Source organism: Macaca mulatta, chromosome 19, assembly GCF_049350105.2.
Source record: "Macaca mulatta isolate MMU2019108-1 chromosome 19, T2T-MMU8v2.0, whole genome shotgun sequence".
NCBI lineage: Eukaryota > Metazoa > Chordata > Mammalia > Primates > Cercopithecidae > Macaca > Macaca mulatta.
In genome coordinates this window covers 56,187,358-56,292,013 of record NC_133424.1, presented here as the reverse complement: position 1 = coordinate 56,292,013, position 104,656 = coordinate 56,187,358, and the positions used below count along the sequence as shown (strand labels likewise).

Sequence of the window (104,656 nt, the reverse complement as noted above, 5' to 3'; positions counted from 1 at the left end):
GGCTATAACTACAGATGAACTTTGCTTGCTCTCCTACTGCTTACCTCCTGCTGTGTGGCCCACTTCCTAACAGTCTTGGGGACCTCTGCTTTAAAGCAATAAAAAGAGGGCCAGACATGGCGGCTCATGCGTGTAATCCCAACACTTTGGGAGGCTGAGGCAGGAGGATATCTTGAACTTAGGAGTTTAAGACTAGTCCAGGCAACATAAGGAGACCTTGTCTCTACAAAAAGTTTAAAAACCAGCCAGGCATGGTGGCCTGTGCCTGTAGTCCCAGCTACTCGGGAGGCTGAGGTGGAAAGACCAATGGAGCCCAGGAGTTTGAGGCTGCAGTGAGCTATGATCATACCACTGCACTCCAGCCTGGGCAACAGAGCAAGACCCTATCTCAAAAAAATATATAAATAAAGCCAGAGAAAGAAAATACATAAAAAGAACACGATAAAATTAATATTTTAGATAATATAATAAACTAAGAAAACACCAAAAAATCATCAGATAAATTATTAGAACTAATATGAGACTTCAGAAAAGGTATGGATTCAGGGCTTTTGCCCATGCCTTTTGGATGCCACTTACAGTCTTGGCAAGCCAGATCTAGAGGTTTGTGGGAAGCCTTTATACAGAACTTACAGGCAGTGCATTAACCATGCTACATGTTTTCACTCATATAATACCCTCCACAGTGCTATGACATAGTTAATACTATTGTTATATCTCTATTATAGATACTAAAGATTAAGTGACTTGAGATTAAGACATTAAGTAAACTACTAGTAAGTGGTGGAGGTTTAGTCTCTAAGATAATGCCCTCAACCACTGCACTATTTTGTGTGGCGTGAGTTCCCGAATCAAAGAATAAGGGTTGATTCCTTCACACTACATTCAAATTACCAGAAGTTAATTAAATCCAGGAAGTAATATTATTCCAAATTGCATCCTTATAAATATTAGGTTCCTCAGTGCATTTAACTCCACTTTGGTCCTCACATATTTTCCTTCCCTAAATATGAGAAACTCATACTATTCAGAGCCTTGAGTTTTATTCTCTAAAGGAGGCAGCAGTACTCCACCTCTATTTAGAGTCTAAATATTAATCAATCCATTTTCTCTTTTATTCCTTTAACAAATATTTGAGCATCTTTTCTGAGCCATACATTTCTCTAGATACTGCAGATACAATGATAGCAAGAGAAGCATATTGCCTGATCCTGTGGAACTTATAACCAAGAGTGTAGACAATCAGCATGGGGACAAATAATGTCACTTTCTCTGACACATTATTTAAAATCAAAGAATGCCTGGCCGGGCACGGTAGCTCAAGCCTGTAATCCCAGCACTTTGGGAGACTAAGGTAGGTGATCACTTGAGGTCAGGAGTTCAAGACCAGCCTGACCAACACGGTGAAACCCCATTTCTACTAAAAATACTAAAATTAGCGGGACGTGGTGGCACATGCTTGTAATCTCAGCTACTCAGGAGGCGAAGGCAGGAAAACTGCTTGAACTCGGGAAACAGAGGTTGCAGTGAGCTGAGATCATGCGACCACACTCCAACACAGGCAACAGAGCAAGACTCCATCTCAAAAAATTAAATAAATAAATACATAAAAGAATGTCACTTAGTGTTTGTGCAATGAGGAAAATTTTTTAAATAATCCGGAAGAGTGTAACTGACAGAAGGGTGGGGCTAATCAAGTGGGTGGTCAAGAAAGACCTGTTCAATCAGGTGGCATTTGGGCAGAGACCTGAATTACAAGAAGCCTGTTACAAACCGAGAAGGTGCATTCCAACAGAGTGGCCGGCAAGTGATAGATAGCTTGCTATTTTTTAAGGAACAGAAATACTTCATCCTGGATGGAGTATAGTAGACCATGGCAGGCAGTGAGGGGAGGGGAGTCATAGAAATAATGTCAGAATCCTGTACGCAAGACCATATATGACCTGTAGGAATTAATGATGAGTTTAAATTTGATTCCAACTGTGATTGGAAGCCTTTGCAGGGGCTTAGCACTAGAGACACTTAAATAACTAACAAAAGAAATAATGCACCAATATAAAATTAGCTTGTTAATCTTGCTTCCATCTCATCATGAAATTTGAAACCCGCCGGGCGCGGTGGCTCAAGCCTGTAATCCCAGCACTTTGGGAGGCCGAGGCGGGCGGATCACGAGGTCAGGAGATCGAGACCATCCTGGCTAACACGGTGAAACCCCGTCTCTACTAAAAATACAAAAAACTAGCCGGGCGCGGTGGCGGGCGCCTGTAGTCCCAGCTACTCGGGAGGCTGAGGCAGGAGAATGGCGTAAACCCGGGAGGCGGAGCTTGCAGTGAGCTGAGATCCGGCCACTGCACTCCAGCCTGGGCGACAGAGCGAGACTCCGTCTCACAAAAAAAAAAAAAAAAAGAAATTTGAAACCCCTAAGTTTGTGCCCCCCCAAAAAAAAAACCCCACTGACATTCTCTCTAGAATACAAGGCCTGGAGCCACTGTTGCTATGGGAAATTATGTGGAAAAATAATTTCACCTCTATATACCTATTTATCCTTATCTCGCTAAACCCACCCATTATTCGTTTCCTGAATCCCAGGGGCAGAGAGTCATCGTTACTCCCACCTCTCTCATCCTCATCCCATTGCTCTATAAAGATAATAAGGGATCAAGGACAGAAAGAAGGATATTTCAAATCCCTTCAAAATTTTGTTTTTCAGTTGGATACAGGAATGCAAGTGTATACAGACAGAAGGCATCTCAGAGAGCCTCTATAAGGAAGATAGATTCCCATTCCTGCTAAATGCCAATTTGCAATTTTGCAAAGTAATTTTTAAGCACAACTGCAGTTTAAAAGCACACTATTCCCTGGTACACACATCACTGCACTTCTTTTAGAAAAGAGTCTGATTCCTTTACCATTTATGCCCCCCAGAGACTGGAGGGCATTTTCCCCCTAGAAAAAGCCTCTAGTTGATTCTGAATCTCTGCTCATTGTAGAGTTCTTGACTTTTGACTGTTTCTGTCCTGGCACAGGACTGTGTGCAGGATAAATGTCCCCACCCAAAACATTAACCTACAAATTACAGAAATTGAGGATACGGTTTTTGTAATATGAGTCCCTGATGCAGACTGGAAACTTTTAGTAACATCCCAAGAGGAAATGTAGAAAGAATACATAGGCATCATGCCCAAGTTTGCACAGACAGAAAAAATTAGCTTTGCTTTGAGCACACTGCTTTGCTTTTAGTTTAATAAGCTGTACTATGGAGATGGGGCAGTGACGCACAGATTTTCCACTGTTGAATGACCACCGCAACATTCACTGTAAATTATCTCTAGAAGTCTGCAGCTATAGAAATAATTCCAAAACTAACACCTACAGACAAGACATGTTCTCCTAAAATCTTTCTCCTTCTCACTCAAACCAAAATGGTCAGATTTTCTCCTTTCTTCCTGTTTTTATCCCCACAATTATTCATGAACAGACATACTTCGTGACTTTAATCATTCTGCTACAAGCCATAAGACTCATTTTAAGCAATATTAATATAGAATCATTTACTCAACTGTTTTGCTATTGTTAAACGTGTACAAAATAGATATAAATTTTATATATTCATGTAACAACCAGGAACTTTTTTTTTTTTTTTTTTTTGAGACAGAGTCTCACTCTGTCGCCCAGGCTGGAGTGCAGTGTGGCGCGATCTCGGCTCACTGCAAGCACCGCCTCCCAGGTTCACACCATTCTCCTGCCTCAGCCTCCCGAGTAACTGGGACTACAGGCTCCCACCACCACGCCCGGCTAATGTTTTGTATTTTTAGTAGAGAGGGGGTTTCACCATGTTAGCCAGGAAGGTCTCTATCTCCTGACCTTTGTGATCCGCCCTCCTTGGCCTCCCAATGTGCTGGAATTACAGGCGTGAGCTACCGCGCCCGGCCCAACCGGGAACATTTTTATAGTAAAGGTTTATATTTTCCAGTTGACTAAAGTCATGGGAATAAACTATTCTCAATGAAACCATTGATTATTTCTCAGTTGCCCCCCACAGTGGAATGTGTTGACTCACAGTTGGTATGAATCTGGTAGCTTAGAGTATTTGCCACAATTCTTCCCTTACTCTCCGCCCTTGGCAGAGCTCATCCCTGCCCCATTGGTGTTGGGCTTGGCCATGTGTCTAGTCAACAGAATTTGGGTGGATTACAATGGATATAGATACTTGAAACATGCTTTGGCTCAGCCTCTTGTGTTTCTGTCATCTACTATGAAAAGAACATGCCTAGGAACCTGCTGGCCAAGAATAGGGAGACACCAAAAACAGAAAGGTAGAATAAAATCCTTTCAACCACGTGAATTATTTCCAAGTCACCTCTTCAAAGAAAGCAAGTGGAAGGGGTTTTCCACCAAAATGAATGAGTAGAAAACAAGAAATTCAGTAGAGGAGAGAGGTGAAGAGAATCCCAGTGGTGATAGTGGTGGAGGCCACAATATCTCTTATGCACCAGGCAGAGATCTGGGCAAACAGTCCAGAATGAACCATATTTTTAAAATGTGGCCAAGGACACTGCAGACCCTTCCTCCACAGTAAACACTTGGGTACAGTGAAAATAAATTGAACCAAAATTTTTACTGATGAAATCCATAATGACACTGGTATATGACTAACACTGAATTATGAGATATTAAAGGAATACTTTCAAGTCTTGAATGTCTACCCCAAGGCAATGTACTCTGCTATGTACATGGACTGTCTGCTCAAGAACACAGAAGAGGCTGGAAAGTGTAGTCGTCTCTGAAATGGATGATTTTATAGCTTCAGAAAAGGTGAGAGATAAGATTTTTGTTTCTTTTGAATTTCGTGCTATGTATGTGTGCTGTAAAAATGAACTGAGGCTGGGTGTGGTGGCTCACACCTGTAATCCCAGCACTTTGGGAGGTGGAGGCAGGTGGATCACTTGAGGCCAGGAGTTCAAGACCAGCCTGGCCTCCATGGCGAAACCCTGTCTCTACTAAAAATGCAAAAATTAGCTGGGCACGGTGGTGCACACTTGTAGTCCCAGCTACTTGGGAGGCTGAGGCAGGAGAATCGCTTGAACCCGGGAGGCAGAGGTTGCAGTGAGATCACGCCACTGTATTCCAGCCTGGGTGACAGAGAGAGACTCCGTCTCAAAAAAAAAAAAAAAAAAAAAAGTAAATATGTTCACCCTGTGGGGAAAAGAAAGAGAGATCAGACTGTTACTGCGTCTATGCAGAAAGAAGTAGACTTAAGAGACTCCATTTTGTTCTGTACTAAGAGAAATTCTTCTGCCTTGAGATGCTGTTAATCTGTAACCCTAACCCCAACCCTGTACTTGCAGAGACTTGTGCTGTGTTGACTCAAGGTTTAATGGATTTAGAGCTGTGCAGGATGTGCTTTGTTAAAAAAGTGCTTGAAGGCAGTATGCTTGGTAAAAGTCATCACCATTCTCTAATCTCAAGTACCCAGGGACACAATACACTGCGGAAGGCCGCAGGGACCTTTGCCTAGGAAAGCCAGGTATTGTCCAAGGTTTCTTCCCATGTGATAGCCTGAGATATGCCCTCATGGGAAGGGAAAGACCTGACTGTCCCCCAGCCCGACACCCGTAAAGGGTCTGTGCTGAGGAGGATTAGTGAAAGAGGAAGGCCTCTCTGCAGTTGAGATAAGAGGAAGGCATCTGTCTCCTGCTCATCCCTGGGAATAGAATGTCTCAGTGTAAAATCCGATAGTATGTTCTATTTACTGAGATAGGAGAAAATCGCCTTAGGGCTGGAGGTGAGACATGCTGGCGGCAATACTGCTCTTTATTGCACCGAGATGTTTGTGTGCGTGCACATCAAGGCACAGCACCTTTCCTTAAACTTATTTATGACACAGAGACCTTTGTTCACATGTTTTCCTGCTGACCCTCTCCTCACTATTACCCTGTTGTCCTGCCACATCCCCCTCTCCGAGATGGTAGAGATAGTAATCAATAAATACTGAGGGAACTCAGAGACCAGAGCCGGCACGCGGGTCCTCCCGTATGCTGAGCACTGGTCCCCTGGGCCCACTGTTCTTTCTCTGTATTTTGTCTGTGTCTTATTTCTTTTCTCAGTCTCTCATCCCACCTGACGAGAAACACCCACAGGTTGTGGAGGGGCTGGCCCCCTTCACACCCGAATTCCAATTACACCTTGGTTTCATTTCCACATTGTAAATCTTGGCCTTCTCAGTCAGGTTAACTAACAGAATTCCAGAAATTAAGCGTAGACTCCTCTGAGTCTGGAAGAAAAAATACTTAACAAGGTTAGACCAAAAATATTTTCCCTGTCCCCTACATCTACAATCAGATAATATTCTACATCACAAAAAATTCCTAGTAAAGGTTCTAACAATATAGACTTTATATTTCAGGATTTTTGCTTTTAAAAATTAACATTAAGGGGGGCGCAGTGGCTCATACCTGTAATCCCAGTACTTTGGGAGGCCGAGGCGGGCAGATCACCTGAGGTCGGGAGTTCGAGACCAGCCTGATCAACATGGAGAAACCCATCTCTACTAAAAATACAAAATTAGCCGGGCGTGGTGGCACATGTTTGTAATCCCAGCTACTAGGGAGGCTGAGGCAGGAGAATTGCTTGAACCTGGGAGGCGGAGGTTGCGGTGAGCTGAGATTGCGCCATTGCACTCTAGCCTGGGCAACAAGAGCGAAACTCTGTCTCAAAAAAAAAAAAAATTAACATTAATCTCTAAAAAGCTGAAATTATGTTTGGTGGTCTTAATATATACATTTAATTTAAATTGTCTTATGAAATTTATACATATTTGTAATTTTACTTTTTAAAATAAAGGATCACTTGTTATGTCTCACATATATATAAAAAGCTAATGAAACTTAAGAGTCTGATTTTTTATTTAAATAAAACCTTTCAGAGTCTATGGTTAATTTAAAGTAATACCAATGATTATTTCAGGAATTACATATAACCCATTTTAGCAACTAAAAGCAGATGTACACTGCTGGCTAATGGGAAATGTTTCCTTGTTCCTGTCACAGGAGATGCTCTCCTTTATTATTTTCTGTGGATGTTGTCATGTCTGTTTGTAATATCTGGAAGCCTGCCAGCCATCATGGTGCCAGCCAACAGTGGGGAGTGCAGAGTGGAAAATGGAAGAGAAACTGAGCCTCTGAAAATTTAATTTTGCTGATGAATCAAAAATATCTGGAGCCCACTGTCCCTCTGAAAGCATGTTATATCATTCAATATACTTCCTCATTGTTCTAGCCAGTGTGGGTTTTTTTTTTTTTTTTTTTTTTGAGACAGAGTCTCGCTCTGTCACCAGGCTGGTGTGCAGGGCACTATCTCAGCTCACTGCAAGCTCTGCCTCCCGGGTTCACGCCATTCTCCTGCCTCAGCCTCCCGAGTAGCTGCAACTAAAGGTGTACATCACCATGCCCAGCTAATCTTTTTTTTTTTTTTTGTATTTGTAGTAGAGATGGGTTTCACCGTGTTAGCCAGGATGGTCTTGAACTCCTGACCTCATGATCTGCCTGCCTCGGCCTCCCAAAGTGCTGTGATTATAGGCATGAACCACCACGCCCGGCCCCAGTGTGGTATTTTAATTTCTACTGAGTGTATCCTAACTGAATCAAACATCTAAGGGTCATGGTTCATACTGGGAACTGGAGATGCAAAGATAAAGCTGATTCCATCACAGCCATCAAAACCAGCTCACTATCTGGTGGGGAATACACACACACACACACACATACACACACACACACACACACACACACAGAGAGAATGTCATGGCCTAGGTGTTAACTGTTGTCCTCCAAACTGAACAGAGGCTCTGTAAAAAACAGACACATCAAATGTATCCAATGCCTGGAGCAAGGAGCAAAGACAAATTGCAAGAATATACAAATAGGCAACAATCAGAAAACGGAAAATTAAACCACAATTATCAACAATCAAATGCCACTCTATTACCTGTGAGAGTAATGAAAATATTCTTTAAACTGATGATGTCAAGTATTAATCAAAGATGTGGAGAAAGCAGAACATTGATATACTGCTAGTGAGAGTATAAGTCGGTTCATTTGTTTGGAAAACTGTTTAGAAGAACTTAAACTTACTAAAAAGTTGAACAGATATGTATCCATGACCACACCCCAGCAATTCCACTCCCCGTGTATACAGAAAGAAATGTGTACACATGTGCTCCAAAAGACATGTACAAGTATGAACATAACAGCCCTATAAGGAAGTTCTGACTTCCCAACACATTATTCTTAAGAACACATAATGAAGGATTTTCAACAAGGGGCCATGTTGGGATGCTTCTTTTATGTGGATCTTGGCTAGTACTACATGGCTATGAAGGCTCCTTAAAGGAACTGTGCTGAACACTCAATAAATCTGTTATGTCTGAAGTAGGAATTAAAAGACAAGAAAAAATGCAACAGATGGAACTAGAAAAGTAGTCAAGGATCAAACAAAATAACCTAACAGGATCATACAATATTAAAGAACAGGCTACTGCAATACCAAAACAAACAAAAATACAATAACAAAGAAAACTACTATATAATGTCACTCATGAGATGCAAAAATACTAAATAAAATGGCAAAATGAAATCAAGCAATGCATCAGAAGGATACCGTGACTAACTGGAATATCCAGGAAAGGGGAAAAAGTCAGTGAATCTGTCAGAATAAATCATCACATTAACAAATTAAATACCATACAACTGTAGAAACAGATAGTGAAATGGCATTTAATTAAACTCAGGAGTCACCCCTACTTAGCTACAACAAAGATGTTCACTTGTAACTGAGAGCATGATGCTGCTATTCCATCATAGCTAACAACCAGACATGGTGAGTGAAATTATCTTTTGGTTATAGCAGCATTTCCCAATGCAATTTCACCCACCTACAAAGATAATAGGTCATGGGAATCAGTATTTCAACAGTGAAGTTTGCCATACACCAGTTTAAACAAAGTTCAACCATTTTCTTCACTGGAATAGTCTTTTTTTTTCTCTTCTCTTTAGTCTTTTGATAAGCTGGTGAGGTGCTTTTGCTTGTTCCTTAAGAGGGGATTTAGTAGATGCTACTTTATAAGCTTCTTTAGCTTCTTTAACTATAAAATCCTCCTTCATTTTCAAGACTAGTAAGCACTGGTGATTCCTTGAGATATAATTTCAGAAATGTTGGGATAAGGCACCGTGTCTACATTTCTTGGTTAACAGGCAAATGTGGCACCCAGAGGGAGTGGCATAGTAGCCAATTACCAATAATATATCCTGTTAAAACTCCCAAAGTACTCTGCTTTGTGTTACAGTTGATTATTAAAAGTGCAATTGTTGGCTTTTTATGCCTTTGAAAAAGTGCAATCATGTAGAATGATGATCACTAGAGGGTGAATGACTGATTGAACAGTGATATTACGAATTCCCTATGTGCACAAAATAGAGAGGTCAGGTGTAGACTTATGACAATGAACCACAGACATTTAGTTATCAATGCATTAGTTCTGATGGAACTAACATTTTTTAAAAGACATAATTTTTAAAAGGGTCGATTTCTAACTGTGTGAGTATATAAACACACACTCTATTTCATCATAACTAACCTGCCTTGATGCTAACACTAAATCATGACAGCCACCTGGTTGAAAGTGGTTACAAGAAGCCATCAATTTTAAGACGCACTGTGATTTCCAAATAGTAAAATACAGCCAGGCGCAGTGTCTCACACCTGTAATCCCAACGCTTCGGGAGGCTGAGGCAGGTGGATTGCTTAAGACCAGGAGTTCAAGATCAGCCTGGACCAACATGGCAAAACCCGATCTCTACTAAAAATATAATTAGCACACAGGTGCACACCTGTGGACTCAGTTACTTGGGAGGCTGAGGCACAAGAATCACTTGAACCCAAGAGGTGGAGGTTGCAGTGAGCCAAAATCACATCACCGCACTCCAGCCTTGGCGACAGAGAGAGATCCTGTCTCAAAAAAAAAAAAAAAAAAGTAAAATACATACCATATGATCACACATTTCCAAAGATCATTGATCAAGGTTGACCAATCCTATTAGGTATATAATAGATCTTTACAACGGACAACTCTAGTAGTTATCGTAAGTGATCAAACTTGGCACTGGTGCTAGTGGGGGAAATGGATCCTATCTGCTTCTGATGTACTGCAAGATGAAGTACACATCACCATCTATGAAGTGTTCTGGTAAAAAATGCTTAAGCCTCTATTTCCAACTTCATGTTATGAGAAATGTGAAGAAGAGGCCCATATAAAATTTCACCATCAGGAAAGAAACTAATGTGTGACATTCTATAAAACAGCTTTCCTAAACTCTTCAAAAGTCTGGGTTTTTTCACGTCTCAATTTTTAGCTCAGCTTAAGGGATAAACTCTAAATTAAAATCCCCTCAAATTCTTTATACTGTACTAGATCTTACCCAGAATGAACTATCTGAAATTCAAATGGATGAGTGGTTATTGGAAGCTTTTCTGAATTCATTCCTCCAAATGGTTGTGCTTCTCCTAAGAATTCACCAGTAGTAATACTAATAATAAAGACAATATGAACAATAGCTAATATGTTTTGAGCATAGGCTACATACCAGATACTCTTCCAAGTATACGATGCATACTAAATCCATCTAATCTCTATAACAGCATTATTAGTTACCATCAGCATTTTAAACATCATGTCCAGAGGAGATAAGCATTTTGCTCACCATCCTACAGGTAGTATGGAGGTGAAATGGTGATGACAGTATGGTATATGCCATGGATAAAGGTTTTCCTACATTTGTTACATTAACAGAGTTATTCTCTAGGACGAATTTACTGAAGTTTAACAAAGATTGAATAGTGTTAGAAGGCTTCTGTACATTTAACATATCTGGTATAAATTATCTTATGCTGTTACAGGCATTAGAAAATTTTGATTCCCTCATTTGCCAAATCTTTCTATAGTATGACTGTCCTGCTATTCTAATCATAGAGGTGCAAGTGAAGAATTTATTTAAATTAAATTATATCGTGACTTGTCTCATGTCTTGAAAAATGTGAGTCTTGTCTCTAAAATTATTTCTGGAAGAGAACAAACTTTGTTTTCAATTCTCAATCATTTATGGACTGATAATTTTGTAAAATAGAATGTTATGGAAATGTCAAATTGCTATAAAAGTTCCAAATATTTACTCACTTTCCACATTTATCTCATGATTGACAGATGACAATTTTATGACTGCACCAGTCTCTGGATAATAATTTGAGTGGCATCTGTCTAAAGGCCTTCCTTTAATTCTAATTCAAATGATTTCTCATTTTGATGAATTCTCTGATGTACTCTAGGATATTTACTATGTCTATAAGCCTTCCCAAATTCCTTATGTGCATAGGATTACACAGCAGTATGAATTCTCGGATGTGCAGCAAGAACTGAATTAAGTTTAGGTCCTTCCCACATTCCTTCCATTTAAACCTTTTTAACAAATACCAGTTATCTGATGTTATCAGACTTTGTGTCATGAATAAAGATCTTCACACATTCTTTACATTTAAATGATTTTACATCAGTATAAATTGATATCCAATAAGACTGTACAGAAGTCTAAAGGCCTTTTCATATTAGTTATATTCAGAATATTTCTCACTAGTATGAATTGCTGGATAGCAAGATAATTGTCCATACACAGAAACAAATGGCTTTTGCACATCCCTTACATTCACAAGGTTTCTCAAGAGTAAGAGTTCTTATTATGATGAGTTGTCTGTAAACACACACAAAATGTTCTGTTACAACTTTCAATCATAAGGTTTCATCGGTATCAATTTTCTCATTTGAGTAAGTTGTCCACAGAAAGGCTTCCCCACATTCTTTATATTTGTAGGGTTTATCATTACAAGTTCTCTCATGAACAAGTTTTGAGCCATGAGTAAAGGTCTTCCCGAATTCCTTACATTGATAAAGCTTCTCACCAGTATGAAATCTCTGATGAACACTAAGTTGATAGCCACTACCAAAGGCCTTCCCACAGTCTTTACATCCATAAGTCTTCTCATTAGTATGCACTCTCTCATGCTTAATTAGGCTTGAACCCCAACTGAAGGCCTTCCCACATTCCTTACATTTAAAAGGTTTCTCACCGGTATGAATTTTCTGATGTTGAGTAAGGTGATAGCCACGACTAAAAGCCTTCCCACATTCTTTACATTCATAAGGTTTCTCCCCTGTATGGATTCTCTCATGTTGAACAAGACTTGATCCACAATTAAAAGCCTTCCCACATTCCTTACATTCATAGGGTTTCTCACCAGTATGAAATACCTGATGTCGAGTAAGTTGATACCCACTACAAAAGGTCTTTCCACATTCTTTACATTCATGGGATTTCTCACCAGTATGAACTCTCTCATGTTTAACAAGGCTTGAACCCCAACTAAAGGCCTTCCCACATTCCTTACATTCAAAAGGTTTCTCACCAGTATGAATTTTCTGATGTTGAGAAAGGTGATAGCCACGACTAAAGGCCTTTCCACATTCTTTACATTCATAAGGTTTCTCACCAGTATGAATTCTTGCATGTTGAATAAGACTTGATCCGCAATTAAAAGCCTTCCCACATTCCTTACATTCATAGGGTTTCTCACCAGTATGAAATATCTGATGTCGAGTAAGTTGATAGCCCCAACAAAAAGCTTTTCCACATATTTTACATTCATAAGGTTTCTTACCAGTATGGATTTTCTGATGCTGAGTAAGTTGATAGCCACGACTGAAGGCCTTCCCACATTCTTTACATTGATAAGGTTTCTCACCTGTATGAATTATCTCATGTTTAGCGAGGCTTGAGCCCCAAAAAAAGGCCTTCCCACATTCCTTACATTTATAAGATTTCACACCAATATGAATTTTCTGATGTTGAGTGAGGTGATAGCCACGACTAAAGGCCTTCCCACATTCTTTACATTCATAGGGTTTCTCACCAGTATGGATTCTCTCATGTTTAACAAGACTTGATCCCCAACTAAAGGTCTTCCCACATTCCTTACACTCATAGGGTTTCTCACCAGTATGAAATCTCTGATGCACATTGAGTTGATAGGCACTTAAATAATTCTTCCCACATTCTTTACATTCAAAGTGTTTTTCAGCTGTATGAGTTCTCTTGTGTTGAACAAGTTTTGAGCCATGACTGCAAGCATTCACACGTTCCTTATAAACATAGGGTTTCTCTGTATTATGAATGCTTTGATGTGGAGTAAGAGATTTACTTTTTCTGTAAGAGGGTATTTCTTCATAGCTGATTATCATTTGACTGAAGTATCCCTCTTGACATCCTTTTAGTCCCTCGAATATACTTTTGCACTTCCAATTATTTCTGAAGATGGATGCCTCAAGGCCAAGGGTTTTACTTTTTTCCTTCATCTCCCATTGGGAAAAATTTATTTCAAAAATATCCTTTTCTGAAAATATTTTTTTGGTCTCGTATGTTGTTGACTCCAAATCTGAAAGAAAACAAGAAAACCACACATTTTATTTCCTTCACTAGGAAAAAAAAAAAAACTATAGTAGAAATAAAAGACAAATTAGGTGACTTTACTGAACTCATCAAGGCACTCCCCTATTAAATAACAAACTTAGCCTTGATTTTGCAGCTCTTGTGATCTCAATGTTCTGATTTTATAGTTTTCTGGAGGATTCCACAAAGTTCACTTCAACAAGTCCCTCATTTTCCCATGCTGATGTTGCCTCAAACCAAATGTCAGCTTCCATCAGTCAAGCCCTTATGTGCCCAGTTGTGGTTATCCAGTGTCCCCTGCTAGGTATGTATCTTAATGGGAATCAAATTCTTATCATAATGAGCTTTGGCTGATTTTGTTTTGTCTAACAACTCTTTTGTCTTAACAACTCAATGTCACAACTCTTGTCATTTTATCGAGGCAGCCATGGACAATATGTAAACATATAAACAAATGGGTAAGACTATGTTCCATACAACTTTATTTGTAGAAACAGGTGGATTTGGTGTATGATGTCACAAAATTACGCATGGACAAAAGATTATTCAAAGTGCAATGATTTTAATGTAACATAGTACGAAAAGTTCACAGATATGGTGTGTACCAGCTAATCACATCCCTCACTCCTCAGCCCCACCACAACTGTGGGGAGGGCAGCAGCCTGTATTCCTGGAACAGCCAGCAGGGACCTGGGTGGTCAGTGTGACTTTGTCTTCCAAAAACTTCAGGGTTGTGCAGTTTGGTGGGTTTTGTGTTACTCTGAGGGACCAGCACAGATGACTGCCTTGATTTTAGCTCCATCAGTCACAGAAGCTTTCCCCAGAAGCATCTATTGGAAGATTTAAAGGGCTAATGGACCTTTTCTTCTCCCCCTTTTTATAGCCAGATATTTAAGTAAATCTTTGTCTGGTACTAACTGACTGCAGAGATGATGGAACAGAAACTTCAGTGACCACATACAATAAGGAACATACAATTTGCCAAAAGAGTTTGAAAAAGTCTGACAGCTCCAGCCCTCAACAAGCAGAAATCAGCCATGCCTGAGGAATGGGAAAATTGAATCTCCAGAGGTACCACATTATAATACTCAAAATGCCCAGTTTTAACAAAAAATTACAAGCATACAATGAAACAGGAACATAGGGTGCCCATTCACAAGAAAAAAAGAATCGACAGAAACCATTCCAGAGGAAGCCTAGACATTTAATGAACTATCCAATATGCTCAATAAGCCTAAAGAAACCATGGACCAAGAGCTAAAGGAAATCAGGAAAACAGTGTATGAACAAAATGAAAATATCAATAAAAGGATAGAAATTATTAAAAAAAAAAAAAAAGAAACCAAACAAATTCTGGAGTAAAGTAACTGAAATGAAAATTTCAATAGTGGATTCAGCAGAAGAAAGATTCAGCAAACTTGAAAATGAGTCATTTGAAATTATTGCACTAGAGGAGCAAAAAGAAAAAGGAATAGTGAACAATGAAGAGAGCCGGAGGGATTGATGGGATACTGTCAAGTACACCAACATACACATCTTAAGAGTCCCAGAAAAAGAAGAGAGATAAAAGTACAGAAAAAAAAATGTGAAGAAAGAATGTCTGAAAACATCCAAAATCTGACAAAAGGCAGGAATACACATATGCAAGAGACTCAACAACTTCAGGCAGGATAAACCCAAAGAGACTCATATCTAGACACATTATAGTCAAATTATGGAAACCCAAAGACAAAAAGACTTCAGAACACAGGAAGAAAGCAGAAGCCTAACACATACAAGAATCCTCAACAAGACTAACAGCTAATTTCTCATCAGAAACCATGGAGAACAGAAAGTAGTAGGATGGTATATTGAAAAGTCCCAAAAGAAAAAACACTGTCAACCAAGAATTCTACACCAGCAAAAACTGTCCTTTAAGAATAAAGGTAAAATTAAGACATTTTCAGAAAAAACAAAAGCCGAAAGAGGTGATTACCAGTAGACCTACTCTAGAAGAAATGTTAGAGGGAGTGTTTCAGGCTAAAGTGAAAAGACACAAAACAGTAATTAGAAGCCATAAGAAGAAATAAAGAACATTGGTAATGGTAACTACATGAGTAAATAGAAAAGTTAGTATTATTGTACTTTTGATTTGTTGATTTAAAAGACAAACGCATAAAACAATAACTATAAATCTGTCTTAAAGTAACCCGGCATTTCAAAGCAATAGCTGATTATAAAACTAAAGCAGGGAAATTTCATACAAGATGAACCTCTGACACCTTGTTTATCAGAAAATCAGAAGGTACTTAAAGAGTATGCCAAAAAGCCATATCATGAAAGGATTCCCACTGACCAAATCTGGAACAAGCTCCAACACTTTGAGCTTCAAAATAAATAACAGAAAAAACAGAATATAGCCCATTGACTAGAAATCCAACATATGAATAAATGGAAAGTTTGAAGAGGAACACAATATTTATTTATTTATTTATTTATTGAGACAGGGTCTTGCTCTGTCACCCAGGCTGGAGTGTGGTGACACAATCTTAGCTCACTGCAGCCTCAACCTCTTAGGCTCAAGCAATCCAGTCACCTCAGCCTCCCAGTTGCTGGGACTACAGGTGTGCACCACCAGAGCCCAGCTAATTATTTTGTATTTTTTGAAGAGATGGGGTTTTGCCATGTTGCCCCATGCTGGTCTCGAACTCCTGGCCTCAAGCAATCCACCCGTCTCAGCCTCCCAAAGTGCTGGGATTACAGGTTTGAGCCTCCACTGTGCCCAGTTCTACAATATTTAATAGTTTCAAAGTTCTTCCCTATAAAATACTTATGGAAGGGAAAAAAAGCAACTGCACAGGGAGGAAGCCAGCAGACACCACCTTAATCAAGTACTCAGAGTGAATAACATGAGTAATGACAAATCATTCATACTACCCAACAAAATGCAGGGAGAAGAATGCAGCATCGATTCTGTGATAATCCTGCCAAAGATTCATACTCTAAATCTAATCATGAAGAAAGAGCAGACAAACCCAAACTGAGGAACACTGTACAAAATAACTGGCCTGTAATCTTCAAAAGCATCACAGACATATGTGCAAGTCAAGGAAAGACATGTGAACGGTTTCAAACTGAAAGAGACTACACAATCCAAATTCCACAAACAAGAACAACAAAACAATATATTATCTGGCCCCTTCCTATCTCCCTGGCGTAATTTCTTAGTACATATTCCTTTAATAACTCTACCCTAGAGTTCTGGTAAAGTTTCTTTCCAACAACAGGGCCTTTGCATTTGCTGTTCACTGTGATTGATCTGTTCTTCTCCTACATATTCACATAGCTTGAATATCTCTATTCTTGAACATCTGTTCAAGAAAGCGTTCCTTGACCATCTTATCTAAATTAGCCCTGTCAGTCCCCATCATTTTCTATTCCCTTACACTGTTTACCTTTTCCAAAGAATTTGGTTCATTACACACTTTATTTATTCACTTACTTATTTGATGTTTCTCCTTTACTACAAAGTAAACTGCATGAAAATAGGCAAGTTATCAAAACTTGTTCGTGATTCAATGAATAGTGCTCAGCACAAGGCTGGCCAGAAGTAGACATTCGATATAGTATTTGCAGAATTTATGAAATCTGGTTTCTTTGACAATGGTTACGAAATAAATGTCCTATAATGCAAATCCAGCCCCTTGGCCATTAAAGGAGAGAGGTGATTGTAGGGAGGGCCCGAGAATGGTGTAAAGCTCACTGAGGGATGGGGAAGATCAATGTGTTTAACGAACCCATTTCTAACCCAGCAAGTATAAGAACATACCCTTGGGAAGGGGAAGAAGAAGTTCACCTGGTTTCTTCAAAGATAGCCCTGGAATTTCCAGTGCAGAAAACTGATGATGCAAAGAGGAGACTAAATTATTTCAGGCAGATGACCTTACCCAGTGACACCAAGTTACTATAGTTCTCCAACATCACATCCACGTACAAGTCCCTCTGAGCAGGGTCCAGGCATTCCCACTCCTCCTGAGAGAAGTCGATGGCCACATCCCTGAATGTCACCAACCCCTAAAACCAAAAACCCATGTATTACTTGTGAAATTAAAGAAAACATTTCCAAGAGGGAAAAAGAGGGTATGAAGGATAAACTACAAAGAGGGGGAGAAATACAACAATCAAGGAGGCTGAAAGCCTCTGATATAGGTAGGAAAAAGCAAGAAAATCAGTGTGACTAAAGCAGAATGTCAACATGTTCTAGAAGAATCCTGTTACAGCAGAAAAAACTTCCCGGATACTATAAGATAACTCAGCTATCCAGACCTGTCTGGTAATACATTTTTAAAATCTCAGTTTCTTCTCTGTTAAATAAAAAGTGCATGTGTGTATACATCATGCATATTTACTATGTGCTATGTGCCTTTCTCATAAATTATTTGTAAAAGTGAATTGCTCACCATCTTTCTCCTTTAAGAAATAAAAACAAGGCCTGGTGCAATGGTTCATGACTGTAATCCCAAGCATTTTGGGAGGCTGAGGTGGGCAAATCACTTGAGGTCAGGAGTTCGAGACCAGCCTGGCCAATATGTGAAACCCCATCTCTACTAACAATACAAAAATTAGCCAGGTGTAGTGGCAGATGCCTGTAATCCCAGCTACTTGGGAGGCTGAGGCAGAAGAATCGCTTGAACCTGGGAGGTGGAAGTTGCAGTGAGCTGAGATTGCACCACTGCACTCCAGCCTGGGTGACAGCAAGACTCTGTCTCAAAAAGAAAGAAAGAAATAGGAAAACATGTAAACTTTTTCCCAAATGTACTACAAAATCTTTATTTTATAAAACTGATTCCCATTAAATTAGGGACTATCAACAAGACTCGAATACATCACTGTTAGATTACATCATAAGCATTTTTTCTTATAATGAATAAACAATTTTTTTATTTGTTACAATTCATTTTATCCTCTCAATATATGAGCTTAATCACTCAATTATATCTGTACATTTAGGCTGAACAAAACTTCTGTAGACTTTCTTGATTGTGGAAATATATTATCATCTAGACCTTAGGCATCATCTTATCTGTTACTATCAACTACCCCTCGCTTAGTACGTTACTTGTTCCTGAGTTAGAGGATGCTGATACAGGACACATGAGGACACTGATATAGGATGTTGCACATGACACAAATGTCACTCATGACCTACACATCCTGGTTGATGAAAAAATGACTTCAAAGTCAACTGGTTCAAAATCCACTGGTGATGGAGTCCTTTGGTGACTCCAGAGACCACTGGTCTTCATCTCTTAGGAAACTCCTAGAAAGAACCACTAACACCCCTTTTTCTAATCTGAAGCACCTCCCAACACATGCAACTTCACATAAACCGAGGTTGAGACCAAGAAACCCCAAAGTCCATCTTATCTCTGTGGAAAACTTGGGTCTATGGAGAAGTTCCAAGGTTTTGCATGTGGTCCAATGGGACCCTCATCACTAACTAATCACACCGCAGACCTGACATGGGAATGAGAAACTCGGGTAAGGGAAATGGTGCCGATGTGGCCAATCAGAGGTGATACCAAAAGGCATCACCCAAGACAGTCAAGATGGTTAAACATGAAAGTGCTCCCAGAGAATGCATAAACAACTAACATCACTCTTCGGGTGACCATCCAGCTGTCTAACGACAGTGTCTTTGGTAGCTACCTTCTAAAATCAGCATCTTACCCTAAATTTAAAAATACTGCTGTTTTCAAAATCCCTGCAGTCTTTCATTCTCTTCCCTTTCCTCCTTTATATGACTCCCGTTGGTGCCTTTGATGGAGGAAATCAATGCACTATTGATTTTCTTTGCATACAAGTAAAAGTGTGTTAAAAGTGTGTTGTTAACTGTATTTCTTTGAGTTATCCTTAACAGAAGCTTAAGTATTTCCCTCAGAGGACTCCATTGCTCTATCATTGCTCTTACTAGAAGACTGGGAACACAGGAGATGTTAAGTAACATCTTCAATGAATATGACATTGATTAAAAAGGGGAGGGGTACAAGGGGAGGACACTAAGCTATTTGGCACCATCCACCACTGGAATAGGAAGAACTGAGAAGCAGGTTCAGGGATGGAGTTCTGTCAGAGAGAAGGCTTTAGGAAAATTAAAAAAAAAAAGATTCACACGCCCTGAAAATCACAGTATTTCATGGAGAGAAAAAATACCAACTTACATCAGTCATGGTTCTGGAATTGCAAGAACTAATTAATGCTCCATGGGATTCCTCTATTGGTGAAGCACAGAATCCAGAAAAGCCAGAACTGGGGAGGGAAAACGAAGTGTTAAACCAGGCGTGCCTCAGTGATCCCATCCTGACTTACGCTAATAGAAGATCTTATCTTCTCCATGCCTGCTTCTGCTACACACCCCACGTGCCATTTATGGAATCCAAACTTCCACCTAAACCCCAAAGTTCTTCAGCAGGGAGGTTTCTGGCAGTGTCTGGTTCTGAGGATGTGAATCTGGACCTGGGATCTGACAATTCAGTCCTGCCCAGGAGATCAGATCATCCTCTTTCCATTCCTACCTCTCAGGAATACCTGTCATGGTCCAAGCTAGAATGTCCTTCATGGGTTCAGGACTGAAGGAAGTTGATCAAGACATGGGAGCTGGACAGGATGTATAAAGAATTCATCAGGAACCCAAAAAGCTGACTTTCCAATGCATATATCAGTAATATTCATGACACGGAACATCATGCAATGAGTACATGCTAACTTAGGGAAATAAGATATACTCAATAGAAAAAGGAGGTTATGAGATTTATGGTATGATTACATTTATAAAATACATACATATCAATACAGAAAGACTGACAATCACATCAACAGATAAAAAGTGTTTAGAAAGTTTACATCTCAAGAAAAAAAAATAAAAAATAAAATTACATATCTGTATATATTAATAACATTTATCTTTTCATTATGATCATGTTTTTTGTTTAGGTAATCCACATAATCACTGTAACCATGGCCATGCATTACACAAACTGTATAATTTCTACATATGCCTATGTCTTGCCTAGAAAAAAAAAATGGATGAAATTCCCCAAGTTATGCCATGGATATATTAATAGAATAATATTAGTGTAATAATACTAATATATCCATAGCATAAGTTGGGGAATTTCATCTTTTCATTTCTGTTTTTTGGGGGTTTTATTTTATTTATTTATTTTTTTTGAGACGGAGTCTCGCTCTGTCGCTCGGGCTGGAGTGCAGTGGCACGATCTCTGCTCACTGCAAACTTCGCCTCCTGGGTTCACGCCATTCTCCTGCCTCAGCCTCCCGAGTAGCTGGGACTACAGGTGCCCGCCACCATGCCCAGCTAATTTTTTGTATTTTTTAGTAGAGACGGGGTTTCGCCCTGTTAGCCAGGATGGTGTCGATCTCCTGACCTCGTGATCCACCCGCCTCGGCCTCCCAAAGTGCTGGGATTACAGGCATGAGCCACCGTGGCCAGCCTATTTTTTTTTTTGTTCCCTTTCCATTAATGAGGTTTTGATTCTGCTTTTCTTATTTTGACTGATAGATTTATTTTGTATCTGAACCTGTCTTAAACATAGTATCCTCCAGATAACTGCTGAATCACCTGATCGTACTAGGCTCACTTTGCAACTAACAGTAGTAGTATAAACTTTATAGAATAAATTCCATTTGCCTCCAAATGCTTGATCATGATTCAACAGTATTGCTTATAACTACCTTCCTATGAGTTCCTAAAGCAGGTCCCCTGGATTGCCTACTGGCCTTTGTTGCTGGCTGCTGACTGCCTTACACTTACCCCAAGGCATATTTGGTCTCCAAGGTAACACCTATGTCTTCCAAACACTGTATTACCCCCTAAGTACAAGTATTACAGGGTCAGGCATTTGGGGCAAATTCTTCACCCAAAACTTCACTTCTAGAAATGTATCCTTAAGAAATTGCTAAAGAACAAAGAAGCACACAAGAGGAATACACAAGGATATTCAACCAAAAATAACTTCTGATCACTAAAAATGAGAAACTAGGTAATAGTAAACAAAAGGTTTAATAAATTGCAACCCACCATACCCTCATTGGTTATGATGGTGTTGGTTCATATTCATTGATGAAGAAAGACACATATGATCAATTCCTTAGGCAGGCAGGTTTGTGACTAACATAATGTGGGAGGTATTTTCTGTTGAAATTGAGATAAAAGATCTGGTGTCAGACCTTTAGGATGTGAATTTGACCTTGATAGTCACCAATTTCTCAACACTTCTTTTTCCCCATCAATAAGAGAAAAGTGTTCACTATAGAAGAGTAAGAAATCCATACAAAATACTGAATGGTATATGATAATTGTTTATAAGTTGTCTTTGTTTCTTCTTCAGAGACAGGGTCTTGCTCTGTTGCCTAGGCTGGAATGATGTGGCAGAAACACAGCTCAATGCAGCCCCAACCTCCTGGACTCAGGTGATCCTCCCACCTCAGCCTCCCTCCCCAGTAACTGGAACCACAGGTGCATGCCACCATGCCCTGCTAATTATTATTTTTTAAAATTGTTTGTAGAGACAGGGTCTCACTGTGTTGTCCAGGCTGGTCTTGAACACCTGAGCTTAAGGAATCCTCCTGTCTTGACCTCCCAAAGTGCTGGGATTACAGGTGTAAGCCAGCAGGCTTGCCCACATTGTCATCGTTATTATTGAAAATGGCTAGGCACGGTGGCTCACACCTGTAATCACAGCACTTTGGGAGGCCAAGGCGGGTGGATCATGAGGTCAGGAGATCGACACCATCCTGGCTAACACAGTGAAACCCCATCTCTACTAAAAATACAAAAATTAGCTGGGCATGGTGGTGGACGCCTGTAGTCCCAGCTACTCGGGAGGCTGAGGCAGGAGAATAGTGTGAACCCGGGAGACGGAGCTTGCCGTGAGCCGAGATCGCGCCACTGCACTCCAGCCTGGGCGAAAAGTGAGACCCCATCACAAAAAAAAAAAAAAAAAAGAAAAGAAAATGAAGAATGTTACTGTCCCTTATCCTGTTATAACAAAGAAACTTAATGATACTCTCTTTTTTTTTTTTTTTTTTTGAGACGGAGTCCCGCTCTGTCGCCCAGGCTGGAGTGCAGTGGCGCGATCTCGGCTCACTGCAAGCTCCGCCTCCTGGGTTTACGCCATTCTCCTGCCTCAGCCTCCCGAGTAGCTGGGACTACAGGCGCCCGCCACCTCGCCCGGCTAGTTTTTTTTTGTACTTTTTTTAGTAGAGACGGGGTTTCACCGTGTTAGCCAGGATGGTCTCGATCTCCTGACCTCGTGATCCGCCCGTCTCGGCCTCCCAAAGTGCTGGGATTACAGGCTTGAGCCACCGCGCCCGGCCCTTAATGATACTCTCTTTTGCTCACAGTAAAACGTGTCCTTCTCAGACCTGCTTTCTTATAACACGAACTCAAATTTCACAGGTCAGCCTTGAGCCTGTACTCTTCCTAAATAACAATGTGAGAAAAACAGGTTCTCAGAAACATGCAGAGGAATATACCACTTCCTCCCAGAAGATACATAGAGATTCAGCATCATTAAGCTGCATCAGAAAATACAACCCGAGGCCGCGCGCCGTGGCTCAAGCCTGTAATCCCAGCACTTTGGGAGGCCGAGATGGGCGGATCACGAGGTCAGGAGATCGAGACCATCCTGGCTAACCCGGTGAAACCCCGTCTCTACTAAAAAATACAAAAAACTAGCCGGGCGAGGTGGCGGGCGCCTGTAGTCCCAGCTACTCGGGAGGCTGAGGCAGGAGAATGGCGTAAACCTGGGAGGCGGAGCTTGCAGTGAGCTGAGATCCGGCCATTGCACTCCAGCCTGGGTGACAGAGCGAGACTCCACCTCAAAAAAAAAAAAAAAAAAAAAAAAAAGAAAATACAACCCGATTAGGTATCAAGCTGAGAACTTAACCAGAGGCTCAGTCTTACTCTTCTGTACAAATTGGTGGTTTAAACATTTACAACCATAACCTTCTCATTCTACCTTCTGGTATTTACACCTGTCTTTGGAAATATTATCTGTAAAATGTATTTTTTTGTAAGATGGCTCTATATTGGAGATTATTGCCATTGTCTGGCGAGGTAACCTTTAAAATAATATAATTCTAAAACTCCTTTTTGCCTGGTAATTCATTTTTAAATGACATTTCTATAATCCCAGAAGTTGTGCATATTTGAAGGTTTTCAAATAAGGGAATCACTAGCACTTCCCTCTTATCCCTAAATATTCAAAATTAACGTACAACCTAGATCTGGGTTGTTTCTTTTTCAAACTAAAAACTAAAGAGTCTTCAATTCATTTACATCACCAATTACTATAATTTTATTCTGCAGGAAAAAAACAAACAAACAAAAAACAAAACAGACCCATAGGCTAAAAGGAAAAAGGATTTAAACAAAAATATTCCAAAGTGCCAGGTGTGGTGGCTCACGCCTGTAATTCCAGCACTTTGGGAGGCCAAAGGAGGCAGACTGCTTGAGCTCAGGAGTTCAAGACCAGTCTGGGAAATATGGTGAAACCCCAGCTCTACCAAAAACAGGAAAAATTAGCCAGGCATGGTGGCACACACCTGTGGTCCCAGCTACCTTCCCTCTGAGGTGGGAGGATCGCTTGAGCCTGGGAGGTGGAGGTTGCAGTGAGCTGACACTGCACCACTGCACTCCAACCTGGGTGACAGAGTGAGACACTATCTCAAAAAAGAAAACAAAAAACAAAACAAAAAAAACATTAAAAATGATTAACTCTAGAGGATGTGATTTTTAGCTTCCTTCTCGATATGTCTCCTAGATTGCTGAGGTTTTTTTGGACCAAGCCTGCATTAATTCCATAATTGGAACTATAAAGACATTTCCAAATGTAAAAGACTGAGTGACAGGAAGGATATATTTCAGTCATGAAGAAAACTGAACAAATGGCGCCAACACTGAAAATCAGTGGGCCTGAAACAATTCACACCTACCAGCTCTTGAACATCCTGTAGCTGTTATTCAATGTAATGAGACACGTTCACTGTCAAGATTCTCCTGTAAATCAACACAAATTAGATAGACCACCTTCAAAGTCTGAGGAAGAAAATAAATGTGCATAAACAAAACAGTATTTGGTACATAGTAGATGCTCAATAAGTATGGCTGCACCTCTCCACTTCTTCACTGAATGACGAATTAAAGTAACATTTTAGATGTAATCCTTGAAATATGTCTTCCAAAACCCTGTCTTATTAGATGGGATTGACAGGTAACACAATATTCTTGAGCACTTTTGTTTATAACTATAATGATTGCTTAAAATTTCATCATTTATATTTTTCCTTCCTTTGATTCTTTATAAACTTAATTTTTATTAGGTGCATATCATTCCATCACTAGATATACTACAATTTACTTGACTATTTCCATTCTACTGGACATTAATTTTTTTTTCTTTTTTTTTTTTTGAGATGGAGTCTCACTCTGTCACTTAGGCTGGAGTGCAGTGGTGCAATCTTGGCTCACAGCAACCTCTGTCTCCTGGGTTCAACTGATTCTCCTGCCTCAGCCTCCTGAGTAGCTGGGACTACAGGCCCACACCACCACGCCCAGCTAATTTTTGTAATTTTAGTAGAGCTGGGGTTTCACCATATTGGTCAGGCTGGTCTAACTCCTGATGTCAAGTGATCCACCCGCCTCCACCTCCCAAAGTGTTGGGATTACAGGCGTGGGCCACTGCACCCAGCTGGACTCATTTTTTTCAAGCTCCTTCCCAGCAATTACAGTCTTTTTTCCAGAACAATGGAGCTAGATCTTTTTGGGTCATGGTCACTTTTGATAATCTCATGAAATTATAGACACTTTGCCCACTTAAAAAAACACATTTACATATATTTACAAAAATTTGGTCTCGATTTCAAGGGGTTTTGGTCACCTAGAAGCTTGTCAATGGAACAAGAAGACCTCAGGTTAAGACTTCCTGTCCTAAGGCTGGGCACAGTAGCTCACACCTGTAATCCCAGCACTTGAGGAGCCTGAGTCAGGTAGATTGCTTGAGTCCAGGAGTTCGAGACCAGTCTGGGCAACATAGTAAAATCCCCTCTCTATAAAAAATCCAAAAACTGGCCAGGCTTCATGGCACATACCTGTAGTCTCAGGTACTAGGGAGGCTGAGGTGGGAGGATCGCTTGAGCCTGGGAGGCCAAGGCTGCAGTGAGCCATGATCATGCCACTGTACTCCAGCTTCAGCAAAAGGCCAACACCCTGCTTTTTTTTTTTTTTTTTTTTAAGTTTTCCTGTCCTAGATCATTTGAGCATCTGGTCACTTTTTTTTCTTTTTTTCTTTTTTTTTTTTTGAGACGGAGTCTCGCTCTGTCACCCAGCCTGGAGTGCAGTGGCACGATCTCAGCTCACTGCAACCTCCAACTGCTGGTTCAAGCAATTCTCCTGCCTCAGTCTCCCAAGTACCTGGGACTACAGCCACCCGCCACCATCCCGGCTAATTTTTTGTATTTTTAGTAGAGACGGAGTTTCACCATGCTGGCCAGGCTGGTCTCGAACTCCTGACCTTGTGATCCACCCACCTTGGCCTCCCAAAGTGCTGGGATTACTGGTGTGAGCCACCGCACTCAGCCCCCACTTTTTTGTTAATTTGCAAGCACCCGTCACAATCAACTTCATATTTCTCTTACTCTAATCTATAAAAAGTTGACAGGAAATAATCTAGAAGAGCCCAATAATAGCAATTCAATATTCAGTAAGCCCATATCATGGGGATGACACTGCTCTAAGAAGCTTTACACGTAATAACTCATCTTACATCATCACAACTCCATTAGGTAGGTACTATTCTGTCCCTATTTTATAGATGTGGCACAGAGGGCCTGAATAAATTATCTAAGTTCACACAGCTACCAACAGGCAGAGCCAGGATTTGGATTCAGATACTTTGGATCCAGAGCCTTAATTTTTTTTTTTTTTTTTGAGACAGAGTCTCTCTCTGTCACCCAGGCTGGAGTACAGTGGTGCAATCTTGGCTCACTGCAACCTCCACCTCCCAGGTTCACGCCATTCTCCTGCCTCAGCCTCCCGAGTAGCTGGGACTACTGGCACCCGCCACCACGCCTGGCTAACTTTTTGTATTTTTAGTAGAGAAGGGGTTTCACCATGTTAGCCAGGATGGTCTCGATCTCCTGACCTCGTGATCTACCTGCCTTGGCCTCCCAAAGCGCTGGGATTACAGGCGTGAGCCACCATGCCCGACCCCAGAGCCTTAATTTTAACTACAACATAGTTCAGCTTCTTACATGTCACACAAAGCTGGACTTGAAACAAGCCACGCTTGACAATGTTACAGACTTCTATCTAAAGATTATCTGAAAGTCCCCACTCTTGTTGGTGCAAATCACAAATCCCTATGCTCAAAGCTCAATCATATTTCCACCCCTAAAAGCCTCACAAAGCAGACAACATTGTCATATACTGCCAGAAACGTTCCCTTACTTAAAATCCCTCATACTTTGCCTTGCTTTAAGAATCATGATTATGGGCCAGGCATCGTGGCTCACACCTGCAATCCCAGCACACTGGGAGGCCAAGGCCAGAGGAACACTGGAGCCCAGGACTCCAAGGTTGCAGTGAGCTATGACTTTACTACTGTACTCAGCCTGGGCAACAGAGTGAGACCTTGTCTCTAAAAAAAGTAAAAAAAAAAATTTTTAATTATGACTACAGAAAACTTAAAAAAAAAGTTTGTATATAGCACCACCTAAATACTAATCTCTTCAAATAATCATAGTTTAAAATAATGCTCTAATAGCAATCTACAAGAGGTGCCTTTCTATAACTCTTCAGTGCACTGAAGGATCTGAACAATTTGCCATGTGAACAGGTGAGTAGGAATTGAGGAGAAGAACAATAGGGGGCCACCGGGGGAAATATGTACCAGCATGGCAGGTCATGTGACTGGGAAGACCCAGTCAAGATCTTTCAAGCCAAGGAAAGAAAATGTTCTCATGACCTAGAATCAAAGGTAGTTGTAGGTATATGTATAAAAAAAGTATGTATAAAAAACCTCACCTGAACCTTGATTTCTAAATATGCGCAAACTCCTTTTCTCCTCTTTGAGCTCCTTCTTAGAAATCTGGCAACCTAGCTGCACTGGGGGAAAAACAGTAACATGAGACATCAGCATTTCTAGAGCGTCACAGACTTAATTAAAAAAGAAAAAACAAGAGCAAAACACCCTCTAGGGCCACTTCTGCCTTCATCCACACAAAACCAAATGGAACGAAAAGGCAGGCTAGAGTCTGTCTCTGTGTTGAGGGCAATTCTTGGGGACAGAGGTCTGGTTTCAGTGGCTCTGAAACATGTAGCTAGCTCACCACCAAGGAGCTCCTAGAGGCGCCTCTTGTAGGAATCCTACCTCTAGAACTTCCCCCTCAGGTCTTGACAAGATCCTGTCGCGAGGACACTTCCAGATCTAAAATTCTCATCCTTCTTGCTTGAAACGTTCATTACAGGGCTTAGCATAGACTTCTTTCTTGCAGTCATTTAACCGTGGAAGGCCCAAAAACAGGCTAAAGGGAACCTAGAGCATTTGGTCAAAGCAAATCACACTTAAAAATACGGCCACGCACCGCATCACCCCGTCACACATTCACAACTGCACCCACCTCCGCGGAGACACGCCCCGGCCCTGCCACGCCGTCTGAGACACACTATCCCTAGGCTGCTCGCGTGCACACAGGCTTGAGTGCCGCACACGACACGCCCTGTCCGTGACCCAGCCCTCCCCATCTCCAGCGCCCCCGATGCCACCACCCCCACCCTCACCCTCACCCTCACCCTCACCCTCACTGCCGTTTCCAATCGGGCCCCGGTAAAGCCAGCCGAGCCCTCCCAGCTTCACCCGGGCTGAATACTTTTACGGACACGACCAACTCACCATGCAGAGTCCAAGAACCTTAAGGACACCGGAAAAGGACCCGGAGACCCGTGGTTAGTTTGGACCCGGAGGCTGATGGGAAACAAGAGCCTGGAAACGCTCGCAGGCTGCGAGAGGAGCCACCGGGAGTGTTTCTGGCCGGCAAACTCGCCCCGCCCCTAAAAGACATGTGCCCCGGAGACTTCTGGGAAATGTAGTCCACAGCTGGATAGTCTCCGGAAGTTGGAACCGGGACAGGGGGGATGCTCCCAGCATGCAACTCGGCTTCACCAGTCAAAGGCGGTTTTTCCGAAGATGGCTGGGAGCTCCAGCCTTTGCTTGAGGGTCTTTGGTGTTGACTGAGAGCGAATTAAAAGGTTCTCAGCCTTCGCTAAGGAACGCATTCTGGAGTCTAGAACAGCCGAAGATGGGACTGGGGTGTCTGGGGACTTAGACCTGAGCGAGCAGGGGAATCCAGGGTAAGGTCCCTGGAAATGACCTGCGCGACACTACCAGTTTACCTGGGTACGAGCGCCTGGAACAGTGTCTGGCAGTTGAACAGATGGGTGTGTCTTGCTTTGAGGGAGTTTGTTAGTTCGATTCGGTGTCTGGAACCCTGCGTGGACCTGTTTATGTTCATAGGATGGTTTCTAAATTTATGCCTGTGTGTGTCTGTTTCATTAGGTGTGAGATGAACTGTGTTAGAGATTTTATATGCCGCTGTTGAAAGACAACAAGTGGTCGCGAGTGGATATTGTGACCATGGAGACTTATGGCAGTGCAAAGGCGGCCATAAATAATACAGAAGCAATCCAGCGTGGCTGTGTTCCAATAAAACTTGATGGATTATAAAATTTGAATCTCATTCTTTTTTTGTAGGGTATGAAACCATTTATTCTGAAGCACACACTCATACACCAAAAACAGTACTATATATTCCCTCTCTCTCTCGTGTGTGTGTGTGTGAGAGAGAGAGAGAGAGAGAGAGAAAGGTTTTAAAGGAGACAACTGATTCTGAGGTTAGGGAGAAAAGATCGAGCCTGAAGTTGGTGTGGTAAGAACCTTTGGATATAAATATTTTTTAAAAAAAGAATTACCTAAAAATATTAAAGCAAAATTTGACATTAAAACTAACAGAAAGAAAATGAAGTGTTACCTTTTAGGGGCTCTTTCTGGTCACTGGTATCACCTGTGTCATCCTCTGCCATCTCTCACCTCCTGGTCTCTCTTGCTTATCAAGAGAAGACTAGAGCACCTGGATCCCAGCTTTTCCCCTGCCTCAGCTGAGGCCACTACCCTGGTTGACTCCCATGGTGACATAGATGCCACATCCAGTATCGTGGGTCTGAGTCTTCATCTGCAGGATCCTTGAGCTTTCCTCGGCACCCACTCCCATTTCCCATCTGGGACTTCATTATCATCAGCATCTGCTCCACCCCCAAAACCACTGGTGGAAGCAGCCTCCTCTCTTCCCATGTTACTTGCTCAATGGCTCCCACAAGTACTATTCTGAATATTTTGGGGATCTTTTGATTTTTTTAAATTTTTTATTTCCATAGGTTTTTGGGGAACAGGTAGTGTTTGGTTACATGAATAATTCTTCAGTGGTGATTTGTGAGATTTTGGTGCACCCATCACCTAAGCAGTATACATGGCACCCAATTTTTAGTCTTTTATCCCTCACCCCCTTCCCACCCTTTCCCCCTGAGTCCCCAAAGTCCATTGTGTCATTCTTATGCCTTTGCATCCTCACACCTTAGCTCCCACTTATGAGTGAGAACACACGATGTTTGATTTTCCATTCCTGAGTTGCTTCACTTAGAATAATAGTCTCCAGGCTGGGCACGGTGGTTCACACCTGTAATCACAGCACTTTGGGAGGCTGAGGCGGCTGGATCACCTGAAGTCAAGAATTCAAGACCAGCCTGGCCAACATGATGAAACCCCATCTCTACTAAAAATACAAAAATTAGCCGGGCATGCTGGTGGGTGTCTATAATCCTAGCCATCTGGGAGGCTGAGTCAGGAGAATTGCCTGAACCCAGGAGGTGGAGGTTGCAGCAAGCCAAAATAGTGCCACTGCACTACAGCCTGGGCGACAAGAGTGAAACTTTGTCTCAAAAAAAAAAAAAAAAAAAAGAAAGAAAGAAAAGAAAGAAAGAAAAAATAAATAAATCCAGGCAAATGCCATTAATTCATTCCTTTTTATGGCTGAGTAGTATTCCATTGTCTATATCTACCACAGTTTCTTTATCCACTCATTGATTCATGGGCATTTGAGTTGTTAAACATTTTTGCAATTGTGAATTCTGCTGCTGTAAATATCTGTGTACAAGTATCTTTTTCGTATAATGACTTATTTTCCTCTAGATACCCAGTAGTGGGATAGCTGGATCAAATAGTAGTTCTACTTTTAGTTCTTTAAGGAATCTCCACACTATTTTCCATAGTGGTTTTACTAGTTTACATTCCTACCAGCAGTGTAGAAGTGTTCCCTGTTCACCGCATCCTCAATAACAGCTATTTTGTTTTCATTATAGACATTCTTGCAGGAGTAAGATGGTATCATACTGTGATTTTGATTTGCATTTCCCTGATGTTGAACATTTTTTCTTATGTTTGTTGGCCGTTTGTATATTTTCTTTTGAGAATTGTCTATTCATGTCCTTAGCCCACTTTTTGATGGGATTGTTAGTTTTTTCTTGCTAATTTGTTTGAATTCTTTGTAGATTCTGGATATTAGTCCTTTGTCAGATCTATAGATTGTGAAAATTTTCCTCCGCTCTGTGGGGTGTCTGTTTACTCTGCTGACTGTTCCTTTAGCCATGCAAAAGCTCTTTAGTTTAATGAAGTCCCAGGCCCTTTGTTTTTATTGCGTTTACTTTTGGGTTCTTGGTCACAAAATCCTTGCCTAAGCCAATGTCTAGAAGGGTTTTTTCCAATGTTATCTTCTAGAATTTTTAGTTTCAGGTCTTAGATTTAAGTCCTTGATCCATCTTCAGTTGATTTTTGTATAAGGTAAAAGATGAGGATCCAGTTTCATTCTCCTACATGTAACTAGTCAATTATCCCAGTGCCATTTGTTGAATAGGGTGTCCTTTACCCACTTTATGTTTTTGTTTGCTTTGTTGAAGATCAGTTGACTGTATTTGGGTTTATTTCTGAGTTGTCTACTGTGTTCCACTGATCTATGTGCCTATTTTTATACCAGTACTATGCTGTTTGGGTGACTATGGCCTTATAGATTGAAATCAGGTAATGGGATGCCTCCATTGCTTAGTCTTGCTTTGGCTATGCAGGCTCTTTTTTGGTTCCATATGAATTTTAGGATTGTTTTTTCTAGTTATGTGAAGAATGAAAGTGGTATTTTGATGGGAATTGCTTTGAATTTGTAGGTTGCTTTTGGCAGTATGATCATCTTTACAATATTGATTCTACCCATCCATGAGCATGGGATTTGTTTCCATTTGTTTGTGTCATCTATAATTTCTTTTAGCAGTGTGTTGAAGTTTCCTTGTAGAGGTCTTTCACCTGCTTGGTTAGATATATTCCTAAGTATTTTATCTTATTTTATTTTTGCAGATGTTGTAAAAGGTGTTGAATTCTTGATTTGATTCTCAACTTAGTCGCTGTTGGTGTATAGAAGAGCTACTGATTTGTGTACATTAATTTTGTATCCGGAAACTTTGCCGAATTCTCTTATCAGTTCTAGGAGCTTTCTGGAGGAGTCTTTAGGGTTCTCTAGGTAAACAATCTTATTATCAGCAAACAGCAACAGTTTGACTTCCTCTTTACCAATTTGGATGCCTTTTATTTCTTTCTCTTGTCTGATTGCTCTGACTAGGACACTCAGTATTATGTTTAAAAAAAAAAAAAAAGTGTTGGGAGGTGGCATCCTTGTCTTGTTCCAGTTCTCAGAGGGAATGCTTTCAACTTTTCCCCATTCAGTATTATGTTGGCTCTGGGTTTGTCATAGATGGCTTTTATTACGTTGAGGTATGTCCCTTGTATGCCAGTTTTGCTGAGAGTTTAGTCATAAAGGAATGGTAGATTTTTTTGAATGCTTTTTCTGTGTCTATTGAGATGATCATGTGATTTTTGTTTTTAATTCTGTTTATGTGGTGTATCACATTTGTTGATTTGCATATGTTAAACCATCCCTACATCCCTGGTATGAAACCCATTTGATCATGGTGGATTATCTTTTTGATAGGTTGCTGGATTCGGTTAGCTAATATTGTGTTAAAGATTTTTGCATCTATGTTCATCTGGGATGTTGGTCTGTAGTTTTCTTTTTTGGTTATGTTCCTTCCTGGTTTTGGTATTAGGGTGATGCAGGCTTCGTAGAGAGGAGTCCCACTTTCTCTATCTTGTGGAATTGTGTCAATAGGATTGGTACCAATTCTTCTTTGAATGTCTGGTAGAATTTAGCTGTGAATCTGTCTGGTCTTGGAGTTTTTTGTTGTTGTTGGTACAGTAGTCTTGAACAATCTTTTGTTTTTCTGTGGTGTCAGTTGTAATATCTCCTGCTTCATTTCTAATTGAGCTTCTTTGGATTTTTCTCTCTTCTTTACTTGGTAATCTTGCTAATGATCTATCAACTTTATTTATCCTTTCAAAGAACCAGCTTTTTGTTTCATTTCTCTTTTGTATTTTTTTGTTGCACTTTCATTTAGTTCTGCTCTGATCTTGGTTATTTCCTTTCTTCTGCTGGGTTTGGGTTTGGTTTGTCCTTGCTTCTCTAGTTCCTTGAGATGCGACCTCAGATTATTAAATCTCATTATTCTCCAGTCACAAAATGTTATTCATCTTTTTAAAAAATATTTTTAAAATGCACAAGCCATTCTTACTCTTAGCTCATTCACTGTGAAAAGCAGATAGCAGGCCAGATTTGGCCCCTGGGCCATAGTTTTCCTGCTCTGGGATAGACAACTAATCAGAGGCTGGGAGCTCTAATGGACATTTTGTTTGGCCAGTGGACAGTATAATCCAAATATAAACAAACATAAAATTACACACTGTGATGAGTGACAAGGGCCAGTGATGAGTAACCATGATTTAAATTTAGATGTAAGGAAGACCTGTAAAATAAACTAATAATTGAGCTGAAATTTGAAAAATGAGAATGAATACTGAGGGCAAAGTCTTAAGGGAAGACAGAATTCCGAGAGCAAAGGCCTGGAGAGGGGAAAGTGCTTGAAATCTTTTGAGAGGAAAGGAAAGAGGATCAAAGGTGTGGAAGCATCACTTTCTGGTGTCCACTTCATGTCCTCTTCTATGAAAGCTTAGTTCTGATTCATAAATATCACTTGGCTGGATTTCCTCCTCTAAGAGTTCTCTGAGGCAGCTTAGATGATTGGCATAATTACCGACCCCCCTGCAAATCTAGATGTCTTTCTTTTTCCCTCAACTCTGAAGGATATTGTGCCCAGTGTGACAATCACTGGTGGGATGCCACCCAACAGCCATCTCCTTCTACTTTTGTGACAGAATCACGGTTGGTCCAGCAGCCTGGAGGAGATATGAGCTTCCTGAGTACCAGACCCATTGACACATGATTCATAGGAATTAATTAATTCAAGCAAAAACGAAAAGCCCAAAACAAACAACAACAACAAAAATCTGTATATGGTATTATTGTTCTACTGGAGTATGCCAAGGAGAATAAATGAAACACACACAAATTTCTAGAAGCTTGCCCATGGTCTCCCAGCTATTAAAATGGTAAGATAAGGCTTTGACCTGAGATGGTTGTGTTTCAGTGTCTCAGGGCTTAGTCACTATTCTGTTAAAAAAATCCAGGTGGTGGCTGGGCGCAGTGGCTCACGCCTGTAATCCCAGCACTTTGAGAGGGCGAGGCGGGCGGATCACAAGGTCAGGAGACCAAGACCATCCTGGCCAACGTGGTGAAACCCCGTCTCTACTAAAAATACAAAAAAATTAGCCAGGCGTGGTGGCGGCCGTCTGTAGTCCCAGCTACTTCGGAGGCTGAGGCAGGAGAATGGCGTGAACCCAGTAGGCGGAGCTTGCAGTGAGCCGAGATCTGGCCTCTGCACTCCAGCCTGGGAGACAGAGCGAGACTCCGTCTCAAAAAAAAAACAACAACAACAACAACAACAAAAAATCCAGATGGTGGTAGTAATTATCCCATTGATAGGTGAGAAAATTGAGTTGAAAAATGTTTATCTATTTGCTAAAAATAGCTCACGATTAGTTTCAGAATATAACTTTTTAAATACTTAAAATTTCAATGTTTATCCTTGTGTACCTTTTTTTCCCAAAAATTATAATCACCCCTTGCATATTCTCATGTAACTGGTATTTTTCATTTCTTAATAGCTTATGAATATTCTTCCATATTGAGCAAGGTAATTCTACATTATCATGGTTACTTATTTTACTGATTATCAAATTTAATTTACCTGTATGTTTTTGTTTTTTCTTTAGATATTTTGCTGCTTTAACTGATATAAATATTTCTATAGACCAAGGTTCCCAACCTGTGGGCCACGGACAGGTAGCGGTCCATGGCTTGTCAGGAACTGGGCCACACAGTAGGAAGTGAATGGTGGGTGAATGAGTAAAACTTCATCTGTATTTACAGTCACTTCCCATTGCTTGCATTACTGCCTGAGCTCCACCTCCTGTCAGATCAGTAATGGCATTAGATTCTCATAGAAGAACAAACCCTATTGTGAACTGCAATGTGAGGGATGTAGGTTGCACACTCTTTACAGGAATCTAATTTCTGCTGATCTCTCACTGTTTCCCATCACCCCTGAATGGGACAGTCTAGCTGCACGAAAATGAGCTCAGGGCTCAGACTGATTCTACATTATGGTGAGTTGTATAATTATTTCATTATATATTACAACATGATAATAATAAAAGAAAAAAGTGCACAATAAATTTAATGTGCTTGAATCATCCCAAAACCATCCCCCACTTCCCATCTGTGGAAAAAACTGTCTTCCACGAAACTGGTCCCTAGTGCCAAAAAGGTTGGGTAACACTGCTGTACAGAATGTTTTATACATTTTTCACTGTTTCAATGATTTTCGTGGACTACATTTCTCAAAATGGATTCCTGAATTAAAAGAGATGCTTCTCTTAAATATTTATGTAAAGTTACTCTCAGAAAGGTTGTAAGTGGATTCCCCCCACCAAAAGTATTGTGAATGAATATCTTCTTAAAATTTACAATTGTTTTGACCCTTTCCCAGTCCTTAAACCAATGATAACATTTTATTTTTTAATAGTTCCATGTCTTTTATTCCTCATAAGCTTAGATATGCATTCAAATATTTATTGGTCATTCTCAATTTTTCCTTTTAAGGGTCTATATTCTTTACCTATTTCTATACATTTTTGTATTCATCTATAGGTTGATTTGTTTTAAATTTATTGATTATCTATTTGTTGTATCTGAAATATTTTCCCTTAGTTTATTTGCTACTTAAATTTGAGTGAGGGAGGGAAGTTTACTGAAACATACTTTATATTTTCTATAATTTACTAACTATTTACTTCATAATTTGTGTTTTGGCTGTCATGCCTATAGACCAAAATTACAATAACATCAATTTGTAATTTGATAAGTACTCTGGTAGTCTATTTTTAGGTTGTGCATGTTGCCAATGTTATTTGTTTTAATGTGTGAGAGATGGAAGTTACTTTATTTTTCCAGGTGGTTAACTAGTTAACGCAGATGACTGCTTTTCTGTAATACTTTTACTGAGATATAATTCATATACTCTAAAATTCACCCATTTAAAGTGTACAATTCAGTAGATTCTGTTTTTTTTCTTTGAGACAGTTTTACTTTTGTTGCCCAATGGTGCGATCTCAGTTCACTGCAACCTCTGTCTCCTGGGTTCAAGCGACTCTCCTGCCTCAACCTCTCGAGTAGCTGGGATTACAGGTGCCTGCCATCACACCTGGCTAATTTTTTTTTTTTTTAAGACGGAGTCTTGCTCTGTCGCCCAGGCTGGAGCTCAGTGGCGCTATCTCGGCTCACTGCAAGCTCCGCCTCCCGGGTTCACGCCATTCTCCTGCCTCAGCCTCCCGAGTAACTAGGACTACAGGCGCCCGCCACCACACCCGGCTAATTTTTTGTATTTTTAATAGAGACAGGGTTTCACCGTGTTAGCCAGGAAGGTCTGGATCTCCTGACCTCGTGATCCACCCACCTCAGCCTCCCAAAGTGCTGGGATTACAGGCGTGAGCCACCGTGCCTGGCCGAATTCAGTAGTTTCTAGTTTATTCAAAGTGCTATGCAACCATGATCACAATCAACTTTAGAACATTTTCATTGCCCCAAAAAGACACTGATACCCATTAGCAATCATCCATTTTCAACCATTCCATGGGCTACAGGGATCTTTTCTGTTATTGCACTTTTTCTATATTATTATTTTATGTAATAAGCATGCATTACCTTTGTAATTACAAAGTAAAAAAGAAAACGTTTAAAAAAATACTTATGTATACGAGATTTTAAACTGATCCAACTGATTTCACTATTTCTGGGCCACAATCAATTTCTTATTGTTTTACTTTTCAGTCACTCAAGTAATTCCATGTTCTAATGCTTTTCAGGCCAGATTGGGAGCATTCAGAGTGGTATGGCTGTAGACATGTTCTAATGTTTTTCAGTGAGGAGGTAAAACAGAAATGGGGACGGGCGCAGTGGCTTATGCCTGTAATCCCAACACTTTGGGAGGCCGAGGCGGGCAGATCAGGAGGTCAGGAGATTGAGACCATCCTGGCTAACACGGTGAAACTCCGTCTCTACTAAACACACAAAAAATTAGCCAGGCATGGTGGCGGGCACCTGTAGTCCCAGCTACTCGGGAGGCTGAGGCAGGAGAATGGCATGAACCCGGGAGGCCGAGCTTGCATTAAGCCGAGATCGCGCCACTGCAGGCCAGCCTGGGCGACAGAGTGAGACTCCGTCTCAAAAAAGAAAAATAAATAAAATAGAAATGAGGGAGGTCTATTAAGTTAAAGTAGTTCAGTATTTCAAGAAAGAGTACATTGCTGAGATAGTAGAAGGCAGCCAAAAATCTTTCAAAATAAGTAATAAAAATATTTATTTGGATTTAGCAATATTCAGTTAATTGTTGTAGTTTGTAATATTCAAACAACTGATGATAAATAATGTCAGAAATGAAAGTGTCCCCTTACTCATTCCCTATCTACAGAAATGACCAAAGTTAATATTTTCAGGTATTCTTCCAGATTTTTCTGTACACTGAATGTATGTATAAAGACACAGCTATTTTGCACAGAAATGGGATCATGTTATCTATATAATTCTGCCATTTGCCGTTTCCACTTCAACACATTATTCTATTTCATGTCAGTTATAGATTTAATTCTTTTTAACGTTGAATTATTACCTAACCCAGCACTGTTCAATGTAACTTTCTGTGATATTAGAAATGTTTATATCCCTCTTGTCCAATACAGTAGCCACTAGCTGTCTTGGCTAATGAGCCTTTGAAACACGGCTAGTGTGAGTAAGAAACTGAATTTTGAATTTTATTTAATTTCAATAAATTTAATTTTAAATAGCCACAAATAGCTATCATATTGGCCAGCACAGACTAACAATGTCTCAAAAAACGAACATTGAGGTTCTTCAATATTACGAACTGAATTATTCAGTATTACAAACATGGCTTTGGTAAGCATTACTGTACCCACATCTTTGTCTTTCATGCCAGCATTTTCGTAGGCTAGATACTTGTACGTAAAAATGCTGGTTGCTTAGGGGTTTGCTTTCACACTTTGTAAATGCTACTACACAAAACTGTAAAAGAGCTGTAGTCATTTCCACCCACTATGTGTGAAAGCTCTCATTTCCCCACATTCTCAACAATATTGTGTACCATCTACATTTTTAGTTTTTGAAATTTGATAACTGAAAACGAAGTATGTCATCTGTTTCCGTTACCAATTTATTGCCTCTCACCTCCCCACGCACTTTTCAATATACGCTCACTGCTAAAGGGATTCCCCAGAAGCGTTCCTGCGCCTGCGCACTCGCACTCGGAGCACAGGTTACAACTTCCAGAAACCCCTGGGCCGTGCCCTCCCAAGGCACTTGGGTTTCCGGCGTCTCCTGAGTTTCCGGCCCTGGACTACAATTCCCACAGGCCACCGGGCCGAATGAGCGTGGGCCCCTGAGGCGCTTTGCGCATCCTAGTCATTCTTGGGCTCCGCGTGTAAGCAAGTAGTTTCGGAAGGAGACGTCGAAGCAGGACGAGGCGCAGAGGGCGTTGCGAACTCCTACTCCAGTCGGCAGTGCAGGTGAGAATGGGAGAGGCACTGAGGTGAATGCGAGCCGCTGAAGAAGGTGACAGTGTGGCTGGGTATAAAGAATTGAGGGAGAGGGGTGTGTGGGGGACCAGCCTCAACACCACCCGTAGGGTACCCGATGTTCGGTGGCGACAAAGGCATGAGAAGAGACAAGAGTTCGTGAGGTGGGAACCAGGGAGCTAGAGCAAATCAGAGGCTGCAAAGGCGCCAAGCTCTGGTCTCCACACTATTTATTGAATACAGTCACTTAGATCTAAGAAGCAGGTGTTCAGGGCTGAAACGGTGAAAGGCGGGCGGTGTGTCATACACCTAATCTATAGCAATGACGGTTTAGGTAAATGGTCTTTGTGCTGAAGCAGCATAAACTTAACTACTGATTTATTCTTTAACTTACCGGAGAGCAGCTGTGGGGAGTGGGCTTAACTAGGAGCCGGCGTATCTGGCCACATTCCAGTGCTTCAAAGGAGTGCCTTTCTCCTTGAACACAGTGTTTACAGATAAGAGAGCAGGTCTTGCTCTGAGCATGGGAACATAATGGCAATTAGGAGGCTTTCCTCCTCAGAGACCTCTTGTGGCTTTCCACAACTTATTGTCCCATATTTTTATGGCCAGTTTATGCAGCCACCCCCAAGCCCTTTTCCCAACAGGGGTAGGCAAAACGAGGTCGGCCGTCTCCCTGGCTGCGTGTGATGGACCATCCATGGTAGTGACAGACATGGTGTAGGGGGTGTGTGCAATATTATGTGCGTGACAGAGCCAGGGATGTGCCCTACCATGCGAATGGTGACGTTGCATCTGCATGAGAGTGCACATGCCAGGGCTGGGATGTCTTGTGTGACACATGGAATGGGGTGTGTGTGTGTGCATCTGTGCACATGAAATGGCCAGGGTATGTCGTCATGACTGCATGTGTGCTCATGACAGAGCAGGTGTGTTTCTCTGTGACTCTGTGACAAACTGTGTGTATGTGCAAAAGAGAAGAAAGTGGTGTATGGCAGGACTGGGTTAAATCTGTGACTGTGACACAAGTGTGTGGGTTTGTGTGTAGAGTGACAGCTGGAGTGGGGTTTTATGATGGTGTAATGTGTCCTATGGTATGTGACAGGTCTCAGGTATGTCTCTGTGACTATGTGGTATGAGTGTGTGTGTGCGTGACCTATGCGTGTGACAAGTCAGGATATGTCTCTGTGACTGTGTGTGACAGGCATTGTGCATGTTTGTTGGGTGGTAGCTTGTATGGATATGACAGTATATGAAAAGTATGTGAAAGGTTAGCACCTGTGCATGTTACAGGGCCAGATGTGTCTGTGACGTTATGTAGAAGACTTTTGTATGTGCATGTTTTGTGTGTGTCTTTGGAAGTGACAGGGCCAAAATGTATTTACATGACTATGTGACAGTTCTTATGTACGTGTGAATCATGGTACACACAGTTTGACAAATATTATGTGTGAGGTCATCTTTAGACTAGGCAAGCCGGGGCTAGCTTTCTGTGTGTGTCTGTATGTGTGTAAGAAAGAGAATTCTGTATGTGTGTGTGTCTTTGAGCATCTGACTAGTCAGCATATGTGTCTCTGGGACTATGCTGACACACTTATGTGTGAGTACCTTTGCACATGACAATTCCCGAGTGAGTCTTTGTGACTGTACATAACATATTGCATGCATACAAGTGACAGGTCTGAAGTGGATTTGTGTGTTACAGACATGGAGTACATGTAGGTGTCTGTATGATTATCAGGGCAAAGATATGTCTCTGTGGTTTGTGACAGATATACGTTCGAAAGAGAGAGAGAGAGTGGATATGACAGGATCTGGGCATATGTCTATGACAGATTGAATGGTGATGAGACTATGACTGACATGTGAGGTGCTTTGTGACTTACTGAATATGTATCTTTTAGCATGTCAAAGTCAAAATATAGACTAATGTCTGAAATTAAAACAATTTATTTGGGTAGAAAGAATTGCATTGGGGTATACATGCAGACCAGGGGGTCTTTGGTATGTCCAAAGAACAAAGAAAAGGTTAGAGGTTTTATTTTTAAAAAGAGAAATGTGGATGGGCGCGGTGGCTCACGCCTGTAATCCCAGCACTTTGGGAGGCAGAGGCGAGCAAATCACTTGAGGTCAGGAGTTCGAGACCAGCCTGGCTATATGGTGAAACCCCATCTCTACTAAAAATACAAAAATTAGCCAGGCATGGTGGTGCATGCCTGTAGTCCCATCTACTTGGGAGGCTGAGGCACAAGAATTGCTTGAACCCAGGGGGCAGAGGTTGCAGTGAGCTGAGATTTCACCAACGTACTCCAGCCTGGGTGGCAGAGCAAGACTCCATCTGAAAAAAAAAAGAAAAAGAGAAATGTTATGTATTGCTCTTTGAGAAAGTTCACTGGCACTAGTAAAATTTGGGGGAGCTGGCAAGTTTTGATTGATAAGTGACAGCAGTGAGTAAAACTATTCTTAGAGTCACTGGAGGCTGTTTCAGCAGCTATTAGATAAAACAGGTTATAGGTTGCAGCGGACTCCTTCAGCAGCCAGGCTTGCAGGGAATTACATTCTTGCAGCAATGTTACATGCCCTGAGTGCTTTTTCCCTCTAGCTTTTCTACTCTGTTTTAGTTGGGTATAACAATAATGACCCAATTCCTGTGATCAACTTTCACAAGTATGAGTGCGGTTTGTATGACTTTGTCATGTATAACTGTGACACAAGACTGAGCAGTTATTACTGTATTATATCCGTGGATGGAACATTATATGGCTAATAAAAAATGGATATGACATAATATTAAATGATATTCAAAATTATGATTATTAATAACCAAGACGGCCAGGCACAGTGGCTCACACCTGTAATCCCAGCACTTTGGGAAGCTAAGGTGGGAGGATCACTGGAGCCCAGGAGTTTAAGACCACCCTTGGCAACACAGTGAGACCCCATCTCTACAGATTTTTAAAATAAATTTAAAATAATAATAATGACCAAGAAAAATGTAATTATATATGAATAACATCTACTAAGTATTTCATTGGCTATTTTGTGATGATTATATATTCAAAGTGATATTTTAGTTGAATATTCAATGAATAAGGGGAGAATATAACCACAGGTATTAAGTATCCAGTATACCACACAGTATTCTGTGTTTGCATATATTCCTCATCCCATCTTACCAGAATCAGGCTATTCATAGCAGATCTTGACGGTGAAATGTCCAGTTGCATTAATGAATGTCAAGAACTTAGAGGTGTTATCCAGTCAAATGATTTTCCATTCACAGTACAATGTATTTGCTCACACTTAATGACTGTAAGAAAAGTCTTCCCCCACAATTCTGTTATTTTTTTAAATTTGGAAATAGCTTTCTATTTCTGAAAGAATTAATGACAAACTGTGAGGCAGCCAAATATATATATATATGTGTGTGTGTGTGTGTGTATATATGTGTGTATATATATATCCAAATATATATATATCCATATAATATATATATATACTAAAAATATATATATTTATTTTTAGTCTTAAGCCCTAGTTCTGGTGCAAAGCTATTAAAACTCAGCTTGGAACTTACTATCTTTTGTATGCTAGTGAGATGACTCATGTTGAGGGGATAAGAGGGGCCTGGATAACTTCGGGTTGGAGTCTGGTCACCAGAAAAACCAACCATATGATCAAAGGATCAGAACTTTAAGCCTCACCCAACTCCAACTTGGGGAGGGGAGAAGGGCTGGAGATTGAGTTCGGTCACCGATGGCCAGTGCTATAATCAATCCTTTCTACATAATGAAACCTCCATAAAAACCTTGAATGATGGGGTTCAGCAAGCTTCTGAGTTGGTGAACACACCAGGCGTGGTGGCTCACACCTGTAATCCCAGCACTTTGGGAGGCCAAGGTGGGCAGATCACTTGAGGTCAGGAGTTCAAAAGCAGCCTGAGCAACATAAACACAGATTGCCTGAGTGATCTGTGTTTAAGTCTGGGGCTCATCCAGAACCTGATCTATCCCACCAGCCCACACTACAATCCAAATATCAACTTATTTTCTTATTAATCCTACAAAAACTTCTCTGTCTATAGCCAGCCTATCAGAGATACACAGATCAAGTGTCCAGCCCCAGATATGTTAGCTGTATCCCTGTGAAGGACTCATTTATCTTGGAATTCAGTTCCTTAAGGCTAATTTGCCTCTACCACTTCTATCTAACTTCATAGAAAAGTGTGACTTTTATTTTGTCCAGATTTTTCTTATTTTTACAACGGGGTAGAAGGTCTTTTGTGTCATTATACATCCTAAACTAAAGCAAAAGTCTTATATGGGGTTTATTTTTCATTTTTCATTCTGTTTTTTCTTGGTCTTTTTAAAAGGTTATTGTTAAGGGTTGAATTGTGTCCCCTCAAAATTCATGTGTTGAAGACCACTCCCCAGGACTTTATAATATAAGCTTATTTAGAAATAGGGTCATTGGAGCCAGGCACAGTGGCTCACACCTGTAATCCCAGCATTTTTTTTTTTTTTTTTTTTTTTTTTTTTTTTTTTTGAGACGAAGTCTCGCTCTGTCGCCCAGGCTGGAGTGCAGTGGCGTGATCTCGGCTCACTGCAAGCTCCACCTCCTGGGTTCACGCCATTCTCCTGCCTCAGCCTCCTGAGTAGCTGGGACCACAGGCACCTGCCACAACGCCTAACTAATTTTTTTTGTATTTTTACTAGAGACGGGGTTTCACCGTGTTAGCCAGGATGGTCTTGATCTCCTTACCTCTCCGCCCATCTCGGCCTCCCAAAGTGCTGGGATCACTCAAAGGAGTGAGCCACCGCGCCTGGCCATCCCTGACTATATTTTTGACCACCTGTCCTTAATCTATTTGTAGACAGCAATTGGTTAAGTTAAATTTTCCACAGACTTCTCTTTCAGCTGCCAGCAAATAGTCTAAGGCCAGTCTATTCTGATAGGTGGCATTTCTCATTTGGTTTCCTGCCGGACTAAAACAGTCAAAGCTCTACGAGTTTCATTAGTGATTATTTGTAAGACGGCCTGCAACCGTATGATCCAATTGAGCATGTGGATGGGGATTTGGTATCCCTGTGAGCCGTCTTGTGCCCATGTGGCAAGCCCATAGTACTGTATGACCCTCTCAGGGGGCCACTCATCATCTTTCCAATTTCATATAGCTGTGCTTCTCTTTTCCCGGGAGGCATAGACAGGGAAACCTAGGAGCTCACCTGTCTTTATGGGCAGTAGAAAAAAGGATGGCTTCATGGTGCCAATGACACAACTACCTGCCCATTGATCAGGTAACTGAGTGTAGGCTGTGTGCCCACATATCTAGTATAGTCCAGCGGGAGCCATCCAGTCTCGATGAGATTCTCGATGAGCCTTGGCAGTCTGTAATTTAGAAAATTTACTAAATGGATTATTTTCAGTATGGTTTAGACCCCACCAAGTGACTGTCCTTGTTGTGCTGTTGTACAACTTCTGTCCTAGACAACTGAGCTTTCCTACAGGGATGGTGAAGTCTTTTCCTTCTCTAGCTACACAGTATTGTCCAATAATTGAAGTTTTTAGGACCCAGAGGTTGCTAGTTTGGGCCTTCTGAACTGGAATTGTGTCAGGAACTGGATCAGTGGGCACCAACTCTCAGGCTTCCCAAGGTCATCAGTCTCCCATAGTAGTTCCCTCACATACATATCAGAAAGTAACATTGAGGAAATGAGCTACACTTTCTGCTAACTGCAGAAAGAAGTTCTTTGTCTTTTTTGGAAGCTCTGGTGCTGGCAGATTCAGCTCATCATAAAAAGTTTGAAACACTGGTTTGGGAGAGCGCCTGTGGACCTCCCCTTGAACTAAAATGGCAGCTTGGGGGTTAACCCTGACCCATCGATCTCCAGGGTTACACGTTCTCCTTTTTTCCAACGGGGGTCTAGGGGATTAGTGGGTCATGAGTTAGAGGCCAACGAAAATTGTGCCTATTGGCTATGTGTTATTTAGGCTGCTTAGAAAAAGGACAGAAAAGATCCGGTTCACCTTCAAAAAAAGGAAGCCAATCCCTCCTGTTCTACCGGTCACTGTAACCCACTAGAACTAATAATCACTAATCCCCTAGACCCCTCAGGAGTCTGAGGCAGGAGAATTGCTTGAACCCTGGGGGTGGAGGTTGCAGTGAGCTGAGACCATGCCATTATGTTCCAGCCTGGGCAACCAGAGCAAACTCCATCTCAAAGAAAAGGAAGACGGGAAAAATGAAAAGAAGGAAGGCTATGTCCAACTTGAAGTTAGAAAACAGAATAACAATAAACACAAAGAAAGTTGGATGAAGTCAGCAATAAGCACAAATTAAAGAAATAGAAAACACTGATACAATAGAGGCTAAATGCCAACAACTGCTTATTTGAAGTGATCCACTTCTGAGTTCATTAAAAATAGATTATTTTAAAAGATGAATAAAAAAGAAAACAGGCACAAATAATATTAAGAAAGAAAAAGACTACACAAGAATAGAAAATATTTTTTGAATTAGAATAAATCTGAAAAGAGATGAAATGGTCAATTTCCTAGAAGGCTGTAACTTAAAGAATTGACAAGAGGAGACAGAAACTTTTAATAATAGACAATTTGTCATTAATGATACAGCATCAGTAGTTTAGAATTTAAATTCTAATCATCACCAGGCTCAGATAATTGCATGCAGGAGTTGAATTAGGAAAGAGTTCAGACACATCGTATGTGTCACTTCAGATCCTCTCAGCCTCACCTGTGCCTGGGGCCTCTGGAAACTTGTTTCTCTTGACTCACTGCTACAGCAACATCCCTGCATGAACTCGGAACAACTCTTCATGGGCACAAGCAGCAACAGAGCCTGACCTCATGCCTGCAATGGACACCACTTGTCTGAAGCCCTAGGGCTTTCCTGTTGATGCTGATTCGTGAGAGGTTACAGAACCCATTGAACTATTCACACGCGACCTGGAAGTACAGTGGAGTTAATAGTCTGTGGGACAAACCTTTCATGAATAGGTAATAGGAGCCAGTGGATGAATTCACCTCCCTTCTTCTCCTCAGCTAGATGGTCTTAAAATACAAAATTAAACATCAATTACCCTTGATAGCAAGCAGTGGCCAGCTCAGTAAGACCTTCATACAAGTGTTCTCTCCTTCCCTACCACACTATACTTTTCCCTCCCTCCTGCCTCCCTGGAATTGTACCTGCTGATAAAATAATAGCACAGAAACTTCTTAGGGTCCTCCCTGTAGGGAATGTAAGCTAAGAGGAGTGTTTCCAGGAGAGACCTTCAAGATCCTTGTGATAGGATTTTAAGCTTGTTACTTATCCACGTTTGGCCCAAGTCTGATCTCACAGTGAGTTTGGTGAGTCCATGAACTCACCCTATGGTTGTTTTCCTCTACCCTTTAACATATATTTGGGATAGATATGCTCATCTTCTGGTAGAACCTATTATAGTGGCTTCCTAACTTGTGAACTAAGAGTCTTTATGGGCCAGGCGCGGTGACTCATGCCTGTAATCCCAGGACTTTGGGAGGCCAAGGCGGGTGGATCACGTGGCCAGGAGATTGAGACCATCCTGGCCAAAAAGGTGAAACCTCGTCTCTACTAAAAATACAAAAAATTAGTCAAGTGTGGTGGTGCGCACCTGTAATCCAAGCTACTTGGGAGGCTGAGGCAGGGGAATAGCTTGAACCCAGGAGGCAGAGATTGCAGTGAGCTGAGATCACGCCACTGCACTCCAGCCTGGCGACAGAGTGAGACTCCGTCTCAAAAAAAAAGAAAAAAAAAAAAAAAGAGTCCTTATGGTATAAAGGGCCAAATGGAAACCCTTCAAACTCAATACTGTGTTGTGGGAGGAATTACAGAGATTGCGTCATCATCAAAAAGTAAGAGGATGAAGGATTCTTTGTCCGTATCATATCCCCATTCATTTCACTTGGCCCCTGCAAAAAACCTGCATGACTGAAGGTAGTGGATGTGGTAGATTGAAAAAAAAAATCCACAAATTCTTCCCATTCCTGTGTGTATATTCTTTGCAACATGACTTTGCAGGTCTTCCCTTCAAAGGTGGAGTCAGTTTCTCCACTCCTTGAATCTGGGCATGTACGTTTGATTTTCTTGGAGACATTAGTAAATGTGACATGTATAGAGGTTTGAAAAATGCTCACTGAATGGAAATCGCTTTCTTGTTGCATTTTGAACCCAGCTCCCATGAGTTCAAGCAAGCCTGAACTAGACTGAGGGATGATGAGAAACATAAGGCCAAGTTATCCTCATACCCACCCGCCTGACAATAACCAACCAACCATTAGAAATTTGAGTGAGGCCTGACTATACTATCCAGCTGCAGCCAAACCAGCCCAGAGCAAAAGAAATGCTCATAAAGCCCCCAGAATTGTGAGAAATAATATTTGTAATTTCAAGCCTCTAAGTTTTGGGGTTACTGATTGTATTAGTTCTTTTTCACACCGCTGATAAAGACATACCCGAGACTGGGTAACTGATAAAGACAGGTTTAATGGACTCATAGTTCCACATGCCTGGGAAGGCCTCACAATCATGGCAGAAGAGCAAGAGAGAGCAAAGGGATGTCTTACATGGCGGCCAGCAAAGACAGAGTGATAGCCAAGCAAAAAGGGTTTCCCCTTATAAAACCATCAGCTCTCATGATACTTATTCACTATCATGAGAACAGCATGGGGGAATCCCCCACCCCATGATTCAGTTATCTCCCACCGGGTCCCTCCCACAACATGTGGGAATTATGGGAGCTACAATTCGAGACTTGAGTGGGGACACAGTCAAACCATATCACTGATTATGTGGCCAAAGCTAATTTATAGTGACTACTTTAAATGTAAACAAATAGCAGCTCCAATTTCAGCTGCTATGTCAGATGTGGCATCTTTACTGGAGTTGACCAACCTAGTTTTTGGTTCTTAGTATGTGCTTAGTGATCTGACAAATGTATTTTACTTGATCTCTGACATTTAGGAGAATCAAAAGCCATTCATGTGTGCATGGTAAGGACTGCAGCACTATCTTGCCCCAGGTTCCTGATAACCCTCCTAATCTCCATTATGTTGTAGTCCACAGAGGCCTTGGTCATCTTTACATTCTGAAGAACATAGCACTGGTTCATTCCACCAATAACATCATCTAATTGGACCTGGTGATCAGGAAGTGGCAATCACTGTAGAAACCATAGTAATGCAAATGAATGACAGAAAGAGGGAGATAAACCTCATGAAAGTTCACTAACTTACCACATCAATGAAGATTTTAGAAGTCCAATCATCTGGGACATGCCATAATATCTCCCTTAAGGTAAAGAATAAATTATTACAACTCACACTTCCTAAACTGATAAAGAGGCACATAATTTGGTAGGGCTCTTTGACATTTGAAAGTGATAGATATATGATAGATGATAGATAGATAGATAGATAGATAGATAGATAGATCGATCGATCGATAGATAGGGTGGGGCATGGTGGTTCACGCCTGGAATCCCAGTAGTTTGGGAGGTCAAGGCGGGTGGATCACTTGAGGTTAGGAGTTCGAGACCAGCCTGGCCAACATGGCGAAACCCCCTCTCTACTAAAAATACAAAAATTAGGTATGGTGGTACATGCCCTTAGTCCCAGCTACTCAGGAGGCTGAGGCAGGGGAATCGCTTGAAGTCAGGAAGTAGAGATTGTGGTGAGCTGAGATCACGCCATTGCACTCCAGCCTGGGTGACAAAGTGAAACTGTCTCAAAAATTAAATTAAATTAAATTAAATTAAATTAATAGATGGGTGTATATAGATGTGTGTATATGTATAATATATAGATTTATATGATTCATATATAAATCACACTTCAGAATAGTGTTCTTTTTTTCTCTTTTTTAAATAATTCTAGGTGTCTTTTATTTTTTATTTTTATTTTTTATTTTTATTTATTTTTTTTTTTTTGAGACAGAGTCTCGCTCTGTAGCCCGGGCTGGAGTGCAGTGGCCGGATCTCAGCTCACTGCAAGCTCCGCCTCCCAGGTTTACGCCATTCTCCTGCCTCAGCCTCCCGAGTAGCTGGGACTACAGGCGCCCGCCACCTCGCCCGGCTAGTTTTTTGTATTTTTTTAGTAGAGACGGGGTTTCACGGTGTTCGCCAGGATGGTCTCGATCTCCTGACCTCGTGATCCACCCGTCTCGGCCTCCCAAAGTGCTGGGATTACAGGCTTGAGCCACTGCGCCCGGCCTGTTCTAGCTGTCTTTTATAGCTGGTTTTTGGTTTTGTTTTCATTTTAGACAGGGTCTCGCTCTATTGCCCAGGCTGGAGTGCAGTGGCACGATCACAGCTCACTGCAACCTTGACCTCCCTGGCTCAAGTAGATCCTGCCACCTCAGCCTCCCAAGTAACTGGGACTACAGGCACATGCCACCGTGCCCAGCTAGTTTTTAAATTTTTTGTGGAGAAGGGGTCTCCCTGTGTTGCCCACACTGGTCTCAAACTGCTTTTTCTTTCTTTCTTTTTTTTTTTTTTTTTTAAATAGGTTCTCACTCTATTGCCCAGGCTGACCTCAAACTCTGGCTTCAAGCAATCCCCCCACTTTGGCCTCCCAAAGTACTGGAATTACAGGTGTGAGCCATCATGCCTGGCCTGGAATATTGTTCTGACTCATTTTTCAGATAAACTTGAAGGCTGCTGAGTTTCAAAGCAGGTGAGGGCTCTACAGCAGGTAAAGCCTGTGATGCAATCTCTCTGTCCCTGAGCCACATGAATCAGCAACTTCGATGGTGTCAGCTCTATCTGTGATGGTTGGAGCTGTTATGTGGAGTCTCTGGCAAGATACAAAAGCAAAATTACAGCCCGTAAGGTTCTGAAGTAAGTCCAATTATTATGCAGCATATAAGTGCTTTCAATTTGAAAACCAGCTGCTGTTTGGCCGGGCGCGGTGGCTCAAGCCTGTAATCCCAGCACTTTGGGAGGCCGAGACGGGCGGATCACGAGGTCAGGAGATCGAGTCGAGACCATCCTGGCTAACACGGTGAAACCCCGTCTCTACTAAAATACAAAAAAAAAAATTAGCCGGGCGAGGTGGCGGGCGCCTGTACTCCCAGCTACTCGGGAGGCTGAGGCAGGAGAATGGCATGAACCCGGGGGGCGGGGCTTGCAGTGAGCTGAGATCCGGCCACTGCACTCCAGCCTGGGCGACAGAGCCAGACTCCGTCTCAAAAAAAAAAAAAAAAAAGAAAAAAAAAAAAAAAAAAAGAAAACCAGCTGCTGAGTACTAATAGAGTCTGTGATTTTGACCATGGGACATCAAGTATCTATATGACTAAAACTACCTGTCACGAGTTGGGTATCTAACCCACTGAATCACAATGTCATTTTGGCACAGTAGTAATTCATTGTAAGAGATCTAGATGGCACAAAAGAGTTACACAGACAGCTCAGACTCTCATGTCATTGGCCTTGGTTGCAGCTATGTTGTTCCTTTAATTCACATTCATGACATCATATGAAGATTTTACTGTAGAAAATTAAGGAAGAAAAGGTCTGGCTCATAGATGGATCAGTATGACTGATATATTTTGGAAGCTGAACCTGAATTATCGTATTATAGGACCACTACTCAGAGGTGGGTCCTACAGGCAGTGGTGAAGGTAAATCCTGGTGTACAGAGCTGTGATCGGAGATCTTCACTTCATCTGTTTGTGTGTCTTAGAGATAGGTCTTTTTCTGTTACCCAGGCTGGAGTGCAGTGGTAGGATCATAGCTCACTGCAGCCTCAATCTCTTGGGTTCAAGTGATTTTTTCATTTCAGTCTCCCCAGTAGCTGGGACTACAGGTGTGCACCACTACACCAGCTAATTTGTTTTAAATGTTTTGTAAAGGTGGAGTCTCCCTATGTTGCCCAGATTGATTTTGAACTCCTGGGCTCGAGCTATCCTCCCGCCTCAGGCTCACAAAGTGCTGGGATTACAGGCTGAGCCACCACACCTGGCCCCTGCACTTAAATTGGAGTGAGATGTGGCCCAATGTGCAGATGTACATGGGCTCCTGGGAAATGGCCCATGGCTTTCTATTTGGTCAGAATCTTGTAAGGAATGAGACTGGAAGCTCAGGGGCAAGTAGGTCTAGGAAGAAGTATGTGGATAAATTCATGGGCGTACACACAAAAAGCATACATGTATGTGTCTCATCCTAATGCCTTCAAAAAATAATCCTTGGCTGGGCGCAGTGGCTCATGCCTGTAATCCCAGAACTTTGGGAGGCTGATGCAGGCAAATCACTTGAGGTCAGGAGTTCGAGACCAGCCTGGCCAACATGGTGAAACCCCATCTCTGCTAAAAATACAAAAATTAGCCGGGCATGGTGGTGTGCACCTGTAATCCCAGCTACTCAAGAGACTGAGACAAGAGAATCACTTGAACCCAGGAGGCGGAGGTTGCAGTGAGCCAAGATTGCACCACTGTGCTCCAGCCTGAGCAACAGAGTGAAACTGTGTCTTAAAAAGTAAATAAATAAAAACAATAATCCTCCACAAAGAAGGCTCTTAACAACAGTGATGATTCATCCCATGAAAGTAAGTTTGTCCATCTCCTCAGCCAGTCCCATGCTGGTTCAATGGTCTCATGAACAGAGCGGCCGTGGTGGCAAGGATGAAAGCTATGCCTGTATGTTAGTCCATACTGTACAAGAAGTATAGCGCCAGCATCTGCTTCTGGTGAGGCCTCAGGAAGCTTACAATCATGGTGGAAGACAAAGGGGGAAGAGGTGTGTCACATGGCAAAAGACAGAGCAAGAGAGAGACGGTGGAGGTTCCAGACTCTTTAACAACCAGATCTTGCATAAACTCATTACTGCGGGAGGGCACCACGCAGAGGCTCCCACTCACCGAAGCTAATCAAGTTACCGCCACTACTGAGTACCCAATCTAATAGAGTGCAGTGGCACAATCTCTGCTCACTACAACCTCTGCCTTCCGGGTCCAAGCGATTCTCCTGCCTCTGCCTCCCAGGTAGCTGGAATTATAGGCGCCCACCACCATATCCGGCTAATTTTTGTATTTTTAGTAGAGACAGCGTTTCGCCATGTTGGCCAGGCTGGTCTTGAACTCCTGACCTCAGCTGATCTGCCCACCTTGGCCTTCCAAAGTGCTGGGATTACAGGCATGAGCCACTGCACCCAGCCAGTGAGCTAATTTTTCAACACTTTCACACCTTTAAATTTGTTTACAATAAAATTTAGAAAAACCGCCTTTATTTTCATGATGTCACATTTCTCAACTATTCCATGTTATCCTTTTTTTTTTTTTTCCCTCAAGCTCCTGGGCTCAAGTAATACTCCTGCCTCAGCCTCCCAAGTGCTGGGATTACAGGCATGAGCCATGGCACCCAGCCACATGTCATTTATATTTCAAAGTTAATCTGTGAAACATTGCTTACATCAAGTTGATTCAAAATATTCACCTCTCACCTTTTATTTAGAGCCTCGTTTGCTGTAAATAAAATAAAAATAAAAAGGATATTTAATAATTCTTTATGAACTTTTTTTTTTTGAGACGGAGTCTTGCTCAGTCGCCCAGGCTGGAGTGCGATGGCGTGATCTCGGTTCACTGCAAGCTCTGCCTCCCGGGTTCACGCCATTCTCCTGCCTCAGCCTCCTATGTAGCTGGGACTACAGGCGCCCGCCACTATGCCCGGCTAATTTTTTTGTATTTTTAATAGAGACGGGGTTTCACCGTGTTAGCCAGGATGGTCTCGATCTCCTGACCTCGTGATCCGCCCGTCTCGGCCTCCCAAAGTGCTGGGATTACAGGCGTGAGCCACCGCGCCCGGCCTTGTTTGCTTGTTTGTTTTTGAGCTGGAGTTTCACTCTTGTTGCCCAGGCTGGAGTGCAGTGGCACGATCTCGGCTCATTGCAACCTCCGCCTCCTGAGTTCAAGCAATTCTCCTGTCTCAGCCTCCCAAGTAGGTAGGATTACAGGCATGCGCCACCGTACCCAGCTAATTTTGTATTTTTAGCAGAGACGAGGTTTCTCCATGTTGGTCAGGCTGGTCGCGAACTCCCGACCTCAGGTGATCCACCTGCCCTGGCCTCCCAAAGTGCTAGGATTACATGCGTGAGCCACTGTGCCCGGCCAAGACTCCATCTCTGTAAGAAATAAAAGATCAGGTCAGGCCCAGTGGCTCATGTCTGTAATCCCAGCACTTTGGGAGGCTGAGGTGGGTGGATCACTTGAGGTCGGGAGTTTGAGACCAGCCTGGCCAACATGGTGAAACCCTGTCTCTGCTAAATATACAAAAACTAGTGGAGTGTGGTGGCATGCACCTGTAGTCCCAGCTACTCGGGAGACTGAGGCACGAGAATTGCTTGAACTTGGGAGGCAGAGGTTGCAGTGAACCAAGATCACTGCACTCCAGCTGGGCAACAGAGCGAGACTCTGTCCAAAAAAAAGAAAGAAAGATAAAGACAGAAAGAGAAGGAAAGAAAGAGAGAGAGAGAGAGAAAGACAAAGAAAGACAGAAAGAAAGAAAGAAAGAAAGAAAGAAAGAAAGAAAGAAAGAAAGAAAGAAAGAAAAGAAAAGAAAGAAAGAAAAAGAGGGAAAAGAAGGAAAGAAAAAGAGGAAGGAAGGAAGGAGGGAGGGAGGGAGGGAGGGAAGGAAGGAAGGAAGGAAGGAAGGAAGGAAGGAAGGAAAAAATAAATTAGCAAAATTAGTCAGGCATAGGGGCACACAACTGTGGTCCCAGCTACTCAAGAGGCTGAGGAGGGAGGATCACTTGAGCCCAGCAGGTTGAAGCTGCAGTAACCCATGATTATGCCAGTGCACTCCAGCCTGGGTAACAGAGCAAGACCCTGTCTCAAAAAAACACACAACTATATAACAACATCAGTAGCAAGACAAGCATTTTTACTCCCATTAATTATATTCAATTATGTACTGGGGGTTCTAGCCTATACAATAAAGCAAGAAAAAGAAAAAAAGGCATAAAGATTGGAAAGGAAAAAATAAAACGGATTTTATTTTGCAGATGCCATGATTCTACTGTCACCATGTGCAGTTGTTCATGTTGGGCACTGCACAAGAGCACTACACCTAAGGAGGTGCTTTTCATTTCACAGACATCTTTAGTATTTTGAAAACAACTTTTTGAAAATTATTTTGTGTTGTGTATTCTATTGCCGGCTGCAAAAGTGATTTACAATTTATTGCAACTATGTTCCAGCAGATGGCAGTAAAGTGTCTTGTTCCAAAAGGGTTGGTAGCTACCATTCTACTTCCATATACTAAGGAGACATTGGTTTTGAAATGGAAAAACCTGTTGATTTTATGTCATTTAAAATAGCCTGTGCTTCTAAACAATGAGCTGCTCTTCCACCTGATATGCAGAACATTTTTTTAAAGTCCCTAATGGTGCCAGCACATTGTCTGTATTTAGTATTTCATATTGCAGTTCATATTTTCATCTAATTCTTTACTCTACCAGACTGGAATTGTTGAATTCTATGTTTAAATCTACAAGTCTTGACCAGGCATGGTGGCTCACACCTGTAATCCCAGAACTTTGGGAGGCCGAGGCAGGTGGATCACCTGAGGTCAGGAGTTCAAAACCAGCCTGACCAACATGGTGAAACCCTGTCGCTATTAAAAATACAAAACATTACCCCAGTGAATTAGCCGGGTGTGGTGGCAGTCGCCTGTAATCCCAGCTACAGAGGCTGAGGCAGGAGAATCGCTTGAACCCGGGAGGTGAAGGTTGCAGTGAGCTGAGATCGCGCCATTGCACTCCAGCCTAGGCAACAAGAGCGAAGCTCTGTCTTAAATAAATAAATAAATAAATAAATAAATAAATAAATAAATCTACAAGTCCTTTCACTTGGCACAAATCACTGTATAATAACTAATATCCAGCCAGGCGCGGTGACTCACGCCTGTAATCCCAGCACTTTGGGAGGCTGAGGCGGACAGATCACGAGGTCAGGAGCTCGAGACCAGCCTGCCAACATGGCGAAACCACGTCTCTACTAAAAATACAAAAATTAGCTGGGTGTGGTGACAGGCGCCTGTAATCCCAGCTACTCGGGAGGCTGAGGCAGGAGAATCACTTGAACCCGGGAGACAGAGGTTGCAGTGAGCAAGACCATGCCATTGCACTCCAGCCTGGGTGACAGGGCGAGACTCTGACTCAAAGCAAGAACAACAATAACACAACAAACTAATATCCAGTTACCATTAATCATCCACAAAGAATGTGTGTGGGTTGAAATTAAAGAGTATTATGCAAGTCTGTTAATTATATTATTATAGTAGTTGTTTATTATTGCTTTAGAAATTTCATGAGTATAAAAATAAACTCATGAAAATTTAATGATTTGTTACCTACACAGTATTGAAAGATGCTAAAATTCTAAGATAAAATATTAACCTTATTTGATGTCTATCAAGGACGAAAAATAATCAGGACCAGAAAATGGAAAGCTATTATGAAACCAAGTGGATCATTGAATGAATTTTTGAGAAAAACAAAGTTGCAAAGGGAAAAAATTTCCACAGCTGCTGTTTTGGCAGAATGTAGCACAGATCCGTTACTGATTGAGCAGAATAGACCATGAATTTACTCCTTCCACTTTTGTGTAAGCCAAGAAAAGAAAATTCAAGAAATAACTGGAAGACAGGAAAAATGGAGAATAAATGAACCCTTTAATTACATGTTCTTTTCATCAATCCAGGTACCCAGCCACCTAATTTAAATATTAAACTCTTTAAATGTGAATATTTAAATATCAAACCCTTAAATTTAAACTCTTAAAAGTTATTTGCCTTAAATAAGAGCAATTAGGCTGGGTACAGTGGCTCATGCCTGCAATCTCAGTGCTTTGGGAGGCTGAGGCCAGTACATCAGTTGGGGTCAGGAGTTCAAGACCAGCCTGGCCAACATGGTGAAACCCCGTTTCTACTAAAAATATTAAAATTAGCCAGTCGTGGTGGCGGACACCTGTAATCCCAGCCTGTCTGGAAGCTGAGACGTAAGAATCACTTGAACCTGGGAGGCAGAGGTGAGTCAAGATCACGCCACTGCACTCCAGCCTAGGCAACAGAGGGAGACTCTGTCTCAAAAAAAAAAAAAGAACATTTAACTTCCAAAAGACAGTAACGATAGACGGAAAAGTTGTTTCACATCAATTTTTTCAACTGAGGAATAAATGACCAGATCATGTAACTTTGTTTAATCTCAAAGGATTCTGTAATTAATCTTTATTTCAAACAGGTGGAAAAAAATACACTAGAGGCGGAGAAAAATACACTAAGGCAAAGAAATGAGTAGAATGTGGTGTGGATGCTGTGATTTGCCACCAAGATCTCTTCAAGAATGAAGGACTCTGACAACTGCTTCTGACGTCAGCCCCTTGGACGTTGCCTCAGCTGACCAGAACCCACAAGCCCAGTACCAGACCTCCCCCTGGGGTGCACTGAACCCTTGTTTTGACTGAATCAGGACCCAATCTCGCCCTCTGCTCAAAATCCAGCTTCCTTTGCCTCCTTTTCGCAGCTGTTGATCCCAAGGTCCTGCACACTAATCTCAGCCTCACAATCTGCCTCCCAGGAGAGCCCAGCCTGCAACAACACAGGTGAGCACAGCTATCATACATTATTTGAAAATGAGAGGGTGGGCCGGGCGCGTTGGCTTACACCTGTAATCCCAACACTTTGGGAGGCTGAGGCGGGCGATCACCTGAAGTCAGGAGGAGTTCAAGACCAGCCTGGCCAACATGGTGAAACCCTGTCACTACTAAAAATACAAAAATTAGCTGGGCATGGTGGCAGTTGCCTGTAAATTTAGCTACTACTCAGGAGGCTGAGGCAGGAGAATCGCTTGAACCTGGGAGACAGAGGTTGCAGTGAGCTGAGATCTCACCATTGCACTCCAGCCTAGGCAACACGAGTGAAACTCTGCCAAAAAAAAAAAAAAAAAAAAAAAAGAAGAAGAAAAGAAAGAAAATGAGATGAGGGGCAGTTCCATAAGAGTGTGCAACATTCAAAATTATTTGATGTAATAACCAAAAAAAATTCAAAGCAGGGTCCCAAACAGATATTTGTACAGCCATATTCATAACAGCATCACTCACAATAGCCCAGAGGCGAAACACCCCCAGTGTCCATTGATGGATGGATGAATGAATAAATAGAATGTGGTATATCCACACAATGGGATATTGTTCAGCCTTTAAAAGGAAGGCAATTCTGACACATGCTGCAAACAACATGGTTGTACCTTGGGGACATTATGCTAAATGAAATAAGCCAGTTACTAAAGGACAAGTACTATATGACTTCACTTATATGAGTTATCCAGAGCAGTGGTCCCCGACCTCTTGGGCACCAGGGACCGATTGTGTGGAAGACAATTTTTCCATGGACCGGGGGGGGTTGGGGAGGGTTTCAGATGATTCAGGAGCATTACATTTATTGTGCATTTTATTTATATTATTATTACATTGTAATATATGATGAAATAATTATACAAGTCACCATAATGTAGAATCAGTGAGAGCCCTGAGCTTGTTGGGTTTGTTTTGTTTTGTTTTGTTTTGTTGAGACAGAGTCTTGCTGTGTCGCCCAGGCTGTACTGCAGTGGTGTGATCTTAGCTCATCACAAGCTTCCACCTTCTGGGTTCAAGGATTCTCTTGCCTCAGCTTCCTGAGTAGCTAAGATTACAGGCGCACCCACTATGCCCAGCTAATTTTTATATTTTTAGTAGAGATGGGGTTTTACCATGTTGACCAGGTTGATCTTGAACTCCCGACCTCAAGTGATCCTCCTGCTTCAGCCTCCCAAAGTGCTGGGATTACAGATGTGAGCCACCACGCCCGACCCACTGAGCTTGTTTTCCTGTCAGTAGATGGTCCCATCTAGGGGTGGTAGGAGACAGTGACAGATCATCAGGCATTAGAGTCTCATAAGGAATGCACAGCCTAGACCCCTTGCATGCGCAGTTCGCGATAGGGTTCACGCTCCTATGAGAATCTAAGTCACTGATCTGACAGGAGACAGAGCTCAGCTGGTAGTATAAGTAATGGGGAGAGGCTGTAAGTACAGATGAGTTTTCCCTGCCTTGCCCAATGCTCACCTCTTGCTGTGCACCCCATTCCTAACAGGTACTGGTACCAGGCCCGGGGGTTGGGGATCCCTGATCTAGAGTAGTCAAATTCACAGAAACAAAGTAGAATGGTGCTTGCCAGGGAGTGTGGGGAGGAGGGATAGAAGAAAGGAGAGTTGTTTGATGGGTAAACAGTTTCAGTTTTGCAAGATGAAAAGTTCTGGATATTGATTGTACAACATGAATACACCTGATACTACTGAACTGTAAAAGAAAATTAAGATCTGATTTGAAAGAAAGAAATATTGATGCTGCAGGAAGAATGTATGTGAAAACAACAAAAGAGGCCGCGTGTGGTGGCTCACACCTGTAATACCAACACCTTGGGAGGCCGAGGAGGGTGGATCACCTGAGGTCAGGAGTTCGAGAGCAGCCTGGCCAACATGGTGAAACCCTGTGTCTACTAAAAATACAAAAATTAGCCAGGCATGGTGGCAGGCACCTGTGATCCCAGCTACTTGGGAGACTAAGGCAGGAGAATCACTTGAACCTGGGAGGCGGAGGTTCCAGTGAGCCAAGATGGTGCCGCTGCACTCCAGCTTGGGCGACAGAGTGAGACTGGGTCTCAAAAAATAAAAATAACAAAATAACAAAGGAATATATTGGCACACAATCTGGATGATCCAATTTTTGACAAGGTAATGACTAGAGTTCCAAAAGAAAATTCACAATTCTGATAATGTTTGGAAGAACATTCATGCAGAACATGAAGATTGGAAGCAAGGGATGACCCACGTTATTTAGGGAATAATATCTTAAAACGCATTACAATTATGACTTGTTTGATTAATGGAATCATTTCAAATAAGGCAAGAAATACTAAATACTTCTCAACTATTTGGGCCACAAAGTCTAGAAGCTACCCACATTTAGTAAACTGCTTATGAAAATCAAATATGGAAAAAAATTTTTGAGAGGCAAGATGTTTGCAAACATGATTGGAAATGGAACCATGCGTGGAAACTGATGGAATGCAACAGAAGATCCTTGAGAACATTCTAAGGCATTCAAAATTCTAAGGCATTCAACAGACTCGTGAACACTCACACACCAGGCAGATGAGGACAGCCAGACGGATGCTCCCAAAAGGTACGGGGAGCTGACACTTCAAAGTCTCCAAAAGCACCTGAAGGATACCAGAATCAAAAGTGCACACAGCACTCACATACTCACACACTCACCAGACTGGTTGGCCTACCCTGTAAGCCTCAATCCTTGAAACTGAAAACTGCTGTGAAGACCTCCAATGCCTTCACCTTCCACGGAGACTTCAGAAAACCCATCCTCCTTCCTGGCCAGACTCCACTCTCCAGAGACACTGAGCACAACCTTGCCCTGGTCTGGATAGACCCCCACTTAGAGCCTGGGGCAGAAACTGGAGAATCAGGAAGGAAGAATAATTTGGATGCAAAACAGGTTCTGGGAAGTGAGGCCTGATGGGAAGAGGAGGGATTTGGCAAGATAAGGGTAAGGTTGGACATAGCCTGGTGAGTGTTCACAGTGGCTGCTGTCAAAGAAGAATTACACAGGCAAGGGAGACTTTATTCAAGGTGAGCAATAGGGAAAGAGACTGAACTCGACTCCACTGAAACAAACATGCTAGGGTGTTTAAGCCCTAGGTAAGTTAATGGAAAAGTACTGGAGGACAATAGGGGCAGGTGGGTCAATGGGATGTGTCCATCACATGGAGTTATTCCTGAGTCTGAAAACGTTTTTCTCTGTGATTGGGCCATCTGGGTTTCCTGTTTGTCAGTTATCAAAGTGAGGCTCCTACCCTCGCACAGAGACTCGGAGATAGGGTTGCTGTCTCCCTTGATGATTTCAAAGGGATAATTCCCAGGTCCTTGAAAAAGACATTCCTGGGTTGTAACACTGGCAAGAGACCAGGAGATTTGCCTGCATTTCAAATGGGCAGAGAAGGTCAGGCGCGGTGGCTCACATCTGTAATCCCAACAATTCGGGAGGCTGAGGCGGACAGATCACTTGAGGTCAGGAGTTCGTGACCAGCCTGGTCAACATGCTGAAACCCCGTCTCTACTAAAAATACAAAAATTAGCTAGGCATGGTGGCACATGCCTGTTATCCCAGCTATTCGGGAGGCTGAGGCAGGAAAATCACTTGAACCCGGGAGGCAGAACTTGCAGTGAACTGAGATCACGCCACTGCCTAGCCTGGGCAACAGAGTGAGAGTCCGTCTCAAAAAAAAAAAAAAAAAAAGTGGGGTGTGGGGGTGTAGGGGGAGCAAAGAAAGAATCTGCAATTATATTTGGCCCTCTGTGTCCATGGGGTTTTGCATCCACAGGTTCTACCTCCACGGATTCAGTCAACTTTGGATAAAAAATATTTTGAAACCAAAAAACAAAAAAAACCATAGAAATAGAAAACAATATGACATAACAACGATTTGCATATTGTTTATATTAGCTAATATAAGTAATATAGAGATAATTTAAAGTATACAGGAGGGTGCACATAGCTTGTATGAAAATACTACACCATTTTATATCAGGGACTTGAGCATCCTTGGATTTTGTTATCAATAAGAGCTCTGGAACCAATACCCTGCAGGTACTGAGGGATGACTGCACAAGTTTTCTAAAGTAAGTGCTCTACAAAAAGTGTGATCCGGGGCCGAGAGTCAGGAAGAAACCTGTCTAAAGTTTAGTCGATCTGAGGAGACCATTAAGGCTCTTTTGGTCACCAGCGTTACATGGACTCTGCCATCCATATGTGGGTCTGAGATTCTAGGTGTCTGCACATGACTGCACCTACTCTGTGGCTAGTGGATGAGCCCGATCCAGTAGGCAGCATCTCCAAGCAGCAAGAAGTGAGACAAACCAGCAGGTGCTAACCTGGGGTCTCTGCTCCAGCACCACCTACCTGCTGGGGCCTCCCCTGGACCTCCTCATCTGCTGAGTGTCTGAGCATCCACATGGGTCTGTCTGTGTCCTCGGGGGACAGTGTCCCTCTGGTTGTCTGCTGTATCTCCATCTTCCTGATTTCATTCATTTAATAAATGTTTCTGAAACACCTTGGGGGCATGTCATGTCTATCGCGGTGACCCTCTTCACCTCTGGTTTGTCTGTGTGACTACACAGTCACATCTGTTCACACCAGGCTGTCTGTCTTTCTGCATCTCATGTGTAATTGCTTCCTCAAAGGCACGCTCTCTCTCTCTCTCTCTCTCTCTCTCTGTTTCTCTTTTGTGTCTATCTCCCCCTGCTTGTCTCTTGGTGCCTCTCTGTTTGTTTGTGTCTTCATTCATTGATTCATTTGTTCACTCATACAAAAATATCTCAGACATTCCTGGAGGCCCCCGAAGAGTTCACAGCCTGTTGGGGAGACAGACGCTAGCCCAGCCTAGTTTGATCAGGGCTGGGAGACAGGGAGGTATTGGAGGCTGAGGATGTGTGGATGAGTGGGGAGTTAGGGGTCAGGGAAGTCTTAGAGGAGGGGACGATGAATGTGTCTTTGGGTGTGGAGAAGTGGCCCCAGGATTGGAAGCTGTGTGGGTGGTGTGTGTTGGGGTAGGGGGAGGGAAGGGAAGTCAAAAGGCCATATGTGCCACCCTCAGATTAGAGCAGGGTGTTGGGAGGGGTGTAGGAAGAAGGCCAGCAAGACACCAATCATTCAAAATTAAGGGTTCCAGACTTCTAGTTCCCTCCTCCCTCAGACCCAGAAGTGCAGGCCTCCAGCAACTGAGGATCACCCTGGTTCCATCACGATTACCTAGGAAGAGACCCGCCTACATAGGGAGGGTGTGATGGAGAAATACTGGCCAGGCAGGGTGGCCGGGATGCTTAGGACTCAGTAGGGAGAACCAGCCAGGCAGCACATCACAGCGGGAGGAGCTGTCCCAGGTGGCGCAGCTCAGCAATGGCAATGGGGGTCCCCAGAGTCATTCTGCTCTACCTCTTTGGGGCTGCACTCTGCCTGACAGGTACCCAAACTTCTGAATCCAGTAGTGAGAAGGGGCTGGGGGCCTGGACTCCTGGATCTGAGGGAAGAGGGACTGGGAGCTTGGACTCCTGGGTCTGAGGGAGGAGGGGGTTGGGGGTCTGGACTTCTGGGTCTGAGGGAGGAGGGGGCTGGGGGCCTGGACTCCTGGGTCTGAGGGAGGAGGGGGCTGGGGGCCTGCACTCCTGGGTCTTGGTGGGCGGGAGCCTGGAGACTATGTCATCTTCATTTCTCTTCCCTGTCTTCGTTCTTCTCCCGTCAGTCATTTTTCCTGGTGTCTCTCTTCCCACCATCCCAGCCTTTCTTCTCTTCCTTGCCCAACCCCCAATTCAAAGGTATTTCCAGGGAGCCCTTAGGACTCTTTCCAGAAATGGCAGGAACCCTGGCTTCATCTTCCGGCAACCTCTACCCCATTGTGGGCTAGGACAGGAACATACTCATTTCAGAATGGAAGTGGTTACAAAGACAGGGAATTAGAAAGGTAGAAAGGAGGCTATTCCTACATACAACTAAATCTGTGTGTTTCTGCTCCTCAATGGGGAGAGTTTGATTTCTGTATGTGTCCACGTGCAGCACGTCCTGTGGGTCTCTGTGCTTGTGTGTGTTTCTCTGCATAGGTTTCAAAGTCTTAGTCTGAGCAAATGCTTTTGTGGGTCTGTTTCTGAGTTTGCTTTCTTTGTAAAAGAGATACGTGTGTAATTTTGTGTATCTGGGTCTGTGTTTATGTATTTCTGTGATTTGTAGGCCTATATTTATCTCTATGTCTATGTGCTCAGTATTTCTGTGATTTGGGACCTCTCTGGGTATGGTTTTCCGTGCATCTGGTCCCTCTCTGTGTTGATATGATTATCACACATGCACAAGCATCCTCACAGACACACGCTTTGGTGTCTGTGTGATTTTCCATGTGTGAAGTGCTGTGCCTTAGTTAGGGGGATTTATATTGCAGGGACTAGGGGCATACTTGTTTCATGTGGGAATGTAAAACTCTGCCTGGGTGCATTCAGGATATTCTGTGTATATTTGTGAGACCTGGATGAACGTGTGTATATGTTGTTATTGTGTGTTTATGTCAGTGTTGTGTGTTGCTGGGGCCGATGCGTGGGTTTGCAGGGCCCTACAGGATCACACGTCACTCTGCCTGTCCTGGAATGCACGTTGCCCGTCAGGGGTCACTTACTGTGCTGTCCACATTGTGAGTTAAGTGTGGGGAAGGATGGGCAGAGTGAGAATGAATCACTTTTCCTTCCTATTCTAAATCATAGATAGGGAGCGGGCTTCCTGGAGGAGGGTGGAGACCTGGAGCAGCCTGGAGGGAAAAAAACTGGACTGTCAGCTGCAGAGAAGTCATTACTGTGCCATGAGACAGACACAGCTGTGACCAGCTGCAATAGCAGCACCTGGTCTCTCAAGGCGCGGCTTCCCTGGGAGCAGAGGGGCCAGGCCCATGTGCCTGTCATTGACTGGGTGGAGCTCTGAGTTCCTGGGACAGGCTCACAGTGGCCCTACTGACTCCACTATGTCCCTCTCCCCAGGGTCCCAAGGCCTGCAGTGCTACAGTTTTGAGCACACCTACTTTGGCCCCTTTGACCTCAGGGCCATGAAGCTGGCCAGCATCTCCTGTCCTCACGAGTGTTTTGAGGCTATCCTTTCTCTGGACACCGGTGAGGAGTGGGAACAGGGGGACAGGGATGAGAGATTAGGGAGGAAAAAGGCGGGAGAAGGGAGAAGAAGGGGAGGGGAATTGGGCAGAAGATGAAAAGATAAAGATAGAAAGATGGGGAGGGAGAGGAAGAAGAGGAGAAAGAGAAAGAAAAGGGTGGATGAGGGCTGGGTTGGTGGCTCAGGCCTGTAATCCTAGCACTTTGGGAGGCAAGCTGGTGGATCACGAAGTCAGGAGTTTGAGACCAGCCTAGCCAACAAGACGAAACCCCGTCTCTACTAAAAACACAAAAAAATTAGCGGGGCGTGGTGGCGGGCGCCTGAAATCCCAGCTACTCGGGAGGCTGAGGCATGAGAATCGCTTGAACCCGGGAGGCAGAGGTTGCAGTGAGCCGAGATCGCGCCACTGCACTCCAGCCTGGCGACACAGCGAGACTCCGTCCCCTGCCCCACAAAAGAAGAAGTGGATGAGGGACGAGATGAACAGTGTGGGGAGGAGACAATGAGGAAGCAAGGAAGAGAAGGTGGGAGAGGAGCACAGGAAGGAAGAGCGGAGGAAGAGAAGAACTCGGGGAAAAGGTCTGGGGGTGAGAGGAAGCAGGGAAGGAGGGAGAAGGTGTAGCTGAAAGCAAAAGGGTAGAGGGAGGAGGAAGAACGCTGAGACTGGAGAAAGAAGGGTTTCGGGAAGCAGAGCACGAGCCCCGATCCCGCCCCCAGGGTATCGCGCGCCGGTGACCCTGGTGCGGAAGGGCTGCTGGACCGGGCCGCCTGCCGGCCAGACGCAATCGAACCCCGACGCGCTGCCGCCAGACTACTCGGTGGTGCGCGGCTGCACAACTGACAAGTGCAACGCCCACCTTATGACTCATGACGCCCTCCCCAACCTGAGCCAAGGTGCGCGGGAGAGCGGGGCTGGGCTCCGGGCGGGACGATGAGAGGACGGGCAGCCTCGGGGAAGGCGTGGCCTCAGCTGAGCGCCTTCTCTTGGCGCGCTAGGATCCCAGCCCCCTAGACGTGCTAAAGCACGGGCTCTGGCGCAGTGCGCAGCCCGCACGACTGTGCCAGGGTACCACTGCCTGAGTGTGCGTCTACCCTCTCTTGCCAGCACCCGACCCACCGACGCTCAGCGGCGCCGAGTGCTACGCCTGTATCGGGGTCCATCAGGATGACTGCGCTATCAGCAAGTCCCGACGGGTCCAGTGTCACCAGGACCAGACCGCCTGCTTCCAGGGCAATGGCAGAATGACAGTCGGTGAGGGGCTGAAAGGGTGGTAGGGCCTGGACAAGACATATGGAGGCAGGGCAACCATGAGAGTAGTGACACCAGACAGGCCCAACAGGGAGACATGGCCCTGGTCTGAGGGAGGAGGCATGACCGTGGTCTGAGGGAAAAGGTTTGGCCCTGGTCTGAGGGAGGAGGCCATGTCCTGGTCTGAGGGAGGAGGCATGACCCTGGTCTGAGGGCGGAGGCATGGCCCTGGGGTCTGAGGGAAGAGGCATGGCCCTGGTCTGAGGGAGGAGGCCTGGCCCTGGTCTTAGGAGGAAAACCTGAAGCAAGTCTGAGGACCGAGGCATGGCCCTAGCCATCAAGGTGGAAGTTCAAGTGCAGCTGTCTCCCTCAGTTCTGACGGCTCCTCACTGCTCCGCCCACCCCCAGGCAATTTCTCAGTCCCTGTGTACATCAGAACCTGCCACCGGCCCTCCTGCACCACTGAGGGCACCACCAGCCCCTGGACAGCTATCGACCTCCAGGGCTCCTGCTGTGAGGGGCACCTCTGCAACAGGAAATCCATGATCCAGCCCTTCAACAGTGCTTTGGCCACCACCCCTCCCCGAGCAGTACAGGTCCTGGCTCTGCTCCTCCCCGTCCTCCTGCTGGTGGGGCTCTCATAGACTGTCCCTCCAGGATGCTGGGGACAGGATTCACACACCTCCTTCTTGCTGCTTCAGCCCCTATCACAAAGCTCACTGGAAAATGATGTTAAAATAAGAATTACACTCCTGTCCCTCTGGCCTTTCATCTCTCCCTCCCTCGTGCCCCCCAACCTGGTCAGCAGGACTGGAAGAAACTGGACACAGTCACCAGCATCCCAGGGGAGGGCAAAACAGCCATGTCCTGCCCTGATGAAGAACAGTTCTCATCACAGCTGTTACTTACTGAGCACCAGGCACCCCGTAACACAGCTTCCTGTGCTCTCCCTCCAGAGCTTGTCGCAGCTCTAGGAGGGAGCTATACAATGATGTCTTTATTAGTGTCATGATGAGAGGCCCAATAAGCAGTATGCCCTAACCGTTAGTAGGCCAGCCTGTGGAGGTAAGCTGCATGGGTTCACATCCCAGCTCTGCCATTCAGCCCACAGAGACCATGAGCAAGTTACTTAAGCCAGGCTCTGGAGCTAAGCTGCATGGGTTCAAATCCCAGCTCCACCATTCAGCCTGCAGAGACCATGGACGAGTTACTTGAACTCTCTGTGCCAATATTTTCTCACCTATAAGGTGGAGGTGAAAATAAACTCTATAAATCATGACAAGAACTGCTTCACAGTAGTTGTGGTGAGGATTCAACAAGATTAACATTTAGTACTGGGACACAGCAGTGGCCCAGTATAAGCGGGCTACTGTCATAAGCTCTAAGTCACAGGTCAACAAACTGAAAGGCAAAAGCACTTGGTTGAGCTTGTGTATCTAGTGAGTAGAGAATCAAGAACCAGATTCCCAGCCCCATGAACTGCTAAGCAACACCACCTCCCAAACACATGAGTGCCAATTAACTTCACAGAAAAACACAAAAGGCAAAGTTCAGCGAGGTGAAATTCTCCAAGCTGTAAAGATCAGGGAAGACTTCCTGGAGGAATTAACCCTTGAGCAAAATCCTAAAGGATCAATAGTAGCTGGCAAAAAGAAGCAAGAGGAAGGGCATTCTAGGTAGAGGAGACAGCCTGGACAAAGGTCTGAGGGAGGAAGGAACACAGGGTGTACAGGACACTTTCATAAGTGCATGAACTTCATAGAGATGGGATCCTTCAGCATGTTCTCTGTGCACATGCTTTACTATGTTCTTTCACATGCTTTTTGCCACTTGATCTTTCCAGCAACTCAGTGAGGGAAGCAAAAAAGTAAGTTGCATACTGCTATTGTCTGAATGTTTGTGCTCCTCAAAATTCATCTTTTGAATCCTAATCACCAAAATGATGTTACTGGGAGGTGGTGAGATCATGAAGGTGGAGTCTCCATGAATAGGATTAGTGCCCTTATAAAAGAGGCCCCAGAGACCTGCCTTGCCCCTTCCACCACATGAGAACACAGCCAGCAGGTACCTATAAGCAAGAAAGTGGGTTCTCACCAGCCATCGAATCTGCTGGTGCATTGATTGTAGACTTCCCAGACTCCCGGAGCTGTGAGACATAAATTTCTGTTATGTGTAACCCATACAGTCTATGGTATTTTGTTACAGCAGCCTGAAGGGACTAAGACACGTTCCTGTTTTACAGACAAGATGCCCAAAGCACAATGAGAAAGCAATTTTCAGAGTAAGTGCATAGCAAGAGTAGCCTCCCGTATCTTCTCGCTCCATGTCAGCAAGCAGCCTTGGGGGAAGGTGGGCAATTCAGAAATGCTCTGCTCCTATGCTTCTGTAAGGCCAACATGACAAGGGCTTCAGCAGTCTTTACACCCTGACATACAAGGGGAAGCTGGCAGGGAACAAAAGTGGCAAAAATTCCCACCTTCAAGGAGCTAGCCTTTTTTTTTTTTTTTTTTTTTTTTTTTTTGAGACGGAGTCTTGCTCTGCCGCCCAGGCTGGAGTGCAGTGGCCGGATCTCAGCTCACTGCAAGCTCCGCCTCCCGGGTTTACGCCATTCTCCTGCCTCAGCCTCCCGAGTAGCTGGGACTACAGGTGCCCGCCACCTCGCCCGGCTAGTTTTTTGTATATTTTAGTAGAGACGGGGTTTCACCATGTTAGCCAGGATGGTCTCGATCTCCTGACCTCGTGATCCGCCCGTCTCGGCCTCCCAAAGTGCTGGGATTACAGGCTTGAGCCACCGCGCCCGGCCTGGAGCTAGCCTTTTTGATGGGCTAGCAATCCAAAGCAAACTTTGGATTTTGTTTGTGTATTTATTAGAGACAGGTCTCGCTCTATCCCAGGCTGTAGTGCAGTGGCACAATCAGCTCACTGAGGCCTCAATCTCCCAGGCTCAAGCAATCCTCCCACCTCAGCCTCCCTTGTAGCTGAAACTACAGGTGTGTGCCACCACACCCTGCTAATTTTTGTATTTTTTATAGAGATGGAGCCCCACTATGCTGCCCAGCCTAGTCTCAAATCCCTGGGCCCAAGCGATCCTCCTGCCTCAGCCTCCCAAAGTGCTGAGATTACAGGTGTGAGCCACCATGCCCAGCCAGATTTTGGATTTTATTGCAAATGTGGTCTGAAGTTGGGATGGCCAGTTTGATGTGTCAACTTACCTAGGTGACAGTTTCAGTTATTCAATCAAACACTAATCAGTGTGTTGATGTGAGGATATTTTGTAGATGCGATTAAAGTTCATAATCAGTTGACTTTGAGGAAGGGAGATTGTTCTAGACAATTTGAGTAGGCCTGACTCAATCAGCTGAAAGGTCTTCGGAGCAGAGATGCGGCTTCTCTGAGGAAGAAAAAAAAAAAAAAACTGCACCAACGGACAGCTGCTTCAGCCCATGTCTAAGATTCCAGCTTGCTCCTTCTGACCTGCCTAGCCCGGCCACATAAGCCAATTCTTTGCAATAAATATTGTATCATAGATCGTCTACTGCTTCTGTTTTTCTGGTTAATCCAAGGCTAATACAGAATGCGTTGGAGCCAGTGTGGTGGCTCATGCCTGTCATCCCAGCACTTTGGGAGGCTGAGGTGGGCAGACGACCTGAGGTCAGGAGTTCATGACTAGCCTGGCCAATATGGTGAAATCCCATCTCTACTAAAAATACAAAAATTAGCCGGGCGTGGTGGCATGGGCCTGTAGTCCCAGCTACTCAGGAGGCTGAGGCAGGAGAATCGCTTGAACCCAGGAGGCAAATGTTGCAGTGAGCTAAGATCATGCCAATACATTCCATCCTGGGCAACAGACTGAAACTCTGTCTCAAAAAAAAAAAAAGTGTTGGAGAAGTAGAAGACTGCCATAATCATATATAGGTGTGTATATATATGTTGTATGTGTATATAATTATATGCACATATAATTACATGTAATATATGTTATATAACACTTTCATTGAGGCATAAAATATATACAATAAAATGCATAAATTGCAATTTTTCCATATGTACATACCTGAATAACCTCCACCTAGGTCAAGATGTAGAAAATTTACAGCCTATGTCCCCAGAGCCTCCCTCACAGCCCTTCAGAGTCAGTTTCCCACCCCAAAGATAACCATGACTCCAACTTCTATCATAGATCAATATTGCTTATTTTAAACTTCATACGAACGGAATCTACAGCATGTGCTCTTGTGTACGTGCTTTACATTTTAAAAGCTTCCCTGTGGCAAGAATAGAAGCTAGACCTGTGAGGTGGCTACTGTACTAGTCTAGGCAAGAGATGATGTACCCATGATGGCAGAGGTAGTGCGAGGAGTTGGAAAATGAATGGATTTTTAATTTAGCTGCTCCTTTACAGGTTGCAGGGAATAGATTTTATTAGTGGAGAAGACAGGACTTGCTGATATATTGGTTGAGGTGTACTTGAGATGACTCCTAGGTTTCAGCCTGAGGAACAACGTAAATAGGTTTCAGCCTGAGGAACAGGGGGAAAAAAAGAAATTGTTCAGCTTCATGGTAATCTTTTTTTTTTTTTTTTTTCTTTTTGTTTAGACAGAGTCTTGCTCTGTCACCCAGGCTGGAGTACGGTGGCTCGATCTCGGCTCACTGCAAGCTTCACCTCCCAGGTTCAAGCGATTCTCCTGCTGCAGCTTCCTGAGCAGCTGGGATTACAGGCATGAGCCACCGCGTCTAGCTAATTTTTTTGTGTGTTTTTAGTAGAGATGGGGTTTCACCATGTTGGCCAGCCTGGTCTCAAACTCCTGACCTCAAGTGATCCGCCTGCCTCAGCCTCCCAAAGTGCTGGGATTACAGGTGTGAGCCATCACGCCCGGCCAGCTTCCTTATAATCTTATGGTGCCACAGTGATGATAAAGGCAGTCCGACATTGGCCGAGGGGTTGTTAGGCCGTGTATGACTGTACTTCTGAGACAGAAGATTCTCCCTGAGGTATGGTGGCCAGGGACTCCTGTGAGATGCAATACATGAGCAATTGGCAGTTCTTTGCCATGAGAGTGATTCAAAAACTTCTAAAAGCTTATACTTGACAGCTCTCACTAAGCAGGACAGGGGTGCACTGACTGTCTTAGAACTCATAGTATGGGGAGTCCAAGTGAAAATGTGGACTCAGCTATGTAGCTGCTTGGGTATCGCCACCCAGATGCCTTCGTGAGTGCTTAGCAGAGAGGGAGACACTTTTCAAAAGTAATTATGGTTTTGGACCATAAATTTTATTTTATTTATTTATTTTTTAGATGGAGTCTTGCTCTGTTGCCCAGGCTGGAGTGCAGTGACATGATCTCAACTCACTGCAACCTCTGCCTCCTGGGTTCAAGCAATTCTCCTATCCCAGCCTCCTGAGTAGCTGGGACTGTACAGGTGCATGCCACCATATCCGGGTAATTTTTGTATTTTTAGTAGAAATAGGGGCAGGTGCTGAGGGTGGTGCTTTCACCATATTGGTCAGCTGGTCTCAAACTCCTGACCTCAGTTGATCCACCTTCCTCAGCCTCCCAAAGTGCTGAGATTACAGGCGTGAGCCACCATGCCCAGCCTGGAACGTGAATTCTGAATCATTATAACTAGGCTCACACACATCTTTAAGAATCAAAATAGGAACCATTACAATCAACACATTTTTGCCAACAAGAAATAAGTTTGTTGATTCCTGTAGTATAAAAATACGTGCTTCAGGATTCAACAAACTCTGCTTCATGACCATTTTGAACTCAAATAAGAAAGTCCCTCTAATTTGCTTTTTGTCTAATATAATTTCCATAGTCTAAAATAAACATAAACATCAAGTAATAAGTCATTAGCAAAAAAATGTAAAGCAAGAAATGCCCATTAAAATGATGTATAACAGGCCGGATATGGTGGCTCACAACTGTAATCCCAGCACTTTGGGAGGTCAAGGTGGGCAGATCACTTGAAGCCAGGATCGAGACCAGCCTGACCAACATGGTGAAACCCTGTCCCTACTAAAAATACAAAAATTAGCCAGGCATGATGGTGCACACTGTAATCCCAGCTACTCGGGAGGCTGAGGCAGGAGAATCACCTGAATCTGGGAGGCGGAGGTTGCAGTAAGCCTAGATCGTGCCACTGTTCTCCAGTCTGGGTGACAGAGCAAGACTCTGCCTCAAAAAAAAAAAAAAGATGTATAACATTAACCACATTTATTTAAGAATGTATTCCGATATCAAATGGCAAATTCCAACAATGCAAAAATCGCCATTACTTTTGCACTCGCCTAATAAAACCTTCACCTGCTGGAAACAGTGGCTCACACCTATAATCCCAGCAATTTGGGAGGCAGAGGCGGAAGGATTGCTTTAGCCCAGGAGTGCGAGACCAGCCTGGCTGTCTCTCTAAAAAGTTTAATTAAAAGTAAAATAAAAAGCTGCATTTATTAGCGAGGATGTGGAACTACTGGGATTCTCACATCCAGGTAGTATGTGTGTTTTAAAATAGAACAACCCCTTGCAAAAACTATCTTTCAGTACCTACCTAAACCAGACTCTGCACCCACACTGTGACCCAGCATTTCCACTCCTGGATAGAGCTCTCCATCATAAATTAGTGTATACATTTTCCCAAAAGACGTGTACTAGCAGAACAATTTATAATAGTCACAAAATAGAAACAGCCCAAGTACCTATCAACAGTAGGGTGGATAAATCAATTTGTGGCCTATTGGCATAATAGAGTACTACACAGCAATGAGAATGAACACTCTACAAGTGTATGCAATAGCATGGAGGAATCTCACAAACAAATGTTGAGCAAAAGAATAAAGACACACAAGAGAACATTCTGTATGTTTCCATTTAAGCAAATCACAACAGTTGGCAAAACTAAATATGCAATCAGAAGTCACAGTAGTGACTATTTGGGGGCGTTTGCAACTGGAAGAGGGGTAAAGGAGTATCTAGGAGCCTGACCATTGTGTTTATTCATCTGAGCATTCATTGAGCTGTTCACTTGGCATTTATGCTCTTTCTATATGCATATGATTTCCAATGCACATTTTAAAGATCTTAAAATACTTTCCTGGGGTAGAAAAGGCAAATGGAACCAAGGCATGGTGGCTCATGCCTGTAATCCCAGCACTTTGGTAGACCAAGTCGGGAGGATTGCTTGAGCCCAGGGGTTTGAGACCAGGTTGGGCAACATAGCAAGACCCTATCTCTAAAAAGAAAAGAAAAGGCAAATGGTGGTGGTATCAGGGGATGGGGGAACAAAGAGGAAACAAGAGCCTGGTTCTTTCTTAAAAGTATTAATTTGTTTACAACCAATGAGCAAAAGAGTAAAGACTTCAGTTAATCACCTTATCAAATGAACTGGGGCATTTTATGCAACATATTACATAAAAGAACATAAAAGAAATAATAAATGAATAGATCCAGAAAATATAGTCTGTATTCCCTTTATTGGTCCCGAATTATCCAAATTATGTGTAACATTTTTGTGATTGAATGGACTTAAGTTTGCATGTCATTCATTTTGCCTACCCTGTCACACACATCTCTTTGTATTCTTGATCTATGGTCATCTGTTTGAATATTTAGCCATTTTTTACTACTCACTCAACAATTATTGTTGTCTTCTAGTTGCAATGCACAAGAACTATCTGATATTGATGGAGTGGGGGAAGCAATGGAGAAGTAAGATGGATTTTACTCACAAAGTTTTTATTTACAAACACTTGATAAAGAGAAAGATGAGGCAAGGTCAAAATAAATTAGTAGATGGATAATACATGAATGTAATGGAAGGGAGGGAAGAAGGAAGGAAAGGAGGGAGGGAAGGAAGGAGGAAACAAGAAAAGAGAACAAAGAAGAAAATATGTGGCCAGGCGCAGTGGCTCACGCCTTTAATCCTAGTACTTTGGGAGGCTGAGACGGGTGGATCACCTGAGATCAGGAGTTCGAGACCAGCCTGGCCAACATGGCGAAACCCCGTCTCTACTAAAAATACAAAAATTAGCCAGGCATGGTGGCAAGTGCCTGTAATCCCAGCTACTCAGGAGGCTGAAGCAGGAGAATTGCTTGAACCCAGGGGGCAGAGGTTGCAGTGAGCCAAGATCACACCACTTCACTCCAGCCTGGGTGAAAGAATGAAACTCCGCAAAAAAAAAAAAAAAAAAGAAAAAGAAAAAGAAAAAATAATAAGAAGAAAATATGCATAGCTGTAATTGCATTTCTGTAATTGGTCACAAGGCCATAGTTGATAAGTTTAACCTCTTCCGTTACTCATGCCAAGTAATGGAATTAGTGGAATGTAATTCCTTTGCCCTCAGTTGGCTGGTGGTCTTTATTGAACAAGATGACCCAAAACAGTTTTCCTGAAAGGTCTAAATCCTCCATGGGGTCAGTGGGTCTAAATCCTCAGTGGTCCTACCTTTTATTTGTTTGGTTGGTTGGTTGCTTTCACTAATGAATATAGATGTTCTAACAGGTGCTTCAGAGCATGACTTGGGTCCCAGACATGGCCTTCCTTGGCCCCACTGTGTAACCCAGTTTCCTCTTGGTAATTGAGATCAATCGCCCTAGCAAATAGAGTAATGCTTTTCTTTACCTCTTGGTTCAGTGGCAAGAGGACCTGCAAGTGGCCAGATGGCTGTCTCATCGTCCAGCTCAGTGGACCAGCCGCTGCGCCCCCTGGTGGAGGCATACTTTATTTGAGACTCGACCCAAACCAGCAGAGCTCAGAGCTGTTGCGGACAGGAAGCAAAATTCTCCAAGTGAGTATTAGATGTAATGATGAGGGGTGTGGTGGCTCACACCTGTAATCCCAGCACATTAGGGAGACTGAGGCAGGAAGATCGCTTGAGGCCAGGAGTTCGAGTAGGAGGTTGCCAGGTGAACAGACTTGGGAACAGCATGCAGGCAGAGGGACAAGCCCACCCCAAGCCCTCAGGAAACACTTGTTAAATGGCAGAGAGGCCACAGGACAGGAGCAGGAACTCATAAGAGACAGAGAGCTGCAGGGACAAATATCCAGCAAACAGTTATAACCCGTTCTTCTGGGTTGGTGATGCTGGGGACCTAGCAATGAGTTAGATCAAGCCCTGCCCTTCTGGGCTGGAAAGAGACAATCACAAACCAGGAGGCTCACAGTTGAAAAAACATGAGATGTGAGGGACTAAGGGAGCTCCAAAGAGGAAGACCAGGGAAGGATCCTCCTAGGAATGAATCCCTGAGAAGAAACATAAATGACAAGTAGGAATTGGCAAAGAAGCAGGGGGAAGAGCATTCCAGGTAGGAAAGGTGGGAGGCACAAAGACTTGGTATGTGTGTAAAGTGTGAGGAAGGCCAGAAGTAGTGGCTCACTCCTGTAATCCCCGCACTTTGGGAGACCAAGGTGGGAGGAACACTTGAGCCCAGGACTTTGAAACCAACCTGGGCAACATGGTGAGAGCTTATCTCTACAAAAGACTAAAAATATTAGTGGGGCATGATGGTGTGTGCCTGTGGTCCCACCTACTAGAGAGGCTGAGGTGGGAAGATTGCTTGAGCCCAGGTATTTGAGGTTGCAGTGAGCTGTGTTCCCTCCATTGCAATCCAGCCTGGGCAACAGAGTGAGACCCAGTCTTTATTTATTTATTTATTTATTTTTGAGACAGAGTCTCATTGAAAACTCCACCTTCCGGGTTCACGCCATTCTCCTGCCTCAACCTCCCAAGTAACTGGGACTACAGGTGCCCGCTGCCATGCCCGGCTAATTTTTTTGCATTTTTAGTAGAGACGGGGTTTCACTGTGTTAGCCAGGATGGTCTTGATCTCCTGACCTCGTGATCCGCCCGCCTCGGCCTCCCAAAGTGCTGGGATTACAGGCTCTATTTTATTTTTTAAGCGAGGAAGATGTGAATGAAGAGGTGGCAGTGCCCCTGAGGGGCTTACAATGTCAAATAGGGATAACACTTTCTGAACGTTCTCCTACAGCCAATGGGGAGCCATGGACTGATATAGAGAAGGGGAGAGGCATGGTCAAAGCCAGGTGACACGAGGCTCTCCCTGTGGCCATGCAGGAGGCAGACCCAGGGGAGTGAGACTGGAGACAGGGAGACCAGGGAGGTGGATGGTTAGAGGGCCTCTCATGCCTCCTGGCTTCCAGAGTCAAGAGCCATTTAGGATTAAAAGGCTAGAGGCAGAAGGAGGAACTGAGAAACCAGAGTATGAGTGTTATGGTCTACAAGGAGTTAGAAGTCCCTTCTAAGTGATGATAGTGGTTTCCTCTGGAGGTTGGGGGTTCCTGATCATAAAGGAGCGCATAAGGAGATTCCAGGGAATGCAAATATTTTCTCTTGGTGTGCCTTTGATTTTATGGAGGTTCACACTACATCATTTGTCCAAAATGTACCACTATGTTTTATGCACTTTCTACATATAAGGTATATTTTATTAATTAATTAATTAATTAATTAATTAATTTTTGAGACGGAGTCTGGCTCTGTCGCCCAGGCTGGAGTGCAGTGGTGCAATCTTGGCTCACTGCAAGCTCCACCTCCCGGGTTCACGCCATTCTCCTGCCTCAGTCTCCTGAGTAGCTGGGACTATAGGCACCCGCCACCATGCCCAGCTAAGTTTTTTTGTATTTTTAGTAAAGACGGGGTTTCACCACGTTAGCCAGGATGTTCTCGATCTCCTGACCTGGTATTCCACCTGCCTCGGCCTCCCAAAATGCTGGGATTACAGGCTTGAGCCACCGCGCCCGGTCTATTTTTTTTTTTTTTTTAAATGTCAAAAGCAAAGACAAAGCTAGAGCTCAGGTCTTTGGACATCCATATTAGAGCTTTTTAATCTTTGGTGATAGGGATTCAGAATACTGGCTATCTCTGGTGTATCAGTTGGGAGGGTTACAAGAGAGTCTCTTATGATGATGGAGATAGCTTGATCGAGATGGTGATCACTCATGTCCGTACACAGGTTTAACTGAATTGATCCATACACTTAAGATCTGCAGACTTGTGATGTGTAAGCCATACCTCAACAAAAAGAAAACAATCTTAGGTCAGTCCTGGTGGCTCACGCCTGTAATCCCAGCACTTTGGGAGGTTGAGGTACAAGAATTGCTTGAAGCCAGGAGTTCAGGACAAGCCTGATCAACATAGAGAGACCCTGTCTTTACTAAAAATTTTAAAAGTAACAGTGGTGTGCGCCTGTAGTCCCAGCTACTTGGGAGGCTGACGCAGGAGGATCACTCGAGGGCAGGAGGCCGAGGCTGCAGTGAGCTCTGATTGGGCCACTGCACTCCAGCCTGGGTGACAGAGCGAGACCCCACCTCTAAAAAGAAAAGGAAAACAATTTAAAATACCACATATAATTAAATGGTATTATATCTAGGATTTACACTGAAATAACATAGGAAGTGAGGAAGTAAATGGAAGCATATATGAAATGCAATTGACCACGAATTGGTATTTGTTAAATGGATACATGGAGGTTTATTATACTCTTTTGTTCACTTCTATATGTTTGAAATTCTCCATAATAAATATATATGTACATATATATGAGTATGTATGTGTATATGAAAAGGTAGATAATAGATAGAACTAATACCCATTTAACTCACAGTGACCCATACACCCACTTCTTTGGGAACCCAGACATCTCTCTTCTCCTGGTAATGCAGGTAATGATTATCTAACGACTAGATTTTACACACAACCTTGCCCCTTCCCAAGATTCCCCCACCGTCCCTAGCTTAAGTGGAAGTGGAAGTGGAAGTCCAGGTCAGCACCAAGGACAGATCCATAGTATTGGGTCTCAGAACCACAGACAGCAACTCAACTAATGGAGGACAAAAGACAGGAAAATGAAGAAATGCTATCTAGCCCCCCTCCAGAACAGTGTGGAACAGGACAAGAGGCTAGAGTCGAAAAAAGCCCATCAGTATCATTGAACAAGAGCATTCCTTCAACAAATATTCATTGAGCATCTGCTATGTGCCAGGCACTGAACACAGGATGGTAAGGTTCCTGTCCTTAAACAATGAGACAGATAAAATGAGATCATTTTACATAGTCATAAGTTCTATGATAAAATATAAAGTAGTGAAATAAGATTCAGGATAATTAAGGGAGATGGAAGAGACCATTTTTAAAGAGGTAGTTAAGGCAGAGATTATATTTGAGCAGAGTGGCTGGATGCTGTGGCTCATACCTGTAATCTCAGTACTTCAGGAGGCTGAGGAAGGAGGATTATTTGAGTCCAGGAGTTTAAGGCCAACCTGGGAAACATAGGAAGACCCCTTCTCTAGAAATTTTTTTTTAATTTGGTAAGCGTGGTGGCTTGTACCTGTAGTCCCAGCTACTCAGGAGGCTGATGCAGGATAATCACTTGAGCCAGGCGTGGTGGTGGGCGCCTGTAATCCTAGCTACTCAGGAGGCTGAGGCATGAGAATCACTTGAACCTGGGAGGCAGAAGTTGTAATGAGCCAAGATCGCGCCACTGTACTCCAGCCTGGGTGACGGAGCAAGACCCTGTCTCAAAAAAATTTAATAAAATAGGAAATAAAAATTATATATAAATAATATAAATACATATATATGAATATATAAATAATATAAATTTATAAATATAAATAATATAAATATAAATATAAATAATATAAATATGATATATATTTGAAATATAAATAATATAAATATACTATATTTATATATAGTATATTTAAATAATATAAATATAAATAATATAAATTTTTATATATTTTATATATAATATAAATTTTAGATATATATAAATTATAATTATATATTATATAATATATAATATATAAATATACTATATATTTATATTATATTATTATATATTATTATTATTTTATTATTATTTTATTATGTATTATATATGTTATATAATATTATATATACTTTTTTTTTTTTGAGACAGAGTCTCACTCTGTCACCCGGGCTGGGGTGTAGTAGCTGGATCTCAGCTCACTGCAAGCTCCGCCCCCGGGTTTACGCCATTCTCCTGCCTCAGCCTCCCGAGTAGCTGGGACTACAGGCGCCCGCCACCTCGCCCGGCTAGTTTTTTTGTATTTTTAGTAGAGACGGGGTTTCACCGTGTTAGCCAGAATGGTCTCGATCTCCTGACCTCGTGATCCACCCATCTCGGCCTCCCAAAGTGCTGGGATTACAGGCTTGAGCCACCGCGCCTGGCCAATATTATATATTATTGTATATTATTATAATATATATTATAATTTATATATATATTTGAGCAGGGAACTGAATGAAGTGAGGGAATGGCCCATGAGGAGAGTGGAGATAAAAGCATTCAGGAAGAGGGAACAGAAAATGCTAAGACCCAGAGGCAGAAAAAAGCTTGGTATGTTTGAGAATTAGCAACAAGGCTAATGTGGTAAAGCAAAGTAAATGCAGAGGAAAGTGGTGGGAGGAGTTTTGACAAGATAGGAATAGACACACAGAAAGAAAGTGAAGAGAAAGACAGACAGGAAAATTGAGACACAAGCCAAGATTGACCAAGAAAGGCTCATAGGCAAAAAATTAGGAGCAAAATGATGCTAGTTGCAGTGTATGGAGTGCAATTTGCATTATACATTTTATTATTTTATTATCTATTCACATATACGCACATATTCATATATATACTTTTTTTTTTTTAGTTGAAGTCTCACTCTGTCACCCAGGCTGGAGTGCAATGGCACGATCTTGGCTCATTGCAACTTCTGCCTCCCAGGTTCAAGTGATTCTCATGCCTCAGCCTCCTGAGTAGCTAGGATTACAGACGCCCACCACCACGCCTGGCTAATTTTTTTGTGTGTTTTTAGTAGAGATGAGGTTTTGCCATGTTGGCCAGGCTGGACTTGAACTCCTGGCCTTAAATGATCCGCCTACCTCAGCCTCCCAAAGTGCTGGGATCACAGGCATAAGCCACCGTGCCTGGCCCATATATATAATTTTTTATTATGGAAAACTTCAAACATGCAGAAATGAACAGAAGGGTAAATAATCTACTTTTTACTGTGTAACAAACCTCTCCAAAATTTAGTGTCTTAAAATAAACAATCTCATGATTGAGGGTTGACTGGGCATTTCTGCTGGTCTCTCCTGAAGTCATTCACATGGCCACAGCATTCTGTTACTGTGGGATTGGGGCTTTAGCGAAGATAGCTTCATTATCCCTGGATGGCCTTTCCGTGTGATTAGCTTGGGCTTCCTTACAGCATGGTGGTTTTTAAGTTCTAATGGTGCAAAAGCAGAAGCTTCTAGAGTCCTTAATAACTGGACGTGGAACTGGTCCAGTGTCACATTTGTCACATTCTATTAGTCAAAGCAAGTCATGAGCCAGATAGACTGAAGAAGGAACATACTGTATCTCTTCATGGGAGGAGCCACCTGTCAGTGCAGGGAAGGGAGAAGTCACTGGCAGGCAACTTGGGAGACAATGTATCACAAGAGTTTAACATAGACCAGGCCCAGTATTAGGGCTCCAGACATCCTCTCTCACCTAAGCCTCAAGCAGCCCTGTCACATAGGAAACATAATCCCTCTTTTACAAGTTTCACAGAGCACACAACTATGGATGGCAACTAGGCTTGAACTCAGGTTTGTCTCTAAACCAGGCTGTACATATGATATATTCCATACAAAAATAAAGTTAGGCCGGGCATGGTGGCTCACCCCTGTAATCCCAGCACTTTGGGAGGCTGAGGCAGGTGGATCATCTGAGGACAGGAGTTCAAGATCAGCCTGGCTAGCATGGTGAAACCCTGTCTCTACTAAAAATACAAAAATTAGCCTGGTGTGGTGGTGCACGTCTGTAGTACCAGCTACTTGGGAGGCTGAAGCAGGAGAATCACTTGAATCCAGGAGGTGGAGGTTGCAGTGAGCCAAGATCATGCCACTGCACTCTAGCCTGGGTGACAGAGCGAGACTCTGTCTCAAATAAATAAATAAATAAATAAATAAATAAAGGCAATGGTCACATCGAGGCTTAAACCAAGGTCTCTAGACTCCCATATTGTGAGATATAGATATCTGTATATAATATACATCTGTATACACTACACATCTGTATACTATGCCATATACTATACTACATATCTGCATACACTATATATAGTATTCGGGTGTATGTCTCTGTGTAATAACATAACATACATACTTTTTTTAACTGGTGAGGAACACAGAGATACAAAGAAGAAAATAAAAGCAGAAAGGAAGAAAAAGGGAGAAAGGAGAAAAATATGCACTTGGAGACTAAGATCAGGAGATAGAAACAGAGAAGCAAGACAAGGCGTGGTGGCTCCCACTTGTAACTCCAGCACCTTAGGAGGACGAGGCAGAAGGATGGCTTGAGACCAGGAGTTCGAGACCAGCCTGGCAACATAGTGAGACCTGTTTTTATGACAAAAGAAAAAAAAGGTTTTTTAATTAAAAAGAAAGAAAGAAAAGAAAGAAAAAGAAAGAAGAAAGAAGAGAAAGAGAAAGAAGAAGGAAAGAAAAAGAGGAAAGGAAGGAAGGAAGGAAAGAAAGGAAAGAAAGAGAAAGAAAGAAAGAGAAAGAAAAAGAAAGAGAAAGAAAGGAGGGAAGGAAGGAAGAAAGAGAAAGAAAGAAAGAAAGAAAGAAAGAAAGAAAGAAAGAAAGAAAGAAAGAAAGAAAGAAAGAAAGAAAGAAAGAAAGAAAGAAAGAAAGAAAGAAAGAGAAAGAGAGAAAGAAAGAGAGAAAGAAAGAAAGAGAAAGAAAGAAAGAAAGCAGAAAGACAATGAGATACAGAAAGAAAAATGAAGACTGAGAGCGAAGAAGAGATTGAGGTTGATGGAACCACGACGTCTCCCTCCTTTAGCCTGGAAGCTCTACAAGAGCAAGAATTTTGTCTGTTTTTGTTCATTACATATCGCCAACTCCTTGAGCAGTGCCTGGCACTCAGTAGGTGTTTGCTATATGCTGGCAAGAAACCAGGCTGGACAGGGAGAGTGCCTGCAGTTCCCTAAGTGAACACCAGGTGACAGTATTTATAAGCCCTGGAGCTTCCAGGCTCCAAGGTCCCAGAGATGACGGTGGAGGATTTGCCGCCACTGACCTCTGACTCTCAGGATCTCTTCGCCAGGGCTCAGCCCTGCCTTTCCCTGCACAAGCCCTGGGCGATGAATGACCTTTCCGCCTGAGACACCCGCTTCACTCTCCTTCACCAGCCTGCCCAGTTAAACAACTCTTTGTCCCTGGGCCCTTCCTGCTGGGCCCCGAGGCACCTGGGTTCTTTCCAGGCCCGGAGATGGGGCGCGACAGAGGTGGTGCAACTGGGACAAGGCCAAGGAAAAATCCCGGAGACTCTGGAATCAGTTCTTCCAGTACATGAGACCCAGCCCCTCCTCCCTCAGACCCAGGGGTCCAGACCCCAGCCCCTCCTCCCTCAGACCCAGGGGTCCAGATCCCAGCCCCTCCTCCCTCAGACCCAGGAGTCCAGACCCCAGCCCCTCCTCCCTCAGACCAGCGGTCCATGCCCCAGCCCTCCTCCCTCAGACTCAGGAATCCAGACCCCATATCCTCTTCCTTCAGACCCAGGAGTCCAGGCCTCAGCCCCTTCTCCCTCAGACCCAGGAGTCCAGATCCAGCTCCTCCTCCCTCAGACCAGCAGTCCAGACCCCAGCCCCTCCTCCCTCAGACCCAGGAGTCCAGGCCCCCAGCTTCTTCCTCCTGGACCCCTCTTCTTAGGCATTTTGAGGTCCCCTACTATTCCCTCTCCCTCTCTTTTACACAAACCCCTCTCTGCCTCCACTCCCCACTCTAGGATTGAGACCAATGGTGAGTCACAAGAAGCCCTGGGGCCCTGAGTCACCTCTCCCTCCCCACTTAACCCCTCCCTGGGCTGGAAGCAGCTGGCTGTGGAGCAAAGCAGTTTCCTAGGACTGACCCCTGCATCCCAGGACTGCAGTTTGAAGGCAGGTGCCCTTCCCACTGTAACCCCATCACTGCCACCCAGGCATGCCCATGCCCGGCCTTTGCTCTTTTTCTATTTCAGTCATAGTCTCTTTGGAGACAAAATTTCTGTGCTCTAACTTCCGTGTCTTGATTCTATTTTCCGGTTTCTCTGCACCTGTGGGTCTGTTTGATTTTTTTTTTAACACATGCCCCCTCCTTCCCTGGGCTGAACGACTCGAGGTGTCTCTGATTCTCTCTCTCCCTCTGTGTCAGTCTCTGTCTCCATTTTTCACAAGTGCCTGAACTGGGGCACAGATGCCATGGCATGGCCGCAGCTGGAGCGCTCTCTATTTAGTGGCTTCTGACCCTCGGGTGGCTGCAGTCTCTGGGTCACTGGCCCTCAGCCTCTGAGTGGGGCTGGGGTAGAACTGGAAGGAACGAGGTTGTCCATAGCTGTGCCAATGAACAACAGAGAGAAACTGAGGCAGAGACAAGCATAGAGAGGCCCGAAGAGAGAGACCCAGAAGGAGACCAGGAGGCAGGGAGAGAGTGAAACAGAGACAGAGAGAAACATCGATTCAGCAAGAGACAGACAAAAACAGAGGGTCCTAGAGACAGAGAGATGGAGACAGAGTGAGACAGGATGACAGAGACACAGGCAATGACAAACACAGAGACAGACATAATGACAGAGACAGTGACAGGGAGAGAAGGAAACAGAGGAGCAGAGAGGGACAGGAAGATGGAGAAAGGGACAGAGAGGTGAGAGAGACACAGAGAGGCTAAGAGAGGCAGAGACAGAGAGACAGAGCGGAGAGAGACAGAGAGAGACAAAGGTACCGGGAGAGAAAAACAGAGACAGACAGACAGAGACAGAGATAAAGACAAACCTGGCCGGGCGCGGTGGCTCACGCCTGTAATCCCAACACTTTGGGAGGCTGACGCAGGTGGATCACCTGAGGTCAGGAGTTCAAGACCAGCCTGGCCAACATGGTGAAACCTCGTCTCTACTAAAAATACAAAAATTAGCTTGGTGTGGTGGTGCATGCCTGTAATATCAGCTACTCGGGAGGCTGAGGTAGGAGAATGGCTTGAACGTGGGAGGTGGAGGTTGCAGTGAGCCGAGATCCCGCCACTGCACTCCAGCCATGGGAAACAGAGCAAGAGTCTATCTCAAAAAAAAAAAAAAGACAAAAGCAGAGGCTTCCAGACCAGGAGAGACTGAGACAGGAAGCAAGGCCCAAAGAACTAGAGAAAGAGCCAGAGAGGGAGGAGGGAGACGTGGAGAGCCCGGCGGCCAGTGGGCAGGGGTACCCAGGCTGCAGGCTTGGAAGTGCCTGGCGGCTGCACTTTCTCCAAGTGAACGCATGTGTGGTGTCTGGGCGCGCCCGGGTTTGTCTCCAGCCCTCTCCCGCCAAGTCTCGCCGAGTGGGTAATCGTGTGTGCCGAGGGGCGGAGCCCCCGCAAGGGTTGTGTTTTTGTCACTGGGCGTGTCCGTGTGTATGGTTTGGTGTCTCTGGGTGTGTTTGTGTGGGCTGCCTCGGTGTGCAACCAGGCATGTCTGTGCATGTCGCACTTCCCTGGGGCTGGTGGGTCCAGGGTCCCACATGACCTAGGACACAAGGAGGGGGAGGGTTGTGTCCGCGGGTTCCTCCCAGATGGGTGTGCATGAGGCCAAGGGCAGTGTCACCAGGTCAGTGCACGACGCTGGGAGGCGATGTGCGTCACCAGGTCAGTGCATGGCTGTGTGTCTCCACAGGAGGGTTGGGTCTGTGTCAGAGCGTATGGTATACAGGCCCATGAGTGGCTCATACCACGACGCATGGTGATGTCCTTTGTCGTGTGTCACTCTGAGAGTCACTGTGCGCATTCCACACTTCCATTTGCTGCTGTGTGTGGCAGTGTGTGTGTTTTCTCTTGGTGGGTCTCCTGTATGTAACATTGTGTATCACTCAAGGACGTGACATTGTGTCTCACATCAGGGTCCATGTCTCTGTCCAGGGCCTCTTCCTTCCCAGCCCCCAGCACCCAGCCTGAGTGCCAACCACCCCAAGTGTCTTGTATTTGTGTAGCTGTGTGTTATGTCGGAGGATATGTCCCGCTCCCCGGATGCTGGTGTTGTGTGGGTGGTGGTAGGCCTCAGTGTCAGTGGTATCAGTGAGTGGTGACATCTGGTGTTTTATGGGACACGTGGTCGTTTGTGGAAGGTTGGGTGTGTTGGGAAACATTGTGTCTATGTGTTTTGTGTTGCTGTGTGCTGGTGTATTACTCCGTGCGTGTTGTCTGTGTGGCCACGCATGTTGGAATATAACATGTGCTGGGTTGTGTGGCGGTATTGTCGGTGATGTTTGGGTGTGGCTCATGGGTCAAAGGTATATGTTGCGTTTATTTTCTTGTTTTTGTTTGTTTTAGAGACAGGATCTTGCTATGTGGCCCAGGCTGGTCTCAAACGCCTGGGCTCCAGCGATCCTCCCACCTCAGCCTCCCAAACTGCTAGGATTACAGACATGAGCCACTGCACCCAGCCGTATGTTGCATTTGGGCACTGGGGTCTATGAAGGTCCAACCCCATCCTCCTCCCCCGGGGCACCATCCTGGGTCGTGTCCTGTGTGACCAGAATATACCAGAATCATCTTGCTTCAGGTATGTGCTGCTTGGGTTTCTCCGTGTGTCTCTGTACCTTGTAGGTCTCCGCACGCGTCCACTCAGCGTGTCCTCTGACCATACATTGGAATCGCATCACACACTGGAGCACGCTGGATCAGTGTGTGTTTTGAATCATAACCGTGAGCACTTGTGTTCAAGTCAACAGGTGCCACAATGTATGTGCATTTCTCTAGGTGCTGGGTGATTGGGGGCTGCTCTAGGTATGTCCCTAAATGTTGTGTGTCTGCACATATCGGGTTTCATTCCAAGGGTGTGTAGTGTTTAGGAAACTGGGACCGCACCGTGTTTCTGTAGATGTGTGGTGTCAGTATTTTAATATATATTATGTGTTTGTGTAACACCTGATGTATATTGTGTTTGTGTGGCCACAGATGTGCATCATCCTATTTGTGGTGTTTGGGTGAGGCTCTTTGTGTCAGAGAAAGTTGTGACAACTTTGAGTGTAATATTTGTGCCTGTGTGTGGACGATGTTTGTGTGGCTGTGTGTGCCACGGGACGCTGCCTGCTTGCTAAGTGCTGGTGTGTGTCACACCATGTGTGTGGTGTCTGGGTGTGGCTGTGGGTTTCGGAGCTTGCTGGGAGTTGTGAGTCACTCTGTGTAGGTTGTGTTGTGTGCCCTGGTGTGTTAGTCTCTGTCTTGGGCCGTGGAGTGTCCTTCGGTGTCTGGGTGTGGTGAGTGGAGGTGTGTGTCACAAGGTACAGACCATTGTGTGTGACAAAGCCCATCGTGTGTCGGTGTGTGTCTTTACCCACGTGGATGGACGTCTCTTTCTTGCTCTGCCCCAAGACACACCCTAGCCCCTCCTTATTCTCAAAAGGGGGAGCTGGGGAGCCTCCCCCTACCCTGGGGCCTCCCCTGCCCCTCCCCGCCCTGCCTGGCCGCCACCACTCCCCAGAGGGCACAGGGCTCTGCTGTGCCTCAGAGCAAAAGTCCCAGAGCCAGCAGAGCAGGCTGACGACCTGCAAGCCACAGTGGCTGCCCTGTGTGTGCTGCGAGGTGGGGGACCCTGGGCAGGAAGCTGGCTGAGCCCCAAGACCCCGGGGGCCATGGGCGGGGATCTGGTGCTTGGCCTGGGGGCCCTGAGACTCCGAAAGCGCTTGTTGGAGCAGGAGAAGTCTCTGGCCGGCTGGGCGCTGGTGCTGGCGGGAACTGGCATCGGACTCATGGTGCTGCATGCAGAGATGCTGTGGTTCGGGGGGTGCTCGGTGAGTGCGGCATGGTGGCTGGGAGCTGGGACTCCTAGGTCTAAGGGTGGAGGGGCTGGGGGTCAGGACTCCTGGGTCTGAGGGAGGAGGGGCTGAGAGTCAGGACTCCTGGGTCTGAGAGAGGAGGGACTGGGGGCTTGGACTCCTGGGTCTGAGGAAGGACAGGCTGAGGGTCAAGACTCCTGGGTCTGAGGGAGGAAGGGCTGGGGCTTAGACTCGTGGGTCTGAGGGAGGAGGGGCTGAGGGTCAGGACTCCTGGGTCTGAGGGAGGAGGGACTGGGGGTCTGGACTCCCAGGTCTGAGGGAGGAGGGGCTGGGGTCTGGACTCCTGGGTCTGAGGAAGGAGGGGTTGAGGGTCAGGATTCCTGGGTCTGAAGGAGGAGGGGCTGATGGTCAGGACTCCTGGATCTGAGGGAGGAGGGACTGGGGGTCAGAACTCCTAGATCTGAGGGAGGAGGGACTGGGGGTCAGGATTCCTGGATCTGAGGGAGGAGGGACTGGGGGTCTGGACTCCGGGGTCTGAGGAAGGAGGGGTTGAGGGTCAGGATTCCTGGGTCTGAGGGAGGAGGGGCTGGGGTCAGGACTCCTGGATCTGAGGGAGGAGGGACTGGGGGTCAGGACTCCTGGATCTGAGGGAGGAGGGACTGGAAGTCAGGACTCCTGGGTCTGAGGGAGGAGGGACTGGGGTCAGGACTCCTGGGTCTGAGGGAGGAGGGACTGGGGTCAGGACTCCTGGGTCTGAGGGAGGAGGGACTGGGGTCAGGACTCCTGGGTCTGAGGGAGGAGGGACTGATGGTCAGGATTCCTGGATCTGAGGGAGGAGGGGTTGGGAGCCTAGACTCTTGGGTCTGAGAGAGGATGGGCTTTGGCTGGGACTCCTGGGTGCTCCCAGGGGAGAGTAAGTTGTTGGGGACCTCTGCACAAGGAAGGGAATATTTGTTTCAGTGTTTCAGTATTTGAAGATGCTGTCATTAGACGGCCGGAGGTCCAGGACCCCTGGAGGCCAGAGGGTGGCTGATCAGACACTCAAGTCCCCCAAGAGCCAGTAAGGGGAGAGGTAGCCCCAGGTTTGGTGAAGGGAGGGTGGAGGAAAGACAAAGTTCTTCCAGTAGGCGGCAGCTCTTTGGTCCTTATCTAACCTCTAATGTTTACCCAGTGCCTTAGATGTGAAGGACAGAAAAAACTGCCTGGGGGTGGGGATGGGAAATGGGAAAGGAACCTCTCCCCTGACCTGCCTCCCCCATCCCACCCCCAACCCAGTCTCCGTTGTTAACAAGCTCGATTTCTCCCCAAATCTGCATATGCTAATTAGTCAGGGAAATAGTGGAGAGGTAGGCTCACAGGGGCCTGGACCCCTAGGTACCAGGGAAGGAGGGGGCTGGGTCCTGGATTCCTGAGTCTTAAGGAGAAGGGGGTTTTGAATGTCTTTGGGGAAGAGGGGCTGACTCTGAAGATCGTGGTGAGTAGGGAAGAAAGGGGAAAGTGGGGTCAGGACAGGTCTCAGCAGGCTGCCGTCACATTCCAGCCCTGGTCAGGCCAGTGATGGGGCAGATGAAGGACAAGGGTTGGAATAAGTGGCTTGAGGGGAGAACAGACTTACTCAACAGGAAAGGAGGGGCTGGAGACCTCTCTGGCGGAAGGGTTGTAGAACTGGGCTGGTAGAGCCAGGAGCAGACACTGATTTGAAGTTTGGGTAGATTCCTGAGGGTCTGATGTCCGACTCGGATCTGGAGGGGGTGGTGGGCAGCTCTGAAGTGACCAGGAGTCACATGGAGGGTCAGACAGGCAGCTTCCTCTGGCCGGCGGCGGGCACTGAGGGGGTGGGGCCGCCGAAGTCCATGCCAACAGGAAGCATGGCCGGGGCCTGGCCGCCGCTCCCACGCCGAAGCACCGCACCCAGCAGCCAAGGTGGGAACACAGTGACCCTGGCAGATGGGAAGAGTCGGGGTCCATCCTACCCCACTTCCCCCCTCTGCTTTCTCACCCCTCATTTCTTCCTTCCCTCCACCATGGCCAGGTCACCGCCTCTATCAGTAGGACCTTGGGGAAGCTGTTCCAACCCTCTGAACCTCAATTTCCCCATCTGTAAATTAGGGTGAGGGTTAAAATACATGACCCTAAGGGTCACCCTTCACCCTTTTTAATTTATTTTTTGTAGAGATGGGATCTTGCTTTGTTTGCCCAGGCTGGTCTTGAACTCCTGGACTCAAGCAATCCTCCTCCCTCAAAGTGCTGGGATTACAGGCCTGAGCCACAGCTCCTCAGTCCCCTTTTGAGGTCTCTCTTAATAACACCCATGGCCCCTCACCACCTCCATCTCAATCTAATGAGCTCATTTCTGCAAAGGACCCAGACACCTACTCCCCAAGGGGAGGGGCTGGCAGAGAGGCAGGTGCCAAACCCTAGGAAGTCCAAGGGAACCAGATAGAGATATCCAAAAGCACCAGGTGGGGTGGAGGAGGAGGGATGGCGAGAGGTACAGAGAGAGACAGAGACACAGAGATACACGGAGAGAAAGAGATAGAGAGATGGAGACAAAGATGCAGAAAGATAGAGGTACAGCTAAACAGAAAGACAAATAGGGCTATCAAGCTACTGAGAAATCCACCAGTAAGAGATACACACATGGTGTTAGAAAAGACAATAGAAACAGAGACCCTCAAAACACATAGAGGGACAGAAACAACCATCTCTAGAGTCAGAGAAATTCAGAGAACAGAGTACAGGCCCAAGTGCAGACAGGTCCAGGATTTGGGGGAAGAGGAACTGGAAAAGTAGAGAAGACCACCAGAGAAGTGAATTGCAGTGTGAGGAGGGGGCTTGTTGTCTAGTGGTGTGGAGGGTTGAGACAGACTGAAGAAGGAGGCAGGGAACCAGGGGGCCATAGAAGGTGGGGGAGGGCTGGTGACAACAGCACTATTGTTCTGGTAGGGGGTTGGGGAGCAGCCCCTGGGGCAGGAAACTGGCTCTCTTCCCCTGCTCAGAGGCGTGGTGCTGGCCCAGCCAGGGGAGCTGGCAGCCCTCTTAGGAGAAACAGGTGCAATGGTTTGTAAGGATGCCCACGTGGACCCCTCCCCCTGCAAATACCCGCCAGGCAGGGACCAACCCCTCTTAGGAAATCCAACAGTCCCAGTCCCCTCTAAATCCCTCTCTCCAGAATTCTAGATTCCTCCAAGGTTGTGCCACACAAAGAGAGGAAAAAAAAAAAAAAAAAAAAAAAAGCAACAACTGCTCCGTGGTTTCTGGAGGCCCTGTGCTTCCGGCCAGATCTGCCCTGGGCTTAGAGCCAGAAGAGAGGGGCGGGGTGGGGGGTGGGGAGCTGCAGGGAGGCAGAACTGAGAGGGCTGGCTCAGAGCTGAGGCTGGGGTCTCAGGGACTCAGCCCTCTGGATGAGAGCAGGAAAGGGTGTGATTCAGTCTTTGAGGACTGAATGGTAGTTTCTACATTCTTCCAGATTTGGGGTTGGGGATGGTTGAAGTTGGTTTCTAGGGCAACACCAGCTGGGTGGGAAGGGAAGGGGAGGGGGCACTCTCCAGAAGCTAGATGTCTTTTTCTAGACACCACACACACACACACACACACACACACACACACACACCCCTGCAGAACTATTTTTGATGGGAAACAGGACAGGAATAAGAAGGAATGTGAGTTTCAAGGCCCCCCTTCATGGATATGGGTCTTGGGAGAAGAGCTGAGGAAGAGGGTAGACACCAGCATCTGAACAGGGTTGAGCTGTTGGGGAGAAATAGAGCATTCCTGGGGACCAGATGATGGTGGTTTTTTGTTTGTTTGCTTGCTTGCTTGCTTGTTTCAGGACGGAGACTCACTCTGTTGCCCAGGCTGGAGTGCAGTGGCGCGATCTCTCAGCTCACTGCAACTTCCACCTCCTGGGTTCAAGAGATTCTGGTTCCTCAGCCTCCCAAGTAGCTGGGATTACACACCTAGCTAATTTTTGTATTTTTAGTAGAGACTGGGTTTCACCATGTTGGCCAGGGGGTCTCAAACTGCCGACCTCAGGTGATCCGCCTGCCTCGGCCTCCCAAAGTGTTGGGATTATAGGTGTGAGCCACCGCACTGGGCCCAGATGATGGTTTTGAGACTTCCCCAGAACCGATACATCAAGAGGGACTGGTTTGTGGGGGAAGGAGGCTAGGAAAATTGGGAATCGAAAAAAAAAAATGGTGGTTTTGAAGGAAAGGTGGAGGGCCAGGTGGAGGGAGACCTGGGATCTCACACTCCTTTTTCTGTCCCTCCTGACAGTGGGCGCTCTACCTGTTCCTGGTTAAATGCATGATCAGCATTTCCACCTTCTTACTCCTCTGCCTCATCGTGGCCTTTCACGCCAAAGAGGTCCAGGTAGGGCAGGCCCCGCCCCTAAGCCTTGCTCCCCACAACCCCCTCAGTGCCCTGTCAGCTCATACTTTCCATCCTCCTCCTCCTCCTGATCTGAGTAATGAAGTTCCTCTGCCCCAGATGCTGTGTCCACACCCTCACCCACCCAGATGGGATGAACCACAAGCAGACAGGCAGAGCCTCCCCAACCAGCCCCGCTCTTCCCCTGTAGCCCCTGGTCCCCTCTTGCACACTCACAGATGCTGAGAGCGAACCTGCAGCCCTGCTTCTGCCCCCAGGCCTCTGTCCACTCTGCTCCCAGGCAACCTCAGCCTTCCAGATCTCTGTGCTCCAACATCGCATCCCCAATCCAGTCCCCATGCAACCTAAGGTCCCAGAGGTGCCCACTCCTTTCCTTTTTTTTTTGGCCTGTTGCCCAGGCTGGAGTGGAGTGGCACGATCTCTGCTCACTGCAACCTCCACCTCCTGGGTTCAAGCAATTCTCATGCCTCAGCCTCCCAAGTAGCTGCGACTACAGGCAGATGCCACCAGGCCCGGCTAATTTTTTTGTATTTTAGTAGAAACGGGGTTTCACTGTGTTGCCCAGGCTGGCTTCCAACAAATGAGCTCTAGCAATCTGCCTACCTTGTCCTCCCAAAGTGCTAGGATTACGGGCTTGAGCCACTGCACCTGGCCCAGTCCTAGGGGTGCCCACTCCTAATCACCCTATCTCTGTGCCAATAACCTCCCTCTTGCCCCAGACCCAGGAATTCTCCCCATCCATACTCCACCTTGGGTCTCACCCAAACACATCCCATCGCCCACTGCCCCATTGCCCCAGATGCTGTTCCTCCATTCCCTTTCCCCTCTTCCGCCTCTCCTATCATAACTTTGCATGTAAAATGGGGATTATCGGTCATGTGTGGCAATTCTCTGAGCAGTGCCTGGCACATAAGAGGTGCCCAGTAAACAGTGCACATTATCATCTTATCATAGAGTAGTCAAATGGTCTGTAGCTCAGTGCACCATTGCCCATGGGAGGGACCTGGACCTCAGTTTCCATATCTATAAAATGGTGGCAATAATAAATAATATCAATCTCACTGGGCTGTGGATATTTACTAAGTCACAACATGTAAATGGGATAGAGCAGTGTCTGGCGTATCCACAGTGCCCAGTACATGCTGATTTTGCTATTGTTATTGTTTTGTTTTGTTTTGTTTTTGTTTATTTTGAAATGGAATCTCACTCTGTCACCCAGGCTGGAGTGCAGTGGCGTGATCTCGGCTCACTGCAACCTCTGCCTCCCGGGTTCAAGTGATTCTCCCACCTCACACTCCTCAGAAGCTGGGACTATAGGTGTGCGCCACCATGCTCGGCTTATGTTTGTATTTTTCAGTAGAGATGGGGTTTCATCATGTTGGCCAGGCTTATCTCGAACTCCTGACCTCAAGTGTTCCACCCACCTCAGCCTCCCAAAGTGCTGGGATTACAGGCGTAAGGCTTTGTTATTGCTGATATTATTATTACAGTTATTAGGCGTGTCAACCGAAACAGAAGTAGGAGCGAGCTCCAGACACGTGGAATGCAAGCTCTAGGGAGGCAGGCGGGTCTGTTTGGTTCACTGTGTATCCTTACCACATAGAACAATGCCAGGCACACAGTCGGCACTCAGTGTTCAAAGGCAGGAAGTGGGCTGAAACTAGTGGGGTGGACGGTGGGGAAGGAGGAGAAAGTGGAGAGATGTCTTCCACAAGTCCTGTCCCGCTCCCTCCCTATCCCTCTCCCGCCCTGCTCTATCTTCCTCCCTCCCGGCCAGGCGGGCACACCCCACTTATCTCAGGGCGCAGGGAGGCGCGGGCCGCCGCCTGACCTGCGCCTGACCCCTCCCTTCTTGGCCCGTTCCCCGCAGCTGTTCATGACCGACAACGGGCTGCGGGACTGGCGCGTGGCGCTGACCGGGCGGCAGGCGGCGCAGATCGTGCTGGAGCTGGTGGTGTGCGGGCTGCACCCGGCGCCCATGCGGGGCCCGCCGTGCGCGCAGGATTTAGGGGCGCCGCTGACCTCCCCGCAGCCCTGGCCGGGATTCCTGGGCCAAGGGGAAGCGCTGCTGTCCCTGGCCATGCTGCTGCGTCTCTACTTGGTGCCCCGCGCCGTGCTCCTGCGCAGCGGCGTCCTGCTCAACGCTTCCTACCGCAGCATCGGCGCTCTCAACCAAGTCCGCTTCCGCCACTGGTTCGTGGCCAAGCTTTACATGAACACGCACCCCGGCCGCCTGCTGCTCGGCCTCACGCTTGGCCTCTGGCTGACCACGGCCTGGGTGCTGTCCGTGGCCGAGAGGTGAGGGTGCTGGAGGCATAAATGCGCAGGGGAGGGAACCCCGGACAGCCGCGGTGGCCATCTTGTGCCGCGGTGCAGGTTGAGGCCCCCTAGGACCAAGCAGAGGTCAAAGTTCACACTTTGACCCCTTCTCCTCTTGCTGGCTGCAATTTGCCCACACTCGCATCAACTGGGGTGAGAGGAACCAACAGACAAGCCCCCAGCCAATCCTCCATGTGCAGCCTTCAGTCTCCCCAAATGCACACACAGACCCTAAAAAGCCCTTCCCTTCTGGCTCCTGGACTTCTACTGCCTCAGGTTTCCAGGCCATCTGTTCGGTCTCCAAACCTGTCTCTGGGACCTGCCTAAAGGGTTGCGTCTGCCTTGGAGGAAGGGGACATATTTTCCAAATTAGCACAGAATGCACTGTAGGTGGGTGCTTTCTGTGACCTTAGAAGGGGATGATTTGGAGCTTCTCTGGAAAATAATTCCATGCAGGGAATTGGAACTAGATCCTGGTTGCCGCCTGGATACTGTGTAACCCGAAGCCGCACCTCAATTTCTATCCCTTACAGAGAAAGAGGTTGGGAGTGATCTCAGCCAGTGGTTTTCAAAGTGTGGTTTCAGGACCAGCAGCATCACCTGGGAACTTGCAAATGAAAACTCTCAGGTCCCTTCTAGACCTACTGAATCCTGAACGGTAGGGCCAGCAATCCGCTTTAGCAAGCCCTCCAGGTGATTGTATGGCCCAACCAAGGTTGAGAACCTCTGGTCTAGTGTATGTGGCAAAGATCCTTCAGGGCAGGAGGAGAATGAGAAGATCTGGCTTTAGATCTCTCCTCTCTGAGCCTCAGTTTCCTCATCTGAAAAATGAGTGTCACATTCCACCATCTGTAGTCTCCCTGACAGTTCTTTTTCTGAGATGGAGTCTCAGTTATCCAGGCTAGAGTGCAGTGGCACGAACTCTGCTTCCTGCAACCTCTGCCTCCCTGCTTCAAGCGATTCTCGAGCCTCAGCTTCCCAAGTGGCTGGGATTATGGGTGTGCACCACCATACCTGACTAATTTTTGTATTTTTAGTAGAGACCATGTCACCATGTTGCCCAGGCTGGTTTTGAACTCCTGATTTCAAGTGATCCTCCTGCCTCGGCCTCCCAAAGTTCTGGGATTACCATGCCTGGACTCTGTCATGATTTTTTTTTTTTTTTCTTTTTGAGACGGAGTCTTGCTCTGTCGCCCAGGCTGGAGTGCAGTGGTGCAATCTTGGCTCACTGAAAGCTCTGCCTCCCGGGTTCAAGCCATTCTCCTGCCTCAGCCTCCCCAGTAGCTGGGACTACAGGCACCCGCCACCATGCCCGGCTAATTTTTTGTATTTTTAGTAGAGACAGGATTTCACTGTGTTAGCCAGGATGGTCTGGATCTCCTGACCTCATGATCTGCCTGCCTCAGCCTCGGAAAGTGCTGGGATTACAGGCGTGAGCCACTGTGCCCGGCCCTCTGTCATGATTTTAAACTCTTTCACCTCCCAGGATCTTAGTTTTCCCAACTGGGAAATTGGTCAGAATCAGGATTAATGAATGATCCCCCCACCATGTTTCTCATCTGAATGATGGGAGAATGGGGAGGAAGTCAAAGTTCCAAATTCCAAGGCAGAAGTCCTGAAACTAGAATGTACTTGGGAATGAGGGGGGTGGGGTTTGTAAACAGTTCAGATTCTATCTTCGCTCCTAGAAACTCTAACCTGGTGGGTCTGGGGTGTCTGGGGCTCTCACGAATGAAGTTTTCCCTGCTTATCTTGCAGCAAGGGGCTTGTGGACAAAGTTAGACAAATCTCAATATTTCAATCCCTTCCATGGCTGGACTTAAATGTCTCCTTCTGGCCAGGCGCGGTGCCTCAAGCCTGTAATCCCAGCACTTTGGGAGGCTGAGACGGGTGGATCACGAGGTCAGGAGATCGAGACCATCCTGGCTAACCCGGTGAAACCCCATCTCTACTAAAAAATATAAAAAACTAGCCGGGCGTGGTGGCGGGCGCCTGTAGTCCCAGCTACTTGGGAGGCTGAGGCAGGAGAATGTCGTAAACCCGGGAGGCGGAGCTTGCAGTGAGCTGAGATCTGGCCACTGCACTCCCGCCTGGGCAACAGAGCAAGACTCCGTCTCAAAAAAAAAAAAAATGTCTCCTTCTGTGAAGTGAGGGGAAAGGAAGGCAGAGTCCCACCAAGCCTTTTTACAGTCCTTTTTGATCCTGATAGGGCCCCTTCTGGACCACACAGCATCTTTGTGGAAATTAGAAAAATATACCCCTTCCTCTGGGTGGATGCAGCCGCCAGTCAGGGTCTGACTGGGTTCTGGCCCCCTCTTGACTCTCCACCCTCAACCACGTGCTCTGAATGCCACAGCAGCCCAGGTAGCCTAGCTGAGACCATACCGGCAATGGGATTGTCCAGATCCAGTCTCAGATCCCAGAGTGGCTAAGCAACTTGCCCAGGTCACACAGCAGAGAGGAGGCCATGCAGCCTTTCCAAAGCTCAGAACTTAATGGCTTTTTGTCCAGCTGATTCTTAGGACTATGGGTGTATACTGGGAGGGGAGGGGAGGGGAGTTGAGGGGAGGGGAGGGGAGGACATAGAGGGAAGGGGACTGAATATCATGGAAACCTCCATGGTGGGGTTTTAGAACTAACCCACCCTTCCCCATAGGCAGGCTGTGAATGCCACCGGGCACCTTTCAGACACACTTTGGCTGATCCCCATCACATTCCTGACCATCGGCTATGGTGACGTGGTGCCGGGCACCATGTGGGGCAAGATAGTCTGCCTGTGCACTGGAGTCATGGTGAGTACGGCCCCCTTGGGGACCTGATCCTCATCCCAAAGTGGTCATCCTCTGGCTCCAGGAAGCCATGGAGGCAACACAGGCTCTCAGGGACAGCTCCTGAGAAACTTGAGTGTCTGGGGCGCCCACAGCCCCATTCTCTCTTCAAGACCAAGAAACTCACTGGTAATCCCAATATTTTGGGAGGCCAAATATAGTGGGAGGATCACTTGAGCCTGAGTTTGACGTTCCAGTGAGCTATGATCGTACCACTGCACTCCAGCCTGGGTGACGGAGTGAGACCCTGTCTCTTAAAAAATAAAAATAAAAAATCAGACCTAGGAATCCAGTCCCTGAGGCCTTGCTCACTCTAGAACCTAGGGCCCCAGCCCTTATCCTCCTCAGGGACCCAGGCTCCTGACTTCCCAGCCCCATTTTCTTTCAGAACCCAGAAATTGTCTCCCAGCCTCCACCAAGGGTGTAGAGTCCAGTTATCAAGTGCATGCCTGTGGGGCCAGGCTACCTGGGTCCAAATCCTGCGGCTGCCACTTCCTGGCTGGGGAGCTCAGGCGAGCCACGTGATCTCTCTGGGCCTCACTTTCCTCCCCTATAAAATGGGGATGCTGATGCTAGCATGCTCCTCATGGGCTTGCTGAGATGATTAAATGGGTTCAACTATGGAAAGCACTTCCAACAGTACCCAGCCCACAGGAGGTGCTCAGTAAGCAGGTCTGGGGGCGCCCAGGCATCCAGCCACCTCCCCACCAGCTCCTGTGCCCTCGAGGATGAGGCAGAGGCTCTGCAGCCTGAGTCAGCCTTTTCCTGAACCCCAACATCCACCTCCTTCCCTCCGTAGACCCAGTCACTCAGGTCCTCCCACCCAGCCCTGGCCCCCTCTAGAGACCAGCACCTAATGCCTTGGCCTTCACCTCCCTACAAGATTGGGTTTCCTTCACCCTCGGGGATCTAAGCCACCAGCACCTAGCCCAGATGTGGACCCAGGAAAGACATATCCATCCCCCCAGTCCCTGGGTGCACAGGTGAAGGATGTGGTGACCTTCACTCCCCCAGTGGTGAGTCTTTAGAGCAAGGGAAGAGGGGCAGAGACTCAGTTAGGGAACTGCAGTGCCGCTCAGGACCTCCTCCTTCACTTGACAAAAGGAGAAACCGAAACCTAGAGAGATAGGGCGATGTGCACTTGAGCTCACAGCCTGCTCCTGGCAGAAAGGTTCCATGGCGGCCGGGCGCGGTGGCTCAAGCCTGTAATCCCAGCACTTTGGGAGGCCGAGACGGGCGGATCACGAGGTCAGGAGATCGAGACCATCCTGGCTAACACGGTGAAACCCCGTCTCTACTAAAAAAATACAAAAAACTAGCTGGGCGAGGTGGCGGGCGCCTGTAGTCCCAGCTACTCCGGAGGCTGAGGCAGGAGAATGGCGTGAACCCGGGAGGCGGAGCTTGCAGTGAGCTGAGATCCGGCCACTGCACTCCAGCCTGGGCGACAGAGCGAGACTCCGTCTCAAAAAAAAAAAAAAAAAAAAAAGAAAGGTTCCATGGCACAGTTGAGCCATAATAGCTTACTTTTTTTTTGAGACAGAGTCTCGCTCTGTCACCCTGGCTGGAGTGCAGTAGCGCCATCTCGGCTCACTCTCAGCTCGGCCTCCCGGGTTCCCGCCATTCTCCTGCCTCAGCCTCCTGAGTAGCTGGGATTACAGGCGCCCGCCACCATACCCGGCTAATTTGTTGTATTTTTAGTAGAGACAGGGTTTCACCATGTTAGCCAGGATGGTTTCGATCTCCTGACCTCGTGATCCACCCACCTGGGCCTCCCAAAGTGCTGGGATTACAGGCATGAGCCACCACGCCCGGCCCATAATAGCTTACTTTTACTGAGCACATACTCTGTGCCAGTCTGTGCCCTAAACACTTGCCAGGGGTAACTCATGAAATCCACCGAGTAACCCTGTTGAGGCCATGCCCATTTCACAGATGAGACACTGAAATACTGAGAGATTAAATAATTGGCTCAGAGCTGGGATTGGAACCCAGGCAGTCCCCTGGAGCCAGTATTTGTGACTGGAAGTTGTTCTGGGTGATCAAGAGCTGAAACTATAGGGTGGGGGATGCTTCCTAGGACGATTCATTCTAACTAGGGGACAGGTGAGCAGGTGCCACAAGCAGCCAGGAATCGGCAAGGCCATGAAGGGCCAGGAGCATTGGGAGAAGGAAGGGAGGAGAATGAGTGTTTGCAGGAAGGTGCTCAGGGAGGGCAGGCAGAATGGAGCCAGGGCTGAGTTGTCTCGGTGAGACGCGTAGACCTTGGAAGGCCTTGGTAGCCAGGCTGAGAAGTTCAGGGCAGTGGAAGCCTAGGAGATTAGAGGGGTCCAAGGCGGTTAGGGGAGGATGAGTGGGAAGCTGGAGATGGTCCAGGAGAGAGAGGACAGGGCTGGAGTTAGGAAGAGGCTGTGGAGGTGGGAGAAGGAGGGACACCCTCCACAATGCAATGGCCGACCATGTCAGCAGTGAGGACCCAGAGGCCTGCCCCTGGCTCAGAACCCAGCCTTCCTCTCGCTCCTCCAATCATACCCCTAATGCAAGAGGCCATCCTGCGAGTGTGAATACTACACATCAAATTTGGGCTCGTACATAGGCGATTTATGATTCTAGCTCCCCCATTCTGAACTGGGACCTTGGCTCTCCTCTCTGAGCCTGTTTGCTTGTCTGTCAACTGGGGATATTGTGCTTGCCTTCTGTGGCTGTTGGGAGGGTTCAAGGAGGGAGTCGGTGGCACAGCCTCATGCCACAGTACCTGTTGTGCCCACAGGGGGTCTGCTGCACAGCCCTGCTGGTGGCCGTGGTGGCCCGGAAGCTGGAGTTTAACAAGGCAGAAAAGCACGTGCACAATTTCATGATGGATATCCAGTATACCAAAGAGGTGAGGATGGGCATATGGCCCCCATGGCACACCCCTCTTTCAAGAGGCAGGAGTCCAAGCTCCCCCGCTTCCCCTAGGACCCGAGTCCCAGCCCGAGCCCTGCCTTCCCAGAACCGTAAGGGTCTATCTCCATGGACACTGTGCCACCCACCCCCAGATGAAGGAGTCCGCTGCCCGAGTGCTACAAGAAGCCTGGATGTTCTACAAACATACTCGCAGGAAGGAGTCTCGAGCTGCCCGCAGGCATCAGCGCAGGCTGCTGGCTGCCATCAACGCGTGAGGGCGCTTTGTATGCACATGTGTCCATGTGCACCCATGTCCAAGTCACCTCTCTGCACGGCTTGTGTGTGTGCGTGTCCATGCCCGTCCAGGTCAGGACACCCAGGTGTGGTCTCACTCAACAGCTTGTCCACCTGGATCTGACCATGCATGACTCTGTGTGTCTGTGCTGGTTTGTCTTTGCATATCTTGGCGTGTCTGTGGACCTGGGTACCTGGGTTTCTACTGGGGATGGGGGCTCATGGGGATGTGCGGTGCAGTCATCCCCTCCCACTCTTTCAGCTCTTTGACAACGTTTTGTCTTTGTTTTGTTGCTTCATGTGCCTCTCCTCCCTTCATTCCACCCCTGAGCTATAGCCACATTCAGGGACCAGCCTTGTAAAATTGACTCCCCACTTCTTCCCACAGGTTCCGCCAGGTGCGGCTAAAACACCGGAAGCTCCAGGAACAAGTGAACTCCATGGTGGACATCTCCAAGGTACTAGGATCCCATGGGAGGATGTCTCGAAGAAGGGGGAGGTTGGGGCCACAGGGAGGGAAATCTGGCTCTAGAACAGGGAAATTTGGCAGGAGCCTGGCACACACAGGCTGTCAGTAAAGGTCTGTGGTTGAATGAAGGAAGGAAGGAAGGAATGAATGATGCAACACAGAGCTTCTTACATTCATGCAAGGAACAGATCCCTTACAAACTGAAAAAAAAAAAAAAATTGCACAAAGAACCCCAGTGTTTGGTTTCAAATTATTTTTATTGTTAAGTTACTTACATGTGGACGGATATAAAATTCCTTCCAACTACAACTCATACAATAAAACCAAAGCAAATTTACAAACCAAGCCCATAGATGGCAAAACCAATACAATTAAAATGAACAACACTGACAAGGACACAGGTGACATTGTTTCCGTAAAACTCAATCTCTGCTGCTCTTGTGGACGGGTGCTCAGGGCCACAGGGACTTCCATGCAAGTTTGCCTGGCCAAGGCGTGACTCAGCTACCCGCCCCCTTCTGCTGAGACCACTTGATTTTGCCGGTGCTCAGGGACAGTGATGTCACAACACCCCCTTGGCCTGGCTCACAGCATCTTCTGCTTATCCGGTGGCCTTTGCTTTTTCTCGTTAGCCCATGGCAGTTCAAACAGTGGCCCCTGGCACCAATGCCATGGTAAGCACGGTCACAGATGCAGGCCCCAAAACCGCATGGCAGGTCTCAGTGAGGAGGCGGTGGCCCAGATCGGCAGGAATTGGCAGGCGGTAATTTCTGAAGGTTATCAAGCCAAAAACACAGAATTCAAGAATTTCCACAGAAAACCCACAAACCTTCAGGGATCAAGCAAGTTGTGAATCCTAGCCAGAGAGTGTAGTAAAAGACTATGTGGATTTGGAAGTCAGGCACTATCCATGCTATAAATATTTAATGAGCACCTACTATGTTCTAGGTCTTACTTCAGGAGCTGCTTTGGGCATGTCATTTAACGGTTCCATGCCTGTTTCCTCAGCTATAAGATGGGAACAGGATTCCCATTCCCAGTGGCTTTTAGGAGGATTTTAAACCATACAGGGAAACACCTGGGCAGGTAGCTGGGAAGTGGTACATGGTAACAGTTATTATTGAGGATAATCCTCAGAGGACCACAAGGATGTAGTCAATATTGGTTCCACTGCCTTACGCTATGGAGCAGGCAGGGGTCGACCCCACCCCCCTGACACCTCTGATCCTCTCCTCCCGTCCAGATGCACATGATCCTGTATGACCTGCAGCAGAATCTGAGCAGCTCACACCGGGCCCTAGAGAAGCAGATTGACACGCTGGCGGGGAAGCTGGACGCCCTGACTGAGCTGCTTAGCACTGCCCTGGGGCCGAGGCAGCTTCCAGAACCCAGCCAGCAGTCCACGTAGCTGGTGAGGGGGTTGGGACTTGGGCAGGAAGGCATCCCGGAGGAAGGGTTCCTGTGGCCAGCACCCTCTGTGGCCAAGGGGGCAGGGGATGGCTGGGAGACACGGCCACCTTTTCTCGTCAGCTCTGGCACTGTCTGGAGGAAAGGACTCAGTTCAGGGCTGGATTGGCAGTGAAGGAAGATGGTGTTCCCTCTCCCCTTCACTGACCCTTGATGCCCTTCTCCCTCTTTGCTTGGTCTCTCTCTCTCTCTCTCTTTCTCTCTCTCTCTCTCTGCCTGTCCTGGGCACATTCTCTGGCTCTGTCCATTCAATGTGTCTGTCTAAATGCCCTCCTGCACCCTGGCCTCGGGGCCCGGAAACACCTACCCCCTGCCTCCCACCTCTGCTCAGCAGGTTCTGTCTGCACCTCGGTGTGTCCCACTCTCACTCTCCCTCTCCCTCTTCCTGACCTGCCTCTCCATCAGTCTCTCCGTCTCTCCAGGACCCACGGAGGAACCAGGCTACTTTCCCCAGGACTGAGGTGATGTACGTCGTCTCTGCCACTCCTGCCCTGGCCCTGAACAAAGCACCTCAAGTGCAAGGACCAAAGGGGGCCCCGGCTTGGAGTGGGTTGGCTTGTGATGGCTGCTGGAGAGGACGCTGGCTAAAGTGGGGAGGCCTTGGCCCACCTGAGGCCCCAGGTGGGAACATGGTCACCCCCACTCTGCATACCCTCATCAAAATCACTATGCTGCTATGGACGACCTCCAGCTCAGTCACAAGTGGAGGCGCCTGGAGGCCGGACTCCTGGGTCCCTGGGGCAGAGGGTACTAGGGGCCCGGATCCAGGATTCTGGGAGGCTTCAGTTACCGCTGGCCGAGCTGAAGAACTAGGTATGAGGCTGGGGCGGGTAGGAGGTGGCGCCCCCTGGCGGGACAACAAAGAGGACACCATTTTTCCAGAGCTGCAGAGAGCACTTGGTGGGGAGGAAGAAGTGTAACTCACCAGCCTCTGCTCTGATCTTTGTAATAAATGTTAAAGCCAGAAGTTGCCATTTCTCTCTAAACATATCTACACTCCTCACTGGCAGACCATCCAGTGGAAGACTGCTGCCCTGTTTGAACCTGTCTCAGAGGCCTCCTCCTCTAAGTGCCCTCTCAGGTCTGTAGGCTGGGCAGTCCTCAGCAAACCCCTGCCCAGATCTGAGGCAAAGAGCAATGGCTTTGAACTCAGACAGATCAGGTTCCAAATCCTGATTCTGCCATCCACTGGCTGTGTGACCTCGGGTAAGTGGCTTCACCTCTGAACAGTTTACCTCACCTGTAAAATGGGACTGTCTCCCCATGGGACTGCTGTGAAGATTAAAACATGGAGTAGCCCAGAGGCATTTAGTAGGAACCAAATATGTGAGAAAGAATCTTTTTTTTTTTTTTTTTTTTTTTTGAGATGGAGTCTCGCTCTGTCACCCAGGCTCCAGTGCAATGGCACAATCTCGGTTCACTTCAGCCTCTGCCTCCTGAGTTCAAGCGATTCTCCTGCCTTACCCCTAAGTAGCTGGGATTACAGGCACCTGCCACCATGCCTGGCTAATTTTTGTATTTTTAGTAGAGATGGGGTTTCACTATGTTGCAGAGGCTGGTCTTGAACTCCTGGGCTCAAGCAATCTGCCCACCTCGGCCTCCCAAAATGCTGGGATTATAAGCATGAGCCACTGTCCCTAGCCAAGAATCATTATTATTGTTTTTGATTTTCACACACAATGCGCGGCTGCCCTTTTTCTGATCTTTTGTTGCTCTTCTCCCTCTATTCATGCCTTACCAGAATCTAGCTGACAACTCACCCATCAAGAGACTAACAGAAGCCCCAAACTTCCCCAAACCACCCACATACCCATTTCACATCCGCTGAAGAGAGGATGTGAAAGGGAAGGGGGCAAAGGAGGGGGCTGGCACTTCCAGAGGCCCTACTGTGTGCCCTGCTCTGTTTGTAAGTCACCATAACCATTCTCCTGACCCTCCTTACCCCACTGCATAGATCCAGAAACTGAGGTTTCAAGAGGAGCCAGGCCTCCCCTCAGGCCCCCAGCCGGAAGCTAGGAATCCAGGCTGCAGAGCCCAGATTCACACCCATCCCACCCCACTGCCAAGGTGAGTCAGAGGCAGAGTGGCCTTGGGCCACAAACCCAGGACTGACTTCCCGCCGCAACTTCATTCCAGCTTGAGGGGCTGATTCATTCTTGCTTCCCTCCTCTTGAGGGGAAGATCAGGCTTCGAGTCATCCTTTTCTGCTGAGCTATCTTTGGATTTCCCTTAAAGTCCACAGCCAGCCTCGCCCCTTCATCCCTGAGAGCTAAATTGGAGCCTCTGCCACGAACTGCCCTTCCTCTGGAGGCCAGCCCACCTGGGGAGTAAAGGCAGGGACTCAGGAAAGGAACTGGATGAGACCTCCAGATAGTGCTGACACCCTTCCCCTGCAAGAAGCCCTCCTGGCAGTGTTGCCAAAGCCCCTGCCAAACTCATTCTTCTGGGACCTCTCTTTCCTTGCCTCCACTCCCTTGTAGCTGGCAAACTCCTTCCTATGCCTCCTTTAGGCCTCAGCTAATATGTCCCCTCCTCAGGAGGCCCGGTCTGACACTCCTATAGCCTCATAAACCTATCCCTATCACAATAATAACATTAGGTCTGGCCAGGCATGGTGGCTCACGCCTATAATTCCAGCACTTTGGGAGGCCGAGGTGGGCAGATCTACATGAGGCCAGGAGTTGGAGACCAGGTGCAACCCTGTCTATACTGAAAAGACAAAAATTAGCTGGGCGTGGTGGTGCGTGACTGTAATCCCAGCTACTTGGGAGTCTGAGGCAGGAGATTCACTTGAACCCAGGAGGCGGTGTTTGCTGTGAGCCGAGCTCGTGCTACTGCACTCCAGTCTGGGTAACAGAGCAAGACTCCATCTCAAACAACAACAAATTAGCCAGTGTGGGGGCACACACCTGTGGTCCCAGCTACTTGGGAAGGTAAGGTGGGAGGATCACTTGAGGAGGCTGGGAAGTCAAGGCTGCAGTGAGCTGTGATCGTGCCACTGCACTCCAGCCTGGGTGACAAAGTGAGACCCTGTCTCAAGTGATAATAATAATAATAATAATAATAATAATAATAATGGGTCAAGCACCACGCTAAGCCCTTTTAATAAGTGATCTCACAAAAGGAGGCAAGGTAGGCACTGTTGGTCCCATTTTACAGATGAGGTAACTGCCCAAAGCCACAGCAAAGCAGTTTGGAGCCAGGCTATGACCCAGGCAGCCTGGCCCCAGAGCCCCAGCACTTAGCCACCTGGCCCATTCAGACACTCAGGAGATCACCACATTCTATTTTCATTTTTGTTCACGATGTCTTCAACACCAAGGGCCTGGCGTAGACAGGGCCTCAGTGAATGTCATTAAACGAACCCTCTGAATGCCTGGGATGGCCTGAAGTCATCCTATGTTGGTTTCAGCTGAGGCAAGGTCAGAACCAGTGAGAAGGGGTTTTTGACTAAGAACCCAGGAGAACATACACGAGATCCTGTGTTCTGAATTATCTTGGATCTGCCCTGGGCCACCTGCCCTCATTCTCCACTGTGGGGATCAGGCCTGGATGCCCCCACTTTTGGCAGGTTTTGCACCCCCCTCACCAAATCAACACTTCCTGAAGGCCCTGAGCCAGGAGCTGGGCTGCAAACATGAATCAGAGGGCTCTGTCCTCCAGAGGCTCAGTCTCATGGTGATTTTGGCTCCTTCCCTCTCCTATTTCTGTTCTGCCTGCACTCCTGTGAGGACTGGGTGGGAGAAAGGAGGTCCAGAGAGGGGCAGGGGCTTTCCTAGGGTCAAACAGCCAGTCACGGGCCTTTCCCCTTCATGAATCCCCCAACTGCCCCTGAGGACCTTTCTAACACCCACACCCTTCCCATTACCTCCCACTGCCCTCCTGTCAAAGTCTAGCTCTGAGTCCAGCTGCTTTTTTTTTTTTTTTTTTTTTTTAAGAGACAGAGTCTTGCTCTGTCACCCAGGGTGGAGTACAGTGGTACAACTGTAGCTCACTGCAGCCTTGAATTCCTGCACTCAAGTGATCCTCCCGCCTCAGCCTCCCAAGCAGCTGGGACTACAGGTGTGCGCCACCATGCTTGGCCCTCTTTTTCTCTTTAACTGACATACATTTTAACATACAGTAAAGTACAGAAATTGTAAATGTAATCTCAATATGTTTTTTTAAATACATTCACCTGAGTAGCCATCACTCAGATCAAGCTAGAAGTGTCTAGCCCCCTAAAGCTCTCATTTCCCTCCCAGCCAACAGCCCCCTTCATCCCAGGAACCACCATCCTGACCTATCTTGATTCCTTTCATTCGACTTTGAACTTTGGAAGGAACCCTGCTGCACGCCCTGGTGTGTATCTGTGTCTTGGGCTCTGCAGGATG

At 45.5% G+C, this 104,656-nt stretch overlaps 3 protein-coding genes and 3 long non-coding RNA genes across 31 annotated transcripts; 5 read left to right on the top strand and 1 right to left on the bottom strand.

Annotated features, from left to right (window-relative positions):
• Positions 1-11,578: 11,578 nt before the first annotated feature.
• ZNF283 (zinc finger protein 283) lies at positions 11,579-28,637 on the bottom strand. 10 transcript variants are annotated; one of them, XM_077983157.1, is made up of 8 exons: positions 28,502-28,637; positions 27,980-28,144; positions 27,634-27,714; positions 24,546-24,609; positions 19,751-19,838; positions 17,524-17,603; positions 17,359-17,428; positions 11,579-13,536 (listed from the first exon to the last, which is right to left on the bottom strand). In XM_077983157.1, exons 6-8 carry the CDS (start codon positions 17,548-17,550, stop codon positions 11,837-11,839), a joined length of 1,797 nt encoding a protein of 598 aa, XP_077839283.1. In that variant the 5' UTR covers positions 17,551-17,603; positions 19,751-19,838; positions 24,546-24,609; positions 27,634-27,714; positions 27,980-28,144; positions 28,502-28,637; the 3' UTR covers positions 11,579-11,836. The 10 variants fall into 10 exon arrangements, with proteins under 10 accessions (XP_077839283.1, XP_014979652.2, XP_014979653.2 ...); XM_015124166.3 differs by lacking the exon at positions 17,359-17,428 and having other exon boundaries at positions 17,477-17,603; XM_015124167.3 differs by lacking the exon at positions 17,359-17,428 and having other exon boundaries at positions 17,477-17,603; positions 27,634-27,709.
• On the top strand, positions 21,042-23,465 carry LOC144337571 (uncharacterized). The gene is made up of 2 exons (XR_013410781.1): positions 21,042-22,122; positions 23,340-23,465. It is a non-coding gene; the product is annotated as an uncharacterized LOC144337571 (long non-coding RNA).
• On the top strand, positions 25,822-28,145 carry LOC144337568 (uncharacterized). The gene is made up of 2 exons (XR_013410778.1): positions 25,822-26,799; positions 27,289-28,145. It is a non-coding gene; the product is annotated as an uncharacterized LOC144337568 (long non-coding RNA).
• A 9,970-nt stretch (positions 28,638-38,607) lies between the features above and the next one.
• On the top strand, positions 38,608-67,002 carry LYPD5 (LY6/PLAUR domain containing 5). 6 transcript variants are annotated; one of them, XM_077983182.1, is made up of 7 exons: positions 38,608-38,794; positions 47,900-48,137; positions 56,071-56,431; positions 63,454-63,582; positions 64,298-64,474; positions 64,686-64,832; positions 65,238-67,002. In XM_077983182.1, exons 4-7 carry the CDS (start codon positions 63,519-63,521, stop codon positions 65,471-65,473), a joined length of 624 nt encoding a protein of 207 aa, XP_077839308.1. In that variant the 5' UTR covers positions 38,608-38,794; positions 47,900-48,137; positions 56,071-56,431; positions 63,454-63,518; the 3' UTR covers positions 65,474-67,002. The 6 variants fall into 6 exon arrangements, with proteins under 6 accessions (XP_077839308.1, XP_077839307.1, XP_077839310.1 ...); XM_077983184.1 differs by lacking the exon at positions 47,900-48,137 and adding an exon at positions 49,346-49,513 and having other exon boundaries at positions 38,639-38,794; XM_077983183.1 differs by lacking the exon at positions 47,900-48,137 and adding an exon at positions 49,482-49,677 and having other exon boundaries at positions 38,693-38,794.
• A 6,467-nt stretch (positions 67,003-73,469) lies between these two features.
• KCNN4 (potassium calcium-activated channel subfamily N member 4) lies at positions 73,470-101,250 on the top strand. 12 transcript variants are annotated; one of them, XM_077983164.1, is made up of 10 exons: positions 73,470-73,617; positions 84,184-85,646; positions 89,910-90,005; positions 91,894-92,321; positions 94,999-95,134; positions 97,938-98,048; positions 98,206-98,324; positions 98,736-98,805; positions 100,060-100,227; positions 100,706-101,250. In XM_077983164.1, exons 2-9 carry the CDS (start codon positions 85,488-85,490, stop codon positions 100,222-100,224), a joined length of 1,284 nt encoding a protein of 427 aa, XP_077839290.1. In that variant the 5' UTR covers positions 73,470-73,617; positions 84,184-85,487; the 3' UTR covers positions 100,225-100,227; positions 100,706-101,250. The 12 variants fall into 12 exon arrangements, with proteins under 12 accessions (XP_077839290.1, XP_077839296.1, XP_077839294.1 ...); XM_077983170.1 differs by lacking the exon at positions 73,470-73,617 and adding an exon at positions 83,314-83,502 and having other exon boundaries at positions 84,184-84,415; positions 95,003-95,134; XM_077983168.1 differs by lacking the exon at positions 73,470-73,617 and adding an exon at positions 83,314-83,502 and having other exon boundaries at positions 84,184-84,415.
• Positions 101,251-101,293: 43 nt separating this feature from the next.
• On the top strand, positions 101,294-104,431 carry LOC144337565 (uncharacterized). The gene is made up of 3 exons (XR_013410773.1): positions 101,294-101,489; positions 102,238-102,350; positions 104,222-104,431. It is a non-coding gene; the product is annotated as an uncharacterized LOC144337565 (long non-coding RNA).
• The last annotated feature ends 225 nt before the right edge of the window (positions 104,432-104,656 follow it).

Excerpts from the sequence above, each read along its gene's own strand:
- ZNF283 (XM_001107639.4), bottom strand. The coding sequence starts at position 19,888 with ATGGGATCACTGAGGCACGCCTGGTTTAACACTTCGTTTTCCCTCCCC. Across the intron at positions 17,604-19,750 it reads ATTCCAGAACCATGACTGAT|GGGTTGGTGACATTCAGGGA; the intron begins GTAAGTTGGTAT and ends TTTTGGTTTTAG. Across the intron at positions 13,537-17,476 it reads TAGTAACTTGGTGTCACTGG|ATTTGGAGTCAACAACATAC; the intron begins GTAAGGTCATCT and ends GTTTTCTTTCAG.
- LYPD5 (XM_028839319.2), top strand. The coding sequence starts at position 61,838 with ATGGCAATGGGGGTCCCCAGAGTCATTCTGCTCTACCTCTTTGGGGCT. Across the intron at positions 61,926-63,453 it reads CCAAACTTCTGAATCCAGTA|GGTCCCAAGGCCTGCAGTGC; the intron begins GTGAGAAGGGGC and ends CCCTCTCCCCAG. Across the intron at positions 64,475-64,685 it reads CCTCCCCAACCTGAGCCAAG|CACCCGACCCACCGACGCTC; the intron begins GTGCGCGGGAGA and ends CTCTCTTGCCAG.
- KCNN4 (XM_077983164.1), top strand. The coding sequence starts at position 85,488 with ATGGGCGGGGATCTGGTGCTTGGCCTGGGGGCCCTGAGACTCCGAAAG. Across the intron at positions 90,006-91,893 it reads TTCACGCCAAAGAGGTCCAG|CTGTTCATGACCGACAACGG; the intron begins GTAGGGCAGGCC and ends CGTTCCCCGCAG. Across the intron at positions 98,049-98,205 it reads ATATCCAGTATACCAAAGAG|ATGAAGGAGTCCGCTGCCCG; the intron begins GTGAGGATGGGC and ends ACCCACCCCCAG.